Here is a 138,406-nt window from a genome sequence, read left to right on the forward strand (position 1 = left end):
AAGCAATTTGGATGTTTTGTCCCAACTACATTAAGGAAAACGCCTGCGTTGGGCACTATGGTAACAGCTGGATAGCAGTAGGAGGTTATTTAACTTAACAGCAAATACAAGGGTTATAACGGTGCAGTATATTATCCAGCAAGTACATAGCTAGAAAAAAAATAGTGTTAATTTAATCTTATAAAAATGTATTTATTCTTGGTTTTCTAAATAAATAGTACAGATACCAATTAGGAGAATTAGAAATGTACAAAACCAGAAGAAATAAAATGTCCAACAGCTCATTTCCTCTGTATTAATGCACTCCATGGATTCATGTGACAAGGCACAACTTTGTTATGTGCTCTGAGCAGTAAACAACTGAGAGGTTTACTTTTCTTGCTTAGACATTTAAGAATGACTGGAATAAAATGTCCTTTATTACTTGGCTTTTATATCATGTCCATGTAAGAATTAATTGCTCTAAATGCCTGATTATTATTTTTTTAATCAGTCATTGTTTGGCAATTGTTCCTGTTCTTTTTCTGGGGACATTTCCTAATTTGTCACACAGAAGAAAAAGCGTACAAAGAAGGCATGCTTCCACATTTTCCAGATGATTTCCATTTGGTAAACGCTGTTTAGGCAAGTAAGAATCCTAAAGATCTATCTAGTACCAGCTGTTTCTATTCAGCTGGGCAAGTGAAAGAAGAAACATTCTCAGATAGTGATCATCAAACAGATCTTGCAACTTTTGGGATTTTTTTCATAGCTAAACTCAGTTTCACTTCATCATCCTGAGCTATAAAATGTACCAGATTTAATTAAGATCAGTGGATGTGGAGGAACACAGTGTTTGGGAAAAGTTTGCTTCTTTTCAGCTTGCAGAAAGCAGGGTTGTTTCAGTAAGAGTTCTTTGTTGTTTGCCTTTCTTACCCACTTTACAGCACAGGCAAGAGCCAACCATAGATTTAGGTTCCAAACCCTGTTGGCCTGGAAGTCTTCTGGTCGAGGTTTTCTTTGATTGGCATGAACAAGGAAATACAAAAAGACACCCAAACCCCCCTGGTTCAGCAATGGCACTGAACAACAGAGAAATCTACAAATACAGGAAAAAAAGGAAATTGTTTCTTGAATCTCAGACTCACCAAATGGCAAAATGTTAGTGCAGAAGTTACTGCAAGTTAGTGCAAGTCAGTTACTGCTGGGATTCGTCTGAAGGATGGAGATGAGCTGTTCTAAGGGGCTTTGCTTTTGCTGTGCTGGAACCATTGTATGGATGATTCGTGGTTGCCTGGTCTGAAGAATGAAGGCACAATGAAAAACTAATAAATGAATCAAGAAACATTTTGACTTCCAGTCCATACACCTTCCTAGCAAGTGCCGTTATCAAGTTCAATTATTGGAATCTCAAGGTAATTGTATGTAAAGTGTGAAAATATGGAAAAAACTAGGAATTTTGTATATTTTGACTGGCAATGCAATTTAGAGTCTTGCAGCATTACCTGAGTCCACTAATGCGGAAAGGCAGAATACAACTGGAAAAGCAAGTATTCCTGAACTCACAGCTCATCACTCACTTGTTTGTCTGACAGCTGGATGTTCTTCAGGATGGGCCTCTATCATTACACCTCTTGAATTGCGTGCATCCCACAGGAAATGGTATTTGACTTACTGCACTCTGCTGACAAAATCCCTTTGCTAACTTCAGTCTGCTAGCCTGCAGTCATGCACACGAAGGGCCCGGTGTGGCAGCTCCACAGCAGTGTCTGTTCAGCAGCAAGAGATCCAGGCAGCCCATGCTGGTGTCCAAGAAGCTCTGCAGCGTGTGCTTCCAGTTTGTGCTCCTGCCCTTCTCCTCTGGGATGTGTCCAGAGAAGCTCCAGATGACTGGAGTGTCTGCGGAGGGTTGGCTGGGTGCTGGTGGTGCAGGAAGCGTAGGGAGCCAAAGTTTGCAAACAACAGTCACCGCTTATCAGTGGGTGGGCAGTGGCTGCCACTTGCCAGAGCTGAACCACGCGGCTGTTATTGAAGTTTGCAGGCACTTATCCCATGGCGTATGTGAGGAAAACAGTTTGAACACCATAGGTACCTTGTGCTGTTTTATTGTGAGAGGTAAGGGTATTAGTGCCTTGAGAGAATATGAAGGTTTGAAGGTAAAAACTAAATTTGATAAGTCAAACTCTTATCAACATGGTCCACACCCTCATTTGGGTTGCTTACCCCAGATACCAGGTATGTTAAAATGGAAGTGTGTCTGTGGCTAATGATAATCATGTAAGAGAAAACCTGAACCCCCACCTAAACTTGAGGTTTGCAGACTGTTAGAAGTCAAAGAAGCTATTTCTGAAACATTCAGTCCTGATTCCTTATTCTTGATCCCAACCTGGAAGCAGCCTGGTGGCACTTTGTGTGTTGTTCTCTCTTCTCCTGCTGCTTCTTCTTCTGGTACTTTGATTCTGAGCTAGCCCAAAGTCGGAATATACTTGATTAAACACACCCGCCTTTGATATGTGAAGAATATATTTTTATATCTTCATTTAAGCAGCAATATAAAGCATTTAAGAACTACAGAAATGTTTGCCCAGCTAAGCTTCAGATGGTCATCTTGAGTTTCCCCCACATAATAATTCCGAGACATCATCGATGGGATGTGGGAAAAATGAATGACCAAAGTGATCAGATAAAAGGGACGTGTTTGTTAATCATAGCATCCCTCTTCACCCCTCTCTGCCTCTTTTCTCCCATCAGGATAACATGTGGAAGCATGCAGGGAACAGGCAAGTGTTGCCTTGAACTTGGCATTTTTCTACTTATTATGTCACTGACTTATAATATAAAGCACCTGTGTGCCGCCACTAATACTCCAGCACAAAGGAATATGAATAGAAAACCATGTATGTGGCCATATGCCACATGCTTGCTAAGTCCAAAGTTCCACATCTAGACAATTATTTATTTCATTAATCAGTTCAAACAGAGCAAAAATAAATCACTAGCTGCATGTTTACCATTTTCATCTTCATCTGGCATTTATCTCTGCTCACCTGCTCAGTGAATTGTGAAAGAAAGTAAATGCTCTGTGTTTGTCCCTGATTTGACACCACATGCAAGTGAACTTAGAAGTAGTTTCAGCCAGCAGTATACCCAGACATCAAAAGAAGACTGTTTATTTACATGCTTAAATATTAACTTTTTCACAGGGCATATTTTCTCGGGTTCAGTGCTTCCACCATTATTTGATGCTTTTAATTTTAATGAGAAGGTATTTTATTGCATTGTCTGATCAGCAATAGATTTGGGAGTTATAGGAAAATCTGTCCTGCCTAAGATTTCATTGCTGAAATTAAAAAGGCTCATCATGTTTTTTCAACTTTTCCTATTTCTATACTATGATGATACCTCTAATTATCTCTAACTTCCCTTTGGACTTTTCCACTACCTTCACTAAAATGTAATGAGAATGATGTTTATCACATGCTTGCAATGAAAGGAAATGAAGAATGTGCCGTAATAGTAAGTGCTGTGGATAAGGGGAGTAGGTGTCGTACTCTTTTGGGAGAGAGAATCAGATTTGATTTTCTGTGGACCAGCAAACAAATGCAAGGCTTTTCTATTCCCATCAAATAACTGCATCTCTTCTTCCAATGATAGCAAGAACATTGGATGTAATTCAATGGAAAAACACAGCTTTCAGACGTCTGTTACTTATCAGTTACTCGATTTTCTATTGTCATATTTATGAGATAATGTTCCTAGTTAAGGCACTGTTTTGTCATTTTTCTGCATTTGATTTTCCTTCTCTGCTGCACCTCTGAAATTCCAGCTGTGGATTGAATAGCTTCTTTAACTCCGTTCATTGACCTGATAGTAATGGACCCATTAATGAGTCAATGAGATTAGTAGGAAATAAGAAATTACATTTATTTCTTAGGGAATATATCAACAAACACAATTTCCCTTCTGAACCTCTGTGACTCATGACCCATTATTGACTAAACAGTTTGTGTCAAAGAACTGTTTGCTCAGTCCAGTTTATATTTCTCTGACTCAAACAGCTTGGAACTGGTTGAAATTTTTAACATGGCTGTCTATAAGAAGTTTCAAAGAGATTATACTTTTGCTATGATCTGATTTTTCAGTTTTATATGATTTGTTATATTTTTTAATCATAGACTCATAGAATAATTCAAGTTGGAAAGCATCTCAGGAGGCAATCTAATCCAACCCCCTGCCATGAGGTCAGATCAAGTCTCCTGGGTCTTTATTCAATCTGGCCATGAAGCCCTCCAGGGATGGGGACTGCTTGACTGTTCTCATGGTTGAAAAGCTTTTTGCTTATACCCACTCTGAACCTCTTGTTTCCATTTATGCACCTTGTCCCTTGCCCTTCCATCACACACCACTGTGAAGAGCATGCCTCTATCTTCTTGGTAGCCCCCTTAAAAGTACAGGAAGGTTGCTGTTAGGTCCCCCAAAGTCATATCTTCTCCAGGCTGAACCAGTCCTCCCTCTTCCCTTGGCCACCCTTAACCATCCTGGTGGTCCAAGGGTGCTGACCTCACCCCAGGTGATCAGGGTTGTTCTTGTACTGAGGTTCCTAAAACTGGGTGCAGTATTCTACAAGTGGTTTAATGAGTGCTGAGTGAAGGGTAATGAGTCCCCTCAATCCACAGGTCCTGTGCTCCTGTTCATGCTGCCCACCATGCTACTGGTCACCGTTCTGCCAGGGCACACGGCTGGTTCATGCCTACCAACATCCCAGGTCCTCTTCTGCAGAGCTTCTCACAGGCAGAGGGTCCCCAGCAGTTATCATTGCAGGAGGTTATTCCTTGCCAGATGCGGGAATTTGCATTTGTCCTTGTTGAATTTCATGAAGTTTTCTATAATTTAATTAAAATTTTCCACATTAATGCAAAATATGTATTTAAAGATTTGGAACAGTAATTTAAAAAGAAATTTTTGTTTAATCGTCATGGAAATTTTAGTAGAAGTTGCATTAAACTAATCTTGAAAATGTTACCAACTCCTTCCCCAGAAGGATGTTAAAAGATCATCTCTGCATGAAACAATTTGAAGCATGTGGAAATTGTCCAATTTGAAAATTGTCCAAGCTACGGAAAAAAAAAAAAAAAGACAACCCCCAAAAAACGCCAAAGCAGAAGGATACTGAAATCTCTTTCACTTAGCAGAAGATCCCCCCAAATCCACCTATGGGATTTCCCTTAGTCAGACATAGGCGGTGGTTGGAAGCTCCCCTTTACGCCCCCTAGTACTGCCCCTTTGTTAAGCAAATGTGCATTTTCAGATGAGCTGCAGCCAAAACCACCATTCCCAGACACTTCAGATTCATGAGTTGACTCGTGTTTACTTTTTTAAAATGACATTTTAATGAAAAGTAGCAGTTTCAATCAACCCTATGTAATAATATATACAGTAAGTTACTACCCAGAGTAGAAGAAACAAATACAATTCCAGCGTGCAGTACTGGGCTTGGGAGAGCAGTGTGTAAACTATCGTCGTGTATGCTAAGTAGCACCTACTTTTCAAGCTCACTGGCTTGTTTTTTTACTTATTCATAGCACAAATTACATGAGCTGAGAAATTATAATATGGTCCATCATGCAGGAACAGCACTACAGAAACCATGATGTGCACATGCATATGTACACTTCTACACAGCAAGATGATTTTCCATATCCATTGATTATAATTTAATGAAGCATATAAATCAGATTGAGAGAGGCATTTCTTTATCTCACCAAAGGTTCTTTTCATCTCTGTAAAATTTCAGTTCTTTTTATTTTCTTCAGTTTATCTGAGAATAAAATAGAAGACAAAGATACTCAAAGTATGGAATTGCTCTGTGGTCAGTTAATGTCCATAAAGTAGTGGCTACAAGTCCTTCCACAAAAAAGCTGACAAGAAGGCTCAGTGAAGCTACATCTACATGAAGTCAATAAATTTAATTTTTTGTTTGTTTTAATACAGAATACTCAACAAATTTTAGAAATAATTTTGTTCATTCCATTTCAAATGGAAGAGGGAATACAGCATATATGAACATTTGTCTACATCCAGTTTGTCTTGACAAAGATATTGCTTGAAATTTTCTTCAAAGTTTAATGGCTCTCTGTAGCTCAAATACCACCATTGTACAATGCAGTGTACAATGCAACCTATCTGCAATCAAAAGTACTTTGACGTAATATAATTAGTTTTAATAATGTTGGGTCATCAAAGATATGGTTTCGGCTTTACAGTACAACTGTACTCTTTGGCTTACAGTTCCACTGAGTGATTCAGAACTCTATTCAAACTGAACTTTAAGTTGGTTAAACCCAACAGAAAACAAAGAACTAGCTTGCTTAAAAAATAGACGTTTTCTGAGCATTACTGTCCTTATTGCTGATGTTTTTCTTTTCTGTTATGTTTTCTTCTACTTCTCTAGGTATTGGTACTAGAGCTTTTTGGGTTTGTATTACCAAAGTTTTCGATTTAGACATCAAACCCTGTAAGTCGATCACTGTAAAAACACCTTGTGATCTTTAAAAACAATCCATTGCATTTGGAAAAGTATCAAAACATCAACAGAGCAATGGCCTTTGTGAAAATCATTGCTCATGAATGTATTAATAATGCGATATGACAAGGAATGTATTAATAATGCGATATGACATTCATATTCACATTGCAGTGTTAAGGTACAAGCCTCTTACTGTGTCATATTATGCCAAAGATCCTTAAATAAATTATCTTGCTTTGGACTGATGTGAAATGAGTTTAGATTGATGTGATTTTCACTGTTGCAATAGAGCTATTTCTCAGATAGTAAAACATGTACAGTTATCATCTTGGCATTTTAAACAACCAAATTCTGTCTCGCTTGCATGAATATTGCCTGCAATACTCAAGCCTTTTACGTTTGACTTGCATCCTAAGTTATTGTGTATTGTTGTTGACTACTGAATATTCATTATGATTTTTTTCTAATTGACCAAAGGGAGTTTGTTACTATATCATTACTTATAGTAATGGAAGCTACTATAGTTATAATAACTAGAAGTTTTGAATCAAATTGTGGTCTTAGTAGTTGCTGGACAACGTAAAGTGAGAAACAATCCTTATCCCAACGGGCTTTCAGTATGAGTCCTGGAATCTGCAAACATTCTGGCACATTGTATGATTAGACTACTTCCTTCTCCTGAAAATGTCCCAAACTATCTGCCACAAGTCTTCAGAGATGTAAGATTTGGAAAAAGTAAGTTGCTACTGATCATATACACAATGGGAAAACCAACAAAGTTTGAGAACGTTTCTCCAAGTAGCTGACTTTTCTTGAGGCTAGAAGGAAGCTGGTCGCCTACGTGAAGACAAGTATCTCGGATACATTGAAATTTGTTGGATCAATCATGAGGGCACCTGAGTTTCAAAAAGAGAGAAAATGGTTAATGGAATATTTTAACGTTGCACAACAATGATCTTAGTCTTGAAAATGATTAGGTGCTTTTGGTTACAACAACCAAAGAACATGGCCTGAGGTTTCTGCCTGATTTGGCAAATTCTAGTCCAAACACATGAAATTTATAATAGCTAGTGAGAACACAGTTGGAAGGGAAAAAAAAGGGCAGTCCCTGGCAAACTTATTAATATGTAGCACTACCTGCTTTGCTTTAATATCCCTATGATTTATGAGCAAAGATTAAGCCACAGTTATAATACGGCCGGAGCTGTGCAGAGAGGCACTGCCGGTAGGCATCTCACGTCTTCTGTGAGTACTTAGGAGATCAGCGTCTGGTAGATCGCTTCTCAATTCCCCTTATGCAGCCAGTTAAGAGAAGTCTATAAATTTCAGAATAAATAACTGCACTGTCATGCAGTCTTGCAGCCAAGCTGGTTCCTAAGAACCACACCTTATTTAGGTCAGACTTGTGACTTTATTAGTATTGATCTTGTCAGTTGGCTGGTGACAGGGCCCCGCGGGCTGCAGACACACTGGGGAGCTCCCCTCTCCACTGCACTGCCCTGTGTTTAGTAGATTTAAGTCATAAGAAGCCGTAATTGCGGGGACAACAGGTTAGAGCAAGGAGAGCTCGGGGATTAGTGTGCTCCAGACCAGAAACCGCCTGGAGAAGACGGTGTGAGATGAAGGGGGCTGTTGAAGATACTGAGGGAGGATCAGCATCTTCAACACCGGCCCGGGAAGGGCGGCGCTGTGCTGCGGCGGGGTGGGAGCTGAGGCGCTGAGGGGACGGAGAAGGAGAAGGAGCTGAGGCGCTGAGGGGACGGAGAAGGAGAAGGAGCTGAGGCGCTGAGGGGACGGAGAAGGAGCTGAGGCGCGGGGCTGAGGCGGCGGCGGGCACGACCGCTCTGCGCTTCCCGCCGCTGCCACTGCATGGCGCCCTCCGCTGGCGCGCGCCGCCTGCCGCGCCCCCCCCAGCCCGCCAGGGGGCGCTGCTCCCTCCCGTCTCGCCTCCGAGAGGCTGCCGGGAGCCGCCATTTTCTCGCCTTGCTCTGGCGGCGGAGCGGTCCCCGCAGGTAGTGCCGGCAAGGAGAAGGACGTGGTGCGGTAAGTTGTCATGCGGCCGCGGCCGCGGCCATCGGTACCCCGGTGCAGAGGGCGGGACGCGCTCCCTGACTGCCTGCTTTGGTGGCTCTCGCTGCCCCGGGCAGCTCGGCGAGGCTCCCCGCGCCGGGCAGGGGGCTCGGTATCTCCGCGCTACCCGGGGCCCTTCCGCCCCTCAGGCAGTCGGTGCCGGGGCTGGCGGGGACGCCGCTGTCCCGGCCTCTCCCGAGGGCCGACGGCGGTGGGGGTGGCGTTGCCATGGGAACGGGGAGCGCCCCCTTGGCCGTGAGCTGCCCCGGTGCGGCCGGGCCGGGCCCGCCCCCCGGGTCAGCCGGAGCCCCGTCCCGGAGCCGCAGCCCCTCGGGGCGGGTGAGCCATCCCTGCCGGCTTGAAGGTCCGCAAGAGACTTTCCTTGAATAGAAAGTTTCAGGTTGTGTTCTCTTTACGGCAGTAAAAGAAGCATTTGCTATGCTAATGCGCAGTTTTGTGGTCATCTTGGGTTCTTTTTGACATACTTGAATATTGTCTTGTCCCCCCTTGCCCACTCTTCCTTTTATCTTGGTTTGTTTGTTTTTTTTTTTAGTAGAGTTATCACTTTATAGAATGCCCTTTCTGCTGCTTCTTAATAAAAATGCAGTTTTCTTCAGGTTTTCTACGGTAAGAATTCGGTAGTTATTAAGAATTCTGCAGGAAGTTTACTCGAATCATATTTTTTTCAGCTGTAATTCAAACTTCAAGCAGTTCTCTTTTGCACAATGTTATGTATGTATGCTGATACATTTCTCTTTAACAATTAGTGTATTTCTGTTTCTATACTAGGGTCTCTCTGATGCTCCTGTCTTCCTGATAGAAGCCCTATAAATGGGTATAATAACTATTTTTAGTCTTGGTAATTTCTGTCCCTTTTAATTGTTTATTAATTTGCATCTGCTAAAAAAGTATAAATTTGATCTTGAAACTATTTTTGCAGAACTGCTTTAATTATCCCTTCATTGCTACAATCTTACATTGCAATTTATAGCTAAGTGGGAAGATTTTGTTTCTTAAATGAACAATTAGAAACTATGAGATCTTCCATCTTTGGAAGGAAAAGCAACCAACTTGGGGAAAAATATCTTTTTGTCAAATACTTTTTTTTAATCTAATACCTTAACAAAGAGCAGTAGGATATACATTAACTTAATTTATGCTGTGTTTATCATGAAATAAGTCACCATGTAACAGAGAAGACAACAGTGAAATATCCTAAGAAAGCAAGTTTTCATGTGATGGATTTGTTGATTAAGCTTTTATTTGGATATTTTTCATTTTCATAAGTGCTTAATTTTGCTATCTACTTGACTGCTTTGCAGTTTTCCTTGAGGCCCTTTAAAGTACACCCAACTGCTTCTTTCTGTAGAAAGCTACACCTATAGCATTGGCCAAGAAGGGCAAAGGAACGAGTTAATGATTGTGCCGTAACTCCTCTGACCTCGCCCTTTGTAACCAGCAGCAAAAGTGAAAGAATTCTGATGAGGGTTGTTGATTGGTTGTGGGGCTTTTTTGACTACTCCCACTGATAGGAATCAGATTTGCATGTGTTATCACAGCAGTAAGCAAATGTGTGTTCATATCTTGGTTTTTGAAGTATAAAGATGGACTTCATTTCAGGCCTCAGTGTACCTTGATATTGCTTCTGAGTCTGTTGGTATCCTGCCAGGGTGGGTGAGACAGCTGCAGGGAGCTGAAGAGTTTCAGAAAATGCAATTTTTAATCAGATGCAGAATTTCCTAGGACAGAGAAGGCTGGATCATTGGATCTTATTCCATCTACTGTTACAGTCTTTCTCCTTTTTGCTGCCCTCTAGCTTTTAATTCCAGGGCTTTGTTTTGCCCTCTTTGGATCTTCAGGAGTCTCAGCAATGTTATGTCCCTTTCTAGTTTCAGTAGAACGTCTGAATTTAAGACTTTCCCCAATCTCAGACGCTTTCAACTTTAGAATATATTTTATTTGGATTTGTTGGCCAAAGGATAGAATTTTAATTAATTTATTTTTTTAATCATAGTTTTTGGAGTTGTGCCTTTGTAAACTGTGCTGAAGGTTATGTGAAAAGGAATTTTTTTAACCTTTGTTTTTTCTACCAACAGGAATGTAAACATTGGAATTTGTTCTAAAGATTGGTGGAAAATAGAGATGAAACCAGTATCTGCTTTGATTAATCTATTACTAAACTTGATCTGGTTGAATACTAATTTCTTAAGGAAAAACTATTGTAAGTACCCTGCATTTTTTTTTTCAGGAGTTATCAGCATACAGTCTTTTGCTGCTTTTCATTTTTCATAGCATGTGGTCTGTCTTGTGGAGTTGTAATCCAAAATATTCTGAGCACGTTGTTCAGGCTATATACAGGCTCCAGAAATAGCAAGATTTTTGAACAGGAAAAGGTGAAGGTTGAAAATATATTAAGACTGAAGAAGGCATGCCGCAAAACTTAAATTGGATTGTTCTTCAGGACCTGCAATGCTAGAATACAAGTTGGTGATAATTCATAATAGCTCTAACTATGCCACAGAATATTTGCTCTTGCCTTTTCTATCCTTGATTAGTTATCAAGCTGACACCATAAGTAAGACTTTTAGCCTCCTATATGGTGCTGTACTTTTCAGTGGGTGAGGAAGGGACAGAAATTCATTTCATGAGAGGAGATTCTACACATCTAATTTTGGGAGCATTTCCTTTTTTAGAAATGGAAGTGGTAATACTGCAAGTGTGTAACTGAAAATTGTTACAGGAGAACCTGTGTGCCTTCTGTGTTAATTTTGGACTTGATGTCTATCCAAAATCATCTTTACTAGAGAGCAGGTTCTATTTTAAACCTTGCTTATTAGGATCCTGTTGAAGTTGAGGAGCCAGCCACTGTGAACAATGTAATTCCTGTCACATAAAACATAAAATGAACCTGTACATACTTTGCAATTCATTGTCCTTCCCCTTCTACGTTTCAGTAAGTAGAAAGGCAATTAAGTAGAAAGGCAAGCAGAGTGTTCTCAACAGGTGCAACTTTCATATTTCACTTTTGGTATCATACTATAATTAGAACTAATCTCCACGTCATTACAATTTCCTGACAAACGTAAAACTAAAATATAGAGGATAATTCAAGAGAGATTTCCAAGTTTACAAGATGAGTTGTGTGTTTATATATATAACAGTAAAAATATATATACAAATTCACCTCGTTCTTTAATGGCAAAACATTCATGCTAGTGATACCAGAAAGTATCACTGGTATCAGACTTCTGCATCACGCTGCAGTTAAATGAATGTGAATAATGTACTCAGTGGCACTGGTGTGGTCAGGAGTATTAGCTGGGCAAAGTGAACATCCTTACCAGTGGGCAAGGCAGGAGGAGATGGGCTCTTTCTACTTGTCTGGTTTTACAATTTCTTTCTTTGGAAACCAGAAGATTCAGCGGTTTTGCTGTAGCATCAGTTGTGTTGCTGTAGCTAAAGTCTTCTATCGTTATGTCTCCTTGATGAAAGATACCCTCTTTTTCCATCTTCTTCCTCAACTGTAAGCTTGAACAATTTGTAAAAGGATATAGCACTAAAAGCTGGAGTACAGCTGACACTCAGGAAAGGAGATGCATCCCAGGATGCTGCGAGTTTTGCAGCATTTTTTCCTACTGCCTATTCTACTTAATATACCCCCATCGAGTGGATATTTTTTTGTTTTTTTAACCAAAAGCACAGTAACTCAACTTTTAGGGTTTACATTTCTATAGTGATATACTTTATAATTTCAGATTTAAACTTTCTTTTTTTTTTTTTTTAAATTTATTTAGCTCATCAACTTCATAGTTGACAAAAGTAGCTTGTCATTTCTACTTTTAGGAGGGTAGGAACTACATGGCTTGCATAGCCCCCAAAATGTATTGGTAGGCTTTCATGGATGGAAGTATGCTTCAAATTGTATTAAAAATAACTTCCAAGATGTTTTCTATTAGAGGGAAAAGTGCTGGATGCTGTCATCTGTAGGCAATTAATTTCAGTGGCAGCAGCTGTCAGAACTAAACCTTTGCTTTAGATAGGTGTTCCTGTGTCCAAATTAAAAATGGCAACATCTCTTTCACACTTTGCTCTTTACTAAACACTTAGCAATGTGTGGTAGAGCTAAAATGGCTTTCTCCAGACCTTTAGTCCTTCCTCTTCCTTGGTCATTTTGGATAACACTTATTTATACATTCATTAATGGCTGTATAAGATTATGTCTTATGTTTGACTTTTGCTCTGTAGGAGACTACAGCATACCAGCTTTTTCTATAGCAGCTGGTACTTGCTCTTTCCTTCTCATAAATACAGCTAAATTTCTTCTGAAGACATTTATCTTGCAAGTTCACAAAAACAATTTTATTTTTTTTCTCTGCCTTTGGCAGATGCAAATTTGTCCTACTCCTACCTATTGAGAGCACTGCCATGAATCCATTCTTGCTCTCTTCCGTACCCATATGACTTCATGAAGAAAAATACAATAGGAAAATCATTCTCAGAATGTTATGTTTCTATTGGCCTCTTTATTTCTGAGATGGAGAAAGTGTAAAAGTCTTTGTGACTGGAGTCAAGAATTAGGAGGATCTAACAGCCTACTGTAACCTTGAGCAGCTGACTTCCTATGATGATAAACCCTGATGGGAAGCTAAGTAGGACCTGTTTGAAAAACAGACAGATGAAGCTGAGCTGAAGGATTTATGTAAGCTTTGGCACTAAATCAAAAGGCATTGTGTAGATACATACTCTCTTTAAAAATAAAGAAATATCTTTAAGGAGAATTTTTTTTTTAAATGGCTATTGATACTTAGATATGTGTGCTAAAATTTGTAAACGCTGTTTAAATAAATCCTATGCTTCTTGTGGTTTTAATCTTTATAAGTATGCTTTCAGTTAGCAGCATGCACCTTCCTTGATCTAATTGCAGCTGAGCAGGCACAAAGTGAAATTCAGTGAAGTGACATATGCATAATCTGTGTGTCAGCTGGTACAGTATGTTCTGTTTGATATTGGTGCACTACTCTCACATTTCAAAATTCAGTCAACAATATACACTAACATTGCTCTCATAGTCAGCATGTCAAGCAATAGAAGCTCCATGTTTATGTACCCTTTGGTCAGGAACATGAAGCTGTGCAAGAAGGTTTCTGACTTGGAGGTTAATGCCATGCCTGTCGTGGAAGAATTAAAAATAACTCCTTAGAATGCCAATCTGTTTTAGGATTAAGGATGGAAATAATCATGTCTAATAAAATATACTTGAAAGAAAAAAGCAGGTTCTGTACTTTCCCTTTGAAGTGTTTCAGCTCTAGGTAGTGCAATGATGATATATTTCTGCATAAAATCATATCTTTTAATATTTTTAAACCCGAATTGAACATGTTTGGCTTGCAAAACTACAGTGTACACTTTTGCATTTTGAATAAGTTAACATTTTTGCTATGAATTTTTGTCTTTATTTTTTTCTTCTGAAACGTAATCAATAGACTATATATATCGGTAATTTAGCTTGAAAGTGGGAGGTGTCTTGTGACAAATACTTTCAGATATTTAAAAGCAGGATTAATCTTGCCTCAGCTTCTAGAAGTCTTTCAGGCTAAAATAGGCTTTGTTTCCTTACTGTGTATATAAGAAGATATTTAACGCTTCAATAATAGTTTAAAAATCTCATGAGTTTTATAAGTGAAGATGCACTTTAACATTTCTGGACCTTTTACTTTTAATTGATTAATTAAATCTATGCAGGAAGGCTTAATTAACTTCTATATGCATAAAGTATACTCTCTGAACTCGGGTTTGCTGCTGGTATGTATTGTAAACACATTGTGTACATGTCTTAGTTGGCTGCTTTTTATGAATTGATGTTTCTTAGCCATAAATCATTCAAAAATTTACCTTCAGTATTTTTCTTTTGCGGTTAGTGTTTGAGTGCTGTTATGGTGCAGGATATAGTTCTAAGTCGTTACTCCAGTTAGTTGGAGTAGGGCAACTGTTAAAATACCTGTGTAGAAATACCATTCGTAAGCTAGTTTTAATTTTACAGTTTGAACAGTTGCTTTTAACAGTTGTTTGAAATAGAAATAATTGAACTTGATGTTGCATTTAAAGTAGTACTAATGTATTTAAAGCAGTACTCACACAGGCAAAGAGTTTGCCTCAATGCTTAATGAATATGTTAATGTCTTTTTCTTATAGATAAAATCATACTGAAATGTAAACCAACTATGTTTAGAGGGGCTGTCGTAAGGAAAGGGCTTCATAACGTGGATGGCGTGTTGTTAAAGCTAGCAGATAGCTGCAAGGGGTTTGTCCTGCTTCTGTCCTTGCAGTATTTAGACATGGTTTTGAGAGACTTCTAGAATGACAGTTGAATCTTTCTGCTCCAAAAGATGAAGATTAAATAAAGCAGTTGATATCATTTGAAACAGTTACTTCATATTAAAGAATTGGTCTGTGGTGATTGGACCTTCTGTCAGTACTTCTCTCTTTTTGTATTTGCTTTTAATGCTGGTTTGACTGTGAGGATTGAGGTAGATTGCTTACCTCCAGAGAATACAAATGTGGCAGATACTTTGATTATCACCATGTTGAGGGCATAATTATTTTTTTTTTTTATTCACTGTGTTAACAGAAGGAGTATTGAAATACTCATAGCACTGTAGAAAAAACTGTTTGAAAGAATAAAGCCGCTAATCTCAATGTTCTGAGTGATGAATGCATTATGTATAGGTTTTTCTAGCTTTATCCTAGCACTTATTTCCAATTATATTTTCCCTCAATTGTTAGAACTTCCAGTACAGTACATAGAGATTTATTTTTTTTTTCTGCTTCAGATACCACTGTTATATTAGGCTGAAAGGCACTATTCTGTGATTTCCATTGCAGTTGAGGCTGGTAGAGATGCTGAATTTTATGTTGTTCTGTTAGTTTATTTTTGCCTAGCATTCACAGTTAATTAAAAGTAGTCAATAAAACTGAAAAAGAACATCTCTGTTAATTGAATATCATCTTCATCCTTATTTCTGATATTTTAGTTTAGTCTTTGATCTTCTTCCTTCCCTGTTTGTGTCTTTGCTCAAGTGTTTCCTTCTCAGTTCCTTAGTGTCATTAAAACACACACACACATCTTTCCAGGAAACACCAAGAGTAAATGGAGTAAAACTAGTACAAACTGGTTTAAGTAATAGTTTAAAACTCATGCTGTTACTCCAGTTAGGAAAGTCTGTCATCTATGAGATGCACCACCTACATGATATTTTGAGTTCTGCAGCCTGTATTTTTAAAGGTGAGAAGTTATTTTGGGAGGAGAAAATGCACAATTAAACATTATATGTTTATAGACACTAAAAATGAAGCCTGTTTCAAAAGAAGTGGGGTCTTTGGAATGAACTTATCTAAAAAGTAGATGTTTACCAATTGCATTAAATAAAAATTTTTCAGAACCTACAGCTTATTTACTAAAAAAAAGTCATGAGTTTTCTTAAATTCTCTGATATTGTAGGAGGAGAGCTTTAGTAAAAGGGTCCAGAAAAGTACTGTAAGACCCCAGCTTGCTCATGTAGCTTAAGTATGATTTGAAGATCATCCCTTTCAGAGGGCACTGGAGAGTCTGGGCCTTACTTAAGATACAATATTCATTCAGATTGGTTTGGTAAAAATTTCTTCTTTAGCTTATGAAAAATAATTACTTAGTGTAAGCAGTGCATTCATGTTATAATGAAGTTTTTAATATATATATGCATCTGGTATATATTAATCTATGTTTAATTCTCTATGCATATGATACAGCAGTATCAGATTTCTTTTTAGGATGAGTTCTGATAATGGAGCAGTTAAGTGGTGCTTAAAAGACAGCATGCAGGTAGTTTATGAGAAGTGGGGACATAATTAATTCTGTCTCTTAATGGTTTAACTTCATATATCCTTGTCATCATTGTAGTAAATTCTTGAGATCTGTTAGGCTTAAACGTTGGTCTGTCTTTACCCCTGACTTCATTAAGGACAGGGAGGGCAAATTACAGAGAATGGCCAAGTAGATCATCTCTCATTTGCTGCAGTTATTTTGTGTGCAACAGATCAAAAGGGGATGTAGAAGCTCTATTCTGATTTTAAAGTAAATATAAAATAATTTTTAAAATGTAAAATTTTCCATAGGATGAATTGTTTTTTCACTGTTTCTGAACTCATTTCTGTATAAGTAAAATAGAAATGAAGGTATACTGCTATTCATACATTGAAAGTGTATGCATTTGTTTTGTTTTTTCAACAGACATTTTGAAAAGGAGTCTCTGAAGGATGTGTGGAAGTCTTTGTTTGCTTTCTTGTAGAAAGTCTTTTAGGCATGCAGATAAGAAAATTAGTATGCAGCTAACAGTATTTGAGTAACACAAATTATTTTATGAATGCAGTGTTGTAGTAATGATGATAGATCCATAAGCTCACTTGAGATCTTTCCAGAAACAGTCCTAGAGGGTTTTAGATAAGATTTTAAATAAGATTTTAAAAGGAAATAAATGTGAACTTTCAAACTTTTGTTATAAAAATTGATTGTTTTTAATATATATATGTATATTAAAAAATAAATGTGTTGTGACAGCTTTCATATTACTACACTGATTCTATAGATACTACTACAGGATTCATATTACTATTACTGATTTTTTTTTTTTTTGACCTTCAAAGTCAAAACAAGCATATAGGTCAGCTTTGTAGGTCAGTCCATGCAATTTATTCAGAAGTTATTTTTGAAAAGCTATTTTTAAAAACCATAGTATAATTTCTAATGTCATTACATTAGTCACGAACTGACTTGGAGAAAGAATTAAAGCTGGTGCTCAGAAGTAGTCTTGTGTCCATGATTACATGAAGCAAGCATGCTGGGTCTCTAATGTCATGTTTTCTCAACCTGCTTATAGGTTAATTATCTTTGTCATCTTGGCAAAGGGTGCAGCAATCCTGCAATGCGTAGTCATTTTAATTTTTCCCCCCCTCTTCTGAACTTTAGAAAAGGTTTTGTCCTTCCTGTAGAAGCTAAATCTGGTATTATATAAGTAATTATTATACCTGTAACATCTACATTGACCTCACAGAAAATATAATCAATATTAATGCAGATGTTGAGGAAGTTACATTTTTGTTTGGCCTACCTTATAAACTTGAGAACTGGAAATTGATACATTTCAGGATCCATGTAGAAAATGGGGGACGACATTTGTTCAAATAAATACATATTCTATTCTTCCTTATATGCATTTATTTTTGCTAATTGCTGAATTATTATTGCTTTGTTCTAAGAAGTCCATTTGGGCAGTCTCATTATTTACCACTTAATAAAGGAGAAGTTTGAGATGTGTATCAGCAGTAACCTGTGTTTTGCCCAAGGCTTTCTATGTCAATAATATCACTGCGCTTGTGAGGATGATAGATAAATTTTTACTGTTCTCTGACTTCATCCATTTTGGGATGAAGGTGATGACTGTGCCAGTTTGTGGCTCTTGCACAGGAGCTACAGGAACCAAGTTGCTTGCTTTCATCCTCGTGAAACGGGCTTGTCTGAGTGCTCTTGGCAGCCTTCTGGCGCAGAAGGGTGCGGGGCAGGACTAGCAGTTGGTACCCACCCTGGGGAAGTGTAGGCAGGAATAGGAATGTGGGACAGGTGGTAAGGAGAATGACATTCCTGAAGGGAGGAAAAGGTGAGGTGATGGCAGAGGCACAGAAACTTTTGACAGTGTAGGCAGGGCATGGGAAAGTGGAAGCAGTGTGCAGGACATGAACGCTGGTGCTGGGTAGTCTGAAACACTGATCTTAGAAGAAGAGCACAGCATTTTGGTAAAATGCCCCAGTGAAACATCTGATAGTTCATTTCATGAGATATTTGGCTAAAAGGAAAACTGAGATGTATGTCTTTTACAATATAACGCAAGTCCAAAGGCTTTTTTTCTTTTTGATGATGGTTTTACCAGTTGTTGCCCATCTGTAATGGGTGTGGTGGTCGTGGCCTTAGTACAGGAAAAAATGAAGATAGTTGTGTTTCAGAATTGGGCTGTAAAATCTTGCAATTGTGGTCTGGTTTAGATCAGCATTTTAAAGTCTATAACTTTGTATTTTGGGTTTGGAAGCCTTTTGGCAGGGTTTTGCCCAGAGCTTTTGTTAAATATTTTGTTGATTTCATTCTTCCAATGCTTGTTAAGAAGTAGAGCATGCTTTTAAAGTTCTAAGTATATAAACCTGTGTTTTCCAGGTAAATTTTTATTTGCCTATAAAACTTCATGATCTTCCTGCCTTTCTTTATGGCTTTTTTTATTTTGTTTTGGTTTTAATGTTTTGGTGTTTGCCTCTGCGTGGCAGAGGAAGCAGGCAAGGGTGAGATGGGAGGGAAGAGAAAGAGGCATTATTTCAGTACATAAAGGATAGCCAGTTTAATTTAGCCATTTTCCAGACTTGCATATGGGTATAATCTGTTCTTCTCTCTATGAAATTAAACCATTTATTCTTTGTTTAGGAAATCTGAAGGGAGACCCCTACTTATGAAGAGATGACGTGTAATGGCCCAGATAACTTGGAAGCTTGTGCCACTCCAGACACTGACCATGACCAGGAATGGGCACAGGAACACTACCGATTAGGAACTTTTGTTGGATTTCCACTTGACTGTCCAGTTTCAGCATCAGCACTAGCCCGAGCTGGCTTTGTTTATACTGGAGAAAGTGACAAAGTGAAGTGCTTCAGTTGCCATATAACTATTGAAGGATGGGCACCTGGGGATTCTGCAGTTAAGAGACACAAAAACCTTTCCCCAAATTGCAAATTTATTACTGAATCTACTTTTCTGGAAAATAACAAACATCCTCTCACCCAGAACTACCAGCATAGAACTGAAAATGGTTCCAGCAATTCAGCCCTCCCGTGTGCTCTGGACGACCCATCTGATCTGGAGGCAGATTATCTTTTGAGAACTAGGCAGGTTGTGGATATGTCAGATAATTTGTATCCTAAAAACCCTGCTATGTGCAGTGAAGAGACAAGATTAAAGTCTTTTCACAACTGGCCCCTCAATGGCCAGTTGACACCAAAGGAATTAGCTAATGCTGGATTCTATTATACAGGTGTTGGTGATCAAGTGGCATGTTTTTGTTGTGGTGGAAAATTGAAACAGTGGGAACCCAGTGACAGAGCTTGGTCAGAACACAAGAGGCATTTTCCCAAATGCTTTTTTGTCCTGGGCCGGGATGTTGGAAATGTTCCAAGTGAATCTGTTCCTACTGAGCTTGGGAGAAGTGGTCTGAAAGATGCACAGCATCCAAGGAATCCATCTATGGCAGAATATGGAAGACGTTTACAAACATTTTTAACTTGGATATATCCTGTTGACAAGGAGCAGCTTGCTGAAGCTGGGTTCTATAGCATAGGTAAGCCAGACCTTAAAATAGCTAATATCTTTTACAAAGAAATTTTATATAAGTGTCTTGTTACAAGAAAATAAGCATTGTTTTTATTCTAATATGGAATGTTTCGCCAGAATTTCTTAAGTCTGTAAACTACTTTTCATAGTTCTTGTGTAAAATTATATACATTATATCAAGTATTTTTAATAGCAAAGTATAAACTTGGTCATAAATTCATATTTAGCAGTAAAACATTAAAGTGTGTTTTCTTTGCCTGCTAAAACCCTCATATTACATCTTTCACAATGACAATTATTGAAGTTAATATGTTTTGAAAAATGAAGTGCTGCCCTCCAGATATCTAGCTTAGGTGTAAGGAGTGGGCTTGTGGCCCATTCGGAAGCCTGTGAACAAGACAATCCAGGTTGTGTACCATTTTATTTAGTTAACACATGTTATCATAGCATTTGGACAACCGAAACTAGCAAATACTGGTACTACCTAATGTAAAAGCTTTATGAAGACAATGGCTCCAGTGGAAGAGCTTTTACTCATAGCCATGTAATATTTGACTTGGATAAGACTCCCAATGTCTTTGTGCGCTGGTTTCCCAATTAGATTGAATTGCACAGTGCTGTTAAAGCTCTTTGAAATCTTCACTGAGAGATGCTGTACACAAAGTGTTGCTATTATTAGGTCACAAAGAAAAGGGGATTATCTGGGATAATTTCTTGCTCTCATCTTAATTGGTTTCTCTCTTAGTAGCTCTCAGAAGAACTTTTAAATCTGATTCCACTTGTTTTACTTGTGGCTTTGATATATTCTTGTATGAGTGTTATATGGGCAATATTTGTACCCAGTAGAACTGTTTTTATTGATTTCTTCTTGGATTCCTAAAAGTACCCAGCTTCTCACAGCCAAGTGAGATCTGTATTGTGGAGCTGCACTAAACAGGTACCAGTTTATCAGTCCCAATGGCTGTTCAAGTGACTTCTGTGAATACTCTGTTTCCTGTGGCCTGAGAATGATTTCGCTCTGTAGGAAAAATCTATCCGTACCTCCTCTCACTTCAGTAAACACAGTATCTAACTAGTTTCTGGCGCACTCTTTGATTAAAGTAGGCATAGTGCTAAGACAGACAGAGAGAATGTAATTTCTCCTAACATCGTCTCAGCCGGTTATGCTACTGCTGTATGGAGCCCATGAATCTTAATGGTGAAATGGTGGACTGAAGAGGCATGTAAACATCCTTAATTCTTTGTGATAGACTGCTTCATGGCTTGTTTACCAGTGGCTTGAGCTATTTGATAATAGATTATTTTTAGCTTTCACTTTTTATCTGTATAATTACTTGTTACAATAAAATTCAGGAATGTTTCATGTGACTTATTTTTTAAGCTCAAGTCTCTCATAAACATTTGTTTCAAATCATATGTATTATGTCCTCCTTGAAAATGGAGTTCTTTTTAGTTACAATTTCTAATCAATAAAATAAATATTTTTTCTTAATAATGTAACATTTTAGTTGAAAACTTACTATTATGCCTACTAGAAGTATGTGAGTTTCTTGTCATGTGTTTCCTCAGATAATGGTGATCATGTTGTGTGTTTCCACTGTGGTGGAGGATTGCAAGAATGGCAGGAAAATGAAGACCCATGGGATCAACATGCCAAATGGTTTCCTGGGTAAGTATTTTTTTACTGGTTTCTTGTTGGATGCCTGATTCTTATTTACAGTTTATTATCTTTTAATGACAGAGCATACTAATAAAAGTTTCAGAAGGTTGGCTATGGTTTAACATTGTTTAGATCAGTGAACAGAATTTATTTTTTAGGTGCCCTCCTCCACTTCCTCCTCCTTCATTTTTGTCGTGTAGGCACCAAAGGAATATCAGTTGTCTTCCAGGGTTTCTTTTTCAATAATTAGAAAAGATTTTAAGTAATTTTTTGCATGGGGTCCTTATTTTTTTTTTCATCTGTAGTCCTGCTATTATGATCATCGACATATGCTTTAATGTTATATTGGAGGTCTCAAAAGAGGACATGAACCTAATGTCATCTTTGAGAGGTAGGAGGGAGTTCTCTAAAATGGGTGGGAAAGAGAATTAAATCTCAAGAGGTCGAGGGCACAACCAACTCATTAGAGGTGATCAGTCTGAGAGGTTGTCCTGAAATTGTACCTTCTGAATAACTTTAAGTCAGTGTTGTTTGTATGTCAGCTTGTTTGTAGGAATTATTAAAGGGAAGTGAGGATTTCTGTGTCTGGATTTAACTGATGTCTCTGCTAGCAGAATTGTGAAGCTCTGTGAATACCTATCGTGATTTTTTTCCCCCTCATTATCCAAGTGCTACATTCCTAATGTTACTTTAATAGCTTCATATATGCCAAAGTTTGTAACTTATGTCAGGATACAAAATGACAAAACTTCTGTCATGGTGCAAACAAACCTGAAGAAGTCTGTAGTGCTATTGAATTCAAAACATACTTCTGCATAATTTTAAAGGATTGAGGATTCCAGACCCAGAAGTAGTTTTTAGAAAGATTGCTAATTTTGTCTAAAAATCTGTCTTGAGGAAAGGAGGAATAGTATATGACTCATTGTTTCTTACAGGTGGATAAAAGTTGTCCAAGTACAAAGACTTAGTTACTTGTGTAACATTGATAAAAATCAATGTCTTTTATGCGTAAACTGCTAAATTTGTCTTCTGTGGTGAAAGGCTCTCTGGAAGTTGGAAGTATTTATGCATTAGCTGATCCTTTTTTTCAGTCGTGTTACAGGCAGCTTTTAATTATTAGCTGCTTCCACTTGAAAGAGATGCCATTCCACGTCTTTGGCTTGGTGCAGTGAATGGTTTAAGATGCATTGTCTTGCTACATTTCACTCCTCCTTACCTGGGTTTGGTTTTAGGTTGCTTAAGTTCTGTCAGATTTGATTACTTCCTCTCATATTATTAACTCTCATATATGGGGTTTTTGTTTGCACATCAGCTTCAGTGGCAGTGTATCAGTCTCACAGTGTGCTCTCTATGGCCATGAACAGGACACCATGAAGGTGAAGTAACTGCTGAAGCTAGAGAACTGTTGTCGAGGAGTTACAGCATTCCCTAAATCTTCTGGTAGGGAAGAGCTCTGCCCAGTGGCTAGGACTGGTTGGAAAGCAGGGAAAGAAAGCACGTAAGGCACCTGTCTGACCAGTGACTGCTTTTCTTGGATTGCAAAACACTAAAAGAACCAACATTTTAACATCATGTTTGTTTTTCATGGGAGTCTTTATTTTTATAAACCTGTGGCATCAGATATCATGGCCGACAACTGTTTAGCTTTGTAGTTTTCGAAAAATGTGAAAAAGTTAAGTACTGCTGAAGTGATTAAGATATTTTTAGAAATGTTTAAATGAAGTTACTGATGTTTACTAAACATTTAGAGATTTCAAAAGCAAGCATTCTGTATGATGTAAGAAATGTATCAAAACTTTCCAAAGTTATGTAGTCAATTTTTGTTTGCTGCTTATGCAGTTTTGTTATAACTAAATATTCTCATTTATAGGTGCAGATTTGTGAGAAAGGAAAAGGGGATAGAATTCATAAATAACGTTCACTTAAGAGATGGATGTAGGGATTCAACAGTAAGTGCCTTGCTTATTAATCACATATCATTTTATTAAAATAGAAAACAACCGTAACACAATTTTCATATGAAGTTACTCTTCTAATTATCTCCATATCATTTAGTTCTCCTGCTGCTTCTTTCATTGGCAGAAAATGAAAGACATGGAACTATATTTTGGTTTGGTTATTCAGGGTTCATAGATCTCACAGTTCTCCTTAGTTGGGTTATGGATCACAGGTAGGGTACCTTGTATATGTTGGATATTTGGCACTGAACAAGTGCTATTGTTTTCTTACAGCCTGGGAACGTAAGGTTTACAATGAATAATTTCCTTGTTCCTTTTTCTTTTCTTGTTGGTAGAGCATTGTTAAACTTATAAATCTTATTATAAATATTATTTTAGAATTCCTGAATAGGCTAAGAATTGTGTACATGTGATTATAGCAAAGATGGGTTTAAATGAAAAATTAAAACAATATGAAAGACAAAACAAAACACTGATCCCTTTGTAGCTGTTCAGAGCAAATTTAATAGTTTTAGTTAATAAAATAACTGAGATCAAATAGCTATTTTCTGCCTTGTAACTGCATACATTTCTTTCTACCTTCTCCAGAATTGTAATTTTGTCTTTTTATATTTCACTTTTAGACAGAAGCTGCTGAAGGGACAATACTTCCTAAAGGTATCTGTTCAGAAAAAAAACCCCAAACCAAACAACCCCTCTCTGTTTTGCAATATCCATATTTATATGTATAGTAAAGAAAATAGTTAATTTTAAAAATAACCCTATTACATTTTTCAATAAAGTAGGACAGGCAAATTGTTGGATGATACTTTTCATTGCTTCTAAAGAACTGCAGAATGAATGTTATTTCTCTTAGGGGAAATCTCAGCATGGTTGGATAAATATTGTAAAGTAAAGATTGTAAACCATGAAAGAAGTAAGTATAGGATGCAGTCTTTCTTTTTATAGCTAGTAAGTATGCATCAAGTATTGAATTAGGAGTGCTGTGGGATGGATGTTAAAGAATACTGAAATGAAACAATCATTGTTGCTTTTCATGAGGCAGGAAGAGTTGGTCTGTTAAATGGCAAGGGCTAGGAAGCTGAGAAAGCTTATATAGCTTATGTGTTCCAGTATTACACATTCCTGCAATGTTTTTCACAAATAGCAAGCACTAAAAAGACAGGGCAGTTAAAGGGGTAGTAGGAAGACAGTCAAGCAGCTTCCTCACAGGGAGCGATAGCTGTGGCTGATAAGAATGGTTACAAAGAACCTATTTCACAAATCTCTCACACACTGCTTGTTTCTGAGAGTGGAAATTACATTTTAAGAAGCTGAAGTTACAATTTAAGAAGCTGAAGTAGTTGATTAGAATGGCAAATCTAGGAGGATTTGTTTATTATAAATAGATGAAGGGAGACTGGGAAAGCTAGGATGGAAGAATTCTCAAATCTGCAGTTTTGGGTGTTTTGATAATGCAGCTTTTTACAACTAGCAAAATTCTCAAATTGGAAATACAGTTCCTTTGGCTAGATATTTGAAACAGTGTCTTAGAGTACTATAGTGAATACTGTCCAATAATCGGATTCATCCTTGTTAAATTGTCATTTGTTGTTTTGTTTTTTAATTTCTTGTTTTAGATGATCTCTTACAGAATCCTTTGGTACAAAGTGCCATAGACATGGGTTTCAGTTTGTCTGAGATTAGGAACACCATGGAAAAGAGATTGCAGATGTCTGGAGAAAGTCACACATCTGTTGAGGATCTGGTAGCAGACTTAAGTGCTCAGAAAGAAAATACAAGGGAAGAAGAACCAAATGAAATCCCAGTTGAGCAAGATGAGCTAATTCAATTACGAAACCTCTGTGTGTATTTTCATATCAGCTCTTTAGTCTGTGAAATATATCTTATTGTTGTCTGTTTATTCTACCCTCTGATCCAAGTCTTAATATACAAGTTACAGTATTGTAACTTCAAATTCATTACAGTATTGTAACTTCAAATTCATTACAGTATTGTAACTTCAAATTCATTACAGTATTGTAACTTCAAATTCATTACAGTATTGTAACTTCAAATTCAAGAGATTGAGTTTTGGACATTAAAAAAAAAAGCTGAACAAGGGTTTTAAAATATTTGAGTGTAGCAATCTTTCTGAATATCATCTATAACATAAGTAGTATTAATACCTCAAAAGTGTATAATATTGAAATAATAGTCTAGCATGCTTCTGGGAAAGGTTATACATGCTAACTAAAAAGCCAAAATTGTGACAAGGACATCTAAAAATAAAAGCAAGAACTATAGATGGGGGGCCTCTTGCCCAATAAGAAAAAGTGTACTTCTAGATGATGTTTCTTTTCAATTATTTGTGTTCCAGCAACACTGGGACGTGCCAGTTACGCTCAGAAAGCCATTGTGATACACTCTGCAAATAGGCCATACCTAAGATTTCTAACTCGGGAGTCTTGTAGTTACAAAGAAGCGTATGGGTGAATTCATAGAGAGGGAAAAGACCATCTGGTTAGCTCCATAGGCAGAGATCTTACCAGCCCACTCTTTTAATAAGATTTTTAATGGATGTTATGAGGGAAAAAAGAATTTGCAATGAAGATGGACGTTATTTTTGTGGTTGGCTGTGCAGAGCTTTCCCCGAGTGCTAGGGGACGGCTTTTGAAGTGTACATTTTCAAATGAGGCATACTGGAATGATAAAGAGCTCGTGTACAATGCAAAAATGGTTCTTTCTGTATTACAAATTTTTAAGCTTTTGAAGTATGGGCATTTTAAAAACAGGGGCAGGGAAGGAAATCACATCCTCATTCTTTTAATTGGGGAAACTCTTTTAGTAGAGAAAAAAAAAAAAAAGTCCAAATTACTTAACCAGTATCAATGAGCCTTTCTTTCACCTTCTGTACAAGTTTTGGGAAAGTTGCCTGTAAAAAGAATAGGTCCTAACTGAAATACGTATACCCTAAATTCTATAGATATTTCAAGGTCTTGCAAATACAGATAGCTGAATTCTCTGCTTGCATTGGCCTGGGAGATGTAATGACATGAGGAGAGAGAGGTGGGCAGGAAGAAAGGGTTCCATGCTGCAGCTTGGTTTCCATCTCTTTTAATTTTTTTTTTTTCCTTTTAAAGGTGTGACCTTTAAATCATACGAAGAAAACCTTGTCCTTGTGTGTAAAGAAAAAACAAAAAGATTAATTCAGTGGTACTAAGTATTGACTTCTTTTTATGTGTTTATTTTCCTTAGATCTCAGTACTGAAGAGAAGTTGAGACGCTTGCAGGAAGAAAAACTCTGTAAAATCTGTATGGCTAAAGACATATCAGTCGTCCTCATTCCCTGTGGTCACCTCGTTGCCTGTAAGGGATGTGCTGAAGCACTTCATGAATGCCCTCTGTGTCGTACAAATATTATGAAAAGACAGGAAATTTTCATGTATTAGTGAAATACACAGCACTGTAAATGCAAACATTCCCTATTTTATGGCTTTAAATACATGTAATGTAATGCAAAAAATGCAGTTAATTCCGACATGTAATCATATGGCGGTATTTAGATTTTTCTGCCGTCAAACTCTACATACATTTTAACATCTTAAGAATTTTTTTCCTGAAGTGAATTTTTCATATGTAAAAACCAATACGGAAAGGCAAATATATATATTCTGTAACTGCAATTCACAGACCTGAGTTGGGAAAGCCCAAATAATGCAAAGCTTTATTTATAGATCATTCCTTTGCTTCACTTTGGTAGGACTCTTTATGACTGAAGTTTATGCAAATACAGTTGTATAAAGAGTCTGGCCCAATATAAAATTTGCAAATAAGTGAACTAAAAAAAATTATTGTATACATGTATAGTATATCTGAGATTTTAGCTTCTCAAAAATGTTATGTAAGATTGAAAATATTACCTTATTTCTGTAATTTTGGTTGTGACACAATTCAGAGAATACATGTAAACCTGCTGCTGACATATTTCACCTTATGTTTGCTACTGCTGTTTCGTAAGTTTGTCTGTTTTGATATATAATTCCTGTCTCCCCATTTATTTTTTTTCTGGTTTAGTTGTATAAATTGACTTCGGTAAACTGGTTTTAGCCATCCATTTTTCACAAAAATACCTCTGTATATAAAATATACATTAATTTCATTCCTTAAAAGAGAACTTAGCAGAAATGAAGGAGACTTTAAATACCTTATCCTCTTCATAAAAGGAGCCACCTCATTTTAAAATTGCCCCCCCTATGCAAAAAGGTTTTCATTGTTTGATTTTTTTTTCGGTGGTTTTTTTTTTTTTCAACATTTAGCATTATCCTTACTCATTTATCTGCTAATACTTTGTAGTGCTTCTGTCTGTTCCTGTTTTTTCATAAGAGACAATTAAACTATCTCCTTGAAAATGTTTTTTTTTTTTTTTTTTAATTCACCAGTAATGTTAGAAATCTTTCACTTTTCTTCTTGTCAGTTTGCAGCATTTAAATTAAAAAGTTAATATCTCTTCTAGTGAGAGTCACCTTAAAATTCATAATCTATTTCTTACTGGATTGATCCTTAATTTTCCAATCATAATGTTCATATTGTAGCATTGCATTTAAGTACAGCTGGTTTATGATCACTCTACTGAATTATGTGACTTCCTTATTTTGTGGAGCTGCTAATGTTCTGTGTATATATTTTTGTCTTTCGGTCCTACACACTAATAGATTTAGAATGTACAGAATATAGTTTTTCACACGATAAAAGTTTTAAATCCAATACACAGACATTTAATGTATACTTTTTCTATTTTTATAACTATGTGCTGTGATTATACACTGGTGTAATGTTATGAGTATTTAAAGTAAAGTGCAACCTGGTTGCTCCTTGATCAGCACATTTGATTCGCACATGCAAAAAAAAAAAAAAAAATCATAACAGAAGGTTGCTTTCTGTTGGTTTTTTGTTTTGTGACTCAACTGTTATTAATTTGACCTGAATGTTATTAAGGATAACAAATATATTTCATTGGAGAGGAAATAAAATCTACTGTTTGTATAAATTAACGTTTGTTAATTATAAAATTAAAATGTTACTTTTGCTAATTTTTGTCATAAATTTGATCATTTGATTTGGTTCTTAGGAATATGTGATGACTAGAAATTCATAAAGAATTTAGCACAGAAATGTTTTATTTTGCCTTTTTTGCTTTTGTGAAGAGTTTAGCGTTTCAGATAACTCATCCATATGGGGATTTTTCAGGACAGATACGGACAGGCAATTCTGACAGGCTTCTCTCTAGCTCCTGTTTTCACTTATGGGGAGGGTTTTCTGTACTCTTCAAGGGAAATCCAAGGAGGGCGTTTGCCTATGAGCCAGTATTTCTTGCCTGAAATAGCTCGTTTAGTTAACGTGTTCTGCTGACTTGCTCCAGCAGATGGTTTGTTACCTAACCCTCACCTAGAGAGACTCTGGATGTGCTGGATCCAAGGTACAGGCTGCAGAACTCGCCACCCACCTTGACAAATCCTTCTCTGGGAAAGAGATTGACCAAATTTTACTTGAACTGGTACAAAACTAAATCCTAGCAAGGAGATGATTTCGGATGTAAGCGTAGTATGTAAACTAGGTCACAGAGAAACTGAACTTCTGAACTGAAATGGAAAGTAAACACATAGCCCAATTGTCCAAATAATATGCAAGCAAATAGCATAAATGCTTCATGTTAAAGCTTATTAACTTTTAAAAGGTATACTGTATACCTTATTGTAACATTTTAGTAAACATTATAAAAGCTATAGCTAGAATGGCAATTCAAATTTTAATCACTTAGGAACATTAAAGGGTTAAAAGCCTGTTAGCGCGATGACAAAACTGCTCTGTAGGTTTAGGTTTTTTAAAAAACTATAATCAGAGTTCTATTCAGACTAAATGTGAAAAAATAATTAGCATAGTCATCAAATTTTGACAGCTTGAATTAGGAATGTGTTTCGTCAAATTACTTTGATTTTCAGTATCTTAAAGAAACAGAGAAGTTCCGTGGACACAGATACTGGGCTGTTTAAAGAGATAGAAAAGAAGGATGCAAATAAATGGAGTAGAAGTGCAGGTGCTTTGAAGGGGAGAGTAGTTGCAGGACAGAGATGCCTTGGGAGTTGATTTTTATGCAAGTTACCTGGAATGAAGAGCTATGGAATATATTCAAGTATCATTATTCAGTAACTTTCTTCAGTAGATTCTGTGTAAAATCTTTTTTACTTCCATTTTACTTGCAACGGCAGGGCTGTTGGCTGCTCTAGATAAGTGGGAGATCTGCAAGGGTTTTTAATAACGTGTTCCGGAACTGGTTTGCATGGCTAATATAGGAACAGAAGGCTAAAGGAAGAAAAAACCATAAATTCCTATTTTTTTTTGTTATGCATTTAGCTTTTCCTTACTGCCTCAAAACATAATACTGACTTACTCTACTTGCTGCAGCTTGTATCTCTACTGATATTTGGCTATCTGTACTTTTTAAAATTTTTTGGGGGCTTGACAGAAAGCTCATAGCACAATAAAAATATTTTCCATTATTATACTTTGGTTTTTTTTTAAATTAGAGTATTTAAAGATTTCTATTAATACTGCCTGGTTAGTTTTGACTGCAATGCTCCAGTGTTTATTTTTATTAGCTGTTTGTGCAACCTGAAGCTACAGGACAAATAGTTTGTCAAAGTTTTCAAAGCATTTTTGTTAACCTAACACAGGGGAGTTTAAAGTTAGCTTTTCTGTTTGTTTTTATTGAAATGAACAAAAACTTCAACACAATGGGTTGTTAGAATTGAATTATAACTGGGTGGGAGGGTAGTGCAGACACCTGATTACCGTGTTCACGCGAAACAAGCTGGAGTGCTGCGTGCCCGGATTCAGCGTTACCGGGGCGGTGGCGTTTGCTGCCACAGTATTTAGGAAGTGCTCAGAGTCTGTTGTGCCCGGCGAGGCGAGCAGGTTCTAGCGTATGATGTGTGAGGCCTGTCCGACGGGAAGGTTGGCTCTGTGCAGGGTGTAGGAGGAGTTTGAGATTTTTCTGGCTCTTGCAGTGTTTTTCCACAGCGGTAAGTATGCGAACAGTGAGTTGTTAACGCCGTGTTCTTTACCCTCCGCTTTGTGCACGATGGACTTGTATCAGCAAGAAGGCTGGATGCCAAAGCATGGGCTAGAGAAGCATTTCCACTGCTGGCCCAGGGGCTTTTCATCCCTGTCTTCTGCAGAAGGGCTGGACTGGCAGCAGCTCCTCAACCTGCTTTGTGAACGGTGATGGTTGTCTTCTCCTTATAGTCAAATGACGAGCCAGTCTAGTGAGATCACCTTCATTCCTCATGGAACTGGAGTGTGAGTGAATACTCTCCCTCTTAACTATTTTTTTTTTTTTGGTGTGTTTTACATGCATAAGTTTTACTGAGCAGATTGGAAATTTGATCAAGAAAATCTTTCCTCCCCCATGACCCTGCCATGGCTTCACACTGATCCAGGCTGTTGAAAGTATCTTGCAACCTTTGTGAATGCCACTGTGTCACATTGCTTCAAGAGATGGACTGATGCAGATGTACAGCAATTAGTGGGCCATAACTATAATGAGGCTTTCTGTGAGGAGGCAAATGACCTGTGATAATAAAGAACCTTTGCTGAAATTCAGATTTTATCTTTTATTTTTTTTTCTTAAGCAGGAATTCCTATTAAGCAGTTCTGACATCAACATTACAGTAAAACTGTAGGCATCAATTCAGGGAATACGGCTTATCAAAAGAACTTGCTTTTTCCTTGGACAGGAAAGAAGACGGTATATATTCAGTTACAAATGGCTTGGATAAACAAAACCCCAAGGAAAATGGGGGGGGAAGAATGTATTAATTATATTGTGAGTATGTAATATTTCAAGGTGGGTGAAAACTACTTGGTTGTCTTTGGATAATTATTAATTTAAAGATTTATAGCCTGGACAGCTATTGATGATGGCTGAGAGAAAATGCTTGGTAAGTTAGAATTGCTGGAAATATATTGGAGAGATACTTGCATTAGGGTTTTGCTCTTAGATTGAAAAATGGTGTTTACTATCAAAAAAATGAAAAACGCTTTTGCGGAGTCCCACTGTGAAAACATCTGGGAGAATCATTACAATAATTGCTGAAAAGCCAATTTTAGTAGAAATGCATATGGTCACCTGCAAATTTGGGAGAATGAATTAATCTAACTTCCAGAAATTACCAAGACAGCATTTAAATTTATTTTTGTTATGTCTTTTTGATCTTAGGAAGCTAGATCTTGCTGTAAAACTCTTGACACAATTTCTCTTACGTTACTTAGTTTTGCACTGTATGATGAGAGTCATTGCTTAAGCCAAATAGTTAATCTTCTAAATACAAGCTTTTCAAAAGTGGGTTCCAGCTACAGTAGTCTCTTAACTCTTGCATAACAGAGAGGCTTCTGAGCCCAGGATTGACTTTACCTCCCTTTCCTGCGTTAACCAACCCATGTGATGTTACCGGTGTCAGTACGGGAGCTCTGCTGGGAGGGTGCAAGCCACCAGAAAAATCAATGTTGCTTCAAATGTGTCTTTTGGTGTTTTGCAAAATAGAATGTACCAAAAATTACACTCATTTGACTCCTATTTCTGCATCACAATTTAGCCCTTTTTTAACTTTGTTAGAAGTTGCTTTGTAAATGCTTAATTGGCCATTGCAGGTTTGTGTAAGGAAGATCCATATTCCAGGTTGGAATCTTCACCTCTGCTGGGCTCCCAGCTGAAATCAGCAGTACGGAGAATGGAGGTCAGGGACGCCCCAGGGGAGCGGGGCTGGGAATCTCTGTCCTTGGCGCTTATGGTGAGTGTCCCAGGAGTGCCCTTTGCCATGGAGGGGAATCACTTTGGTCACAGCTGCTGGCGCTGAGGCTTTGCCGGACTTCTACAATCGTGCTGAAGGAAGTTACAGTCTAAAAGAAGTATTTTTATCTTAACGGTTTTGAACATCTGTGCAAGCCACCAAGATGTCATAAACTGTTGTACTCCATGCTACTTGTTATGTGTTGTGCCACTTCGAAAAAATCTAAATCACAGCTAATGACAAGATCACACTTCGCTTTGCTTCCACCTCCCACTCTGTCAGTCAAGGCAGCAAGAACGGCCTTGAGCCCGACTGGAAGGAGAGGGGACTTCGGAGCAGCACTGTCTGAAAGAACCCTTGAAGTTAGTTAATGATGAAATCTAAACCAAAGGAAACCATATTAGGGATATATGTAGGATCTTGGGAATGTGGTGGGTCAGCCCTAGAAAACCATGCAAGCTTATTATCTGAAACAGTCAACCTGTTCCTTGACCTTATGTCGTGTAACAACCTCCCATTGCAGACACTCCCACTTGAACCCTCGAAGTTCTAGCCTCGGTAGTTTGTGGGGAAAAGACCAAGATAAGCCAATCCACTGGTGTCATCCAAACCTGGTGTTTGCCTGCAACTACAGAAGAGATGGAGGATTGATGGAGGATTTTCTTCAAAGCTTAAACACAAATGTATTTGACTTTATAATTGCTTTGCTCTACCATCTTGGGCAGAAGTTGAGCTGAATGACGAAGTTTCTGGCCCAGTTCCACCCTAACCACAAGCCTCCTTCCTCCCCTTTTCAGGCAGCCCCCTGGCTCCGTGTGAGAGTCTGCAGGGCACTGGAGGCCCTAGGAAATTCCACCAGCTGAGAACTGCTTTATGTTCCTACCGGGTGAGTTGCACATCATGGAGTTTCCCTGTTTTTCAGCTGTTGCTTAGCTAAACCTGCTTCCCCTGCTTAGTGCTCGTCGCTGCTGTTTGGGCCGCTTGATCTTATTTCAGTTCTTGTCTGCTTCTCACCCCAGCCCTTTTTCTGTCGTACAGTCTGTTGTTCCCTGCCTTTGGCCGTGCCCCTCCGCTTATCCAGCTTACCCAATTTGAAACATGTTTCTCTGGTTCCTGTGCTTCTCCCACAGACTTTGTCACTGATGCTGTCACGCTGCCATGGTGCCTGACTCACAAAATGGTGCTTGATTCCTGATCCCTCTGCCTGGACTTAGCTACAGACACAAGTGTGTCTCGGTCGCGTGTCCCAAAACCTCCCTACATCTGGAAAGTAGAGCAGATCATGTCCCGCATCCAAGAGAGGTGGCCTGAATGGCACCATTTACTCTTTTCCTGTACATAAGTTGAAGTGATGCCTCAAGTGAAAGCGACTCCTCTTGAGTGAAACGAGCAGAAAGGTTATTTCATTATTTCCTACCAATAACTAGTGTGGCCTTTATAGGGTTTGCTAATGAAAACTTTAAAACATGGCTAAAGGATTTTCACCTCAAAGAAGGAGACATAGCAAGAGCACCCCACCTCAAACAGGGGAATGAGTGCGGGGCTTCGGGTAACAAGTGGCACAAATGACTGAGTAAAGCTGCTGATAATGCAATTAGCAGGAAGGCATTTGCGACTTCCTGGGGTTCTATTCGTTTCTAGAGCAGATAATGAAGGGGAGTTAAAACTTCCTTCCTTTTTAGTGCCACGGGACAAACTGTGCTTCTGTGCTCCTCTACAGCTCTCGGGGCACGGCAGGCAGAAACTTACTGAATCAAAGAAAACTGAGATTTGAGTTAGGTGTTCTGGGAGGACCGGGCGAGAAACAGGGGCGTACGAGGGAGACTTATGCAAATCACAAAAGGAAGAAATTATTCACAGGAAAGGCCTAAGGAGCTACTGATGTGCAATATCTCTCCTGCAAATTATGGGAAAGTAACCCATTTTTTGGTCTTTATTTTTGTTTCTTATGTAATAGCTCATCTCCAAAAAGATTTAGAGCAGATTTCCCTAGAGTGACTAAGCCAGTTTTAAAAATCTGGGAAGCAAAATCTGATTGGGAAAACTGCTTTTCCCCTCTGTACCAAACTAAACAGATAAAAATATGACTGTGGCTTATTTAATATGGGCCATCAAGGTTACCACCTCACCGTGGAATGAATCCAGCATAGAAATTCTGGTTTGTTTTCTAATTTTTGTAAGCAAGTCCTTTAAAAAAAAAAATAAAAGGAATGGTAAAGGATTGTAGCTATTTTTTTTTTTAATAGAAAAGAGGAAATGGAATTGCAGAGGGGGTTCCTATTCCGCTGCCCTCATAGAAAAGGAAGCAGCATGAGCATGAATCTCCTGCCTGGAAGAATGAATCAGCCATCTGGCAGCTTGAGTTTATTCTGATCTTCTCTAGCGGTGAACCTTTGGCCATTAGTTCAGACATGGAATTGGTACCTACCCTGTGCTTGCTCAGTTTCTTAACTGGGTGACTGATCAAGGGCTCTCTTTGGACCAAGCATAGTAAAAGTCCCTGTTGCAAAGTCTTTGTTAAATCATCTCTGAATTGGGCTCAATATCAGAAATGGTGGACTTTGAAGCTCTTAAAAGTGTAGCTGTTATGAGAAAGGTGACATAGACCTGTAGAATACTTCCTCCTACAGTTTCCCTCAGAACTTCTTTTCTATTAGATTCAAATCCATTCTAGAAAAGTCAGAATTTAAAATATATCTATTTTTTTTCTTTTACATTTTTTCATTGTATTGGAAAGGACGCCAGAGTGCTAAAACTATACAGAAACTTTAGGATGTTCTTTTATTTCTTCACAAAGTCTGAACAGATGGTAGAATCCCCATCTGGAATTGTTAGCTTACAAAAAGTGGTGTGCTAGCAGAGGAACTGCTTTTCACCTCGCCTTCCCTCTTGTACCAACTGGGAGGCTCAGTCCCAGAAGCATGGAAAACGCAGAAGTTAGGCTCTTCGGAGAGCCAGTTTTGTCTCCCATAAAGACAAAAAATACAACGGTTAAGAAACTTGTTCCACTTTTCTGCCCCCTCTATTCCTATCCCCCATTTGAGAGATTGTTGTGTTTGCTCCTTAGCTGGGCACTATATAAACTGGTTTATGGCAGTTATTTGCATGATGTGAGTGTGGTGCTGTGTTAGGGATCCTCCCAGGGCACAGCTGGCTTAAGAAACTCCCATCTTCTGGCCACTGGAGCAGAGCAGAGATATTCCCAGCCTCTGTAGGAGTGCATCGCACCTTCAGTTGTGCTGACTGAATCGCTTATGTAGTTGTTCTCTGAATAGCGTCCGAGAAATGATCTGGTTTGGGGAAAAAAAGAAATGAAACCAGTCCCTTAGAAAACAAATGTCCCTCCCCCCTTCTCTGATGAGGCAACAGTTTTGCTTCGGCAGCGGCCAGGCAAACAGCTGAATGAACAACTGGCGGAGAGGAAATGAACCGGAGAGTGCAAAATCCTCTTAGGTGGGCTTTGAGACCAACGGTTCCTAAAGTGCTGCTGCACCTGGACTCTGGTCTCCAGAGTGTGTCCATGTTTTGTTGTCACAAGTTTAAAAAAGCAAACCCTGTCATGTGAGTCAGGACACCCCAAAGTGCTGTGAATCTGGGCTTCCAAGGTCTGAGTCAGCTTTAGAAACGGGCTGAACGCTCTGCCATGGTATTGTCAGCACTTGCACACTCATTCCTTCAAAAACACACCCTAAAAATGATGTCACGTTTTCTTCTGTTAAACGCATTTACCTAAAACATCTCAGCTCTGAGCCCAAGTGTGAACTACAGTGTTTTGGGAATAGACCAAATATCTGACGCACACGCTAATATGTGGATTTTATGCACAGCTGACTCTGAAGCCGCTTCGGTGTTGTGCTTCTGCCAGCTCTCTCAGAGGACTGCTATAATATTGCAAAGTTCTGGATTTGAGTTGTAATATGAGTAGCCCTATTGTATCTCAAGCAAAGGATACATTACTGGAATTCCGTGCGCAGGCAAAATGTTAGTTTTGGAAGTGTGTAGTTTATTTTCATGGAAAAGTTGTCTATCTGGCAGCTGTCAGAAGTTGACTTTGTAAGGGGAAGGCACAAATGGATCCAGCTCCTTTCCATCTATTTCTGTGTGTAATTTAACCATATAGACCATGAGTAAGTTTAAAACTTACTTGAGGTTTGGTGTGTTGGGGTTTTTGTTTTGTTTTGTTTTTTAACAGGTTATCTTTTATTCATGATTCTTCTACAATTTCCAGACAGACATTAACAGATTCACATTAAAGATCAGCATCTGTACCTGTAACTGAAACCTGGAATGTAGTTTTATGACTAGGCATTCAGGATACTACTTTAAAGTATTCCCTAAAAAGGAATCTTCTTGTAATTTTCTTATTTTTTCCCTAACTGTGACAGGAGGTGAGAAAACATTCTGAAGGTGAATTCAAGCTATAGAATATAATTTATTTTTCTAGGTCTGCCTCATGTACAACTGACAGATTATATCTGGAATTGCTAGGTGACATCAACTCATATTACACCGGTTTTTATTTTAAACATTCCTTATCTGATCACAGTTTCCATTATAAGTGTCATTTGCTCTGCGATGCCTCATCCTAGTTTTGAAAAGACTGGAATTGATGGATACTCTTCTCTGAAGTGTCCTGTCTTTGTTAAGCAGAGTATCTCAGCTTAGTGCCTGCTTAGTTATGCTAACCTTCTCCACAAAATTACAAGTAGATAAACACAAGAGGATGATTAAACTAATTACCAGGACAAAACTATTCTTGTGCTGACTGATCTAACTATAAGCTTACGTGCAACTATTCAGCATGAGTAATATGCTTAGCGTTACACAATACATAGAAAAAATGTAGAAGAACTACTGAATTGTGCGTTTAGAAAAATAAGCATCACAAATTTTCTATCATCTGGTTAAGTGTTCTATACTGCTTATATGTGATCGTTTCAGTTCATATGAATCCTCATGCAGGGAGAAAAAAGGAATCGCACTCAGAGCCAAGGAGCAAATGCCAATTTCAACTGGGAACGCACTTAGCGATGGGCAGAAAACGTTTCAGAAGAATGCTCCTAACCACAAGAAATACCACCAGTGCCAGCAAACATTGTGTTTGTATCGCCACGCAAGCTTGCAGTTCTCCAGATAAGGCACCCTGCACCCATGCAGGCAGCTGTAAATTTATCTTCAAAACCATAGCCTCCCTTGCACACAACTTTGCTTCCTGAACGCAAATTGAATGAAGGCAGGGCAGATCAGCTGTGGCCGGCTTCGAAAAGGCTGCGGGGGCCTGGCGCTGGCGGGGACGCTGGGCGGGGAGCCCCATGGCTCGCCTCGCCGGCCTCCTCGCTGTGAGCACCGGTTAGCCAGGAGCAACTGCAAGCGGCTAATGGGTTCTTTCTAGACAGACTGAACTTTGCCTCCGCTGAACAATTATTTTCTAATCACTTCTGCGTGGCAAGGGGAAGGGACACCAGGCCCCGCGCCCCTGCGAGGCCGGGCGCGTCCCCCGGGCCCCCCTCAGGCCGCGGCGGGGCCGTACCCAAGCTCGCTCTCTCCTTTTTAGGCCGTCCCTCTCGCTTCGGTTACCCGATCCTGCTCCGAGAATGAAGCCAGCAGCTGGGCCTCCTCCACCGGCCGCGCACGGAGGGGGCCGGCCCCGCACCGCACCGCCCGGCCCGGCCCCACTCCCCCTCAGGCGCTCCCGCGGCCCCCCGCCCGCCCGTGGAGGGGGGGGAAGAGGGCAGTGAGCGCATGCGCCGCACCTTGTTTACCCGTCTCGGCGCGGCCCTGCCGCGGGCGGCCGGCAGGTGTCGCCCCACGCCCAGGAGAGCCAGGCGGGCCCGCTGGCCGCCAGGTGGCGCCTGCGCCCTCCATTCGCTCGCCAGCCACCGAGCAGCGAACACCCCAAACAATCCCCAGCGCCGCCGCCAAATTAAATAACCTGCCCGCGCCCCGCGTCCTCCCCGAACCCCCCCACCCCTCCGCCGACAAGTCGCCGGGCCAGGCCGGGCCGTGCGCGCAACCGGCAGCCGGGCCGGGGATATAGGAGCGGACCTGGGAGCCTGGGCCTCCTCGCTGCCTACGCCGACACTGGGCAAGGTAAGTTAGAAAATGGCGGCGAAGCTTCTGGAAGTTTGGAGGGGGGACTCGGGATCGCGGTGCGTGGCTGCGGAGAGAGGCCGGGACGGGGCCCGCGGTCCCCGGGCCTGCGAGGACGGCGCGGGGCGCTGGGCCGGCTGGCCACAGGGACTCCGCGCAGCCAAGATGGAGGACGGCGGGGCCGAGCCGCGAAAACACTCCAGCCCCCCGCTTCCCCACCCCCCCTTCCCAGCGCGCCTCGGCGGGGAGGGGGGAGGCGAGCGGGAGCGCGAGTGAGAGAGCGAGAGGGCGCCGAAAGCGGCCCCCGCTGCCCGCCCGGAGCCCCGTTTCTCCTCCCCAGAGCCGGCCGCGGGCAGGCCGGGCCCAGCGCTCGGCGAGCTAAAATGGAGAACCACCTTCTCCTCCTCCCCCCTTCTCCCGAGCCGAGCAGGGGCTGCTGGCAAGATGGAGGACTCGGGCATTGTGTGTGTGTGTGGGCAAGCCGGGCCGGGCCGCTCGGGGGTGGGGAGGGAGGGAAAGGGGGGTCGGGGCGGCTGCGGACTGAGTGGGCCGCGCTCGGGGGGGGGGGGGGGGGGGGAAGCGCTGGGCCGCGCAGGAGAAAATGGTGGGGCGGCTGGCGGTGCCCCGGGGTGGAGTGTCGGGGGAGGTTGGGGAGAGGGGACTCCCGCCCCAAGTAGCGCTCCCCCTCCTTCCCGCCGCCCAGCAGCCTAGCTCTTCTGCCAGCCCGCTACCGGTGGCTTCCCCGCCGAGGGAAGTGCCGAGGGTCGGGGGATCCTTCTCCGCCGTCTCGCTGCCCCGGCTCGGCCGGGCTGGAGCAACTCCGGCCGTCTCTTCCCGAGCGCCTGGGCCGAAGGGCTGGTGAAAGCAAGTTCCCCCGGCCCAAGTGAGGACGTGGGGACTGACCTGCGCCTTCCCGCCCCCCCCCCCCCCCGTTCGCTGCCTCCTCTGAAGAAGCTGGGGACCCCCCACCAGCTCGGGGAAGGCCTTTGTGGGGCGATTTTTTCCCCTCCGAGTGACTTTGGGCGAGCTCCTCGGCGGCTGCCCGCTAAGAGGAAGAGTTGTGGCAGTTTCCGTTCGGCTTGCTTTATTTTCTTTTTTTTTTTTTTTTTTTTTTTTTTTTTGGTAAAGAAAAGGCTCTTGCCAACTTATGCCGGGGACGCCCGATGCCGGGAGCCGCGTGTTGCAGGAACCCCGCTGGGCTCTCGCCGGCCCTGCCGGGGGAGGGGGGGAGGAGGAGGAAGAAGAACGCTTCTTACTGGGGGGTTTTGGCGCCACTTTTGTTTTAGATAGTTGCTCCTCTGCCCCCTCCTCCTCGGCACGCACTGAACTGAGCTGAACCCTGCCCAGGTAGGAAGGGAGAGCTTTTACTGGTGTTTCTCTGTTTTTCTGGGCACTTAATTTCTCTACACGGATTAAAAAAAAAAGATACAGTTGTAGCCGTGGTGGAGGGACTTGGAGGGACAGGGGAGTGAGGAGTGAGCGGCGGATGGCTGGGCGGCGAGGCCCTGTTTTTCGGGTGTTCCTTCGCCCCTGCCCGGGCTCATCCCCGGTGCCCGGTGTGCTGGCTGTGGGTGCCTGCACCGCTGCCCCCCGCCGTTCGCCCTCCGTGCCCGCCTGTATCGCTGGTAGCGTTGTATAATCTGGCCGTCCCGTGGAAATCCGGGACCGACCGTCCTAATTTTATTTTCCTCCCCCCCCCCCCCCCCCCATTTCTCACCCCCGAGAACGGGGAGCGAAGGCGCTCGGTCCCCTCTTTCGCTGCTTTTTATTTATTTATTGCACTGCCCCGACTCGGCTCTTGCTGTTGTTGTCTTCCCATGGGATGCGGTGTTCGGAGTTAACACAAACTTTCAATAGCCGCAGACTCCCGCGCTGTAGTTACTCTGGGTGGGTTTTTTGTTTGTTTGGTGGTGTTGGATTTTATTTATTTTTTTTTTTAATTACTTTTTGGCCGCCTGGGCAGCACTGCCGCCCCCCCCGCCTCCTCACCCGCCCGCGCTGGGTCAGTGCTCTCTTCCCCTGTGCTCCCCGGAGCCACACCCTGGCGTGTCCGGTCTCGTTAGGCGCCTGATCCGCCGGTGTGACCCCGCGTCTTCCCTCGCCGCCCCCCGGGAGGAGCGTCCGCCCCGTCCGGCCGCAGCGGGAGCGCCCGGAGGTAACCCGGGCCGCGCTGCCGTTTCCCCCGATGGGGCGAGGAGGGCCGGTGCCGGCGCGGCGGACCGCGCCGGGGGCGGGCGGGCGGGTTACCGAACTGCGTCACACGCGGCCCCGCCGGGGCCTGCTCCGCCGCTGCCGCCTGGCTCCGCCCGCCGCCCATTGGCCCGCGCCCGGGCGGGAGGCCGTGGCGGCGGCGGGTTCTTCCTTCCGCGGCCCGGCCGGAGGGTACCGGTTCGGTACCGCCGGAGGCGCGGGGCGGGCGCTGCCCGGGGCGCGTTGGGAGCGCGGCTGTTTCGGAAAGGCGGCGGCGGCGCAGAGGTCACCCCGTGTGCTCCGCGTCTGCTCCGCGCTGGTGGGGTTTGATGGAAGGGAGGAGAGGGAAACGCGCTTTGGATCGCTTCCCTCGACGCCCTTGTACGACCGGTTTTATGCTGTCTGGGAGTTATGTTCAATTTTGGTTTTAGTGACCAGAAACTCAAGTTTCTAGCGTTTCCTACAGTAAGAGGTTCCCCAAGCATAGGTCTCACTGCTAATTCTTGGCAATTCAGTCTCAGTTCGTGACTGACGGTTTTTCTCGTTTATAATGCCTGGCCATTTGAAATAACTTTTCCCCCTTTTCATTTTCTCTCTTCCCTAAAGCCAGTACTTATTCACATACTTACTATTCCTGGAGTGTTCATCTGGTGTTGAACTGTCCAGGACTCACAAAATATCCACGTGCAGGCTGGTTGGTTATGTGCAGGTAAATAAATACCACGAGTGATTGTGCAATTGATAGACATTAATCTCTGTCTTCATGGTATCACTTCCTCATTATCCCCAACTCTTCATTTTGCGGATAAATCTTGGTAGTGATCAGTGGCAGAATCACAGTGCCACAGATCTCGTATGGTGCTCTGTGCTGGGTGAGACTCTTTCTTTTCCCGTATCGCCACGATAACAGTTTCGTTACAAAATGAAACAGGGTGTGAGAAGGCAGCCGCCATGCTGTTAGCATAAACCTTCCTCTTTTTGTGGCTTTCGACACTGGGACTGGATGGGTTGGCATCCCCATACCGTTCTGTTTAATTAAACAGAGACAACAGTAAAGAAGTCTTCAAAGTTATACAAAGGAGAAAAATATGAATTAATTCCTATTTCTAACAGATATTGCTCTGTAACCGATGGGGTTCATGGGGGTCCTTCTTACCTAAACCACTGATGTTTTATGGTGTCATCTACAGGTGGGTTTTATGCAACCTGTGAAAGAAATCCATGAATTTCTCTTGCTTTTTTTTTGTGTTAACTTTGGTAAATGAAACCTTGGATGTTGTATAAGCTTGAATTCAAACGGAAAAAACCAGGCATGAACCTGGGGGATGGGAGAGACTCTTTAATTTTCCTAGTGCTCACCTATCTCCCAAGTTAGGTATTTAGGCCAGAGTTGTGTTTTAGGAGCTTCTTCATTCATTCACAGTTTCAGGAAGATCATACTGAGTAAAGTCAATAGCCGGTGTAAGGATTTGTTAAACTTATCTTTCAGAAGACTGCTTAAAATTTATGTACAGATCTTTTCTTTTGACGTAATGTCTTGATGTCAAACCAAACGCTGAAATTATTGGTTTGACTAAGTTGGTTCAAATTAATGGTGCTGTGATATTTTAATATATTTAAAAAAAAATGGGTTCTGTGAAATTACAAAAAAATAGTAGGCTCAGGGCTTATTAAAATACTTGGTTTAAAAATGCATTGTGCTACTTGAAGGGCATTCCATTTTTAAAATAGGAGTATTGAATTAGCTGGCCATTAATCTAACTCAGATTCCTTAAATGTATCGTATTCCAGCTTTACATGTTAAAAGTCTTTAAAGGCATAAATGTGTGGAATGAAATAATTTCTACTTGGAAGGAGTGTAAATAGAATTGTCAGTTAAATGATCTCTTATGTTTCATTTTGTTTCAGTATAACTTATGAACAGCAACTGAATTATTTTTAAAAAAAAGTAATGTAGACAGCTTCTCTTGAATATTACATGCTACTACAGTCTCCTGTAGAAAATAGCTGCAGGCAACAAACCACTTGAAAGTGTGCATGCTCTTGTTGGTGGGAGCAAGTACATTAGACTTAGTGAAATCATGAAATAATGTTAGCACATCAGAGCATTATGAACTTTTTTTAATTAGATTGCTCTTTGTCACTTATGGTTCAAATTTAGAATGATTTGAGAGTCCTCATTTGTCATTTTCATTTGTGGTGTTCCTGTCTTGGTTGTTTTGCTGCAGGCAAATATTATAGGAGAGATTAGGTTTTCTGGAGCTTGTGTGCCAGCATAAACAGGTTGTATCTTTTACAGAAACCTAAACACTTTGGTTGCTTATTTTCACCAAATGAATCTCTAAAAGTAAGCAAATGTTATGGTGGTTACTTACGCTTCTTGATTGTGTTACTGGAGTGCTATGTTTTGTCAAATGAGATGAGGTTTTGAACTCGGTGTGATCTCTGCCTACAGTGTGACCATTTCTTCTCTGATTAATTTGAAAATTTAGGAGAATATTGTAGGTGTGAATTTCTAAAATTGTAATATTGGGTTTTGGTGGTGGGTTTGGGGTTTTTTTGCTGGTTTTTGTTTTGTGGTGGTTTTTTGTGTGTGTGTGTGAGGAGTTAAGAAAACATACTAGAAGAGAAACGTGTCGTAGATTGTGTGTGTCTCTGTCAGCTAGATGCTGGAATTTCCAAGAGCTTCATCTGCTTCGGTAATTGTCTTGTAATGGAGAGAAGTGATTGATAGCAGCCATCAACATATCAGTTTAATATCCTTAAATAAGCTCTGCTCACTTTCTCAGTATCACTTAAAACATTCACATTTGGAAAACTTCAGCTTCCTTATATGAGGATCATTAACAAAGAAGAGAGAATGAAGTGATAACTTAGTCCTTGGGAAACTGGAGTGAGCAGGGAATTAGGGTTTTAGGTCGGAAAATTGGAAGCAAGAGCTCTTTTCCACATGCATCACAGTAACTTCAATGGTGATGTTTAACCTTATTGCATTGGTTTAGATTAAGCGCCATCCAATGTTTCAGATCACCTCCACTTTTAAAGGGTAAGTAAAAATGGGAATTCTTCGTGGTCCCGTAGCTCTTCTGTCACTGGCCCTGGCAGTCCTGTGGTTTGATCTGCTCTGCTCCTCTCCCTGCCTTCTGACCCTTCTGTCCTGTTGGCTATGGACAGACATGGAACTAAATGGGCCTACAGGCAGATGAAACGTCCTGCTTAAGGTATGAGAGTCCCTCTGCCAGGAAGGAGTTTATAGTGTGCTGAGTTACTAGCTACAGTCTGTTCAGGTTTGGGCTCCTTCTGGAGGAAGATCTGGATCTGCTGATTGGTGGCGGTTCAATATGGCCTGGGGTCGCTCGGTTGCACCGGCCGCCCCTGCACCCCAGAGGGCGCTGGGAGGTGGCGGAGGGTCTTCCTGCGGAAGGCAGGCTTGGAGGTCGGTCAGAGGAGGGACACCTGGAGTTTTGTTTTGGTAAAGGAAATTTGGAAGGGAGAACCTTTGGGTAACCTTTGCAGTATTACATCAGCATAACTGAAGGTCTAGCTTTTGTTTTTTATGAAAGACCGCTTTCTGGAGTAAACCAGTTAAGCTCTTCCACCATTCTGTGAACAGATTTCATGTTTGAAGATTAGTCCAGTGACTTCGGTTGGCTAAAAATATCGGGAAAAAAAATTGCTTTTAAAAAGTTGTGTATCTTTGTAGATCAAGTAAGGGTAAGCCTTGAAATCTGATGTGAATTTTAACTAAGGTCAGTTATTCACTTACGAGTGATACATTGAAAACTTCTGTTGAGAGTTGGAGATTAAAAATGTACTTTTAATCCTATGTTGTTTTAATTAGAATTTAAGTTTTCTCATGTTGCAATTCCTAAGAGTCTGGTAAAGTTGGATTTTTATTTTTTATTTTTTTTAAGAGTAAATACAAAGTAAGGGAAACTTCTGTAGATCACCACATACAAATGTAGGGCTAATGCTGACTTGTTCAAGTTGGGAAGCTTGAGGGGCTATTCTCTGACTGGCTTCTGTCTTGAGGAAGGTGTTTCACAGTTCAGGTATCAACACCAAAACCATGTTCTCTTTTCTTAATCCTCTCAGTTTGATGGCTGGGATCACTAAGACTAGGCCGGAGTCCTAAATTTGATGGGTTATGTCATTGCAGTATTTCACCGTATACGATATCCCTTTTAGAATTTCTGTGTCTCCAAGTGTTGCACTATTAAGAAAATCTCAGAACTGTGAGATCTTGGGTAGAGAAGAAGCAAGAGCGAGACATAATCTTTCATCTCACAAACATTTTCCCTCAACCAGTCAGATCTGAGCAGAGATCTGGCACCCAATTTTTAGAGATAGGGATGTGGGAAAATTTGATCACCCAAGGTACTCCCTTGGCTTTCATGTGACGATTAGCTTTTCTAGCCTTTACTGGCTGCAGAGTTGCATGGAGGAGCACAGGCACAGTCTGTTTCTAAACTTCTTTATCCCAGTTTGAGTCAGAAATGAAGAACGTATAGAACTGCATTTGTATGCAGTTGCCTCTTCTCTTACTGTGACTTCAGAGGGAAATTAAGTTAGCTGTCATGTAACTGCTTTATCCCAAGTACGTGCTTTATATCCAGTTGTGTACTTTATTGTTGTCTATTCTGTACAGTTTTTTTGATTGTGTAACTAACTATAACTTCCCCCTCTGGAGGGCTTATTTTTGTAAAAGAATATAATCAGAAGACTCAGTAGATGTAAGAAGATCGGTATGTTTTGGGAGGATAGATTGTGATCTGTGATTGGTAAGTCAATCACAATACCCACCCAAAACCAAGTATCTAGAGATGAGAGCATGTGTTGGTGGTTGGTTGGTTGAGTTTTGTTGGATTTCCCCCCCTCTTAGGTAGATGAATGTCTTATTTTCTTATGGTTCTGAATCTAATAGCTTGTTAGTCCTGCCCTTACACAGCCTTTTATGCATTTTACTTTTCTATGCTTTTATTTCAGTAAAGGTTAGTCATTGAATTGGAGCAAGGGAATATGTATGGCACTGGAAATCAGTGGAAGAATGTTTGTTTTCTACAGCAATTTTTTTCTTAGAGTATCTGTGTGGCTCTTAGAGAGGAAGGTAGTTTTTCATCTGTTCCCATTGTTCTAGGGTTGATAGGGCAAGCCAATGACTTTTGCCTTTATTTTGAAAAAGGTCTCAAATGGTACATATTGCCATGTAATACATAGGTCTGCAGTGGTCTAGATTGATAAGAAGAATTATAGCTGGAGTCCAAATTTCAGGGTGCTCTATTAGCAAAATAATGAAAAGAAATAAAATATACTGACATTTCAGAAAGCACAAAACGTTTCCGAAACTACTGACCACTTAAAAAAGAAACAACAAACCTTAGGAATGTATGTTTTGTTTAGTTGGGATTGTGTTCCAAAATTGGCTTCGAGTTGGTGCCAAGGTTTGGTGAAATGCTGCTCAGCTTCTGGCCAGTGAATGAGCTGTGGGTGATCTGCAGGACAACTAACCTTACCTGCAGGCTTCCCTCGAGTTTCTCCCTTCCCCAGTCGTACCCCACTCCCACGAGTGACAGGCATCACTTAGTGTATATGCTTGTCAATTTGATGCTTCCTGGGAGGATGTGGTGATGTAATACATGTAGTCACATAGCAAAAAGGACTTAATGCAGTTGTGTTTCTGTTGTTTAATACATGTGATCTGCCTGGAAAGAGATGAATATTTTTGATTTGGAGGTAATGTTGCTGTTCTTGGTTATGGCTGAATTGCATTTTTTTTTTATTTAATGTAGTATTTCAGCCCAAGTTTTGTGAAATAATATCATCCCTGCAGCATCTCATCTGGGGAAAAAAGATTGACTTTTACTTTGTTTGCAAAGAAAAATAAGCTGTTCAAGATAAAGCTTTTCTGTCATTCATGCAATTACCTGTTATTTCTTTAGGTAAAAGTCCTGGTTCATCCCTTAAGAAGGATAAACTGTGGAAATTTGGACCATATCAAGTCTTAATAAGCGGTCAATATGCAAGTAATATAACTGGTTGGCTTTATTTGTCAGAGTGTAATCTTCCAGCAGGGAGTGTTCAGTATGAGAAGAGTTTGTGTGGAGTAGGGGTGTGAATAGTAAAGATCTGTATTTTTTTATATGTTACTTATTGTCTTACTATGGGTAAAATAATACATTGAATATATAGATAACTGAAGTTTCTAAAAAAAAATATTTAAGCAGTAAATATTAGGAACACAGTTTTGTAATTAATGTAGCATGCATCTGAAGTATCTAATTTTTAATTTTAATGTGATTTTATATGACATCAGTCCTGGAATAAGATATTTTTTATGGTTAGGGATTTAGTGGGCAACTAATTTAATTTGAGTAACAAGATGGTACATCCTGACCATTGTCATTTCACTTCTGATCATCTTAGAAACAGAGAACTGATTAATTATGATGTTTTTTCCAAGTGAGAAAACAGGGGAAACTTGATAAAGACTTTTTTTTTAAAACGAGGATGACCAGTGGCAGCAGTCTACATATGGCAGTGTTACGCTTGTAGAAGACAAATCGGAAATAGAACTGATACAGACTATTGCATCTTGATTTAGGGTAAAGAGTACAATTTAAATAGAATTGAAAGGGAAAGACTGTGATATTGATAATTTCAGATTAATAACAAGTATTTTTTAAATTTTTGGGGTTTTGTACTATTTTGGGATGGGAACTATATTCTTACAGGAAAGTTCCAGTTTGTGTGCTGCCATATACTGTTTTATTTTTATTGTTGCTCTATGTACCTGTTTGAAAACTATATCCAAAATACTTTCTTTTAACTCCAAATAAAGCTTTGCATTGTGGATGGGCAGATGCTTCCTAGGAGTAATGCTGCAATGAAAAAATTATTTGTGTTCTAGGTCAGAACCGTACAGGAGGGAAAGGCCATCTGAAGGTCTAGTCCAACCTCCTGCTTAAAGCTTGTCCAGTTAGACTAGGTTGCTCAGGAATTTGTCCAGTCAAGTTTTGAATTTTCAGAGGATGGGAGTTTCCACAGTCTCTCTGGAGATTATGCTATTACCTCTTGGACCTATTCTTACTGGAAGATTCATTTTTATTTCAGGTCTTAAAGTCATCTTAAATTCCTATGACAATTCATTGCCCTACCATTGCCTGGTATATGTTTGGAAAGTATTCCTTGATGATAGAGGCTTGGGAAGCTAACAATCTGGTTTAAAGCTGATTGTGGTTTTTATTGGGAATTATTGAAAAAGAGAGAGCGGGGAATAAATGGCTGCAGAATGACTTTTTTTTTTTGGTGCCTACTTTCCCCTTCTTTCTGGTCACATTTACTGTCTTTATTCTTCTCCTGCTGTCCATGCTCAAGCTTCACTGCTGTGTCTATGACAAGGTCTTGCAAATAAAACTTCCTTTCTGAAGCATTTACCTGTTCGTTTTAGTGTCATTCATACACTGATCAAAACAATTCTTCTTGCAGTTTTTGTATTCAAGCGGTGATATCTTTATTCCTTCTCCTAAGTATTATTTCTAGAAATACACAGTTAATTTGAAACTATGGTAACCAGAAAGGAAAGCTGCACAAGTCTCTCTCTTGCATCTGTGGTATAGGTTTATCCTTACTTGCCTAATAAACAACTGGCCAGAAAAAGGTGAAACTGGCTTTTTGCATATTCATTTACCAAATGTAGAAATGGTTTATTAAGTCAAATACTTCCGTGATAATGGAAAAATGTTTGGGGTTTTTTCGGATGTGCTTCTGGATTACATTTTTGTCTTGTTTAACCTGCTCTCGTTTTATTAAGTGGGATTCCATTTGACTTTGTCAAGCTGTATTTTCAAGACTGATGCATTTCTATTGGTATTTTTCTAATTTTTAAAATGTTTATGAATTAAAAAGTGTTGCTGATGTAGCAATGTGTGTATACTATATTGCTACTCTACTGTGAAGCAGAACAGACTTTGTAAACCAGAAGACCTGTGGCTTGACAGTATAAAAATAATCAGAAAAATCAGCCTTTAGGCATTTTATTTCTCTTGCTGCATTTCATTGTCTTTTTGGTTATACTGCTCAATTTCTATTCAGCAATGCAGCGGCTTTATGAAAGTTAATAAAGTTGTGTACTTAGAAGAGAGTGTATTTGTGCCTCAGAGCAGTTGCTGCTGAGCAAAAATTTTTGAAGGTGGCAAGACACAGTTGTATTATTTCAGTATGATAGAAAAATGTTGAAAAATTTTTTAGGAACTTTAAGTTCAATAACACTGGATAGAAGAAAATACAGTAAGTCATCCTCTTCATATACAGGAAATCAGGAATTAAGATTCTTCATATTCACCCTCCAATGCAGTGACAGTCTCAGGAGAACTGAATTCTCAAGTTTTTTTCCTTTTTGTGCCAAGGGGGTATAAACTATGTGAAGCATACCTTGCATTCAAAACTGGTTAGGGAAGTTTTGTTTACAGAGAGGATTTATGCATTCTTGCATAATCCTACAAATGGGCTTAGTCTTCCCCTATCTTCAGTGAAGAGATGCATGGAAAAATTCTAACAGTTCTTTTGGATGCAAGATTGAGTCCACATTCTTGGTAGCTTGGGGATTTAAGAAACTTACTGAAGTTTTTCAGTTCCTTTACAGTAAGGACTATTTGACAGTATATAAGGAATTAAGCATCCTAGAAGATGAAATAGGATTACTAGGATGAGGGGAAGTATACCAAGGAAGGTGGGAAAGATAGGGTAGCGTAAGAATATGTTGATGCTTACTAGAACCATTTCAAAAGTATCTTCTGTGTGGAATATGTTGGCATTGAGTTATTGGCTACGTAAAGTATAAATAACTGCTCTTATGTAAAATCTTCATCTTGGAATACGTTGTCCTGCCAGATGTGGAAGGTGCAAATGTTTGTATAAATGTTTGATAAAGTTAGGAATTGAAAAATTAAAGCCTTTTGTGAGGGGATTTGGAGGAGAGAAACCAAGATGGCAATCCTCTGAAAATGGAATGTTGATTTTTTTATTATGAGGGTAGTTGGTGGAGAGACTAGTTACTTAACTGATGTTAAAGAACCAAATCGGGCAGTTACGTAACTGGAAGTAATTTTTGAACTCCACATAGAATCCTAGAATGGTTTGGGTTGGAAGGGACCTTAAAGATCATTTAGTTCCAGCCCCCCTGCCATGGGTAGAGACACCTTCCACTAGACCAGGTTGCTCAAAGCTCCATCCATCCTGGCCTTGAGCGCTCCAGGGTGGTGCATCTGCAGCCTCTTTGTGCAACCTGTTCCGGTGCCTCGCCACCCGTGCAGTTTCCTCCCTCTTTCATAACTTGTCTTCCTTCCGTACTTGTTCCCTTGGAGCTACTGAAGATGTGCCCTCACTATGTAAGGACGCCAGTTCAGTGGCTAGCTGTCACCAGTAGGGTAGTCCTGTGTCTGTGTCCTCACCACGTCTCTGTTGTTTGCTTTGTGCCTGGTGTTTTCTGCCCATTTGAACACCACAAGTGAACTGGTTTAAGGAGCTAAACTGTGAAGAAGAGTAGTTTTCTGTGGGTTAAATCTCTGTGGAGTCCAATTGGTGCTGCTCCTGCACCTGTCCTGGAAAAAGCTACAGGAGCTTTTGGCCAGTGAGACTATAGAATTGAGGGGAACTGCCCCTTGCAGTAGCTGAAGTGTGATATTGGTTGCCTGGTCAGTAGTGGCAGTGTTTTCTCTAACTGAGGACCAGGAAAATAAAATTTTATTTCTGCTGTTGTCTGCTACTTCTCTACCTGATCTTGTTCTTAAAAACCATTTGGGCCCTATGCCAGCTCCAAAAGTGGTCCTCTAATCTGTGTAGTGATCTCTGTGTTTTTTTTTTTTTTTTTTTTTTTTTAACTTTTCTGAAACGTTACATAGTCTGTCATAGATCAGTTAGAGCTCTGCAAGGAAATTCAGGACTGCTGTTGATTTGCATTAATTTATGCAGACAGGAAGACCATGTACATCTTCCTTTGGTTTCAGTCTGTGTGCTGGTTAGAAGTTGTGCAGGTATTACTTGGAATGAGACAGAAGGGGTAAGAGAAGATTTAGTTAGGAATGGGTATAGAAGAGTTTCCATCCCTGAAGATTTTCTTCCAGCCTTAGCATGGTTAAACAACTGCTGTTGTCAAAACCATGCTAGACCTCCTTCTTCAGTTCTTCAGTTGGATGCTTACCAGCCCATTGTGGTTAGATCTTATTATGAGCCTTTGTACTCTTGAGTTTCCTGTGGGTTATAGAAGAGGCAGTGCCAGTTCTATACGTGAGGTCTGTCTTCGGCCTTTTTACGGCCTGTGGACCATCCTGTGCAATGATCTCAAGTCCCATCTTATCTCCTTCCTAGCTTCTGAGTTTTTTGGGGCATGCTGAGGCTACAGGTCTCATCTCTGAGAGTACCTGATAAATAAACCAGACTTACCCTTTTTTAATCTCATAAAATACTAATTTTTGTCCTTCAGAGCTACTGAGAAAGAGACCAAATAATGCCTGAAGATGTTGCCTGCCTCTCCTCTCTACCTCACTTTAAGCTCAGTTCAGAGCATTTTGTTTTCTTTTGCTCTTGGAAGAAGTGGTTTTTTTACAATGTGGAATCCTCTAAATTCTTTTTTTTTTTTTTTTTTTTTTTTTTAACTAGCTAAGAAGATGCCAGCTTTCTTCTTTAGGTGTTTGGGGAGAGCTTGACTGTTGATTGATCAGAAACTATTGCATAGTGATTAATGGCTTAATTTACCATTTTAGAATTTAGATCTGGGGAAACTGGTCTGCTCTAGGCGGAAGCTATGATTTGTTGAAAATAAGCTTCTATGTGAATAATCAAACTGACAGCTACACTGTAGGCTGTGATTTTTTTTCTTTGTGAAGTTGTAGCTGGGTCAGAAATGCTAGACAATAGGAAAGCTACATGTACAAAATTTTTGGAGTTTTGTAGATTATTTTAGGTTGCACAAAGGATTATAGAGATTGGGGTTGTTCAGTATCCATTGATACCAGCCATGTTGGAACAGGAGTTAATTTTTAGGTGTTGAATTTGTAAAAGGCAGCGAGCGTGCCTAGTGGGCACTGGCTCTCCTCGCTTTCGCAGGTGCTCCTTAGGAAGAGTGTTGTGAATATTGCTGTGATTGCCTGAGCGCTCTCAGTTTCTCCTTACCGCTGTTGAAATGTTTCTGTGGGACTTCCCTGCTTGGAGGCATGCCAAAATGAGTGTGTGGGAAGACTTAATACTTGCTACTTACATAGCATTTTGTATGTTCAAAGTCTTCTGCAAATATTAACTAATCTGTATTTAGCATTTGAGACCAATTTTTGTCAGTATAAATCAGTAACAGCCAGTTATGACCCTTACTTTTTTTGATGTTAGAAGAATGAAATGCTGTAACTAGTGTAGTTAAGAATAATCTTTATCATCTTATTAACATACCATTTTTGTCACTCTACCCTTCTGGCTTAGTGTGGTGTAGAAAAAAGTTATGAATAGAGCATAGTACTACTCTTCAGGAGGTCCGTGCCTTGTAGGATGCTGACTGCTTGAAAGAATGGCATTTCATTTATTTCTTGTGTGATATTTCAAGGTTTTCTGTGCTAGCTTTTGTTTCTGCTTTTTCCAGCCTGGGGAGCCGTAGCGTATTTATAACAAGTAATGCTGTGAGAATAATGTTCATTCTGAGATTGCTTCTTAAGAGCTATCTGCCATTCATCTAAGAACATAATCTTAAGTTAAAAATTATTTTAATTACTTACTGTATACCTGTACTAAAAAGTTACTGAGGTTTTTCCTATCTGTGTTCTGGCATTATAAATGGTAATTTTCAGTTAACTGATATTTATTAAATATAACTGGTATGACAAATTTATTAAGCTGTTAGTGTTTTGGTTACAGTAAGGTTCTCACAACACCAAACCCAAAGTAGCTATGTACGTTTTTACAAGGATCCCATACTCTACTTTGAAAATTACTATTATGTTGGGTTTTGTCTATGCTGTTGATCGACTGTAAATGACTAGTGTGTTGTATGGAAGTGTTTTGCTGCAGCAGTGTCTGAAAAATCAGCATATGGATTTAAAACATTTATAATTCATAAAAATGCCCCTTTTGAGTGGCAGTCTTTACAGAAAGTTATGTAGTTGTACGCTTTAGCTTGCTTTTTTCTACTGCGTGTTTTTCTTTTCAAGAGATTGTAAAATATTCTTTTCTTCAGGTACTTTATAACTCTAATATGCGTGAGTTTATAAATGTGTGTCTTTTGCAAATTGGATTGGATATGTTTTCACGTTAGGGATCCTTTTAAAGAGAGGCTTCAACAGTTCTGACTTCAAGATTTTGTCATTCCAACGTTTCCTAAGGGAATTAAACATGAAAATTTGCAAGAACAAGTCTACATAGTAAATTGCATGCAGGAAACAGTATGGGCTAATAGGAAGAGTGTTGAGATCAGGGCCGTCTTAGTACAGGTGGAAAACTGCTAAAACCAGCTCTCTTGTTTTCTGCACCAGGACTGGCCGGGCTACTTCGTAGCGTTGCGTTGCATCTTGGAGACACTGACAGAACACTAAAGAAAATGAAGTAGTGGATAGGGCATATTTGTCTTAAACTTTTAGCGGGGAGTTGAAAGAGAAATTTCCTTAATTAATGTAAAAAAATCAGTCTGACAATGTGTAGTCTCTAGGAATGTATGGTTTGCAGAATTTTGAGAACAAAATTTTACTAGTCTGTAAGCAAGTTTGAATTGTAACACAGTAAAAGCTGACTGTACATTTCAGGGAGAAAAAGCCTACAGAAGAGGGTCTAAGCTTTTACTTGCTGTTATGTTTTGTCTTTAACCAGTTCACCAATTTTAAATTGGTTGCTATGTATTAATTTGCTGTTGAGTATTAGTTAATGTGGTTTTTTGTTTGTTGTAAAATTCAGTAGCTTTAGAAATGTAATGGCTCTGGGACTTCTAACCTTCACTAAGTGTCTAAAATGGAGCTAGCTTTTTAAGAAAAGTAGTGTTGTCCCGTATGCTTGCCTAGTACTGTCCTAAGAATTCTTCTGATCCTACTTAAAAATGAATAAAACTATTTCTATTTGATTAGCATCTGACAAAACGTTAGTCAAAACAACTTGGGTATGAACACAGCAAAAAAATTCTTTTTGTTTGTTTTCTGGTAATAGCATGATTTTTAGAAGCTACACAGATCAATGAAGAAAATCATTAGAAATAGAACTAGTTTTCATTACATCCTCTTACAGTATTAAACTACTCGGTGGTGAGTGCTGTCTGTGATTGAATAAAGCTAGTCCTGGCTTTCTATAGAGTAATGGCAGATGCTAATCGTGTCTGATATGCTGAAGAATCATTGTAATAGTAATGGATTATAGAACCTAAATGAGACCTCTCTTGGCTGTACTTGGTGAAATGAGCTAGTCGCTCTTTGTTCAGCAGGGATGTAACATTTTTCTATTTTTGTCACATCACTACTGCTTTCATTGCCATTTTATATAGGGTTTAGGCAAAGGTGATCAACTCTTGGCTTGATTCAGACACCACAAAACAGAGTTACGAATTTTTCTTATTATTGGAAAAGCAGCACATTGGGGCCAGGCCTCTGCGTTTCATAGCTGGCTAGATAACACTTGGTACTGGCGTTTGGGTGCTGTATTAAGTATGCATCATAGCGCTATAGGCAGAGCAGATAAGCTAGATTTGGAGCAGTGTATGGCAACTTTTAAAGCAGTAGTAGCCTACCAAAACAGTATGGACATCTCTTTTTTTCCTTTGACATAATTTGTCAGTTGATCAATTCTGCTGTAGTGTCTCACTGATTTTGAAAAGAGCTGTTTTCTTGCACCAGCCACAGGACTCTTTTGTTGAGCCAGCTCAACTTACTAAACTCTTGGTAAGCTAATTCATTCAAAAAGAAATTAATAGACTGTTGCTCAACAAAGGGTCTGACAAGTGCCCTTGACTGTGAGATATGGCCAGAAGTAAATGCAGGGAGAAGGGAGCAGCGGGACTGTTTCTTTCACCAGTAGCAACCCATCTATTTATTTTATTGTATTATCAAACTACTAGGGTTATTGTTTGTAGTTTCATTCATAATTTAGCAAAAAAGAGTATAGATATAGTTAATGCAGTCTGTTCAAATTGGTATAAAATGTGTTTTCAGTTGATAATTGAAAAGAATACTGGAAAAAAATTTGAAATTCCTAGTACTTGGCCACATAGTGGCCATTGAACAGCTTCCTTTCCTAAAGGTGAATGACAAGTTGAGAAGGTATATAAAAGGCAAAAGATTGTGAAATAGGGAGGTAAGTGCAATTACTGGAAGTGCTTAAGTTTTAAAAATGGATTTTATAATGTATGTGTAACATTTTATATTATAAGTATGCAATAATAACAGTGTAAAACCTTTAACTGCTGAAGAGCATGATGGTTTTAAATATATACTGAATTTTTAGCAGTTGGCAGTATCTTCACAAAAGACTTACACCCTTCAACTCCCCATGTCATTGTGTTGCAGGTTGTACATTGGGTCTTGTGTATCACAATATAGTAGAACATAGTCTAGTGTGTTAGAAACCTGGGTTATTTGTGTTCTCAGGCTGCTAAAATTTTACCATATTGTTACTTCTATTTAAGTGGTTCTCCAAAACCACTGATCTGGGAATAGATTATATGCCAGATAAAATGGAGGAAGATTCTGCAGTTTATTCAGGGAACATGCAGATAACGGAATTAAGCAGGTAGACATGTTAAACTGTGTAAGTTGCGTATTTCTGTAACAATACTGCTATTTTGGGCATAATACAAAAGCTTAACTATGGCAGTGGTCACGTTCAGAAGTGATATAGCAAAGCAGAACAATTAATATAGTTTTATGATATGCAGTAAAAATTTATTGCCCTGCAAAAAAAGTTACTTGAGAAAAATAGAATTCATCAGTGTTGTTACTAGATCCTCAAACTTGAGAAAGCAATGCGAAGGGGTGTCTTTGTATGGATGTAAACGGAATGGGATCAAAAGGAGAGGAAAATAAATTGTTTATTGTGAGACAAATATAAACTGTCAAAAAATAGAATTTTCAAAACTGGTAAGAAAATACTTGTTTAGAATATTTTAATGATATAGTATAATGATAAATCAGCATTGAAGGAAATGGACCCCCCCATCCCCCATATTCATTCTTTTAAATAAAGTACTAAATTCAACCTGTGTTTGATAAAGTAAGGGCTTTCATTGTCTCCAGTACTGGTTTTAGTATTGCTTCAGTTAATAAATGTTTTTAGAATTTACAAAACAATCATATTTTGGTGCCCATCCTTTGTGGGAAAGGCCTGGCAGCACTCCGAAGTTGTCAATGAATAAAAAAAATGCCACAGCTGCATGTTAGGAAGGTGCTAACTTACTCTGCCTGTTTGTAAAATCAACCTGTAATTCTCAAACAGCTTTAATTATGAATACCGTATCTTCTGTCCAGGACAGATCTGGCATTATGTGTTAGTGCACAACTATGAGAAATGTAGTTGTGTGCCTCAGTCGAGTGACAGTTTTCGTGACTGGGTGATCTGGTACTACTTTGTCCAAGTACGAACCGTTGTGGTATCGCTGACAGAGGACTCTCGCAGTGTATTTTCTCTCCTAGTGGCACAGAAGGCAGATGTTTATGCAGAAACCTGGAAGATGGTGTGATTTTAAGTATCACGCTGCAGTTCTTGACTGTCCTGTAAATTAGATTTTCCCAGGCTTAGACTCTTCCTCTGGTGACTTAATTTTGGAATAAGACAGTTATTTATTCTGAAAATACCATACAGTTACTTAGACTAGATGGGTTATTCTTTCCCTGAGCATTGATCCTTGTGGACTGTGTATGGCGACAGTATAGGTGAGTATACCTCTTGGTGGGTGTTATCTACCTGTATAGCTTTACAGGGTACAAAATGAAATTCATAATTTATATTATTGTTAATGTTTCTAATAACTGTGAATTATTACTAGAATACCAAACCTCTCTTCATTGAGAGCCTAATTAAAGGCATGAGATACTGCAGAAAAGTCAGTACTACTAATTTTGTGTAGTAAAGACTAAATTATATGATAGGTAAATAATACTGTCCATTTCATAATGGCTGATTATTAATCTTCTTATTCTAATTTGATAGAGTTACTGAAGTAATTCTTTTTCCATGGATTTTCATTTGTTTCCTCCTCCCTCATTCCTGCCCCCACATATTTAGATTTATGAGTAGCATCTGTCTTTTAACGCTGTTAACTCCTCTGTCTTTCGGAATTCTCTGAGAGACATGGTAGTGCTGCCCTATTAATTGCATTTGGAAAAAAAAAAAAAAATCTTGCATTGATGTTTGCGAGCTCTTTTTGTGAGGTAAACGGTCTTCAGCGTAGCAAGGAGGAACAGGGGAGTTGTCAATAAGGGAGATGTAGGCTAATGGCCCGACATTAACAAATAGCACTGACAAGGCATAGGAAACTCCAGCAGGATCTTTAAAAAAAAAAAACCAAAAAAACCCAAACTGCTAAGCTGGAGAAAGCCTAGGGAACACCCTGCTTTTAAGGGACCCATTCATATCTGTGGAAGTAGATTTGATCGCTTAGTACCAGTTATGGCAAAAAGCTGGAAAGAGAGGAACAAAATGTTTTCCCTGTATTTTCTGTCACTCACTCACTATTTGGTTAGATGTGCAGTTTCTTGCTAGATTTGCGTTAGGTGAGCATTGGAGCTCCTGTACTCGGGCAAAGCTAGTGGAGGAATTTTAAAAGAATGTGTGAGTATCAGTGATCTTGCCATTGGGTTTATGTGTGTTTAGTGAGGGAAGCTTAAAAGCGGGATGTGCTATAATGTTTCTGTTGTTTCTTTAGAGTAGCCAAAACCACTTTGGTAGGCTGACTGTAGTGGATGATCATCCAGTTCCTTAAGCTTTGGCCAACCCTGCTTAAATGTTTGCATTATATAACTTGTATCCCTCTAAGAAATCCTCTCAATTTCTTGTCAGTAGCATTTGTCCTGGCATTTCTCTGGAAACTACACTAATGCTTAATCATGCCTGTAAGGGGGAAATAGTATGTATTTGTATTCCTAATGTTTTTTTTCACATGATTAAAGCATGTGACATTCAAGTAGGTAGCCTCTAGAAAAATGCTTCGGATTCCACAGTATTCTTAGCAACTTGGCAGCTTAAATTGTAAAAAAATAATTTCTCTTGTCTTACACCATTGGTTGAGAACATCATGGCTTTTTCAGGGAATAAGACAAAGCTTGCCTTATCTGAAGGGTAACTCTTAGGTGTTTTAAAGGAGTAAGTTGGGTATAGCTAAAAGGCTGTCTTTTTTTTAATAAATAATGGTTACATATTTGCAAATATTTGTGGTGGGCAACATTTGTTAATGCATGTACATTCTGCACATGGATTTCACTGGCTATTATTTTGCTTGTAGCTTTAGAACCATGACAGAGCGCTTCTTACTAACCGTTGCTAAACCAGCTGATGAGTTACTACCTAGATCTGTACTTTGCTCGTGTTCCGTGTGCTTGTAGGATTTTTAGTTCATTAGAAAAGAATTGTGGAAGGCTTCCAGAAGTTCCAAGCAATTGTCACAGGTTAAAGTGAGATTTAAAAAATGCTGTAAAAATGTGTAGCTCATTATTTCCTTCTGATCAGTAAGGGATCATAAAGGATGTAGGGAGCCTCTGCTACAGGAATGGACAGATTGGTTGGTAGAGATTAAGAGTGCTGTCTGCATGGTAAGACTCAAGAAAGTTCTGAGAACTAGATATCATCTGTTACAATGTATTGTTCTTTTTCTTTCTACCCACATAAGAAAGTACAGGCAGCACTAGAGCAGACATAGCAGAAATGGTGTTTGCTGTAAAATGGCTGGGAAGATGAGTACTTTTTATTCCAGCTCTGCGGTTTTCTTTGGGTTGTGGGTGTTCATTATTCTTTCTGGTTTCAAGCTGTTTTATTGGAAAACAGGTAACATGTATCCAGTGTCAAAAGTTTTCTCATGTATAGAAGTTGGTGAAACGTTTGCTTGAAACGACTGGAAATTAATATATTGTAATATTTTCAATCTTTATTAAAATACTGCTCTTCATGGGTGATTTTATGTCTGTATTAAAAATGCTCAAATACCAATATTGCCTGTGAAAGAGGGTAGCTTTGCTAATTGGCTGAACAAATGTTTTTAATAGTAAGTTCTCTTCACTCACGACAAAATGCATGTGCATCCTTCTTTCATGTGATTGAGGGGACTAGAATACTGCAGCATTGCTGGTTTGATTTGTTGGCTTTTAACTGCTAAGGTTAACATGAGTCATACAGTCTTCACTCTTTTTTTTTTTTTTTTTTTCTTCCCCTCTCTCACTAGCAGTGTGGGGTGACACTTACCTGCCTGTGCATAGCTAGATACGTGTTATTGATGCTGCTTTAATCAACCATAAGCAGTTTCTAGAGAACATCTTGAAGACACATTGTTTCCTTGGGGATTTATTGCATTTGCAACATCACACCTCTGCTCCTGCTGCTTACAGAATATGATTATCAGCCATTAGTGCTGAATATTTTACCGTGGTCACTACATAGTGTTTCCCTTCTCATTTATGATTTCTATCCTGCTCATTATTAAGGACCTTTCTTTAGTGTGTTTAGTTTTTGTTGACTTCTTTAATGTGCTGTATGTTTTTTCCTGTATTCATCATTGCAGTATAAGTTCTGTCTAGTTGTTAGCCTTTCTGACAGAAATGTTGGTAGATTTTTACAAAATAAATTTTTCTACAAAATGATTTTTCTTCATTTTCCTAGGGAAGATAAAAGTTCCTTCCTCTTTTTTAGTGGTCAGTCTCTTAAAAAGATATTTAAGATAGGTGCTTTATATTGTTTTTCCCCGCTTTACTCTTGTGTGCTCCGGAAAACTGAGAAGTCACATCCAGAATTTTTGGGTTTTGCCTTCATATTGCCTAGATGAGAACTGTTAACAAAGTAGCATGTCATGTTGCACGTTAGAGGCTGTGTGATATATGAGAAAATTAAATGGTATTTCAACCCCAGTGGTTTAAATCTTTATTTACTTGGTTTTGTTTGTTACTTACAGCATACACCCATGTTGTCTTACTTTGATTACATTCTGCTGCTTTGCTGGAGACAGAGACATTTTAAACCATTGCTGCTTATATAAAATGAGACTGATATATTTATAAATAGTAATAAATAATATTTCTTTAGTCTGTTATTTTAATGTACATTTTGGGAATAGTAAGTATCAAAACTTAGAATTTGTTCTCTTCATTTCAGGATAGGGAATCACAGTCCATGAACCTTGATGTGTTAATTGGTGAGAGATTTGGCTTAAATAGGCAGCCAGGGTACTCCTTTTTTTTCTCTCCCTTGGCAAACACTAACTTCCATTTGAACAAGAATATTATTTTGGTAAAGGGGAACCATTTAAAGGCATCATTTTATGCTAGTGCTTGAGGGTTGTAAATATCGCAATCTAGCAAATACTTGGAGATTTCTTGAGCTGGAAATTGCTGCTTGTGCTGCTCCAAGGAGTCACCTCATATGTAAAATGAATTGCTTGATGGTACTTCACTTTCTTCGGGGTTATTGGAGGAAGTGAAAATATTTTTGTTATCTGCTTCTGGAAATAATGCTGGACAATTTTATTTTTCTCTGCAAAATGATCTTTTCCCTTCTATTTAAAGTTAAGGAAATCGATTCTTGCGGAAGTCAGATGAAGATATGTTGATATCATTAAAATTCTCAATTTATACTGTACAGATTTTTACCTATCAGAGTCAAAAACCCTTTATTTTTCTCCCTAATGTGTTCTTTTAAGGAGTTCGAGGGGGGCTAACTGTGATTTCAGTTCTAAAATGTGTGCACTCTGTTGGGCTGTAACACAGAATTAAGTATAGAAATACTGGAATGTAAAGAATGAGTAAACCTTTGTTGCTGTAGAATGTTACTTGTAGTCTGTAATCATCATGCGGTTAATAACATCATTATTTGGTCTGATAGAGAACGACATACAATTATTTTGCTTGGGAAGAAGAGATTAATATTTGTATATGCTACAGAGAAACCTGACGGCTTTCTGTTAGGCCTAAACTGGTAAGGTGTCCTTTGTGGCTTGGATTTTTTTGTAGTCAGCATAAAATGTCAGAATTATTTCCCTATTTCCTAGGTGTTTTATGCATTTATTTGTGAGAAAGCTGTGTGAACAACAATGTTGATGGAGTACTTTCTATTTCTCTGTCTCACTACTATGAGGGTGAAAAGGCTTCTTTAGAGCTTGTTACTGGTAATACGTGTTTACTCTGTGTAAATTCAGTGCTGAGACTTGATATATAATTTTTAACACTTAATATGTGTTCTTATTTTTATTAATACACATGGAACTTAATTTGAGCTAATTCCCTGGGAGACCTGTGCAGAGTTCTGTAAATTGAGTGGCATCTCTGGTTCTTTCTCAGATGGTGTTTTTATTTTGCTGTTGAAACAGCTGTGACTTTGCCATTCTTGTGCTTTAGTCCTTCAAACGCTCTATCTATGTTCTTAGACCGTCCCTTACCATCCAAGTTAAGTTCACAAGTAGCTAATTACTGCTTGTTCTGTGGTCCATCGTCCGTCTTCTCTGACCTTTTTAAAGGTTCTGTGTTGCTCTCTGGCTCCTTCTATGCTGTTCTTGCCTTTGTTCCTTCCCTGCAGCTGACTTGCAGAGGAGTGGTGGCCTAGTAAGAGTATATGGCTATGATCAGCTCCAAGAAGTCCTTACGTACATTCCTGGATTGTTTTTCTTCTGCCTTGTTTCCTTAGTGGGCTGTGTATTACACCAGATTCTGTGGTTCTAGAGTAGTTTTTATGCTTAGCATATAAAGTCTTAAGTTAATTCACATAGTAATAAAATTTATGTTCTGTAATTAATTTTTTTGGCAGGCATCTGTTTTGCAGTAATGAATTGGTAACAGTTCCGAAAATGTCTGTTGACTGTCTAGAGAATTGCAGGAAAGCTGGCATTTTAAAATGTTTCTCATAACTGAAAGAAGTGGGCAGCTTTATTTAACCCGTCTTTTCTCAGAAAAACTTTCCAAACTTTGAGCTAACCTATATATATATATATTTAAAAAAAGTAACGGTGTAGCTCCAAATTTTAAGGGCAATTACTTCCCCTTAATTCCAGAAATTAAAAATAATATGCTAAGTGTAGAGATAGTAGTTGCATTTCTTAAAAAAACTCCAACCAACCAAACAAAAGCCCAACTTGACATGGTGTTATCTTATTATTGCTATTGTTTCTTCAACTTGTAACAGCAGTTGAAAACCGTGGCTCTGACTGTAGGTTCATTTTAGGTTGCTTGCAAGACTAAATTCATAGCATTTAATGATCTAGGATTTTCGTACCCTAGGGCAAGATTATACTAAGTGGAGGTCAAGCTGAACAACCGCCAGACCTAATTTACACTCAGATAAAAATGTTCTTCTCTCACAATTAGATTGAATGTTATTACCTCTTTCCTTAACTTTTGTTAAAATTTCTTTTATACTGTTTCAAGACCAAGGCAGTCTAATGCCAAGAAAGCATCCTCTGAACGGAATAGTAGTCTCACCTTTCAAGTTTATGAAATGGTGCAGGATCAGTTATACATATTAATGACCCCTAGCATGCTTGTTTTGGAGGAGATAGGAGACTTACTCCAAACAGTATGTTTTCTTTATATATTAACTCTTCTTAATATGAAGCAAACAAGAAATCAGCAGTCAGTGAAGCTGGAACAGGGGAAAGAAACAAATCTTGGAAAGATGTATCCCTTTTAATTATTTACCTTTGAGTCTTCCAAGGTAGATCTTATAAGTGTGTTTCAGTAGGATTATTATAATTACTTCCTCAGATCAACTGATTCATTTATAACGTACGGTTTGCCACCTATGTAATAGATCATGACCAAAATAGTGAGAAGTTTTTCTTATAGGTTGTGAGGAACTAAACCTTACTCTGAAACATTAAAACTGATTACACTTAATTGCATATGGGCAAACTAAAGGAAAGATGGTCATATTTCAGTCAAAGCACTGTGGTTTTGTAACTAAACATTATGTGTAGCTATTTTTTCAGGTGATGTTAACTTCCAGTGTCATGCCTCCATGGGAATTTAATTTAAATTTCAGGAAAATCTTGAGTACAAACCCATTTGAAACAAGTTATTATACTGGTATTATACTGGTTATTATACTGGTAAACAACAGCACGAGAATTATATACTGCTCATTTATTGTACGAGCAATTCTAAACATTAAGTGGCTTTTTGAGTAATCAGAACACAAAGTGGGCAGTTTTAGTAATGTAAAAAGATTAATATAATGTAGCTTATTGCTGATCCAGTGTTCTTATGGAATCAATGGGGACATTAAATCATGGCTTGAAAAAATTTGCTACTTAATTCTTCAGTATATTTATGTATTCTAGGTTATTTTTTGTACAAAGGCATTACAAACCTGCACAAATCCTCATCCAGTTACTTAATTTTTAGTCTTTTTCCGTAATGTATAGTCAGCCCATATTACTATATGTAATTGATTTAAGTGGACCTTGGTTTCAGGAGCTGTGAACTTACTGTAAATAATTTTGCAGAATCTTACCAGGTGAAAAACTTTTTATTGGCAGTTAGATGTTATGTTTTGATGTTAGAATCCTGAGTGGTGATCACAAGCTATTGGTAAAATAATTGATGAGAACAAAATGTGTTAGACACAAGTAAGAGTAGAGTCTTGAGTTCAACAAAGGAGTAATAAATATATAATTGGTGGGTAACTAATTAAGTCAAAGAAACACTGCTCTTGAATAAGGAGCTAGGACAACTGAGTAACTTCATATGGGGAATTCAACTAGATTTAATTTTGTATTTCAGAGATGTAAACTTGTGGTTTAGAGAAAGTATATTCACTTCAGCATTACATCATTGTACAAGTAAAATGGAGTAGAAGGATCAAAGCCATCTGAAAGATGTATTGTCTGTTTTAAATAGTTGGAATTACTATTTACTGAGAAAATTAAAAGAAACTATAGTAGGAGTGAAAAAGCTCTGTACATTTAGCAGTATGTTGTGCTCTCACCTGCTGAGTTGCCCACTTCTGATTTGGGTGCAGGGACAAGGGGGAGATGTATTTGGTACAATGCAGTGGAAGAGAAACCTGTGCTCAGAGTAGGAATGCAGTTAATTATGAAACCACAAAAATTGTTGGGGAAGACATGGTGACAGACCCACCACTTGCAATCTAGCAATTCTTGTTTTAATAATTAGAGGTAACTTCAAACTGGTAAGTCAAATATGATCATGAACTGAAAACCACAAGAAGATGATACGGTTCAGATAGTAGCTTAAAAGCTGAAACTATAGTGGGTGACTGAAGCATTTTTCCATGTGATTGTTGGAAAACTATAGGTTACGGTAGTTGTACTCGGGCGACTTTTGCTGTGGCAGTTGAGTTGTCCATCTCTCTGTTCTCTGTTGGAGGTTACCACTCATGTAAGGAAAGTCAGCAAAATGGGATTTGCCAGCTCGTAAGTCCTCCCTATTTGCATTTCAGAATATTAGCTTTAATTGTTAATGAAGGTGAGCTGTCATTAATAGATCTGACTGTAAACCAGAGCATATGAAATGTGAAAACTTGTTCTCTTTTGTTGGTTTTGGGGTTTTTGGGGAGGGTGGGGTGTTGGGCTTTTTTCTTAATTTTTCTTTTGATCGAATGATAATATTTGATGTAGTTAGGTTCCTCCCGGGTAGCAGCCTATGAAGAGTCCTAGGAAAGAGTTGTTCAGCAGCAAATATATTTGAAGTTGCCACACAAAATCACAAGTATTAAAAGGGTGTATGAATTCAAACATAGCTGCTGTAAATACAGTCAACACTGCAGTGAAATGATATTTCATGTTTTATACGTTCTTACCAACTAACTTTTAGCATGGAAAAATGGTCTTTGGTATGCCTTGTATTAAAGGAGCTAGTAAACTTATGACGACTAAAAGGAGGTTCTTTTTGTGTTTTAAGATAGAGTAAAATCAGTAGCTTGAATTCTTTGCTTATGCTGAAGATTGCATTTTTGACTCAGCTCTAAGGAAGAAAAAAGAAAAAAAACCCAACATTTAGCATGTGAGACTTGTTTCATCTGCTGGATATGAGGGTATTAGTAAGCATCCGGTACCTCGGACTCCTAGAAATCTGCTGAGAGTTTCATGTGATTCTGAGAGTATGGGGCACTTCTCTGAATTCAGCTAACGGATGCTATAGGATACACCGCGGTCCAGAATGCTTTCTTGGAGTGGGGGAAGGGGAAGGAATCATAGCACATGTAGCTTGTTTAAGAGACATCTGGCACTACTGTTTGGGGATTTTTTCTTTCTTTTTTTTTTTTTTTTTTCTTTTAAAAAGAAAATACAGGAAAAAGAGGATGAAAGTAACTACCTTATCTCAACAGCTTCTACTGTGTTGTTGAGCTAATGAGTGTTGTAGTTTTAAAAGGATTTACTTCGTGTTGAACATTGCTCAAGTAAAATATTTATTACAAATTATGATACTTGCATAATGTGACCAGTAAATTTTCAACAAAATAAAAATTCAGCTGTAGGCTGTAACTCCTTTTGAAGGAGGAGGGGAGCTACTAGCTTTGTTTACATGATGAATTTACTCAAGAACAAATATGTAAGGGTATAGCTTTTTGATTTTTTTTTTTTTTTTTTTCTTTTTAGACTACATGACAAAACCTAAGGTTTAATTTTGGTTGATGTAACAAGCTGTACATTTGGTGTTTTTTAGATCTGTGTGGAATGGATGCTCCTGTACCTGTACAGTGCCTAATGCACAGTAATCGAGAGACTTAAAAAGGAATATGATTTCAAAAGGACAAGTCTCACTAACCTTTGCTTCAGAATATTTTATACACATCAAGAGTTTCTCAGTGTTTTTCAGCTTACTTGATAAAATGAGTTTCGTCTCTAAAAAAACTGTTTTGATTTTTTTTTTCTTAATGTTAGCTTTAATAAAACAGGCATAGTATGTTATAGCTCTCCCAGTTGGCCTCATTTGTGACCTGCCACAAGTAAGCAATAACAGAGTTGGAAGAATTTATCTATTTGAATAATGCCAATATTTTTGTTATGTTCTTATGACCTGTACAGGTGGCCATGCTGGTTTGCTGTGGATGGTTAATGACTGGCAATAGTTAGCTCTAGGTCTCCATCCATGAGGCTTCAGCACCAGTCATCCCTCCCACAAAATTCTTTTAAGAGGGCTCTATTTCAGGGTGAATTAAGAAGAAGAGTGTTTTTGAGACTTGGTGATGATAATATGTATTTTTTTCATCTGGTAATTAATTCATTAATAGTTTATTAGCATTCTGCATTGTGGATATGTTCAGTTCTCTAAAGTGTGGGGGAAAGCCATGCACATCACAACTGCTATTTCATATAAAATTAGTATTCAGTGCTGCAAATCTCTGAACAAACCAATTGGGATTTTAGCCCAAATGTTATGAGGGAGAACACGAACAAAATGTTGGGTATTAAAAAAATCTTTAAGTTACCAGTGAGCGTGTATGGAGCACAGATGTTCTGAGGTTGGCAGAAGTGCAGAGATAACTTTCTAATGAAAGATAACAAGGTTTTTATCTTTATTTCTTCTGTTCTAGAGGTAAAGCCAACTTTTGCATACATGAGTAGTTACTTGAATTTTGTTTTGTAAGGATGATTATTTAGATTGGTTGTTGAAAGAGCCATAATCCACTTATGAGAGGCTTAGGTTTTAGCTGTCATACTGCTTGGTTTGGATGTGGCACAATATATATTTCTTTTTTCTTAAATATTCCTTTTCCTTTCTGATGGCATAGTTTTTCATTTGAGCCAGGGAACGATGGGTGGCTGCTCTTGATTGTTTACTCAAACACCAAGGTAATGACATTTTTTGGAGCTTCACTATAAATAGTTTTATCCTGCTGTTGTGAGACAGGTAATGAGAGCAGCCAGCCACTGGCGAGGGTGACAGGAGAGCACCTGGTGTTGGGGTGCAGAGCAGCCACGTTCCTGCAGGTGGCCCATAGGGAACGTGATGCCATTTCTATAGTCCAGGCCTGTTACAAAAAAAAAAAAAAGCTGGTCTGGTGCAGGGGAAGAAAGTACGATGGAATGGGGCATGAAGCGTTCTTACCCACCAACACTCCCTCACCCCCCATTTTTTACGTTAAAGATCAAGTTAAGACTAATGCAGTTTGACTTGTGCTTATATTCTTTTCTGTTTGTTTCTGTGCTGGACTTAGTCTCTTTAGTTACCGTCTGGAAGCAGTTCAACCGTTTTTATGTGGTGTGAAGCTTCAGCTAATAAACTAGTGGATCTCAGCTGACAAAACATAGAACCAAGCTGGTTCTCCTTTCCGTTCTTATCTTAGAAGGCTTGGGATCACAGTGCAGGCAAGTACAGTGGCTCTTCAAAGGACTATCCTGGGTGCACCATGACCTGGGCTGATAGGAGCTGAACCTGGGAGATGTGCTTGAGAGATTTGACTTTGCACTCTTCGGCAATTCTATTTTATGGGGTTTTCCCTTATTTCAGTCACCTAATATTGACCGTATCTTACAGTAGCAGCTGATGCTATCGCAGTATGTGCTGTGTAGTGCCCCCTCCAGAATTTATAATCAAATGCAGTTGTTCTTAGAAATGCCCAAGCAAAGTTTTGGACACAAAGCCCTAGTGACCCAGACTTTTCAAAGGGAAAAATCTATATGGTAGGAGGGGAAGCTGGGGCTCTTATAAAGCGAGGCAACTTGCAGGCTCACGTTGATCAGTGGAAGAACAAAAAATAGAACTTGCCAGATGGGATACCTTGTTGGTTAGAAAACCCTGCCTCTGCCGTGTGTATTGAAGTAATTCATCGCTGGTGGCTGTGCATTTGAACAATACTAATGCTGTTCTAGGCTTTTACTGTGTAGCTGGCTACCTGCTTGCTGTGGGCAGTGTGTGTATACCTTCATCCCTTGCTTTTACAAGAGCCAAAATATGAGGGGATATGCAAAGTTTTGAGAAGTCAGTGTGCAAAGGGGCACATTGATCTATTCTGTACTTTAGTTTAGAAACCTAGGGCATTTAGGAAGCTGGGAGGTGTGCTTTCCTTCTATCAGAAGTGAACTAGTACTCCTCTTTTGGCTTGTTTAAGTACGCATATGTGGCTTTTTTTTTTTTTTTTTTTTTTAAATCTTGGTTGTCATCCGACTTGGCTTTTATTCTTCCTAAGAGCCTCATTTTCCACGCAGTCAGACTGCAACATCTGGAAGCCATCTCTTTCTTGGCAGGGAAAGATGTGACAGACACAATGAGGTGTAACTTCTACTTTTGTTATCTTACCTTTACTTTTTTTTAAACAGACACCTAAAATGAAAGCATTTTAAAGATCTATGGGAATTTAAGGTGTGTTTTAGCAAAGCTCAGGAATACTGTTGGGCAGAATCATTAAAGAGTAATACAGATATTTTTTCTTTAATAAGGGTCATAGTTGCATTTATTGTACAGTTGATTAGTTTTTCAGCATTTTGTAATGTTTATATCAATTGGTTTACACCATTTTACTTACTGGACAGTGTAAGTTACTAAATACCAATATAAAAACCTCATATGATTCAAACCATAACAGTACGTTTGTATTTCAAAATAATATTTAACTTACTGCATTAAAGATATTGATGTTATTAGTGGTACTTTAATGAGTAATCCCGTGACTGTGAAGCACTGTAGCAAGCTCTTATCCTTCCATAATAGCTGTTCTACATATTTATTTTATAAAAACAGCAGAAGTCCAAAAAACACTTTTAATGAGAGGGGGACTTTGGTAGTGAAGTTGCGGTTGGCAGCGTTATTAGGGTGGTACAGAAGTCCTCCAATGTTACTGACTTTTCAAGTCTGTAAACTTGCTGTAAAGTCTAAACTTCATTTTAGGTTTTAGCCTGATTTTTTAAAATCTCCCTCCTCCCCAAATAAAGACCGTTTAAGCTTTTGCTTTCACAGCATTAAACTGTGAAACCAAATTTTGCTTTCTGTTTACTGATGTGTGTGTTACCTCTGGGGACCTATGTTTTTTCCATGTGCTTGGCTGTTTCCTGGCTGTCTCCTTCTTGGGCTCTGGCAGTGACCATCAGCTGTTCACTGGGCTTCTAATCTGAAGGCTGGTACGAAGCAAAAGGTTATATAGATATATGCCCAGTCTGCTTTGTAATGAAAATGTAGGAAATGCATGTGAAAAAGGAGTAAGGAGAATGCTTTGAGAAGATCACAGCTAAGACTGGGCAGGTGCCTGATGAATTTCCAGGTAGAAGATGCTGTCTCCCTTCAAGCTGTGGGTCACAGGTTGGGTGTGTTCCTGCAGGGCTGCCTGTCCCCTCAGCGGGTGGCCGGGTGCAAGAGTTGGGAGCCCGGTGGGAGATCTTGGCCCCACCAGAGCCATAGAACAGCAGGCTGTTGGCCGTGGCCCCTCCCAAGGGAAAGGGAGGAATATTACCAGTCGCTATGTGAGGACTCCAGTATCCAGCCACTTCTGTTGGATATATCTGGTCCTGCTGGTGATGCACTGACGCTGGCAAAGCTTGTGGTTGGCTTTGTTGTAAAGGGGTAGAGTTCAGCTGCCTTGGATACTGTACCTACTGACTTGGGTGTCTGCAGGGGGAGTTGATTCAGTTGACTGATCCGATGGGGAGCTAATCATGGGAGGAGGAAATGGTTTTGTTTTCATATTTGCTTGCTGCTGGTTCGTTTGAGTGCTAGAAGGGAGCAGAAACTTCCCAATGTGTTTGGAGAGTGGGAAGGAAGACTACTTTCAGCAGCAGCCCACAGTGTCAGAAAAGCATGTTCTGAGATGGCTCCCACTTAATCAGCAGACTTGTTGCATGAACTAAAGAGCAAATAATTACGAAAATTGAATAAAGAGCAGGCCAGGGAATAAAAACGGTAGATAGCATAATATTGACAGCCACCGTAACGGTGCTTTTTCTTTTCTGAAAAGATGAATAGAAAGAGAGATGTCTTGACAGAAGTGGTGTGGAGGGGGTGTAAGAACTGGAAGTATAGAAGAAAACAAATTGTGAAGAAAGAGACTGAAAAGATAAGACTGGTATAAATTAGGTCATTTGGGTTATTTGTTCAAGTGTTAACTGTTCAGTGGCTTTAGAACCATGGACTGTTACTGTGTATAGAGACCATGTCTATGTTGGTAAGCATGGAAGAATGTAGATTGAGGTCTAATTCAGGTCTTCTTGTAAAGGAATTACAAGATTCATTTGTTAAGCAAACAGCACAAAAATAACCACACATCTAAAGGTATTAATTGCATTATTGTTCAATTTAGTCTTAATTACGCTATCGTAATGCGATCAGAACTGCTGATACGGTTATAAGGAAATCGTGTTTAAGTACAGTTGTTACAATACAGAAGGCTACTTGAAGTATGTTTTCTGTATTTTACTCAACTTAAAGAACTGCTTTAAAGCTTCTTGGCAGCTGAAATATTAGGTTGTGTAGTATTAGTAGAAATAGCATAGGTAGAAATAACAGGCTCTTTCAGGCCTATATGGAATGTCATGCAGTTGCTCAAAATCTCACTTAAAAATGCATTTACGAAGATAAGTGCAGAAGTAATATGAAGAAGCATACTTATTTGGGGGGAAAAAACCCCCAAACAACCAAAGCTTATTTTATAAAACAAAAAGTTTAGACATATTCTAGTCTCTCAGAAAAGGAGTGAGGGCCATAATATAGTTGATTATAGCTTTCTCTTAAGGGAAAATATTGGGCATATTTCTGATCCTCTATTTAAATTTTATCTGACTAGCATTTTAACTGTTGCTGCTGCATAATTGGTTCTGAAGCATCAGCATCTCTCATTCATGGGTAAATAAATAATTCAGGGATGAACTTTAGCCACACTCTTCAGCATCACAATTTTAGAAGTTCTACTTTTCTGAATTAAGAAAGCGAGGCCCTTGATTTTACAGGTGATTAACTGAACAACAGGGAAAAATCAATACATCTCTGAACACCTGTCCGGCAATTCTAAAATCTTTGTCTTTCCGAATCACGTCCAAAATCTTAAAAACATAACTGTTTTTAAACTTTGCATCTCTGCCTTCTCAGAAAAATGATAACCACTTTACAGATTTGCCTTATAAGACTTTTAGATAATAGATGCCAAGCAACAGCAAATGGCATGTGTGGGGACCCACCCCAATGCAAACCCCACCTACCCGAAACACCTTGCTCTGGGCTTGCTAAGTAATACTCCAATTACTGCATTTATGCAAGTGTATGAAACACAAGCTTCTGGGACAGATCTTGTGATTCTTTGTATTTTCTGTGTGCATATTCTTTTAACAAAGGCTGCTCACTGAATTATATTGTTTGTTTAGCCAATTTTTGTGTGTAATAGAAGTTGTGAGAGGACAGGTAGCACTTAGCAGCTGCCAGTTGTGTATGTGTTATTGTGTGAATTGTGGTGGTGAATTGTCAACTTTTGCCAGTTCTTAGCATTTGGACAGTATACTTGAGTTAATCACAACCATACCTAAATTAATTATTCATGCATTAGGGAAAAATAATGTTTCAAAAATTTCAGTGAAGACACATTTGATTTCTTCATAGTGTTTCATGCTTAACTCTTGCTTTTATCAGTCCAGTTATTTTAAATAAAACTCCTCTTACATTTAGAGTTGGCAACATTATGTATGATTAGCATTCCTGGACCTATTTCTGTTGTTCCAGTGGTGTTTTAGTTCATTAATGTTTTGTTAGCAGAATTTTAAATGGCAAGGTACAATAAAGGGATACGTTATTTCTGCTATTAAAATACCTTTCGAAATTCTTCTGCTTGCTTTTGAAAACAAATGCTGAGACTAGTCATACTACAGCAGCTGCATTTTTGTCTTTGGAAGGTCATTCAATCAAACACATAGGCATTTATTTCAGAAAAGGTGCAGGAATCTTCTGGTGTCTTTATGTAATATAAATCTAAATCTAAAGGAAATGTGCTACAATATTATTGTAGCTTTAGCAATCTATTATAAAGTTTATTGCACAGAAATAACTAGGTCAACCTCTGGATGACCTGTCTTTTGGAGTTTCTTCGGTTAGCTTTAGGCTAGAGCTCCACCTTGTGATCTTTCAGCAGGATACATTTTCTTTTTATTGTTAATAATTTAATTATGATTTCACAAAGTTGAGGGACTCCGGAAAGTTTTCTCAGAGTTGAGAGATTTCAGTATCTGGTTGGGAAAATTAAAGTTGAAATTCTGTGAGCATGCAAAAAAGAAACTGAAGAAGAGCTGCTTTTTATGCTGCTCCTCAGTTTAGATTTAACTTATTAAAATAATCTGCTTATTGGAGCACATTTAATAGATAACATAGACTTTCACTATTTGGGATGGCATGTCAAGATTCTAACTTTCCTCTTTCCAGACTGTGCTGTGATGAACTTGGTATATTTTAAAAGTCGTGATAGGATGCTTATGTGGACTGTTTTCCTTTGCCATTGACTTCCCGAACTGGGTGCTTTGAATGAACCATCAGGTATGTGGGTGAAGAAGATATGGCTGGCAGTAGTTTTGAATTTCCAACATGCTTTTACTGAGATAAAGGGTAATGGGGAATGACCAATGTCATTTTTTTTCCCCCATACCAAAACAAGAGAATATCAAATAAAATTGGAAAGTGATAAATTCAAAGCAAAGGACGTGACTCTTTGTAGTGTGGAGTTCGGCTGTGGGAGTTCTTGTGTGGAATGCCATTGCTGCATCATTGAATATTGAGTTCAAAAAGTAATTGGAAATATTAATGTAAAAAATACTGATGAGGGTTTATAGAATACAGGGAAAGCCTCTCTGGCTGAAAAAACCTCGAGTTATTTCTGGATGCCGAGAAGGTAATCAGGGAAGACATCGCTAATAAGAACAAAGCAGATGTGTTCTTCCTTGGGCAGCTTCTCTTGGCCGCTGCCAGAGTGGGCATGCTGGGCTAGGTTGACCCTGCTGCTTGAGAATCAAAAACCTGTGTCATGTTCTGGATGTGTGTAAACCTGTTAAAAGTATCATTTACTCAGACAAATTCAAGGGTTTTTTTGATCATTGCTGGAATTTGAGCTTGATGCTGGAGATCCCTTGCAGTCTTTCTTCATAGATACTTAGAAGGCGTCGCTACTGTTTTCCGTAATAGCAGTGTATAGTTGCACTCATGAGGGCCAAATTGCTTTTTCATTCAAGATAAACAATTCTTGAAATGTACATCGTAGTAGCTTAATGCTTCAGTATCTAGCAAGAACTTGATATTTCTTTCCCATTTGATGAGGTGATTCTGACCAAACAATGCCGTGCTTTCTTTCGTGTTCTTTTGTTTGTACTAAGAGGAACGGTTCTTACAAGAAGAACAAGTTGGTATAAACTGCAGCCTCTGGCAAGTGATTTATTTGACTTGTTTGATGTAGAGTGTATATACTTTAATCATTAACCCATCATTTTTTATAGTTTTTTTACTTTTTTTCTTCTTTAAAATATTTCTGTGATTTTAAGAAACTTTATGGAAGCTTTTTGCAAAATATGACAGGACAGTAGATTTACTGTTCATAAAGGGAGGAAAAACTTTGTTAATTCTGTGAACAAATGGTTAACTTGCTTTGTTTCTCAGTAAATGGGGAATATTAATGAGCCATAATACAAAATTACCATGTAAGCATCCTCATTGTCACTTCAGTAGATGTGTTGCTTCTCAACATTGAAAAATGTAAACTAGGAAAAGTCAAATAGCGACACGTTGATAGACAGGTTGAACTTGAAACTGAGCAGTGTGTTTTTTGAAGTTTGCATCACTGGGAGTAGATCACAAGCATGCCCCAAAAAGGGTTTGTGTGGCTGGATCTCTTTCTTTTTGTCTTTTTTTTTTTTCTTCTTCTTTCTGTTTCTACACCCCCTTTTTTATTCTGGTGCACCTCTGAGCGGGTGCTAGCCTGATGATCAAGGCACTAAAGTGTGCTGTGGTATTTTTCCAAGTTCAAGTTGCTGACAGGAATCAGAGCAAATCTTTAAAAAAAAAAAAAAAAAAAAATCCAGTCCATAGTGCAGAGCATTTGATACGTCACCAACTAAGCATATAGTTTTACAACCAGCCCGGATGGTATAATAGCCCCTTGCCACCAAATGAGGGAGTTTTACTCTTCCCTCCCTTGCTCGTGGCTACGCAGTCTTGTTTCCTGTGCATTGGCTGCAGATACCTGCTGTTGAACCAGTTTAACTTGATAATCTAGGGATAAAAAATTCTCGAGGTATATGGTGCCCATTTTATTGGGGAATTAAATCAGGTGATACTGAGTGGCAGAGCCTACAAAGAGAAATGGCCGGGGAGGGGGATGTCACCCTTTCTGGGACCAATTGTTTGCTAAAGAGAGTGTGTAAGTGGAGCAGGAGGGGATGAAGCTCAGCGCTAGTGTGCCCGCGTGGTTTTGGAGAAGGGAGGAATGGGGTGACAAAGGTTGCTGCCATTCTGCAGCAGCAATGTTTTTGAAGCCTTTTATCTTCTACTGTGTTCTGGATGGAACATGCTTTAGTAGTTTTAGACTATCTTGAGATTCACCAGCCTATCTCGAACCTCCTGTCATTGTGCCACTATTTCTTTCCACTCTGATTCTCTGCTTTTATGTAACTGTGAAATGTGAAGAAAGAGAACATAATAAGTTCAGAGTTTATGGTTTCTCTCAGTTCTCTAAATTCTGGAAGCTACAGTGGCCCCTAGCATTCAGAATAAGCACTTGCAGGAAAAAAAATGTACAGCCTCTATCTACATGCTCGACCGAAAGGCAGTCTCTGAAGCATAGCTACCAGACATTAAGCAACATGTGCTTAGCATGCCAAAACTAAATCTCTCCCTCAAATACCTAATCACTCCAGCAAGCTGAAGAGTCAGCAGACTTAGACTCTGGAGGTTTTTCTCCTTGCTACTGCATCTTTAAGATACCTGAACATCGTGCTTTCTTAATTTAACTGGGGCAGACAATTGACATAGAAAACTTTAGCCTGCATGGTTAAATCTCACATTTGAAGTATGCAGGTTTCCCCCCCGCTTAAATGTAGGAAAATTAGATAAATAACAACATTTATTAATAGGTGGCAATATTAAGTTGAAAAGCAAGTATTTCACAATCGTACATTTTCTTGATAAAATGCTATGCTGTTTCTGATGTTTTTCTTTATAACGTGGATAGTATTATCTTCCTTGATTTTCTTAGAGTATTGTCAAATGCTTTAAATGTTAAAACTGTTGTAAGCCTGGTTTATCAACTGTGGAAGACAGGGGGTTGTGAAACAGCTGGCTAGGTTATAAGAACTTGTTATAAGAGCTTATCTTTGTGGAAAATATCATGGAATTTTACAAATTGGAGATACAAAGTTGGTATGCATAATGTCCTTAAATGTACACATGCTGTGCTTTTATATTTAATATCAAATCTGGCTTTAGTTTGGTTAACCAGAAATATCCTAGTGTTGGTAACTCTGGGCTCTGCAGTGCATACTGTTACAGTTCAAACTTAAATCTAGTATAGATTTAGAAATAAAAGCTATTATTTGCAAGGTGTTAAAGAAAACCATTTTGGTTTGGTCATCCTATGCAGAAAATGTTTTTTGCCAAATGTTTTTTGTATTATATTTTACTGTGATGCTTTTAAGATTTGTGGGGGTACTTTGTAGTAAGATCATGGGAGGAGTCAAAAATATGAAATCCCTGAACAGGAAAAAGCTTGGTTGGAAACAGAGGGTGGTGTGATCTAAATTTTCTGTGTTTCTGACTTTTTTTACCCATTCAGATGTGGAAAAATTTTCATTGTATTTATATTTATGTATTCTATTATAGAAGTTGTCCACTACAAAGGAAGAAAGAAAAGTAAGCTTGTACTTTGGACTGGTTTTTGGATATCTTTCTAATACAGTGGTGTTCCAGAAGATGATAAAGAAATGATAGCAGCTCCAGAAATACCAACTGATTTTACTCTCCTTCAGTAAGTGTTTTAAGAATTTGTAGTTTCATTTTTAAATGTACTGGCTCTTTTTAGCACTAATACATCTGGTTGGTTTTCTCTTGGAAGGAAGGAAACAAAATGAGGGAATAGGGTTCTAGATTTTTTCCTATTGAGATGTTGTAGCGTTTTCTCAATTCTTTCTTGAGTATTCAGCAGTAATTGAAATAAGTATTTTAAAACTGCTTAATTATTTTAAATCAATTTGAAACTTTGTGAGTAGGAGGCCATGGTAACAGACACTTGTTCATGGTGTACTTCTCGTCTTTTTTTTTCTTTCAAAATGAAATGTTTGATTGAGAAAGTCTTTGACTAGGAGTACAAAAAAAAGTTTCCTTCATTAAAGCCTCTTTATAGAGAGAGAGAGAGGAAGTAGTCGAGGTATTTGCCCTTAATAACTGGGGCAGGTTGCCTAATATTTAAAACACCTAATGATAAATGCTTTGGTTAAAGCCAAAGTCTTAGCTTCCCTCAGACATCAGTTCCTTGATGTTTTTGACATCATTTTATTAGCTTGCTGTTATTCCTACAATTTTTAAGAAACAGACATTTGAATTTTGGGTATAGATCACATGAAATAAAGTGTTGTTTTAAGCAGACCAAAAGAATCCAGTTCCTCACCTTGTAATTGTCAAGAAATTGGCATGAATGCATTTCAACAGTGTGTTGAAATGGATTAAATTGGTATAAAATCTAAAAAGATACAAATACCTGGTTTTGTATCATTGAGGTTGGTTGTGTGGGTTTTTTTCCTTTTAATGAGAAATAAATGTAAATTGGAAGATGATTTAATACGAAATACTATTTTTACAGCTGTCTGTAACTTTTTTTTACTCTGTCAGTACAGTTCATTTAGTGAAATGTTTGGAATTTGTGTTCTGTTCTTTCCTGTGAAAATAAGAACACCTAGGAAGTTACAAAGAACAAATATTTCCTCCTCTCTCCTTTCCTCCTCTCTCCTTTCCTCCTGCAAGGTTGGAGACTTTTCCAGTCCATATCAGAGTTCATAATCAGCAGAAACAGAAAATGCAAAACACACGTTAAAAGGCAGAAAGCTCCTTTCAAACACTTGAAATAGTTAGACACCTTAAGTTTCTGCATTGTTTTAGAGTGTTATAAATAAATACGTAGGAACGGGTCTCCTGTGCCCCCTGCTCATCTTTCTGATTGTGTCGTTAATTGACTCAGGAAGTGTGTATCAGAAGTTTGTGATCGCATGCATGCTGCATGTATGTGTTAAAACAAGATCTAGTAGCATCATTTAAGTTGTATTCTGCAGGACATGTAGCAATAGAGAATAGATAAGTTAAGCATTCTTTATTAATAATTAATGTGATTTCACACACACGCCCCCCACCCCCATCAGTAAGCCTAAACAGAACTACAGGTTATCATTTTGATGGAGAAATCTTACCTAAACTTTTTTTCTATACCTTTCAACGTAAGTACATACCTCTAAACGACTTAGTTTCTAATAGCATGAAGAGATCTGCTGAGACACTTTGGTTCTGAGGAAAGGTGTTGGTTTCTTTTTTTGCTGTTGTGTTTCTTCCCCTCTCTTGTTTTTGTTGAAGCACTTGTGGCAGATATGTATAGTGCTCTTTGCTTTTTGAGATGATGTAATGTTTATCACATGCCAAAAGCAAGGTTCCCAACCTGTTGCTATTTTCGACCCACCTTCACATACTTTCAAACTCACCTTCACATCTTCTAACCTTACTGTATGGCTTTCTTCACAGGTGAATTGTTAGGAGGAGTCAGGGTAGAGTGTGAGGAAGTGCTCTGGTGTGTTCTTCCACAGTAGACTGGAACAGAAGAAAGTGGCAGTTTCACTGTTAGAGTTGAGTTACTGGACTGAGAGCATAGTGTGACTTTATGTAGTATATTCCAGAATGTTTCTGATGAAATGTGTAAATGGTTTGTCTTTTTATCCTTGCAGGGAGTCTGAAACACACTTCTCTTCCGATACAGACTTCGAGGATATTGAAGGAAAAAACCAAAAACAAGGCAAAGGAAAAGTATGTTCGGTTTATAGGGATACTGTTACGAATTGAAGAGTTCAGCATTTGCTTTGAAGCTGAATGAACTAGAAATATTTTCTGAAATGCGAGTATTGTGTGAAGAGAGTTCATGTTTGTATTTGCATTGAAATGCTTCATCTTTCATATTTGCATGGTATTTCCTTAGCGCTACAAAGGCATAAGGGAGGTGGGGGAGAAAAAGATTAGCTTTGATTTGATTGGCCTCTCTGCATGTGTTCCATCCTAGGCTTAAATTTGGTGTTAATACAGTCTCTTTTGGTTGGTGTCATTAATTCTGTCTCTCTCTTAATTTGAAAAGTAAACAGAAACCAATAATTCAATTAAAAGAGCGTTTTTATAGATTGCAGACAAGAGGTTACGCTATCTGAGTGGGGAGGTCTAAACCCAGTTAATAGCCCTTCTGTCCCCTCATCAGACAACTGTCCTTGCCACCCCCTCCCCAGGTGGCTCCTACCCGCTCACTGGCATGGTGCCGTCCACACGCAGCCACAGCTCTGTACCAGTACAGAGTGCCCAGCTAGTAAGAGCTGGTCATAAATAGTTTTATACAACAGTCATTTAATTTGTTTAAATTTTTTTTCTTTCTTCTTTCTGTAAGTCATACATGATTTTGGGAATCAAATACAAAAAGACACCTGTCTGCTCTTCCTCACCCCCACTTTCCAACGTGTGCTCAAATTAAAAAACAAAAGGTTAACGAATTGCAGAGGAGACTTTGTGACGTGTGTGAAAGGAATTGCCATAGCTGTTTTAAATAAAATCTGTATCATCTGTTTTACAGTTTAAATACGAGAAACACCTTTGTGTCATATGCTGTCACTAATCACATTTTTAGTTGCTATAAGATTTTAAATGAGGGAAGGAGGAAATGGACCTGTAGAATTCTTGTTGGTGTTTGCATCAGTTAGGATCAGCTGTTATTGTCAACTTTGGATTTTAAATCTGGTTCCTGAAAACAAAAGGCCTTTTGTTGTCTTGTCATAGTATGAATAATAATTTGGATTTTTTTAATTACTACATAATACCCAGTTAAAAGTGTGTGTGTGTAATTGCAGACCTGTAAAAAAGGAAAAAAAGGACCAGCAGAGAAGGGGAAAAGTGGAAACGGAGGAGGGAAACCTGGTGGTCCAAATCGGATGAATGGACATCACCAACAGAATGGTGTGGAAAACATGATGCTGTTTGAGGTAGTTAAAATGGGCAAGAGTGCTATGCAGGTAAGACTTGGGATATCTCTGTGACTTGGATGAATATACCATTTAAATAGAATGAAATTTTCTTGTATATACATTGTAATAAAATGAAGCCTAAAGTAAAACTTTTTCTTCAATTTGCAGTTATTTTGTAATAATAGTTTGTAGTAAATTGTAGATTAAGGTGGTTTTTTTAAAAAGTGTTTTTGCATTGTTAAGGTTTGAAATTTTAAGAAGCTGATTTTTCATTCCTATATGTTGGGTATAAATAAATCACGTACATAATGAAGAAATTCAAACTATGATTAAAAGTGAATTTTCAGTATCCTGAATGAAGAAAAGTCATGTGATCAAAAATAACCTTTAGGTCCTTTTTGCGTGGCTGTAACTAAATACAACTGCGGTTTATGCCTACACTTGTCATAGAAGTTAACAAGAAATCTGTGGTTTGGAGACGCTCTCAGAGTTTAGATTATCTGAATTTAATTCAGATAAAATCAGTAAAGCATTAGCTTAACTGTGTGAATCTTGCCGTGGTGAGAGGGTTAAAGTGGAAGGCTGTCAGCCATGAAGCCTTCCTGCTGACTCACTCATGTGACTCCTCGGCAGCCTGGAGGAAGGACTATCTTTGGGATTGAAAGTCTAGAGTTTACAGCCTCTGTGATCCACACGCGGGAAGCTGGGTCTGTGTGCAGTCCTCTCAAGGTTTTCAGGCTCCTCCATTAGAGCTGGGAACCTTAAAGCCTGAATTCCTTGGCAGACAAGTAGTTCAGACTTCTAGAGAAGAATAGACTACTTTGATGTATTTGCACAGAGAAATTCTCACGTTTCCGTCGTTTGTTTTGTTCTGTCGTATTTCAAAGCAGGTGGAAAAACATTACTTTTCTAACTATTGCTGTGTGTGCTACATTTTCAAACAGTTATCAGTGGTTGTACCTTCATGACGTTGTAACTATTTAAAAGTTAAAAACTTCTGCTTTCCAAGGGCAAAATGGGCCTTTGCCAGGCCTGATTACTCTGTCAAATTGGGAAATTAATGCCTGGGTAACAGACCGAATCTTCATCAATATTTTTTGTCAAAATTATGAAAAAAATTATCAAAGTATCTCTAAAGTCCACTTCAGCACTGAGTGTAAACAGTTTTCTCTGTGACCCTCAGCACTTGCTTACCTGAAAAGATTATGATAATTTTTATTCTAAATTATATTCTATACATTCTTCTGAGTTTATTGTCTGTTCTCTGGCAAAAAACAGGTGTCTCATCCACTCAGACAAAGCGTTTTGAGAAACTACTGTATTGCTGGAGGTTCTTTAAAATAAATTAATTCTGAAAACAAGGCTGCTTAACTGAAATGCTTGAGCATGATCCTGTTACTGCACACTGGCCTTCTCTATAAGCCTAATTTAAGGTGTTTCCTAGATTTAGTCCCTCCCCGCAGATCAATCAAATCAGTACTAGTTTGTAGGTTTTGCTCCTACTGAGAAGATAGGACAGTTTCACCTTGAGATTTTCATTCTTTGTGTCTTGCTTATGAAAGTTGTGCATCATATTATAAACAATCTAAAATTTAGGGAAGAGGGATTGATATGTATCTCTGTTTGGAAATTTTTCTGCATGACAATATGTTTTATTTGTCCTCCGAGCATTATTGCCAGTGAGAGTAAGCACTGAGAAGAGTACAGACAGGAAGCATCAGAGATGCTGAGTAGTCCAGTTGTCTTCCATAAGTTCCAAACTATTTCATAATCTCTATTTAGAATTACTTTAGATTTTTGGGCAGGGTATCAATATATTAGAAAACTGAAAACTGAGAGCTTGATACTAAAGCAAGTCTCTCTCTTGCCTCTGTTAATAAATTAATTGTATGAAGAATGTTTTTGACTTCTGCAGTAGAAAGTTTGTACTATACACGTGGATGGTTTAAACTCCATTGCATGTAAATTCTGTTTTCTCAAAACCATTATCACAGGTTTCCTATTGATTTACTTCCCTTTAAGGTTTTTTAGTAAAATGGTCTTGTTCCTGTTTCGTTTAGTGAATATAGAGCAATTAATGTCCATGCAGCTTAGGGCAGTGCTGTTCATCCTGTTATGGCTCATGTGCGTGGAGTGCAGTTCATCAAAGTGGCAACATTTTTGAAGAGTATAGTGAGTTTTAGCTGTTGGAACTGAACACTTAAATAGGTATCTTTAGAGAAGTATCACTAGTTCAGGAAACAACAAAAAAAAAAGGTAAAATATAAAAATATATCGATTATAGTAAAATAATAATATATTGTGAAATATATCCATTTTTTGAGGGAGAATGCAAAAATAAAGTTACTGTAGGACTGTATGGTATTCCTGTGCTTTATGTTTAATGTCAGTTCCATACTTGTATATGTTCATAGAATAAAATTATTTCTTTCCTTGAAAAGTGATAATGATGGCAGTGAAGGATCGTTTCAAACATTTTGTTCTGTATTAATCAAAAAAAGCACAGAGTCCAGGTTATTTATGGAAAGAACAAGAATCACTTACTGGAAAGCAGTTAAATAACGTTCTTCAATTTATGAAAACTAAAAAGTGCCTTTGTATTTGTTTCTTTTCAGTCTGTGGTGGATGACTGGATAGAGTCATACAAACATGACAGAGATATAGCACTTCTTGATCTCATTAACTTCTTTATTCAATGTTCAGGCTGCAAAGGTAAGATACTGAATGTTTATTCATCCGTTTAATAATATTATAGTATAATTGCCATTATTTGCTTTTATACTACATATGCTGTAGGACTACTCAATCCCTGCAGTTACATTATTAGGGCTAATATTTCTGAATATTGGGAGCAGGAGGTTTAGAAATACTATATTATATTTTAAAATGTAGATTTAACCTTTTATATTCATACCAGAGAGAATGGAGTACCTGTACTTAACACTTACTAAATCATCCTCAGCTCCTGCTGTTATTTCAGAAAACTGTATCTCTCTTTTAACATTGATAGTTTAGCTTGTTCAGTCTTGGAATTCTAGTTTGGAATTATCTACTTCTTATTGAGTATTTTAAGATCGTTTCATAGCCTTGCAAAGATGCTTGATTTAAAAGATATTATGACAGCTTATGGTAGCCTTTCTACAGTAAGATTGTGTTTCCATATTTTATTTTCTTTATTTTCTGGTTTTCTTTCCTCGTTTCCACATCCTCCATTCTTTCCCCCCTCACCTCCTTTTGAAGAGGAGAAGGTAACTTACCTTACAGTGTCACTGTGCGTGATAGAGTAGGACTGGATGTAATTTGTTCTGCTCAAGCATTTCTCTCTGTCCAGTTAAACTTTTAAAGTGCATAAATCTCCAGAAAGCCAACAGCATTCCTCAGAGGTTATCCATGCTTTCAAGATCAGTGACCTTTTGATTATTGCTACCAGATCAAACTACAGAATCTTTTAATGCTTGCCGAGATGATCCTTGTCATGAATTTTGCAGTATGGTTGCAGTAAACTTTAGGAGATCTATTTGTTTTTATATCACCATTTACACTCAAACAATTTGAGTGTAAGACAAATAAAAATTGTGTGAAATCACTGTTTATTACAGTGCAGAAGATAATAAGTAGCAATAGAACTGCTCAAAATTTTATTATACCGTTTGGAATCTTGAGTCCTGAAAGGTCACTTCAGATTACTTTAGTCTCTTGGCTGATGAAGAGGTCTGGCACAAGTATCTTTGACTTCTGAATACGGATGAATGAGTAAATTTCTAGATGTGTTGTGTACATGCAACCAGGCACATTTTTAAAAAAGAATAATAATAAAAAGCATATATTATACATATAAAAGAAAAAGTATTGGTGCCAAGTGCTTGTTATACATGGATGCTAAAATAAAAACATGTAACTTCTTGAAAAATACATGTATAATCTGTAGGTTAGCTGAAAATTGATAGTTTTTACATTTAGCAGGAGGCATGTCATCTGCCATCTAACTCATATTGAAAGTGCTAATAATCTAATATCTAAATTGTAGGAGTTGTAACAGCAGAGATGTTCCGACATATGCAGAATTCTGAAATAATCCGAAAAATGACTGAAGAATTTGATGAGGTAATTTCATAAAGTGCTGATAATGTATTTAATTTTTTTCCCACCTGTTCTAATCTTACTGGATCATGTTGCTGCAGGATGCAAAAATGACAGGAGTTTTATGAATGAAAAATCTTGAGCTCTATTTTACTGAACCTGTAAGATTAGGAAGTACAGCTGTGCATGTATATAACCTGTTTTATTAATGGTTTAAGAAATCGGTGTCAACTTTCAGTTTTTGAATAGTGGGAACTCCTACTACTGTGGGGCTGTGTGGGATGCCTCCCCGTTCCTGCTGTGTATGTAAGGCCTTTATGTCGACTTCAACTTTTAAAATGGTTGCTAAATTAATAATTAATTTCTGTGCATTCATTAATCTACGAATCATGGGGATTTGAATTTGATTATTCTCCAGTTGAAGACTAATGCTTTGCCTTTCATGGGGTTTATAACCTTTTTCCCTTTAAACTGTCACTTTCTGTTCTACTGAGTGTTGGGGCAAATGAGATGCGTTGGGTTTTTTGGTGCTTGGTTTTGGTTTTTTTGGGGGGTTTATTTTTGAGTGATACTCCTTTTACCCTGTGTTCCAAAGAACATAAAGGTAGTTTTAAAACCTCTTTCCAAAATTGTCTAATTTGGAAATAATTTCCCTGCCTCGCCTCCCCTCTTCTCTCCCAATTAAAATCCAAAAAACATCGGTAACTTTAACAGAGATGAAAATGTAATATGTTTTTGCTTAAGAGGATTTTTAGTTTTCCTTAGAACTATCTCAGTGCATAAATAGATTTGATTACTAAAAGGCAATATTGTATGGAAATTGTAAAGCTTCAGCTGGGACTGTTATGGGTGTTTTTACCACTGTTATACACACTCTTTTTTTGTAACAGAATTCTGATGAGCAACTCAGATTTCTAATCCCTTTTCATGGTTACTTCCTTCATTTTTGGCCGGTAATGTTTAGTCTCTTAAAGAAGCTGTTCACAGAAGCACTGATCCAAATGATTGTCAATTGATTTTTATATTTTTTTTTTCCCCCTGTCATTTTACCATTGATTGTAAAGGTTCTCAGATTAGGAGAGGAACATACATTTGTTATTTTCAAGGTGTTATATATATAGGTCGTTTTATGACTTCAGGAGTTTTCAGTCTGATATTTAAGCATCTCCCTGTAAACTTTATTATGGTCCTGAAGGGAGTGTTCCTAAACATGTCAGCTAACTCTTCTTGTGAAGATTCTCTTGTTCTAGTGTAACCTGAAGGAGATTTGGCAGGGATATGATTTATATTTTATTATTTTATTATTTTATTTCATTTTTTTTTTTTAGGGAGTAGGACAGAAAGAAGAAATTTTGTAGTTATTTTAGTGTATCTGGTTATGTGCAGCTTTTATGGTAGGACTTGTAGAATGTTGTCTCTGCATATATAACAAGCCTGAGTTGCAAAGTAGATGCATATTTGTGGAATCACATTTTCCTGATGTATTCTTTTTATAGCATTGGATATTTTGGCTTAAAGTTGTACCCATCTTTTTTTAACCTTAATTTTATAAAATAACTTTTAAGACATTTGAAAGAGTTTCCTATTTCCCTTTTTATTTCTTAATAGGATAGTGGAGATTATCCACTAACTATGGCTGGTCCCCAGTGGAAGAAGTTCAAATCCAGTTTTTGTGAGTTCATTGGAGTACTCGTCCGGCAATGTCAATATAGCATCATATATGATGAATATATGATGGATACTGTCATTTCACTGCTTACCGGGCTGTCAGACTCACAAGTCAGAGCATTTCGGCACACTAGCACACTGGCAGGTCAGTGAATTATATTTATCTGTGTATTGCTTCCATTTTATGCTTTGTGTTGCACAGGAAAGAATTGTTCTGGTTGAACTTCTTGATATTTGACATTCAATTGTGTTTCATTGTGTGATACGGTTTTTTGTCTAATGTAACTTGTTTTGGTACAGCTTTCTTATCTTGTCATTTCTGTTTTTTCATTACTGAAAACTACACTATTTTAAAGCATTCTTTACTAGCTGTCTGGTACTTAATTTTGGTTAGCTTTAAGTCTAGTGGAAAAAGTAAATAGAAGGAAACTTTTCAGTTGATTCTACAAGTTTGTCCTTGGTCATAATAAGGGTGTAGGTATCTTTTTAACCTCAAATGCAGTTGAACCTGTTTATGCTCTCTAAGTCAAACAGGAGTAGTATTTTAGATTGGATGTAATTTTTACTACAAATTTAAATTGTGCTGGATATTGAGGCCATGGCACAATGTAATTGAAAGAAGCATTTCCATTCTTTGCATTAGAAATAATGTTAAAGAGTGCTTCATCACTGATACAGTTACTAAGTTTCTCTGTGGTTTTAAGTAACTGTCCTTTTTATGGGAGTTTCCCCCCCCCCCCCCCCCCCCCCCCCCTTCTTTGTGAAGAAATCCCTTGTGATTTAAGTATGGAGTGTTTTTAAAAAGTACATCATTATATGGATAAAGGATAAGCTTCTTGGATAAGGAAGTCCTAAACTTGTGTTGATTAATGAAGAAGGGTCTCAGATGGCGTTGTGCAGCAGTCCACTTATGTAAGGCTTATTATTGCAGTTTTGGTTTGAACAAGATGAATTTAGGCTGTATGTGAAACCGAGTTTTTGCCACACTGGAAATAGTTCTTGTTACTCACTGGAATGGCTGATTTTGAGCTAGCTTCAATTCTGACAAGCTGCTCAGTTGTTTGATTTCATTGATCATCTCTCTTGAATATACATAACACGCTGCGCGTTGGGCTGCTGCTGTGGGACTTCTGCAGCATTATTTCAGGAGAATATACTGATTCTACTGTATCATCAAATTGACTGTTGTACCATATGACTAATACAAATTTTAGTTCTTAAAAAACAAGTTTACTTTTTTTTTTTTGAGTTGCACCTGAATAAAAGTTGTAGAAGTTGCCCTGTTGCATGTTAATTTCTGTCACACAAAATAATGTTTGCCAGTAGTCTGTTTGTATTTGCTCATATCAGTAGTAGATTCTGTTGATTTTGTGTAATTACTTGTGCTTTTCATACGAGATTACAGTTTGTATTCTTGAAGATTGTGTTTTATGTGGGATAGAGACAGCCAACAAAAGCGTTGTATCCATATTTACTATTATTTGCAGTAATTTTGACTTCTATGATTAGCTCAGGTTTGTTCTTTTCATTTTGATATCCTTGGAGATCAGTGTGTGACGATATTTCAATTTATCTGCATGTCTTTATGCGTTACTCATCGACTTTATGCTAGTGATACACGCTTAATAATGTTCTGTGTGTGTTCTGCCAATGCAAGCCCTTTTATGCCTTGTTGTTACAAAAGTTCATAAGAAAAGCAAGGATACTATTGACCACCATCTGGTTTCTGGAATAGGCATATTTGTCTGCACCCGTTTTAAAAGCGTTGATTAAGAAATTCAAGCACGCAAAAAATCCCACCCAAGTGCGTGTTATATTTCGGTCAGGTCTCTGGCTTCTACTTGGCTAATGTCCTTTTTCTGCTTCTCAAATAAAGTAACATTTAAAGGAAGCTACCCCTCATTAAAATTAAATTAAGGGGAAAAAGATACGTGATATGGTGTGTCGTTGGTTGTCGAAGACATTTCCTTTTGAAGAAAGAAACTTCTTGTATGTTTGAGGTTGAATTAGTTGGTAATATCAGTCTACTAACTGATTCTAATAATGGAATCTTTTTAATATTTCCTGGACTTCATTTGTAAATCTTAACATTCCACCTTCATTTTTTTGGCGGAAGCATATCCTATATCTCAATTCAACAAGAATGCTTATAGTATTAAAAACTTGACAGAAAGAAAAGAAAAAAATGTCAAGTGTTTTATCTATTGTGTTGATAAGTAATGATGCAGTGCTTAGTTAAAACACTGCTAAAGTTTGAGTATGAAGAAATTTACAGTGAATGTAGTTACCTAAGTACAGAAAGAGTTGACAGACGGAGACGGCAAGATTTTTGTTTATAACTTTCCTTGGATCAGGTAACCTTTTAATTAATCCTTATTCTTTTCTCTTCTTTGTAGCCATGAAGCTGATGACTGCTTTAGTGAATGTGGCATTAAATCTTAGTATTAACATGGACAATACACAACGGCAGTATGAAGCAGAACGAAATAAAATAATTGGGAAACGAGCTAATGATAGGCTGGAACTCTTACTACAGAAAAGAAAGGAGGTTAGTGCAACTGTCTGTAGCTGGTTTGTGTATGATGAGTGTTGATAAATGACAGTTAATCTTGTTCTCTAATTTGTTTTTTTGAAAAGTTTGTTACTCTAGTCCCTCTGTTTCATTCTTTAAATTGGTCATGTTTAATGTTTGAAAACTTAATTACTGGGTTTCTGTAAAAAGAGGTAAATGTAGACTTAAAATTTTCAGATAGTGCCATCTTAGTAAAGTTAGGAACAGAGACTGCAATCAGTAATAGTTAATTATTTGTTGTATTTCTCGACTAGTTTCCTTAGAGCTCAAATATGTAACAAAAATTACCACGCATTGACTGTTTTTTGGCATCTGGAGAAGAACCCCATGATCGTGGGGCAAAATACGGCTTTTATGATGTCAGTACTGATCTCAGCAGAAAGTGTGTTTAACGGATTTAGATAAGGGGTTTTTTTCTTCCACAGAAAACACTTTCAAAGTTGAAAACGCAATCTACTACTCTTTTCTTTCTTTTTGTGTAAAAGGGACTTGCTGATTCATTGCTGACAGTGCTGTTGTATTGAAAGCCCTAGTTCATTCAGGTTTAAGTTTTTATTGGTAGGAGAACTGGTGTTTTGGGTTTTTTTTTGTTTGGTTTAGGCATTAGAAATAACATTCTTACTATCAAAGGAAACATCTCACCTTTGCTCTTCAACTTTTGTGCTTTTACCTCTTAATGTTTCTACTTTCTTGACAATTAAGATAAACTAACAACTTCGTTTTCTGTTCATCTCACAAAGATCTTGTGGTTTGAGACTGACCGCTTAAACAACTGATAAATGTAGTAGTGCTAGGTGCATGTGCAGCACCAGTCCTATTATAGGTAATACACAGATACACAGAAAAGGCAGCGATGTGAGAATCAAGACTTCCCAATCTCAATTGCTCTTATGTATAATTAGCTTTTAGGATTTATTACCAGCTTTTCTAGTTTTGGTTTTGATTTTCTGTTTTTCTTGTACTAAATGAAAGTAAACTTCAAAGTAACATTCAGTTGTTTATTTGATTCCTGGTTTTGTTTCACTTATAATTCAGCCTTATGCAGTACTAAAATTCACTATAATCATAGATTCTTTTTGCTTTTAAGATTTGCTTCTTTTTTTGTTTTAGTTTTTGCTTCTTTTTGTCTTTTGTTTTAATATTTTGTATGTTTGTCTGCCCTCTTCCCACTTCAGAGGCTGCTGTGGGCAAGTGTTAGATTTAGGCCCAGAACACTTTAAGTATTTTACTTTGTTAGTCCTTTTCTCCTGCTGCTTAGTCTTTTTCTTCTTAGGTATTTCCTCAAAGTTCTTTTCTTTCTTCCATAAATTCCTAAATCTTGTGATGTTATGGAAATTGTTCATTCTTGCTGTTTTTCTAAACTTCTCTAGGAGAGGTCCTTTACTTTGTGTATCCATTCCCCTGCGCGCGCACACCCCCATCTGGCTAATACCTGTTGTGGTTTCTTTGTGGGATTTTTTGGGTGGGTTGGGGGGAAATAGTGTGGTCCTTGACTATTCTCATTAACATTGTCTTAATTTGTCGTACCTTTATAGTTCAAACTGCAAAAAGAATATGCTTATCTGCTGACAATATTTAGTTATTTTCAAATCTCTTAACCGAATTTTTCTTGCACTTTCAAAGCAAATTCAATTTTCTGTGTTGTAAAACAATGCATGTACTGTTTTTCAGCTCATTTGCATGTCTTGCTTTTATGTTGTTACTCTGAGACTGGATTGGTCTCCTCCATGATTTTTTCAGCTCCATATTCTTAAATTCATTTTTTCTGCAGTACCTTACTCAGTTTCTGCATGTTTTTCTCATTAAGTAATGGATGAAGAGGAAGGAGGTGTTCAGTACAGAGTATATGCTGCTCATGTGGCCACTTGCAAAGTTCTTCATCTCTATCTTGTTTTTTTAGATTACAAATTCTGTAGTGTACAGAAAAAACTCCTTGTAATGCAGTTCACATGATTTGGGTTTTGCTCCAACAATACTTGTCCATAAAAATAGAGTAAGTGTATTAAAAATTGGGCTGAACATTAGGCTTAAAAGTTATTAGAAAATTAAATCAAGTTTTTTTTATAAATAACCTAAGAAGGAGCTTGCAGAAACCCAAGATGCCTTCCTTACAGTTGAAGAAAAGTTTTCCTGTGGTCAGAATCACTAAAACTTGTATGCAGATACAATTCCTTAAATAATAGCGTATTGTACTGTGAAACAGATTTGTGAATGTTTCAGGAAAGGATTTCATGGCCACACTTGCAAATGTTAACTTAATTTAGTTTGTCTAGCATCAGCGCCATCTGATCTGACTGTAAAAGTGCTGCTCACTGTTGGTGTACTCTGTTCATTCTTTCAGCTTCAGGAAAATCAGGATGAAATAGAAAACATGATGAATGCAATATTTAAAGGTGTTTTTGTGCATAGATACCGGTAAGTTTCTTTTAGTAAGTAATTTGTAGCTTTGTTAATTTATTTTGGAAGCTGGTGACAAGTTACTTCTAATTGTTCTTCTATTTCATCCTGTTTTCCCACTTCTTTCCACAGAGATGCAATTGCTGAAATAAGAGCTATCTGTATTGAAGAGATTGGAATATGGATGAAGATGTACAGTGACGCCTTTCTCAATGACAGCTACTTAAAATATGTAGGGTGGACTATGCATGATAAGGTAAGCTGCATTGAGGAAAAGGAGCATAATCATGAAGCATAACTCCACATTTTCGGTTGTTGATCGTGCCGGACTAGGTTCTGATCTCTTAACGGCTTTAATCAGTCACTGCTTTTCCTATAAGTCAGAAGCACTGGCGTTTCAGCATATACATAAAATAGACTTTAATCTTTGGAGTGGTTTTAGAGAGTATATATAGATTTTTAAGGAACCATTATTTGTAAGGAATTTTTTTTCTATTTATGTATTGTTGATACAGACTTCTGCTTTATAATACTTAACTATTTAAAATTAATGCATTTCACGTGAAATAATCCAGTCGTAGAACCTAACAGTTTCTGTGTTTTGCCAAGTTAAGAAACCTTTTAGCATTCTCAGCTGGCTGTAAAAAGTTTGGGAAGGGTTCCCTTTTGTGCTGATGAGTGCCTCAAGCTGTTACTTAGCAGCTACCAGCTAGAGATTGTTCTCTGCTTGGAGTGGTCAAGAGATTCAGTTTACAAATACTCCTTGATTCATTGTTGAGTCAGCACATCGTCTCAGTTCTGGCATTGGAGACTTCAAGCTATTGAATTTGAAGGGAAACAAATGGATGCTCACTCGTGCTGTATGTACTGTTCATGGATTTGGATAACCTCTGGCAGTGAGGTGATAAGAAACTGTGTGAAGTCAGTTGTCCTAGACTTCTTAGAAGTATTTCTGTATCTATACCTTGAAACATATTCTCTGTTACAGTAGATCTTGTATTTCAGGAGGAATATTTCTGTGTCTACTTGGTGGTTCTGATCTAACAGGAGGTGGTCATTAATGATACAGATGTTGCCAGTTCCTATTTAAGTGAAAGGAAACAAATAGAATTCTACTTAGGAAATATCTTAAGCATTTAGAGTGCATCTTTAAAGAATGAAACAAGTGGTTTTTGACTTACAGAGATACTAACTGCAGTAAGACATTGTGGGGAGGGGTTGTGCTTTGGGGTTTTTTTTCCCCTTTATTGGCTTGTTACAAACAAGGACATACATCATTAACATGATTATTGATACAATATCTTGACAATATTTATTATTTGTCTCTGAGTTAATTCAGACTGCAGAAGAAAATGGTCTTGCATGATTTGAAGATCACATCTGTATCCTATACTTGACTTTTAATCCAATTCTTAATTTTATTTTAGCAAGGGGAAGTAAGACTCAAATGCCTAACTGCTTTGCAAGGGCTTTACTATAATAAAGAGCTTAATTCCAAATTGGAGCTATTCACCAGTCGGTTCAAGGTTAGTGTAACTTCATATTTTAAAGTATGTATTAATTTTTTTACAGTTGCATTAGACTTCTCTCCTCTGACAATACTTTCTTTTGTGTTCTTAGGATAGAATTGTGTCTATGACTCTTGACAAAGAATATGATGTTGCAGTCCAAGCAATAAAATTACTCACTCTTGTTTTACAGTAAGTACATGTATATCTCCTTATCTGACCTAAAACAAATATTAAAACTTGAAAGTATTTCTCATACCTGTGGGTGAGGACAGCAGCTTGACAGAATTTAGATAATCCAAAGTCTAGAGAAATGTCTACGCATCCTACACTCAAATAAAGTGGAATTTCAAAAGTAATTGGCCTAGAACAGTGCATTTATTTACCACAGTTAAGTAAGCGTAAAGGCTAGAAACTTAGAATTCAGCCTCCATAATTTGAACCTATTGTGCAATATTTGAACTGAAGAAATAGAGGATGTACTGAACATTACACAGTAGTTTAACTTTTTGAGCATAACCTTCTACCAAATGTCATACTTCATCAGCAGTTTTTGTTTAGGAAAACTTTGGAACTGAGCTATATTGCTTTGGGTTTTAGAATGATAAATTGAAGCAAAAGGTTTAGAGTCTCCTTCGTTTCCACCTACTTCATTAGAGTTCATACTCTGTTGACTCAGCTTATTTTTTGTTTGGTTGGTTTTTTTTTTTCTTCTTCTTCTCATCCACAACTCTAGGAGTAGTGAAGAAGTTCTGACTGCAGAAGACTGTGAAAATGTCTACCATCTGGTTTATTCAGCTCATCGGCCAGTAGCAGTTGCCGCAGGGGAATTTCTTTATAAAAAGTAAGATAGAGAAATTACATTTAACTTCTTGTTGCTTTAGATTTTAGTGTGTGCATTAATACTAAGCTTCTCCTTAGTTTTAATTAAAAAAAGGAAAAATTGAATAATAAAGTGACCTTAAGAGATAACTTGCAGAAAATGTAGCATTACTGTAGTTTTTGAACTGGTTGTAATTTTTCTGAATGGGAAATAGTAATTTTGAAGGCTGTGTTTTAAAAGCTTATACCTACAGGTAGTATAATAAAAACACTTCTTTGGCTTATCCTTTCCCGTCCCAATGTTATGTGAGACAACTTGAAATGCTCATGTAGCTTAGTATCTGCAACTTGTGCTTGCAGAATAATGAGCGTTTCCCGTTTGTAGTTCTGCCCCCCCCCAGCAAAGTTGGCTCATATGGCCAGTTCATAAAGTATTTTTCTCTTTGGCGGGGGATTGGGGGGGGAAGAGAAGAGAGATTCAACACATATACCAGGCGTGTAGGGAAACAAAGTGGAGTTTCCATCTAATAGTTTCCAGACCTTCTTTCAGTATTTCTTTGCTGCTTTAAAGTCTCATGTGGGGAGGTTCGGGAGGTTCAGAAAATGTATTTTGCTAAAGAGGAGCATGGGACCTCAAGCACCTGCAATTATCATTTATGGTTGTAAAGTACTTTGTTAACATTATACATTCCACTGGAAACAGTCAGTGAAATACCAACTCAGCATATATGAAATTTATCAAATGATATTTGTCCCACATTATTTCCTTTCAAAATAAAATATGGAGCCAAGCAGCAAGGTATTAAGTGTGTGTCTGCAAAAAACAGTATCTTGATGTGAATTGACTGGCAAAGGCAATGAAGAAGAAGCCTGTCCTGAAATAATTTTTCTTTTAGGCTTTTCAGCCGCAGAGATCCTGAAGATGATGGAATACTTAAAAGGAGGGGAAGACAAAGTCCGAATGCTAATCTTGTGAAGACATTAGTGTTTTTCTTTTTGGAAAGTGAAGTAAGTTGAGCTTCATGAATATCCTTGGTTTTGTAGCGTGTGCTTTGTTTTGTTGTTTTTGGGTTTTGTGGGTTTTTTAATTACTATTTTTTAGTTTGTTGTTGTTTTTCTTTTTCCCTGCTCATTGGTTGACAACAATGATTCTGTCCTGTTTTTTCTACTACTTGAACAACTTGGGGGTCAAAAGACTGTTTTGTGTGGTTTTGTTTATTTGAAGGATCTGTCCAGTACAGAGTATCGAGACAGGCTGTGAGCTCTACTCTGACAAATATTCTTCCATCATTCTTCATGCTAATACATAGGTGGACATAAATTGTGATTTGAGAGATTTTTAAGGGGGAAGGGAAAAAAACTCCCAACAACCACCACCCTCAGCCCCCTGTCCCTCAAGTTCTGACAGATCTTGTAGCATACTCTTTGGAGCGGTTGGTCTCAATTAATCTTTTTAAGCTAATTGGGGTAGATAGGCTTCTGTTGAGCTCACAAGATTTTCTCTTGTCCTTTTTTTGCCACAGACAAGACCCAAGAGAGAAAAATACCCTGTATTATAGCAAGTTCGGTAATGAACTTTATTACTGATAAAGAAAAATATTTAATGTGTTCTCATTTTAGTTGCATGAACATGCTGCTTATCTTGTGGACAGCATGTGGGACTGTGCAACAGACCTCTTGAAGGACTGGGAATGTATGAACAGTCTTCTGTTGGAGGAGCCTCTCAATGGAGAAGAACGTAAGAGACTTTTGTAGATCATTCTGTATATTGCTATGTAGTTTCTGTTAGTCTTGATGTATAAGGAAGTAAGATGTTTACATTTATGAGTGCCCATATATTCTCTATTTTTCCATCACTATAATAAATCACTAATACTAAGGATAAATGTGAGGAAGAGCGGAAAGAGATCACTTCAGGTATGGAAGTGAGACACAGAAGAACGATGATGGGAAGAAAAGGGGGAGAAAAGAGCGGGATAAACGTGCAGTGTCCAGTGCCCTGTTGTTCCACAGGTTCAGACTGCACTCCTGACACTAGAGAAACTAAGTTAATTGTGAAACTTGTTCATTTATTGAGTGTTAAAACTACCCTTTGTAAAAGTACTGTCATTTCCTTAATGACAGTAAAACCAAAAAACCCCCTGGCATAATTCTGTAATTCATAGGTCCTATTAAATCGACCTCTGAAAAATGAAAAGGAACTAACATGATTATGAAACTTGGTATTTGTTTTATCCTATCTTGTGACTCATCCAGTGATATTCCCTAAATTTTAAATATTTTCTTGTGTTGTTTTGCAAGGTGCTTATCTTTTCTATTCCCTGTGCCACCCCCACCCCTGCCTAGGTGCCTTTCTTTTTTTCTTTCAGCAGATAAACACATTTTGATCCTTAGATAGTAATACTTGTGAAAAATGAAAAATCAAGCCGTGTATTAACATCTGTTTCTTAAATTTCAGCTTTAACGGATAGACAGGAAAGCGCACTGATTGAAATAATGCTTTGTACAATTCGGCAAGCAGCTGAATGTCATCCTCCTGTGGGAAGAGGAACAGGGAAAAGGGTAAGAAGCAAAAAGCTACTCGTTTAGACGTGGGAATGGATTTGTGGGGATAGTGTGGGAAGAAAGAAAAGGTTCTAGGCTGTTGCTGGGACTGAATTCAGAATTTCAGCTCTGGTCTCCACAGCCTACCCTGGCTATTTCACTTTTTCTGGACTTAATGAAACCTTGCACCAGAACTTTTAGTTGTAAAATCTTCACAATATTGATATTTTAGGTGCTGACAGCAAAGGAGAAGAAAACACAGTTGGATGACAGGACAAAAATTACTGAACTATTTGCAGTGGCACTTCCTCAGTTGCTAGCAAAGGTAGGTTTAATTCCAATTCATGCTGATGGACTGTTGTTGAAACGTTAACAAGTATAGTTTCTTGTGATAATCTGAATAGCTTGCACAAGTCTTCATTTTTTCTTATTAGTCTTTACTGATGTTTGATTGTTCTGTAACGAATTGTGTTGTTGTCCAAGACTTCTTCATGTAAACTTTTTTCCTTGTCAATTTTACAGTATTCGGTAGATGCAGAAAAAGTCACCAACTTACTGCAGTTGCCACAGTACTTTGATTTGGAAATTTATACAACAGGGCGATTAGAAAAGGTAAGGTAACATTCAGTAACACTTAACACAAAAGGAGAAAAACCAGAATTTAGACTTAGTCACTGGAATTTCAGTCACTGCTGTAGGTCTGGTTTTTTGTGTGAGACTTTATTGTAACATTTATTGAGAATTAAACTTCAGAGCTCTGACTGGCTGCTGGTTTTAGAGATACAGAAAGTTAGAGTTTTCTAAGGCCTGTCTGGTGAGTTTTAACAGAAAATCTTGCCAGTTAGATTAACTTTATGCGAGAGCATTTATTGTTGGGTTATGGTCACTTTTGAGGTATGCAGCCTAGCAGATTATAAAAAGCTTGTAGAAACAGCATGGTAAGTTTTCTTTTTCTGAGCACTGAAACTAATAAACTGCCATCTTCATTGCATGAAAAGAAGAAAACTTACCAGATCACAAATTGTGTAGTTAATGCTCTCATTTTATCTGCTATGGTGATGAAGTTGGTGTAAGCTGTTCTCATCTGTTTTCTCCTTCTCAGATGCACTGTTTTGCTGTATTGTCAAGCAAGTAGCTGAATATCATTAGGGTCAAAAAAGTAATAAAATGTTTAGTTGACAGCATAGCGTAGCAGCATAGCGTAGAACAGCAGTGAGCAGCTCAGGTTGAGGGGAGGCATGTAAGAACAACTGAACTTGGTTTCCGTGCTGACACTTAAGTATTATGAAACTGAATCTTCAATTATACAGCTTTTAAGACCATGTGTAAATGTTTGTGTGAGATAAATGCTTCTGTGTTGTTCAGTTGACATTGCAAATTCAAGTGTTGGATAAAACCATACAGACAATTGCAAATTTTTAATGACTTTTTAAAATGCATTGAATCTCTAGCCTTTGTCAAGGTCCTACTGAATTTTTGCTAAATAGGCTTTTAATTTACTCAGAAGCTTCACTGGCTTTATAGAAGTGTTGTGTTACGTGTTTTGTATCGTAGTTACAAAAGTAATAAATATAATTTATCTTTTAAAATTCCTTAAGGCTTATTAAAAGTGTGTACGCACACGCGTGTGTGTGTGTATATATGAATACATATTTTTTCTACACCTCATCTTTCTTCTAGCATTTGGATGCCTTACTGCGACAAATCCGGGATATTGTTGAGAAGCACACAGACATAGATGTGTTGGAAGCCTGCTCAAAAACATACCACGCGCTCTGTAATGAAGAATTCACAATCTTTAACAGGGTTGACATTGCAAGAAGTCAGTTAATAGATGAATTGGCAGATAAGTTTAATCGACTTCTTGAAGACTTCTTGCAAGAGGTAATTTAATGTGCAAGATCAACTTTTTCTGCCCCTGTAAATATTTCCAGTATGTTTTTCTGCCTTCCTATGCAAGTCAGTAAGTCAGAGATGGGAACTTCCCTCTGACTTTCGAAACTGTTAAGCGCAATAGTACACCAGTATTATTGTTGTGATTATGTGAATTCAGACTGTTCTTCTGTATTAGGACAGTGAGTCTTTAATTTTAATCTCCTCTTAACAAGTGTCTTTTGGGAGTTTGAGGTAAGTTTCAGATAAACTATGAAATCCTGTAAACTTTTCACCTTTAGGTTTTGAATCTCATGTTTTTGAGAGATGTGGTGGTGCAATTCCACTAGGAGTCTCCTCAGATGTACCAGTGTTGCTAGTCATGCCTGCGATTGCATATTGCTGCTGTTAAGTCTCTAAGAAATCACTTCCCCTCCCTTCCTTGACTGCAAACAGATGCAGTTAATCACTTAAAAATCACTTTGTTCCCACACTGTGCTAATCTGAAGAGTGAGAATTTTCTGATACAGTATTTAACTTTGTTTTGTGGGGTCTCTGACATTCAGACAAAACTTGTTTCTCCTCATCTGTGATAAGGAGCTTGGGAGGTGTCTTTTTGACAACTTTATTCTTCACACTTCTCAGATACAGACTTTCTTTATCAAGCTTGGCTCCTGTTCTTCTGGCTTTTTGGCCTGAACTAGGATTCCACTCTAGAAACCACAGACATAGCGGATTATGTAAGAAATGTGCCCAGTAATCCATTTATTTCCTGCCTTGTGAGAAAAAGAAAGAATGAGAAGTAAAGCAAGGAAATGAAATGTCAGATAGATGGCTTGAAGGAAAATGGCAAATACTCTGGTAGAAGTGTTGAAATCCTCAGTGCCTTGATAAGGTTGTGCAACTACACAACAGTAAAACTCATTGGAGTTGCGGCATCTCTGAGACACTGAGGAGAAGTTTCTGTGACCTTCAGTAGTTTTTCCTATGTACCTAAATAAGTGCGTTTTGGACCCTTTTCTTTTTACTCCTTTTATTGCTCCAAATGAAAGTTTGTCAGAACTTGTAGGAAAATTAGAACAAACACTTCACTCAAAGATGTTTTTCTGTGATTAAGAATGAGGTACTGACCTGTGGCCCATCTAGTCCCATATCTATTGTCTGACAGTGGCCTCTGCTGGATTCTTCAGAGAAAATTGAAGCACCTACATAATACAATGTATTATGCTATCCTAGACATTTATCTCCCCCTCCCCCCCCCCCCCCCGCTCTCCTCCCCTGTTTCTCCTTGTGCTGTTGACTATTTCTAAACATGAACTACTACATTCTTCCAAACTCTTTAACTCTTCTAAAAAGAAACGTGTTACTGATAAATAATTAAGATGCAGTTGTGATTTTTTTTTTTTTAATTTGGTTGTTGTGGATTGGGTTGGGGGTTTTTTTGTTTGTTTTCTTTAAAAATCGTCCTAAGTTCCCTAGTTTGCTTGGCATATATTACTTGGGATATCTTACTATATGATTATTAAATAGGGGGAGGAACCTGATGAAGATGATGCATATCAAGTCTTGTCAACACTGAAGAGAATCACTGCTTTTCACAAGTAAGTAGGCTTCTGCAAACATCTGTCAGGGTTTCTGGTGTCAGTGGAGGTTGTTTTTGTTTGTTTTTAATTTGATACTTTTTAACTTTTTAATGGAATTTGGAGGTTTTTAGTGTTCAGTGTGAATGATTTATGAGTTGTGCAGAATAGGAGGCGTTTTGAATATATGAAGAAAAAATATACAAAACTGCAATCTTCTGGGGATTTTTGCTGTGGTGTGTCTTTTTTTGTTTGTTTAAGTTTGGGGGGGGTACTTTTGGGAACTTTTTTGTTTTTTAGACTACTTAAGCTTTTATTAGTTGTTAACATCAGATTGCAGAAATGGCTTTAGTTAAATTACATCTTTGCTTCATTTCTAATGCTTCCAGTGCTCATGACCTATCAAGATGGGACTTGTTTGGCTGCAACTACAAGTTATTGAAAACTGGCATTGAAAATGGAGACATGCCAGAACAGGTCTGTAATTTAAATATGTTTTTTAGGTACAACAATAAATAGCTTCTCTTGCTGTCTTCTTTTGGCCTTTGTCATCTAATGCGTTTTTTCCTTTTAATTTCAGATTGTTATTCATGCACTGCAGTGTACTCATTATGTAATCCTTTGGCAGCTAGCAAAAATTACTGAAAGCAGTTCCACAAAGGTATGCCTTGTTTCACTTGTATTAGTAAATAAACATTTGTACATACCTGCAGTGTCGTCAAGTGGGAACTGTCATGGAATTAATTTAGACTAAGAGTTTTTTGGTGGATTGTTGTTTTGTTTTGTTTTTTTTTTTTTAAAATACCGATGCCTGCTTAAATCTACACTTCTTATAATTTCTTCAGAATTTATCATTTTAGTAATGGAATACTTGACTTTTAAACCTAGTATTTCTCTAAAATTGTTACATTTTTATTATTTAAATGTCAATGTTAATGTTTAATTTGACAGAATTTTAAAGCATTCGTAGTAAACAAATGCAATGTCTATTAGTCTGGCACAGCAGCAATGCTAAGAAGGGGTAAAATACCAATTACAAAACACAGTGTAGTCAGTCTTAATACTCAAGTAGTGGGTTTGAATTTGTTGGCGAACCGTGAAGTGTCAGTGATATGCGAGATATAAGAACTTGCACATTGTTGCAGTGTTCTTATTGCTTGTTGAATGTTGCAATCATACTTTGATCTTCATCAGTCTTTTAAATGTGTTGTTAAATAAAGACATGAAAAGGTAAAGTTAAATTTTAAACTTTCTTGGAATAAGAGGGCCTGTTCGGTTCTATGTATAGTAACCGTGAAGGGCAAAGCTCTGGCAAATGTCATCTTTCTAATTTCACTTCTTGAAAAATCTTGGAGGGAAGGATTAAGGTTTCTTGTATCCACTGGACGGCATTGCTTACTCCAGTGACGAAGAGGGTGATTAGTGGCTTGCTCTGTCTAACGAAAGATGGTTTTTGAAAGGTTAGACAGTTTAGTATGGAGTTCGTAAGTGCTGAAACATTTTGATTTCATTAACTTAAAAAAAAAAGTTGTTATCAAACATACCTTTTCTGGAAGCCTTCTACAGTCCTGTAAGAAGGGTACATCTTGTGCTCTTTCACTGGAAATTTTTGCTGCGCTTTTTTATTGCAGTTGCTGGTAGCACATCCTTTATTTATGGCAGAGATGAAATAAGTAAATTCTTCAGGTTTTTTAAACATTTTTATTGCCATATTTATAATTAATTTAAGAAAAAGAAGTTGTAGGCGTCTCATAATTACTAGGGAGAAAACGAAGTTCACATTAATAATTTGTAATCAATAAATTGTAATTTGTAATTAATAATCATTATTCCAATAAACTTATTTTATTGGTGAGGATGTATAAGTTTTTTATTTTTTCCTCTATTTTTGGCTGTGATAGTATGAGTTTGTGGTAGATACAGGAGTGGGGAAACATGTAACTTGTACTATCGTTTTTTATAACAGAACATGTTTGTGAGATCATGGTGGGTTTGTTTTTTTTTTTTCCCCTATAATGTTAAGACTTCATTGGTCAAATGAATAACTGCAGCCTTACTGATGCAGTAATCACAGTCTGAAGGTACACTGGCTGGCTAGCTATTTTACCATGTGGGTCTTAATGGTTTTTAACATTTCCGAACCCAAAAATATCAGGTACGAAGTGGATGCATCGCTTGTTGAGAACCATTTATGCCAGTGAAGGATTTGGAGGCTTGTTAGCTTATTCTTTAAAGGGTAAATGGCATTTTAAATTTTTTTGTAATAGTGATTAAAGCTTTATCACAAGCCTGGTGGCAGAAGCTGAGCTAAATACTGAAAAGTTAGGTCAGAAATGAAGATTAATTTAGCTATTTTGCAGTAAAAAGTAATTTGTAATACTTTCAGCAGGAATGAAAGGAACTTATTTGAAAAGTGGTACTTTATTGAGACTATTTCTGCTCCTGTATAATAAAGTTTGGTAAATGAAAGCTTTCATAGGTTTAACTTCTCAACCACAACTCTTTTATTATATTTAACTGCTTGACTGCTGCCAAATATACCAGGTGCATACAGAAGTTCCATTGGTTTCTGTTCAATGCCAATGGAACATAACAGCAAAGAAGTTGAAGCACAGAACCAGCAGTGTCAGAAGTGTACAGTGCCTAAAGATCAATTTTGGGGCTTTTTGTTTGGTTTTGGGTTTTTTTGTTGTTAGGTTTGGTTTGGTTTTTGTTCTGTGACAAAATTAACTGCTATCTGCATGCTGTTTTTGAACAGGTTGACCAAGTATGTGAGTTAGCTTCATAATATAGGTCGCTAAAATAAAAGACTATATAAATAGTTCAAGTTTTATTAAAATTTAAACAAATAATTATCTGTAAAGGAAAGAAAATCCTATGGGTATTTCTCTTAATGTTAGAATAGTAATCTAAAAGGTAAATGTTGAGAGAAAAGAATTTATGTAGTGAAGGTTTTCTAAAATCATATTAAAATTATAGTCAGAAGCAGCTGTTGCTTTTATAATTCTGGTTGAGATTAAATGGCATGTTGCACCAGTGTGTTACCTGCTTTCTTGAAGGGGAGAGACTTGTTTTGGTTTAGATTATATGGATAGATTTTAAACTTATCTCAAGGATATTTCTTCTTTGTCTGGACTGATACTGGTTATACAGATGGCCTTTTTTAATAAGACTTTCCCAGTTCTATGGCTAAAATTTTCACATCATTGAGTAACACCAACTATACTGCACACGTGGATGGTATTTCTACCAATCGGATACTTTATTTGCTCAATAATCTACTTTTCTGGAAGTTACTGCAACACTTATGAAGCTACATTTTTTAATTTTTTTTTTTTTCAATGAAAGAGAGGAACAAAACCCCAGCTCTCATCTGACATTTTACTTAATCCCCAAGCAGTGAGTTAAAAAAATAAAATAATAACACGTAGCCTGTCTTGGTTATAAACAGCTACCTAAAATCTATCATCTAGGTTGAAAATGCAGATACTTTGAGGAGAAAATGATTTATGCTCTGGGTTGGGTTTTATGGGGGAGTGGTAGTGTTGGTGGGGGTTTTCTAGGTTTGTTTTCTGTTTTTTAATTGCTATTCTTTTAATAGGTAACTTCACTATTTTAATCCCAACTTGTGGTACACAGGATGACAACATTGAGGAAATTACTACTTGATATTTTTATTTGTAATAGTGATTTTTAAATAAGGCTGTGGACTTGAATGTTACGACTACGTACGAGGTCTGTCCTGGGTAGCTCTGTGAAAATGCATACTTTAAAAGTGACTAGGAAATTGAAAAAGCAAAACTTAAGTGAAATCCTTCTCTTTAAAGGAGGATCTTCTACGCCTAAAGAAGCAGATGAGAGTGTTCTGTCAAATCTGTCAACACTACCTGACCAATGTAAACACTGCTGTCAAGGAACAGGTTAGTGACTGTTGTTCATATTTGTAGTCTTCTAATATTATACTTTTAAAGCAGATGAAAAGTTTGTCTTGCTAATATTTTTAGCACTTATATGGGAATGTGGTGTGTCTTGGATGTTCAGGCTGAAGCCCTTTGAGTGTGAGTACGTACTGTACTTGTGTACTTGCCCTCCCTTAGGTAATTTAGGTAGGATTTCAGAATCAATTTGAACTCGATTCTTTCTAGTAATTTTAGGCAGCATAAACTTTTATTCAAAGGGATTTTTTTTGTTTGTTTCTTTAAACAATGATTGGGCGGGTGCACTGTACAAACCAGAAGGTTTATAATTTAGGTGGGAGAGTTCCATCGCAAAGCTCTTGCTTACCATGTGGTCATGGCACACACCTCCGGTGGAGCTGATAGTGCATTCACAGACTTGGAGCTGGAAGCGCTAGGGACAGCTATTTAAAAGAAAGCAGCTATTTTTTGAGTTCTGTCTTTGGATGCTTTTACGTTCCCAGATTTGTACTATTATATGTATCTGTCATCCACTCAAGAATCGTGAAAGCAACTTTCCTCCTCTTGCTGTAAACCTGTACGTACAGAGGCAACTTCTCTGTCTGTTCCCCTTCACCATGATGCTGCATACAGAGTATATTCCTCAATTCTTCAGAGTCCCAGGATTTTGGGGATCTCCGAAACAGGAGAAAAAGAATTGGTACTTAACGTGAGTGGGTGTGTTTACACATGCACGCATATGCATTGTAACCTAGGGGATTTTGTCGTTGGGAAGCGGTATTTCTTTTTTGTGGTCACCCTTTGGTACACTCACACACTGGTCAATTGTTAACAGTGTTGTGTAGAGATATTTGAAGACCATTCTAGCAAACATTTGGAAGCCTCAACAGCGATGTACTGCTTGGAAAAGATGGGAGCAGTTTTCATTTTATCAGTTCTATAGTTTGTCCCTCACAGAGTTGTCCTTTGTGCAGGAGAGCTTTAGCTGGAACTAAATTCTTGGATATTTCAGACATAAAATAAATAGGTATTTGGTCCATGCAAGTAGGGCCTGGTGTTTCAGGCAGGAGACAGAAGTCCTTGCATTCTTGAAGAAAAATGCAGGCATGAAGGTTTTGAGGCCTGTTTTTTATTTTTCTTCTGTTTAAAAAAAGAATTGAGACATCATCTTGGGAAATACTTGACTTGAATTCTGAGGGTAACAGGGTCAAAGGAAAAGATTAAATTGTAGGGACTGAGTCTCTTCCTGTCTGTGGTCAAATAGTTTTCTAGCCAGGACACTCAGAGGAGTTTCAGGTTCCAGTGAAGAGCAGAATTACTGATAGCAGGATTAATTCTAAGTAAATGCCTTTAACAATCTTTAGAATGTTAAAATGAAAAAAACGCCCATAAAGTACCTCTCTATGGGGGAAGGACCAAACTATCTTCTGGGTATATTTTCTAATTAAACAAATAGAAAGCCAGGAGCCTTTATGCTGCTAAAGGTAATAATAATCTGGTAACAATAACTTGGAAGGTTTTCCAAGTGGACCTTGGAAAATCTGGTCCACTGAGTCGCACAACTGCAGCTTTTGAAATTCTTACAAGAAAGTTCCTGAAACTGAATAAGCACATTCGATGTCAGAGAGCTATCTACTGTCAAAATCACAAGGTGTAGGGTGTGAAAGTGTGAGTAACTAAAATTATTCCAGCTCTGACTAGGTCTCTTTAAAGGACTGTGTAACTCAGGTGAATGCTCTAGAAACTAGAACTGTCTCAAGTCACATAGGGTACAATAGACACGGTTCTGTTTTCCTTCTCTAATCTCATGAAAGGGCACAAGGGACATCAGAGGAGCATATGTATTTTTGTGGCCAGGAAATTCTTAATATTTGCTTTGAGGAGTTAGAGAACAGATCTGTTTGTTAAAATGGCAATATTTAAGAGAGTAGAATCAAAGAGATGAGTTGCAGCACTAAGAGTGTGTTGCCTTGGTCTCTTAGTTTGAAGAACGTCGATCTGGGTACTGATATGTCTGAACTTTCCAGGGAGGGGGAGTAAAACAGACATCTAAATCTGATGCCAGACGCACAAGTTAGCCAGCAAAATGAAGAGGTGGTTGCTTTTTTGGAAGCAACGCGTGCTTTAACACTTAAAGGGGTTGAATGACTTTAGCTGTAAGATGTTTTACAAATGTGATTGAAACAATTTGAAAAAAAAAAAAAAAGAGACTACAGTATGGTTGGTGTCCACTAAGTTCTCTAGTGACCTAATATATTATCTGTCAGGCAGAATTTAGTAGTTTCAGTCTCCTCATGTTGTAATCTAACAATGTTTTGATGTTTAGTTGGCTTCATCTGTGCAATATTTTTATTTGGAGACCCCAGTCTTCATACAGCAACCTCCTGTAAGAAACTATGCACATTTTCACTTCCAGTTGGCCTGTGTAATTGTTTAGGACTTAAACGGCCTATGTACACCATTGGGCTTCAAGTACATTGTTCTAAAGAAAATCCAGTTTCCAAGCAAGTATTTACTAAAGTTTCTTTTTAATAGGCTTTTACAATTCTGTGCGATGTGTTGATGATCTTCAGTCATCAGATTATGACAGGAGGACGTGACATGTTGGAGCCACTTGTTTACACTCCTGATTCTTCACTGCAATCTGAATTACTCAGTTTTATTTTAGATCATGTCTTCATTGATCAGGATGATGATAATAATAGTGCAGGTTTGTACAAAACTTATGTTTTCCTTTACATTATTTGCCCTTCTTATTAATAAATTTGTTTGCTTATGCTTTTTTGTGGTTTTTATTCTTTTTTCTTTTTTTCTGACATTGAGAGGTGTACGTGGGCACAGAGGTCTGTTTGTCTTTTAAAAGTCAGCAGTCGATGAAAGCATTTTATGTTTTGGGGACACATAGGAAAACTGTGGTAAAGGTTTGGTTTAATCAGCACAAATATGTATGTCTCTGTACCAGGAAAAAAGACTTGTGGGCAATGAAGTGCACTGCTGTCAGAATTGAGATTTGATTTTCTGAATCCTGACCATTAGCCTACATGACTGATACGCACTGATTAAATATGAAGTATTTAAATGCGATGGTTTTAATGTTCTGAACTCTTTCTAGATGGACAGCAGGATGATGAAGCTAGCAAAATTGAAGCATTGCACAAAAGAAGAAATCTACTTGCAGCTTTCTGTAAACTCATTGTATATACTGTGGTGGAAATGAATACAGCTGCAGACATTTTCAAGCAATACATGAAGGTAAATCTGAAGCCTAGTGTAATGATACTTCATAATACAGTAGTTGTGGATTTTGTAATTATAATTTATTTTTTACCTTACAAGGTAACTGATTCAAAATGTGGAGAATTCAAAACTCTGTAGTTGGTACTTTGTAGGCCCTTAAAAGTTCTCTTCCACAACAAGGGAAAAAATGTCTGAGATCATTTTCACAGTTCCAGTGTGTGGGTAACGGGGAGGGAGGAAAGAAACCTGATAATGATTTTTACATTGTTTTTAAAAGATTTATTTTCTTAGTCTGATGGTATATTTTTAATATGGTGATTAGTTTAGTAGGCTTCTTGAGAATCTTTCCACAAAGATCAACTCAATGATATCTAGCCTCATCAAATAATTTCAACTTGTTTTTTTTCCTCTTTACAAAATTTAAGTTTTGTGAGTTCCACCCACTGCCTGCACACGTGTGTTTGTCATTGTGTGTCGCCCCCGCCATGGGTCTTTATATGAGTTCACATTTTGTGAACATGATAAAGCTTTGCTCCTTGGTGGTTACCTTAAAATTTTAAATTTGGGCAGCCTGCTTTTGTCTGAGTGCTGTACATGTATTTTGAATCTCTAAATAACTAGTTGGGTCTTTATTGTACCTGAAATAGCTGCCCCTTCAGTTCTTTAACTATCTTCACTGGAAAAATTATGGCTACAATGCTATCCATAAGTGCTTCCTTTCAGCAGAGAAAATAGAAAGCTTCCCCACCAGAGTTACAGGAGTTACTAAAAAGATTAGATTCTAATCTTCTACCCTGAAGGGGGAAACACGTGTTACTAACAAATGTGTCGTGGCCTTGAAGATAAATAGGTCATTCTGCCTCTAAAGTAATACTAACGACAAGAATGAGAAGTGCATATACTCTTTCTGATTGGAGGGTTTTTTATGATCTTGGAGGGGTTTTAGGGAATCATTTTGATGATGTAATCATGAACATGTTAGGTTTTTCCTTTTGAAACTGTTTTTTAAAATAGCAAATCCTAGGTGATGTTTTCGGAAGAATCCAGTAGTTGTAAAAATTGAAAGTTAACCTGTTTTTTTTATTTCCCCTAGTATTACAATGACTATGGTGATATTATTAAAGAAACGATGAGTAAAACAAGACAGATAGACAAAATCCAGTGTGCTAAAACGCTTATTCTTAGCTTGCAGCAGGTAAGAATGAGTTACAATATTTTTATGCATGAAATTCCATCTGTACATCATGTCCTGTTGTTTAATAGCTAGTGTGAGGTATTAATGAAGAAGTTCTTATGGAAGGTAGAGAGAAATAGGTCTAAATTGAAGCTTATTTTCTGCAACTATTTGAAAAAGTGCCAGAAGTCTTCCAACGCTTACACTTTTCGTAGCACAGTATTTGGTATGTGAGAGGTCGATCAGTATGAAATAAGAAGGTATCAGTTAGTTACATTTAACTCTAAACTAATAATCTGAGGCAAGTATTCAGAAACATGTTGTGAAACTGCTAGTTCACTTACTCACGAGCAAATAAACTAGGGAAAGCACTTCCTGCCTGTGCGGTGGGGTTTTTTGTTATTGTTTGTGGGGTTTTTTTGTTTGTTTTGCTTTAGGTTTTGTTGGTGGTTTTTTGAGTTTGTTTTTCTAACTATTCTGAGAAGTAATGGGAAGTTTTAGTAATTCAGTATTTTTTAATGTTTGGTAGGGGCTTCACCCATCTTTGAAATTAAAACATGATTTAATGCTCTCTTCAGTAAATGAAAGTAAATTGTTTGTGTGGAGACCCGATGAATTCAGTTGAGCTCAGAGTCGGATTCATCTGCTCACATGAACCATCTGCATGAATCTTATTTACAGGATCAGAACAATAAAGCCATATTTCTGCAAATCACTGTAATCCAACTTAGATCTCTGCTATTGTTGAAAGGAAAAATGTACCCCAATTTGTCCTCTCTCTCCCCACACCTCTGGGTGGTTTTTCTTTTTTTTGAGTAGAGATCATAGAGCCACATAGTAGATACAGATCTAGATAATGATCCCGGTTGAGAACTAACCAGAAAAAGTCCTTAATGAAGCCATTAAGCTGGGTTATCTGTATGGATATTGCCAGTACAAAGGAGGATGAAGCCCTTCTTTCAGATAGCACCGTGAAGTAGTGGTGGAACTGCAACATAAAATATGCAACTAAATACTCCTACAGTTTTTGCTGACTTACAACCAGAGTTCACAATTTTTTGTGACATTGGGTTAATGCTATCCTTATTAGTCTTTTCTGTCTTGTGAATAACCAGCCCCTTATATTTTAAAGGGCAGACAGAGGAAGTGAATGTAGTGAGTACAATTATGCGTGTAACGGGGAGGCAGTTACACAATCCTAATACGGCAGTAAGAAAAGTAACATGGAAAACACACACCCCCCACCCCCCCCCCGCCATGTAAAGTTAAACATGCAACTAGCATATTTTTCTAGGAAAACTTCTTCAAAAAGAAACTAACCAGAGAAGAAATACTAGAAGTGATAGTGGATAAAGGGAATAACTAAGTTGCAGTGAGCTACACCGACATTAAAGAAAAGTGTGCAACTATGTGCCAAAACGTTTCTGTAAATGAAAAGTTAATGTTCGTAGCTCTAATAAGTCTGGTTTCAGTTTATTCTTTGTTACATGAAAGTGAAGGGTGTGTTACACAAAATTAGAAAATAATAGAATAATTGACTGTTGAAGATAATTCAGTCCAATTCAGTAGGATGAGAAAGGGATTCATCAAAATAAAAAAAGGACTGTAAAGTTGAGTGTTCAGCTTTGCCAACTATTGATGAATAGTTAAAAGCGTGATCCTCAGTGGCGAAGTTTCTCGTGTCTTCGGCAACTTCCCTGAAGACGTTTCCAAAAAGAATTAGAAAGTAGTAGTTTGACAAGCTGTGATAGTAAAAACCAGGTGAGAATTTACCCCATTTATTTCTTCTTGGCTAGTGTACATATCAGGGAATCCTAATTTTTAGCATTTTCACCTCTATAACACCTCATTTAAGGAGTGCCGAAACCTGTCATCCAACATACTTAAAGTTTGATGCATGCTTTGGACAGTGTGCATTTCAAGGATTAACTCTGAAGTGCAGACTTTTCAAGAGTAGCTTTGGCTTGGCTTTCCTAAACCTCCATGTTTGTCTTTTGGGGTTCTCGGATTAAGAAAAAAAAGCTGTAAAACACTTACTGAAACTTACCTGTGTGTCAGCTGGTCTCAAGGTTGGCATAATCTCTTAATAAATGAAAACCTCCCTTTTATTTTCCTACAGCTTTTCAATGAAATGATTCAAGAAAATGGTTATAATTTCGACAGATCGTCACCGACATTCAGTGGTATAAAGGAACTTGCTCGACGTTTTGCTTTAACGTTTGGACTGGATCAGTTGAAAACAAGAGAAGCTATTGCTATGTTACACAAGTAATTGTGTGCTTTGTATTACTTCCCTTTTTGTAAATGCTTCTTGACTAACATCAAAATATCTTTTCAGTCTTTCAAAATCAGTTTGTTAATACAAAACGCATCAGCACTAGAGACAGTATAGCCCGTTTGTAAATTCGGAGATAACTGCATTTTATCCCTGAATTAAATACAAATGTTAAATAATGTTGATGTTCTTCAACATCATTGTATAAGTTTGTAAATGACAGCAGTGTTGATGCTATCTATCATGGAGAAGCATTTTTAATCTCTTACCTGTAACAGTAAGAACTGATCCACTTCATTGTCATGTTGTGGTCATGTTGGCCTCATGCTGAAAACTTGACATGTAAGGTAGAAACATCATGATAGAAAGAGTACATCTAGAATCAAGTTATGAGTAGTGCTCACTTTTTTCCCCACAAAATATGCAAACATCAAATTATTGCTTTCTTGACATAGAGGAAAGGTGTTCAGTTTGATAGCTCCCAGTGCTTAGAACTTTTTCTTTAGGTTGTGCTTTATGTGACTTAATTTTTAACTTTTTCTTAGGGATGGCATAGAATTTGCTTTTAAGGAGCCTAATCCGCAAGGTGAGAGTCACCCACCGTTAAATTTGGCATTTCTTGATATTCTGAGTGAGTTCTCCTCCAAACTTCTCAGACAAGACAAAAGAACAGTGTAAGTATTTTCTTAATATTCTTAATATTTGTAATGGTAACCATAAAAGACATGCATCTGTGTAAATATTACTCGTGTGTACTGCATTCACCTAAAGTGGAATCTTCAGCACATCAAGATAATTTTACAGTAATGCAGTCAAGGATAATCACAGGGTAAATTGTATTTATCCTTGTTATTCTCATTTTATGGTGGACGAACATAAAACATATTCTGGATTTGGTGTTGCCAGGCCTTTTTGTTAACTAGATGAGCAACATAGCGTGTTAATTTCAGTAGCTACTTATCTTGACATGTTAACATCTTGTTACAGATATTTTGCATCTTTGTAATTATTTTTTCCATTTAAAGGTATGTTTACTTGGAGAAGTTTATGACCTTTCAGATGTCTTTACGAAGAGAAGATGTGTGGCTTCCTCTCATGTCCTACAGAAACTCTTTATTAGCTGGTGGGGATGATGATACTATGTCAGTGATTAGTGGAATTAGTAGTCGAGGATCTACAGTAAGAAATAAGAAGACGAAGCCAGCGACAGGAAAACGGAAAGTACCTGAAGGTATAACTGTTCTCATCTTAAAATTTGCCAGAGTAGATTGGTGTCTGCTATGCACACTACGTGTGTCGATCTCTATTTGTTAACCGGAGTGAATTCTTATGCTTTAATGTGTTTTTTTAAAACAGGATAACTTCTGTGCATGTATATGTTTTTAGTGGGAAAACTATTCATTTGAAGAACCAGAAAACTGTAACACTGACTGACAGAAGAAAATAAAAACACTACACTGTGTTAAGTCACAGAATATAAAAGTATTTTAAATACTCTAGGCAGTGGTTATGAATCCAGGCCTTTTGGCCTAAGACTTTGTGGCAAAACATAAAGAAACTGATTCTCCATAGGCAGAAAGTGCATGCATTTAAGTTGTGTTTAAACATTGAGTTTTAGACCAGTTTGAAAAACTTTACTGATGTCCTGTGTTTCCTGCCAGCTGAAGAAAGCAGCAGTAGTGACAGTATGTGGCTGAACAGGGAGCAGACAATGCACACACCAGTCATGATGCAGACACCTCAGCTTACTTCCACAATAATGAGGGAGCCCAAGAGATTGCGACCTGAAGAAAATTATATGGGTGTCTATCCTATGCAGCCTGAACACCACCAAGCTCCACTTGATTACAAGTACGTAGATGAGTAGGTCTGCTTTGTGTTAGTGTTCATACACAAAACCAGTTCATGTTTAAAATAGAATAATGGTCTTTTTAAGCACGCAAGTAACGTGGATGTTGGCTCAAAGGCAACAGGAAGAAGCCGCGCGACAACAACAGGAGAGGGCAGCGATGAACTACGTGAAGCTGAGAACCAACTTGCAACACGCCATGTGAGTGAGAGTGAAATGCTCCTTCAGTGGTTTGGGGAGGGGAGGGTTTATTAAATATAGTGTTACTCATGTATCTTTTAAGAGGGATACATGTTCTAGTTCTTGAGTAGTGTTTTAATGTGGCTTAAAATTTTAAGTTACTGTAGAAAAACAGTGGTAAAAGTGCATGGTGATGCATTTAGCAGAATAGATTTGTTTAATTTCTTCCTTATTTTTGAATTGTATAATGGTTTGGGTTGGAAAAGACCTTAAAGATAGTCTAGTTCCAACCCCCCTGCCATGGGCAGGGACACCTTCCACTAGACCAGGTTGTTCAAAGCTCCATCCTGCCTGGTCTTGAACACTTCCAGGGATGGGGCATCCACAGTTTCCCTGGGCAACCTGTGCCAGTGTCTAACCATCCTCATAGTAAAGAATTTCTTCCTAATGTCTAATCTAAATCTACCCTCTTTCAGTCTAAAACCATTACCCCTTGTCCTACTGCTACACTGCCTTATAAAGAGTCCCACCCCATCTTTCCTCTAGGCCCTTTTTAGGTACTGGAAGGGGCTCTAAGGTCTCCCCGAGCCTTCTCCAGGCACCTCCTTCATAGGAGAGGTGCTTCAGCCTTCTCACCGTCTCTGCAGACTTGCTCCAACAGGTCCGTGTCCTTCTTATGTTGCGGGCAACATAAATACTGCTGGATGCTGTACCCCAGGTGGGGTTTTGCCAGAGTGGAGTGGAGGGACAGAATCACCTCCCTCAACCTGCTGGCCATGCTTCTTTTGATGCAGCCCAGGATGTGGTTGGCTTTCTGGGCTACAAGCACACATTGCTGCCTTGTGTTGAGCTTCTCATCAACCAACACTCCCAAGTCCTTCTTAGGGCTACTCTCAATCCGTTCTCTGCTCAGTCTGTGTTTGTGCTTGGAATTGTCCTGACCCACATGCAGGACCTTGCACTTGGCCTTGTTGAACTTCATGAGGTTTGCATGGGCCCACCTCTCAGGCCTGTCTGGGTCCCTCTGGATGGCATCCCTTCCCTCCAGTGTGTTGACCACACCACACAGCTTGGTGTCATTGGCAAACTGGCTGAGGGTGCACTCAGTCTCACTGTCCATGTCGCAAACAAAGATCTTAAACAGCACTGGTCCCAGTGCCAGCTCCTGAGGAATGCCACTTGTCACTGGTCTCCACTTGGACATCAAGCCGTTGACCGCAACTTGTGAATGCGACCATCCAGCCAATTTCTTATCCACCAAGTGGTCCATCTGTCAAATCCATGTCTCTCCAGTTTAGAGACAAGAATGTCATGCGAGACAGTGTCATGGCATTGACAGTGTCAAATGCTTTGCACAAGTCCAGGTAGATGACATCAGTTGCTCTTCTGTTATCCACCAACACCATTATAGAAGGCCCCCAAATTTGTCAGGCATGATTTGCGCTTAGTGAAGCCATGTTGGCTGTCACCGATCACCTCCTTACTTTCCATGTGCCTTTAGCAGAGTTTCCAGGAGGATCTGCTCCATGGTCTGTATTCCTCCCAGGCTACCTGTTCTTGCTTCCACCCTCTGTAGGCTTCCTTTTTCTGTTTGAGTGTGTCCAGGAGTTCCTTGTTCATCTATACAGGCCTCCTGGCATTTTTGTCTTATTTCCTCTTTGTTGGGATGCATCACTGCTCAGCTTGGAGGAGTTAATCCTTGAATATTAACCAGTCTTCCTGGGCCCCTCTTCTCTCCAGGGCTTTATCCCACAGTACTCTGCCAAGCAGATCCCTGAAGAGACCAAAGTCTGCTCTCCTGAAGTCCAGGGTAGTGAGCTTGCTGTGTCCCCTCCTCGCTGCCCTAAGGATCTTGAACTCCACCGTTTCGTGGTCATTGCAGCCAAGGTTACCCTTGAGCTTCAATTGAACTAGAATGCTAGAAAAATTCAATAGTAGTGAGCTCTGTAATAAAGGGAACTGGTTGTTGAACTGAACGCTGTGGCAGATACATAGAATCAATGGAACATGTGAAACATCATCTTTATGTATTCCTAACTGTAGAATTATTTTTAGAGGTGAACGTTAAAAAAGTTGTTCAATGTGTGAAGCAGAAAGTTTCTGCTCAGTTTAACTCCGCTGTTGCTTTCTGCTTTGACTTCAGAGTTGTAAGTTTAGAGTTCAGCTGTTTTGTTGGTTTTTTTTTTTTTTTTAATTATTATTTAAAAAAGAGTATTCCTTTTAGGAGAAATTCCAGTCTTTCAGCATTTCTGCAATCGGTACAGATTTTGTCTGACCTAAACTGACACCAAAGTTGAGAGGAATCTTGTGGTACCAGTTTTTGTAGAACTTCCCAACCCAAACACAGAAGACTTGTGAAGTCTTCCATCTTGTGAACAAAGATGAAGACAGTCTAATGTTTCTTAAATGAATGTTGTCCTTCAGAGGTCATACATTCTTACTGTAGTGTCACTTACTTCACGGTGGTTCTTCACAGGTGCATTTTGACAGGCTAATGAAATTATGTTCCAGAGCTTTTTTAGCTGAAGAGGGGAAAACTAGTTTTAGAACTTCTCTGCTTTAATGAAGACTGTGTGGTTCTACAGAAGAAAAGTACAAGTTGTTAATTAAAACCAGTGAATGTACATATTGAGGAGCTTTACATCCTTCCCCTACATGTTTTTAATTCTTTAATAACAGTACTTCATGGAACATAGTTTCAGTGTTCATGGTTGGTTTTTTTTAACATAGTGACACCAATTAGTATAATTAGAATGACTCCTAACTCTTCTCATAAGGTCTGATGTTGCATGTAGAAGTTGCAAGGAAAGAGGATGAAGGACTGTGTGGAAGTGTCTGAAAATGGATTCATGCATCCGCTTTATCGCAAAGACATTCTTCCTTGCCTTGACGTAAGGCAGGAACAGTTTTTCTTTAAGTGGCAAAAGTTCTTTCTCACTTGAGAATAAATACCTGCATGGAAATCTTTGAATTTGGTGTGGATTTAATCTGCTTATCAATTCCTGCAGCCTCTCAGAATAGCCATTTAGAGATGTACCACAAAGTTTCTAAGCTGATCTTTGTTAGTCATTCTCCCTCACTCTCTTAATATCTTCTAGCTAGTTAAATACCAGCTTTTTTGAATAGTAGTTACGCATTCAGTTAATTTCTGTCTAATGGAATTATTATTTGTTGGCAGTTCCTTACCGAACATTAGCTTTTTAAATATTTGCATAGAACTTAACTTGATTTAGTGCTAAACAATACATTTTTTTCTTTCCAGTCGACGTGGCACAAGTCTAATGGAAGATGATGAAGAGCCAATTGTTGAAGATGTGATGATGTCATCAGAAGGTCGGATTGAAGATCTCAATGAAGGCATGGATTTTGACACCATGGACATAGACCTAGTAAGAAATTTACTTGTCTTTTTAGTGGACTTTGGATTTGTATTTCCGCTTTTAAAGTAGGATATTTGAATCAAGTTTTCCTTTTGCTGAAACAGAAAAATGATTCTTGTTGATCTCTGTGTTCTTAACCGGCTGCGCCATGGTCTCTGTACAAGTGCCACCTGCTCAAGCTGCCATACAAAAAGCAAGAGCACTTCCTGTATTAATAATGTGAGAGAGTTTATCCTCTGTAAATTCTTACCCTTTGGGAGTTCAGCTTCATTTATTACAGTTTAAAAACTCTATTTTTTTCTGAAATTACAGTTAACATGTTTATTTTCTTGCTTTCTAAAGCCACCATCAAAGAACAGGAGAGAAAGAACGGAACTAAAACCAGATTTCTTTGACCCCGCTTCAATCATGGATGAATCGGTAGGTTAACTTACTTAAGAGGAAAATAATGTAAAATCAGTCTTAAGGTTACAATACTCTCTTACTACGAATTTTAAGTGAAAGGAACGCAATCTTTAGGTTGTCTTCATTAGCTTAGTTTGGCAGACTGGTACAGTCAGTGAAATATTTTATGCTGTAATTCAGCTTCATAAATTCTGAGGTAGTCAATGTTCTTCGCAAGTTTACAGGTTTTTTGTTCTTAATACTTTATATGTAGCTATGTAAGAATCAAAAGCCTTTGATTCTGAGCAGAAAGCACATCTGGTATGGAAAAGACCCTTGCAGAGGCTAGGTAGCAAAGAGCTTTAAAAAAAAAATATATATAATTTGTGCATACACACTATTAAAGGCAAGTTTCCTGTTGTGATGAGCTTAGTTGAGTGACTCTAATGTCATTACCAATTGTCATCATTGGATGGTTTGCTTTTTTTTTTTAATTGGCATATTTAGTTTTGTGCATAAGTAAGATAATGGAGAAAAAAGAGATAATACAGCTATCTGTTTATAGAGATGAGAGGTATTTTTTCTTTCCATGTAAAGTTTTAGGTCCAAAACATCCGAAGTCTGTAGTTTCTGCTTGCAGTTGCCCTTTTTTCCGACTTGATAAATCTGCAGTCTCTATTCTCTTTTAAAAATCTGCATGAGGGATTCCTTCTGTCTTGAACCACTTGTAATGTATGCAGCCAGTTTTGACCTTGTGTAGCTGGTACAAAATTACACTGGAAATAACAAGCTGCAGCAAGCCAGCAGAGGACAGTACAACAAGGCTTCCTGGGAATCTTGGACAGCTTGGTGGAATTTGGAAGACGGTTATGTATTTTTTTTTTAACAGTATTGTTGCAGCGTAAACCTGTTCTTGTTATGGGAGAAAGAAGTCTTAAATACTGTTTTAAATGCAAATACATATATTTTGTGCCAGTAGGCCTTTGCTTTAGTATTAATGAATCAGATTAGGCTGTGCATCTAGCTGTTGTGTGTTCTGTTCTTGAAGTAACACTGAGAAAGTACATCACCTGTTTTCTGATGTTCTAAAACAGTTCTTCCCCTCCCCTTCTTGATTTTTAATTGATTGATCTGTGAAGTACCAGTCTTTTTTTTTTTTTATTATTATTCTGACAATGCTGAAAATTTGGCCTTCTATAGATGCGTTTCATTGATTTCAGCAACCTTTCAGCTTTTCAGTTTCTGAACTAATTAGTTTTAATAGCTTTACTGTTAGCTAGGTTTCTTTCCTCTGCCTTTATTTCTCACTCATCATCCCCCATGAGCCCAGGATTTGCTAGGCCATCCTTAGCTGCAGTGTGGGAGTGACACCACATGATGGCAGCCGGTTACAGTGACATTGCTCGGGGAGCTTTTGGAGCCAGCCTTGCCTCTGTGCCAGCAGGACAGGCTGTATTGGGTCCCTCTGCAAGGAGGGAGCGGTGCTGCCCTGCAAGGGGACGCCATCTAGCAAACCTTCCTGCCAGGCAGGACACACACAGCAGGGGTGCTGAGCCTGGGAGCAGGACTGTGGAAAACAGCTGGATCACAGAACACAGCTGCTCTTTAGCATAAACCCCACCTAAATGAATTTAACTGCCTACACGAGGAAAGCTCTGCTAATAGTTTAGGAGGCAGCATGAATCCATATTAAATCAGAGCTGAATTTATCAGTCAGTATTTTAAATGTTAAAAACCCAATTTCATAAATGCAAAAAACCTTCTCTGAATAAAGTTAATTTGCTTTATTCATGTAATTTATTTCAGAGGTCCATTATTCTTGGAGTTGTTGCACTTGTTTTTAATAGACCGAGACATAATAAAGCTGTTTAATTTATTCAGATGCACATGGTTTATGATCAAAACTTTAGACTGTATTCTCGTATTTTGATGTGTCCAGTTATTCCTGGCACCAGAGGCAGTTGTGTCTTAGTGTGCTCCACTGTATGATGCATCTAAAGTGAACTTAATACCAAGAAGAGTAAAAATTGGTTTGTAAACGGATAAATGTGAACAGCAGTTTTAAGGTTCAGGAAAATTAAGTCTCTCACGGCTCTTTCTGATTTTTATTAAGTTCTATAAAAGCTAGGACAGTCACAAGAACTGGATCTTCTGGGTTTTTTTGGTTTTTTTTGGCACACCAGTGGTGAAACCTACTTCCATTGGCATAGAAAGCTATACGGATTGCTCCCACGTGGGAAGTGGAAACTGATGCTTCGTTTCAGGAAAGCTTTTTCTTCGCTTTATCACACAGTTTTCTGAAGGACCTGATTATTGTTTGATTTTTCACTGTCTTCCTGGCAAAGTTGATACATTTAATAGAAAATATTAGTTTGTGTTCTGGCTGGCTGCTGTGAGATGACATGTTGTTTTTATGAGCACAAACACAGCAGCAGCCAACGGATACAGTCTTTTGTCCCAGGCTTAGTTGCTGGAAACTACACACTTGATTTCACGTTAAGGCCTGTAGAATGGCATTTGTCAAAGAAGTCGAAGTTAGGCAACTAACTAAAATTATTTTGCAATTATTACCTAAATTAATTAAAGCACAGTCTTTATAACATTCCTCCTGGATCTAGTTAATTTCAAGTGTGGGAAAAATACTTTCTAATGAATGAGCTGCCCTTTTCATATTATTACAGAAATCAGAGGTGTGGTGAATCTGGTTTGGAAGAAAAATAAACTTATAATGCCTTAACATATCTTGAAGTGTCTTAAATCATATAGTAATTGCTTTGTTTCTGTTAAATGTGTAGTAGACTACAAATTGACACCATTTCTAACTTTTTTTTTAGGTTCTTGGGGTGTCAATGTTTTAATACCAGAGCAGCAAATAAATCAGTGGTGAAGTCATTTTCTAAGTGGAAGAGGAAGTTTTTCAATACAAAATTGTGGTAGATACAGTGAAATTCTGAACAGATTTTTCTCTAAGGAGAATGACATGCTTTCAAGATCAAGTGCATTGAAGGGGCAGTTTTGTTTGCCTGAAAAAAAGGAAATGTAAAGGACAAGTAAACAATTTGAGGATAAGCTACACTTTTTGTTGGGAAAAAATAATCAATATTTTATTTATGTGCTATCAGTTTATTTCCGGATCATAAGAAGTATTCCCTCTGAGTTTTAATCTAACAGTCTGAGAGGTGTTTGGTACAGATTTGAGCCCCTCTCTATACATTTGCTGGCTATACTAAATAATCACGAGCTCTGCTGTTTACATACATGAACTGAAATAATAGATGGATTGGTTTTCTTACAGTTATAGAACCAGAAGAGTGTCAGTATTTTAAATAAAATGCAAACTTCAGCAGCAGAAGGTTTGTATTAATTAATTATGGAAAAAAATACATAAAGCAGAATTTTAACAGCTTTTTAATCTAAAACACACTTTTATTCCAAAAGCTTCATGCTAGCCTTCTCGGAAAGGTCCATAAACTATGAACTACCAGAAAGTAACAATCTCAATCGTGCTTGCCCATTACCAACCCTGAAAGTTTGCTTGTCCTTTAAGAAAAATGTAATGTTGTGAAATTCCTTCCAGTAGTGCCACTGTATTTTGTCTCCAAATAAAAGAAGCTTATTGTAGTATGTTTGCAGAAAAATTCTAAACAAAAATTATACAGCTTATTAGAGTGTGGGAATAGGGATCTAAATTTTAAATAAAATTATATATATATATAAATTGGTGCTGATTTTATAATTGCGCAGTTTGTTTAGTTTTTTCTTACTTTTAAATTCCAACTTAAAATTATGAGGTTTCAGAAATATATTGAAAGTTTAACAATGTTTAAAAATAGAAGAGCATGAGAATTCATGCTTTAAAAATGATTTTTAAATTTGTATTTTATATTGTTTTATCTATCTGTCTTTGCAAGCAGTCTTCAGGTTAAAGATACTTCTAACAGGTTACAGTACATTTCCTCTGTATGTAAATTAGATTGGATAATAGAAATTCATAAACAACCCATAATATTCTTTGAAAGCTAAGCTTTAAACTTCATTTTGTGTCCATTCACAAATAAATTAAATTTGGTCTAAAACAGAAAGTGGATCTATGCCATTTTGACATCGACTCATTTTGCAAGGCTTAGGCAGCTAGACATCATTTTAAAGGAAATATTAACTTATATTACATGTGTATATTTTTTGTCACTTGTCTCTCAGTTCTTGAGGTATATTATTTTAATCATTCCATGCCTTAATATGCTTGCAATACAAGGATCTCCCCAAATGGGTGAATACAAAAAAGGCTTCCTGTTTTTAGACTCAGAAATTAAACATTCGGCTGTGGTAGCCAAAAACCATAGATTATCTAAAGCATCATGATAAAATATAATTATTTTACTAAGTCATGGGATAACAACAAACTCAAAACTAGATCTGCCTAACTCATTTTACATAAATAAATACTCTCATGTCTAAAAGTACTGCCTATATTGTTTTTCACACCACTGCATTTAATAGAACTGCTGAGAGGACTGTATATATGATTTTAAACTTAAGTTGATTTTTCTTACTCTTGAAGGAGTGTTTCTTTGTGAAAGCAGTTCTTACAGCTTTGTTTTCAACCAGCTAAAAATGTTTTATATATTTACCTTAACCTGTTGTCCTCCACATTCTATTGTCCTAATTGTACTGTTTTCTGATTTGTATTTATGTCTTGAGACAGTAACTTTTTGAATAAAAATAAACCTACAGTATGTTGTATGTTTGATCTTTTTAAATCGGGGCTAGGGGAGGACAGTGAAGAAAGGGGTATGAGTAATGCAAATGTTATGTTTATAGAAATCAAAATCTTTTTCCATGTCTTTTAAGTGTTTGTCTCAGAGTTGGGATAATGTATGAAAAACTGCACTGTTTTATATTTGTAATAAATTGTACAAGTTTTTAAAATGTGAATAAAGCACTAATTGGGTAATAATTTAAAGTAGAAAAGTTAATGCAATCATGATTGTTTAAATATGCTTTAATTTGAGATAAACTTGTTAAAAGAATTAGTGTAAATACAGAGTGAGTTTTTCAAGAGGTTAGTACCTGCAAATAAAATTTTTAAAATTTGTATAGAACTTTTACATGCCAAGAAATCAATCGTTAATTATTTTTGTGTTATGTTTTTTAAAGGTGTATCAATAGCCTTTCTGTTGGTTTCTTTTTTCCTATTAACTTTTATCTGAGATTACTTAAAATGCTTTTGATTCAGTCATTGGTGATATTGTATATAGTCCAATTGCAATGCCACTGTAAGTATGCTACTGTCCGTTTCTTACATTTATCATAAACCTGATAAAACGTTTAAAGCTCAATTGGCGAGATGGCAAGGAAATGAGGGGGAAAACACTAAACATCTCTTCCCCTCCCACTCCCCTCTCCTCAGCTACTGAGCAGCTGTGGCGAAAACTCTTCTCTGTTACAAGGCGTTTTAAAGGGAGTGATTTTAAAGTCTTAGAGGTAATACTTCTAATCTTTGCTAATGTAACTTAGGATTTTATTTTTATTATTATTACAAATGTTCATTCCTGTCTCTAAATCCTGCTGTAAGTTCAATAGTATCTTGTGGAAAATGGTTTTAGTAGGTTCTAAGTTTAACACAAGAAAAATACCTTCACTATACAATGTAAAGTCTGTTCTAGTTAAACCATTTTGGTACAAAAACCTGTAAATGAAAGAAATTTGAGTTTTGAAGAGATATGTGATAAAAATGTAGAAAACAACAAACAATTTGGAGAAAGTAAAGCCTGTCCTCTAGTTTACCAGAGGCCACAGAGAAGGTATTGACACAGAGTGAAATTCAAGGGAATAGTCTTCACGTATTCTGTAAAAAGTATTTCTGCTATTAAACAACCAAAGACAATATGTAAGAAGTTAGTGATTGTTTGTTTGTGTGTTTGTTTGTTTTTCCTTTGGATGATGTGGAGCTGATTCCTGTAGCTTGTTAGAGCCAGTAAATCCCCCTCTTCTCTGATCTTAGTATAACTAAGTAATTGCCTCTTTGAAATTTACACCTCTTTGTTTTCCTAATAGTTTACACATACACTTACCCTAGCATGGGATTTCAGGATACCAGTGCTATGAGTTTTAACTTCCTACCCGTAAAAAGTCTACTGAATATTTTGATTCACAGTAGTGTTTTGCTACTTTTTCAACCTATAGTTACCTTTTGTTTTTTTAACAGCCTGGTGAGTATCATGGGCTTGTTCATTCTTTAAAGCATTTGTCAAAATTGTCGATTTCTGCTTCAGAATTCTTCTGATAAAAACACAATTTGGTTCTTGAAAAATATACCCATTCCAACTTAACTGCTTTAATTGATTTTTTTTTTAAACCAATTTATGATACTTGATTGCAGCTTATGCCATTTCCTCATTTTTCGTAATCCTAAGAATCTCTGGTACTGAGATTGTATGCCAATGAATATCAGAAATTAAGCAAAAGGGATCACATCTTTGATGGAGGTGGGTGATGACACATTCATGGAAAACAAGGTAATCTGGGACAATATTCTATAATAATTCTATTTAAAAGTAACAATTCGGTGTCAATTCTGCCTGTCATTTTCCTCAGCTGTCTTTCTCTCCTGTATCCCTTCTTCATGTTGCTGAGCTTTCGTGAATGTATTCCTTTGATTAAATCTTGAATTTTGTATTTTTTAAAAAGTCTTTAACAGTTAGACTTTGAATAATTACTCATTTTGTAAATAAGTGCCTTCCAACTAGAGATTCAGTTGCTTTTTTTTCTGCGTTTTTTGTAGCTACTGCCTGATTTTGTTAGGTGTACATCGTAGTGGCATTACGGTGGTAAGAAGCTATAACCCAGAAAAATGATCTGAAGCCTTTTAAAGCAATTGGGTGGCTGTGACAGAACCCCGCGGGAAAACTTCCCTCTTCTTCTAGAGTATGTGTGTGGTTCTTTGCAGTGTAGCCATGCGTCCCCAAATGGATTGTGTAATTTCTGTGAAGCTTGTCCGAGCATTTTTGGTTGGATATGAAGAAAGGCCATCGTATTTCCTCTATATTAACTATTTTTGTCAAAGAAAAAGCTTGAATTCTGCACTTCTAGAAATGCTATTAAAAAAAATTCATGTAGTAAACTGTAAACCAGAATAATAAGACCTCTAGGGGTCATGGAACATCTCAAATTAAGAAGGGGATGTGAAATTGGTAGTTGCTTCATGAACACATTCAAGTAACAACAAGGTTTTGGAGAAGTGGATTAATTAGTTTGACGAAGGCAGTTTCTTTTGTTGAGGTGGGTAGTGACAGGTCAGATCAATGTGAACGGCAGCAGTTTGTTTCAAATGTGGTAGGGTGTGGACATACTTAGAATGCTCTCTTGAATAGGGGACCAATGACCAATATCCTATTTATTGCCACTCTTTGAGTGGCTTTGAGAGCTGCTCCTCCCCCCAATACTAATACTGTTATGATTTATTTGTCAGAATTTTAGCAGGCATGATGTCCTTGTGCTTATTCTAGACTGCTCATTCAATTTCTTTGACCTTAACTTCACCTTTTTTCCGTGTACCTTTCTCTTAAAATTGCCTGTAACGTGTCAGCCGGCACTGTGAGACAGCAGTTCCTTGGGAATCGATGCGAACGCTGTGCCGTGGTTAGTGCAGTTAATGGTTGGGTTGGCTCGGCTCAGAGCTATAGTGCCTGTGATGGGGCTTCATCCCAACCTTCTGATCTTGTGCTTCTCTGCCCGAGTATTTATCTGACAGTGCGTCAGCCTTTGAGTACTGTGTTGGCAGCTCCACGTGAAACCTCTTCTTTACCACACCATATGGCCATTCCAGGAAGCCATGCAATTGCTGTTGCTTTTTAAATAGCAGTTAAACCACAGTTCTTGAGTGATGTACGTGCAGATCTCTTTATTATTTTAACACACTCTTTTCACAGGTTTATATTCTGTTTTCTTCTTTTTAGACTCCTGCAAAAGCAAAAAAGCAAACCACATCCACTTGTTTTTCGTATCATGCACAAAAGCACTTAAAGATGGGGCATGTCTTAGATTCAGCCCGCCCTTTGTATTTTTCATCTTAAAATACTGAGCTGTCTTTTACACAACTGTTTTTACGTATCAACTGACAAAACCTGTCTTTTCATTATTTCTGTTGCTGGCTTATAATCTTTCAAATCTTGAAAAGCAGATTTTTCTGGGGCGGATTTTTAACTGAAGTCTTCCATTACAGCCAGGAATTGAAGTGCTCTATGAAACCGAGCGTGGATTAGGGAAGCGGCTTTGTCAGTGAAAACGCTATCTTGTCATTTCCATCCTGTTTGAGGTACCGATGGTGTCATGGTTTAAGGGCGTATTGTGTAAATGCTTGTAACCGGAGAGGCCTACAGATTGGGACTATCAGTAGGTTTCTTTGTTTAGGAACTTTTTTCTTTTCCTTGCCTGTATCAGTAGCTTGTACTTGGTGAAAGCAGCTTGTTTGAAGCGCCGTGAAGCTAAAAGGAACAGATGTTCTATTTAAAGTTGCTTTCATTACAAATTTTTTTTTTTTTAAAAAAACACAACACAACCTTGCAACACTTCTGCTTCAGAACGACTTCTAACTTGCATAATTCTTTAGCTCACCTGGGTGGGATTTGTAAATCTGACAGAAAGAAGCAGCGCCCCGTAGAACCGAGGCTGCCAAGGACGTGATTTCAGCTCTTTGCATGACCTTCCTTTTCCGGGGATTTGTGTTGAGTTAACCAAAGAGAATGAATTGTGTATGTTTGTTGTGGCACGCTACTGATCTGTCACCGATTGTGACAGATCCACAGATTTTGTGGATTTAGGCAGTTTAGAGGCATTGTGTCTTCACACGCTGTTTCTCTAGTTAGCAGTGTTGGATTTAGGTCTCTTGATCTATTATTAAAGTTCAAAAGACGTGTCTTTTAGTCTTTTCTTATATCCCTACCCACAAGGAAAGTCAGATTTCTTTTTTTTTTTTTTTTTTTTTTAAATTGATTTGCTGTTCATCTCTTACTCATTTACCAGAAGTGAGTGATGTGTGGAGTGGTCAATAGAACCAAGCCACACCACTCTGAGGTATAATCAAAACTGGGGTAACATGGCAGGATGGGTCTTGCGGGTGGGTAATGACTCCTGTTCTACAAAACACGAACACACGGACTCACTAATCACAGCACCAGACCCAGCTTACACCAGCATCACATGGAACAAGAAACTGGGGCCAGTCAACACGCTGGCCCCTGGCTGACAGCTCAGCCACAATGGGGTTGCTCCTCGGGCTCCCCCTTCTGCATGGTGTCAGGTGGGGGAGATCCCCTCTCTGAAAGGATAATTAATGATTATTCCTGTGTTGGCTTGTCGCCAAGCTGCCAGTGGCCTTGCCAGTCCTGTAACCCTGCGTCTGACTCCGCCAGAAAGAATACAAAAAAGTTCCCTTTGCTGTCCTGTTCATTTTAACTGGATGGCTGGGGTCAGCGTGGGTGAGGCAAGTGCAGTCGGGTCTCACCTGCCCAGGGAGCGAGAGAAAGCCTTTGTTACCAGAAAAATGTTAAAAGAAATAAACCAACTTGGTTTTGGACCAGGGCTTTCGGACCATTGTATTCTAGGAATAAAAAGATTTGATGCATCAGCATAAAGTGCACCTCTGTGGGACTGGCTGGGGGAGAGGAATAGGGATGTTTATGTTGCTAGTGTTTTACCCAAGACACCTTTCTCAAAAACCTCAGAAGTAGTCCTAACGCAGTCCTACTTACTTCTGAAGATGTCTTCCTGAAGTGAGGACTGAAAATGTCACTGCATTTATTCTCCACTCAGCCTGAATTTAGAAGGTCCCTCTTGCTGCACTTCCTCTGTGGCTGATCAGGAGAGCAGTGCAAGTCCATGACCAGCTCCATCCTCAGGCGCTGCTGTAGGCCATGGAAAATGGGCAGAAGTGTTTGTGCGGGGTATTGAAATGGCAGGCAGGTACCGAGATCCCCTCTTTTTAGAACAGTGATTCTTGTAATGATAGACTTTTTCCGTATGATTTTAAGGTGGAAGAGTGTGTGTTACAGGAGTTTGGACTGAATGATTTGGGAACTGAGCCTGGTCTTTGAAGGCAGCTGCGTATCATTAACTAAAGTGATGTTCATGATACAGCTGATTACAAAGAATTCTGCTTTCAAAGGATGATGCTAGCAATTATGCAAAGTTCAAATCAATATGATATTTTCGAAGTGATGCCTTGTAGCTTTTGCAAAAGTCAAAGTATTCTGTTTTCATTCTAGTACTGTAGCATTTAGGGGTGAAATTTCTCTGACTTTATATGAGAATCAGATCTGGATAGATAATTTGTGGAAACTTATTCATTGAATTTGGCCGCTTTGCTTTGTTCAAACATTGCGTGTTTTTTCAGTTACTTCTATTTCTGGTGCCACTATCCCTGGCTGAGATTCAGGTATGTTTTTTCTGCTGCCTTTCTGAAATTCAAGGAGCTTTTCTAGTTATCTTTGGTCCCTATTGTCTTTTTTTTTTTTTTTTTAAATATTTTGTTTGGAGAACCAAGGCTTTTTAATGCCGTTTCAGTATAGCTCTTGACACCTAACACATTCCTGAGTGAACATAACCTTCATATCAGCAGACAACTTAAGACTTTAAGACAGCTCCTTCTCCAAAAAGATTGAGGAGAAGTTGCAAGTATTTGTTTATGACATCCAAAACGTTGTTAAAGCAACAAAAAGCTTGTTACATCATCCAACCTGATTATAATTTTTAATAGATTGTAGAGTCATAGAAATAGCGATTGGGAAGGATCTGTAGAGATCATCTGGTCCAGCATCCTTCTGAAAGCTGAAGTTGACCAGCTTAAGTCAGCCTGAACGTCAGCTGAGCCTTAAGCCCCGTGCAGGATGGTAGGAACCTGCTGCACTACCCTCCTGCTGGAGAAGCTGAGTGTCTGTCCCAGCTGAGCACCCTAAACTGCAGCTCTTTCCCCCTCTGCCCCAGCTGGAAGGAGCTAGACCCAGTGCTGGTAGCCCTCTTTGCCAGCCCACACAGTCTGGCCCTTTCCCCTCCCTGAGGAGGTGCTGGTGTGACCCTTGCTGTGACCCTCTCGTAGCCTCCCCTGGTCTTCCCCAGTTCCTCACACTCCTTGAACTGTGGGCCCAGCAGTGGATGTGGTACTCCGGGTATGGCCTCGGCAGAGCAGAGGACCGTAACATCCTGATCTGCCAGCCGGGCAGGATGCTGTGAAGAAATGGAAGATCATCTTTAATCTACTTAGGCCAGGATGAAGCAATTTTTACGTTCAACTGACTCTCAGCATTTCCAGAATTATGAGGCAAATATATTCTACTGTACATTGTATTAATATATCAGTGCTTGAGGGAGTGTTTAATATTCCATGGATGCCTGTTCAGTCGCTCGACCTGCATGAGCAGAGATGTTCTCCACCGGAATGGTCTGGAGAAGTGCGGAGCCCCTGCTCCGGGCAGGCAGCCTGCTTTCCATCAGGCTAACAAGTATGGGGAAGACTTCGATGTATCAAAACGATTTTGCTTCTTTCAGATATTTCCAGTGAACTCTGATAGTTGTGTGTAAACTCCTAGTACAGCCCCTTACAACGGCAGAGTGTAAAAGGTGTGGTGTGGTCCGACCTCCTGCACAGACCCAGCCTGATGCTTCTTTGGGCTGGAACTGATCCGATCCCCTGACGCGAATGTCGCTGCCATGCCTGGTTCACAGCTGTCTGTAGCCTGGGATAAAGTCTGTGGTTTGGAGGGTTTTTTTCTCCCCCCATCACTTTGTACCTGCAGATCTTCACAAACTGTAGATCTCTAAGAGAACATACGAATAAGCAGAGCTCTTCTTGTTGCTTTACAGTAACAAAAAGAATAATCCTTTTTTCAGAGGAAAGGTCATGATAAGCCACTTCAGGGTGAAGATAAAATTGGTTAAGAAGACTCTTCATCGAGAAGAATAATAGCAACGAAGAAAATAACCTTCTTAAAGGATACTTCAGGGTTTGTATTGTGAGAGCAGGGCTGAGGCTTATCCACAGTGTTTAACACTGTGTGTGTGGACTTCATCTTTCTCCCGTGGCACTTGAGCCCCGGGAGCTGTGGGAGGGCACGGTGGAGGGTGCGTGTGTCGGTGCCTGACCCATCTCGGGAGCCCTGTTTTCGGTACTTAGTGCTTAATGCTCTTCTCCCGCAAACAGCTCTGCAGTGAGCTCCGGCAGCCTTCGCCTCTGCAGAGGCTTTCACCTTTCAGCGGATGGAGGATTACCTCTGTGTTAATGAACAAGATGGCGAGTGCTTTCGGAGCTGAAAGGAATTAATTGCCAGATTAAAATGGGCTGAGTTCTCTGTCTTAGGAAAATATTAATATGTTAAAATACTAAATTGCAGGAGCCTCTAATAGAAATAAAGGAGCCTGCAGTGTAGGAAGGTAAAACAGAAGATGTTTACATGGTTCTAGTGTGTGAGAAGTTTGAGAACAGATTGTACTTGTCAATACTGTCAGGATGCGATTTACAGATATTCTGGTTTAGATGTGTAATGGAAAGTATGTTTTAAGTGCTGGAGCATCACTGTGGTAATCCACAGTGATGAGACACTTTTCTCCAGTGTACTTCCCACTAGAGAAAAGGTCAGGTAAGTGATGTTGGGCTCCTGTGGAGAGGACTTCATTGTTCTTTTGTTTGGCCAGAAATTTGGGGAAGAGAATATTTTCTGTTCAGGCTTAAGTGCAACATAAATGTAGCTAAATTTATTCTAGGACCCAAAATATCCCAGAAGTGTTAAATGCTGGTGCATTATGCTGTGCAGATACTTCTTCCCTTATAGATCCCCCAGCAGCCTGATAGACACCTGTGTTTCCACCACGTAACGTGATCCGCTCCAATAGCATGGTCATCTTGCTGGTTTTCAAGAGACACACGGCCACCAGAAGGGCTCCCTTAGGAGACTCAAACCACAGTACAAATTTCACGCTCTCACCTTGCCTTCCATGGAAGTATTTGGGCTTCTTTCAGGTCCTTATGACACATGTTATTATGGATCAGCAGGGTTTGAATGCTGTCGAAGCTGGTTATTCCATTTCCATCACAGGGACCACTCTCTCTTCCCCGTTTCTCCTGTAAGGACCTTCTCAAGATAATACCCAGTTAAAGCAGGAGGTCCTCGCCATAGTGAAACATCTCTAGTTGGGGCTTTGGGAAGTGATTCTTTCCAAATCATCAGGAAAAAAGAATGATGTGCATTAACCTCTCTTGGACTGTGTTTTCTCTACTAGCATGTCTTGCTGTGCCCTCTTAGTGCCCCTCCAGCTAGAGAGAAAAATAAATTCAAAGTTCTGAGTGTGTTCAGCAGGAATTTGGGATGGAAGTTCCACAGAAGCCAGTCATGCAGCTACCCATACTTTCCCCAAATTTCCTTTTTTTTTAAGGCTCTTGTCATGGCTGCTAAGTTTTTAAGCCTGGTAAATACTGATTTATTTTATTCCTCCGTCCCCCCACCTTTTGTGGTTGCCTGGCTTAGCAGTAGGGTAGATGCCTGGCAGTGTGGGGTTGTGGGGGAGCACCCACTCAGGCCACCAGCACCCGTTGCCCTGACCCCAACAGTGGCATCTCAAGGCAGCAGACACTGAAGTGGGTACCAGTAAAGCATAAAAGCAGTAACATGAGGAACTGCACGGCTCCTGCCATATATTAGATGATGACATGATACACAGGTATATTGTTTCATTAATAACAGTTAACTTAATCTGTTCTTTTCAGCCTTGGCTATGAAATTGGCAGCCTATCCGAAGTGCTGTCCTCAACTCTCTTACTGCCTTACTTCAACTTTTCTTTTAAAATTGTTTCTTAACTCATAAGACATTTGCACAATTAGTGGTCAAACACGTTCTTGGCATAGTGAGAGACAAAAGCAACCACCACAATTTTTATTTAAATTTTGAATAGTTTTAAATTGGAATTTATTTGCCTGCGTTCAGCTCCGAAGTCGGTGTCAGGACCTAGATAATGCCGACTCCTGCACCAGTTAGGACTAATCGGTGTCATTTAAAAAGGAATTTAGGATCTATCAAATTTGATATGCTTTCGACTAAATAATGAATGCTTCTGTCTCCACCCTCTCTCAGTGGTTGTTAAATCTCCTTGGTACTGTAGATGGATTTGTTTTAAGCCAGGCTAAAACTCGGCAGGCTCATCTTCAATCAGCGGGGCATCGTTACAGCGATAACAAGAAATGGCAGAGGAAGTGGGAGCAAAACCCTCTTCTTTCTCGAGGAATGATCATAAAACCTGGGATGACTCGGTTTTCTTTGCCTCTATTTTACACTTCACGTAACTGGCTCCATAAGCCTGATTTATGTTTTAGAGCATCTCTTCAGTGCCGCCGTGTGTGGCTGTGGGAGCATCCCTGTGCTCCCCTGGGCCAGCGCTGAGGAAGGGGGGTCTGGGCTGGGGAGCCAGAGAGGAGAGAGCAGGTTAGTGGAGATGGACCAGGAGTGGCTGGTGATCCTGGCAGCATGGGAATGGGTGTCCTTTCCATCAGTGGGGGAAACTGGGGCCCAGGAGAGCCTCTGCTGTGACTGAGAAGGGAAGGCTCTGCTGGTGGGTCCTCACTCCAGGGGTGGTTGGAGGGTTTTCAGACTGTTCCTTATTGCCCTCCTTGGCAGGATGCATGAGACAGTGGTAGTGCTCTAGGAAGGATTTGTGTTGGAAGCTTTCTGTATAGATGAATTCTCACCAGCCCGTTACATCAAATTCAGGGATGGAGAGATGCTTCTGCACATCTTGTTTTAAGAGATGCCATGTGTTAAGCAGGGTGGTTTCTCACAGGAGGACATTAAAGGTTCTGCAGTGCTCTGGGTGCAGCAGAGTTGGACGTGCTGGAAGGAGGGATAGGGGTTCCTGAGAGGGGAACGTCTCCTGAGAATGGTTTCATGGGCTGTCTTCTGTGACCATGTGCCTGGTGCTGCCTCCTCTTATACCAGGCAGAGCGTTTCTGCGTTGGAACTGTGGATGTGAACGTCTGAAGACTCACGCGGGGAAAGGGTCGGGTACTTGCTCAGCAGGTGATGTCGGCTGTTCCATACACTCCACAGTGGAATTTTAGCAAAAAAGGGATCCTCTGTCATGGCAACTGCTCGACAGAAGGCAGAGCTGCGGGGACCGCCGAGCAGGTGTCTGACTTACAGACATCTTCTCCGGTGCCAGAATGGTGTCTAAGCCATTGGACAAATTGCTGGAATCAATATAGTATCTTGCAGTATTGGTGAAGTCTGTGATTCTCTGCAAAGCTGATGGAAGCCACATGGAGCCTCTCACCTAAGTTGTCATTTCCTAATCATCTCTTTCAGTGTATCGCAAAAGACCACCTTCCACAACTCTTACGTGCAAATTAAAATCACCCTTCCTGTTGAACAACTGCTGCATACATACATCGGAATAACGCAGCATCTCACAGCTGAGCAGAACACAGACATTCTAAATTTGGGGTTTATTTCACAACACCTGGGCACATCTGCACAAAGGCAGCGTCATGCAGTGTCACCGGGTGCCCTCCATGGACAGGGGAAGATGCTACAGCCCCCTGCCTAGTGGCTTCCCAACTCCTGGGCACCCACCTAGCCTGGAGGCAGGGATGTGCCAGAGCTGCATGACCTCAGGAGAGATGGACAAGAAACGGGGTGAGAGGAGGAGGACAGTAGCAGATTCACCTACCAGTTGGTTCATTAAGGAGCCTTTGGACTCCTTTTTGCTGTGTTTCTGCAGCATGGTGGAGCTCTTGGTTTGTCTTACAACTGTAAATGAAGGTGGGGAGTGCTACAGGTTATACAGGCCATCCTTCTAGAAACCAAATGTGGTATGAAACTTGAGATGGTGGGGCGAGCTGTGGGCTGGGCTGTGCAGTTGCAGTGACCTGGAGTGTCTTGTACTTCTGTTTGGGGGGACAGGCTTTGAACTGGAGAAGAGGAGGGATGGGGGGAACCAAATGAGATAGGAAAAGATAGGAAAAAAAACCCCCAAATGTATAAGGGTGGAAAACAAGGGAAGTTTGTTAATACCAGTCAAGCTGGTTATCTAGCAACTAGGCGGGCTGTGCATGTCCCAGAAAAAGAAGCCATTAAGGAAAATGGACCCGCCAGCAGGTAGAGAGAGATGTGATTGAGGCAGAAGCTGCTGGTGCTGCTCTATATGGTCTGGGCTTTGAAGGAAACTTTAGTGTTGGGTGGAAAATCTGAAGTCACTAAAAAGGAAAGGAAGAGGAAGTTGCAGAGCTACGCAGAAGGCATAAAGCTCTTCAGAAACCTGATCATTGATGCTGAGCCAGCAGGAGCCCTGCTCAGGTAGGTGAAGGCAGGAGAGGCAACTCCTGCATGTACGAGAACAGGCCTCTCTGCCTGAGAAAGCTTCCTCTGGCAGTGGGGCTGTAATGCTCATCAGGGTTGGTCTCCTGCAGCTTTTTGAAGCTCTCCCATCACAAAATCCCACATGTACCAGATGAATGAGAGGTGCCCTATCTTGCTGGCTGTAGGTCTTAGTCCTAACCCAAATGGGCAAGAGAAAAGCTTGTCTGATGAATGCGCCCTTGGTTGTCTCTTGGCTCCTGCTCCTTCTCTTTGCTTTTCCACGCAGACACAGGTGGCCTCCCCCTCTGCAAAACCCTGAAGCCTGGAACAAGCTGTGTGAACTGCCAAGAGCTGAGGAGACCGTATCATTGTGGGATTGGCAGGATTTATTGATCTGCTTAAAATGCAAGCGCATATGGGAATATAGGAACCCCGGGAGGGCGATGATAGGAGCTGCAATGTTTTCTCCAAGCAGCACAAACCATAGATTAGCAGAGATCAAATGTTAGATTTTGGCTGTCTGGCTTCATGACATCAGATAAGGAATCCATCTTGTATCTAAATGAATGGTTTTATCCTTCTGGATTAAGTATAACACGGCACATAATGTAGTACCTGCTGTTTCACAGTGAGGTTAATCAGACCTTTCCTTGGTGCCACAGGGCACCGAGCAGGAGCTCAGAGGCTTGATCTGCAGGATACGGGTGCCTCAACCCCCTCCTCATCCCTCTGCTGGGAGTGGGGAAAGGATGTCCCTGTGCGAAGGGGGTTGCTGCTTCCTCCAGGTGCAAAAGAAAAGAAACCCCTTATAAAATAAGCAGCCTATTTTTTTTAATTTTTTTTTTTTTTTTTTAAGAAAGTGAGGTGATTTAAAAATTGACTTGGTGAAACACCTCCAGCCCAGCAGTTAGATCTCTCTTTGTTGGGAAGAAGCATAGTGTTTTCTCGCTGTGCCACGAGGGCCCATCGATGCTTTTGTAGCTGACCCAGGGCTGTGTGCCCGGGGAACGTGGGGAACACCACCACACCGCCCAGTCAGCTACTCTTCAGTTCCAGCCCACCCCATGGGAGGCAGAATAAAGCATTTAAGTCTGTCCTGAGAAGTGGGCTGCAGGTTGGTGGAAGAAAGGCATCAAGTGGGGAAAGCTGGAGGGTGCCATCCCCAGGGCCTCATGGCAGGCAGATCAGTCCCACCATGTATCTCCTGACACTCTGCTGGACTGAACCCTGTACTACAGGTGTCTGTCTGTCCATCCCACGTGGACCACTGCACATATCTGTCCTGCTTTTTGTATCCTGGAGCCTGGATGTGAATATGCCCACCACCTCAGTCCGGGGCACTGCTGGCCGGCTGGGAGACCCCCCAGCCCTCTGGGTTTGTGAGAAAAGTCTATGGAAAGGTTTCATGGCCTTTTCTGACAGTTCTGGGAGAGGGAGGAAAAAACAGTCTCAATTTTTTGGGGAAAAAAGTTTCCTCCTTGCTATGTGATTCTGCAGCCTTTGAGGCACTTGAGTAAATGTTTATTCTGGTGAACTGCTCAGGCTGCATCTCTGCGATGAAACTGAAGTGGTTTGAGCTGGGTCACTAATAAAAAATAGATATTTGCATTTCTGTTTCAAACTGTGTTCAAAGCACAAGGCGGAGAGATGGCACTTGGTGAGCGATTACTGCATTTCATCGCTTGGCACGTGGCTCACGTCTGTCTGGTGCTTTTATGCCAGATCTCCAAAAAGACCCACAACCCGCCTGGGGATGGGTTTTGAAAGTGCATCATCTAATTCAAGTACAAAGCAGATGAACAGTCTTATAATGTGATCAGTCATTCGTGTGCTTAAGTCAAAGCATTATCTCTTTGAAAATCCAAATACCTGTTCATCTTCGATCAGAGCTGCTAGCTCCTGTTTTTTTCCCCAGTTTATTTATTTTTAATATCTAGCTGCTAGTATGGCTGCACTCCACCCTTAAATGCCAGGGGAGAAAACATGTGCAGCCTTGCTGGTGAGAATGTCTTGATTTGTGTTTGTGTGTGAGCAGTGACAAAATTGAAGTGTAAATAAGGGCTCAGGCTGTATAAATCTGACACTGCAATAGGTGCTGCTTGGTGGTAAATCCGTGTGTCCCAGAGGGAGGAGGCGGCGGCAGGAGGCTGTCTGAGCGACAGCTTCTCTTCGCAATTTGGTGTCTGTGCTGCACCAAGGTGGAGCCCGTGGTGAGCCCACTGAGCTGCCATTAATTAGTTGATTACGATGGGGTCCCCTCACCTTAGAAAATACACTTAAACCTCATTTCAGCTCATGGTGTGTGACTGTTGAAGGCCAGATGCTGGGGAAATGGACTCACTGGGTGGAAGGAAGGGCTCCTGCCCCGGCTGCCCCCAGCTTCCCCAACAGCTGTATTTGGGGAGATCCAGCTCTTAATCCAGGAGGGGATTTTCCAGGGAAGCAGAGGGGCCGGCTCCAAAAAGGAGCCAGAAAGGTCAAGTGCTGGAAAGAGGTCTGACCTCAGTGCTGCTGAGGGCTGTTTCCAGAGAAAAAGCATATTTATAGAATGGCCCAGAAATAGCGGTGTGATATGTCTGCAGTGCTGCAAGCCTCCTGTTCCCTGCCAAGCCATTTGGGGTGGCTGGGTCATTTAAAATATTTTAGGCATGGTGAAATATCAGCTGCCATCAAAGCTTGCACGGAGAAGCAAGAAGTGTCTGGGCACAGCAGCAGCAACCCCGAGCCCTCTGCCCAGACCAGCCCATCAGCTGTGCCATCCTTCCCCCCGGCTGTTTGCTTCTGGAAGGTGTTTGCCAGTGCTGAAGTCTATTATTAGCTCCTTTAACTTTGTTTGGAGTGCGAGTATGATGGAGATAGAGCCTGGAAACCATGCTTGGGGCTTTAAAATGTTCAGCAATTTATTTAGTTTGTATTTTTTTTTTTTAGATTTTCATCCTGTTAAGAACTTAGTGGGATTCCTGCTCCGCAGCCCATTGCTGGTGGTGCTGTGATGTGGCTGTGATGCTTGGCAGCACCTCTGCCCACCTCCCGTCTCCCAATGGTGGAAACATCCCTGCTCTGCTCCCTGGGGAGCCAGACCTGCTTCAGCTGGACTCCAGAACGGGCAAAACCCACTTTTTTCCCTGTCTCATGAAATGGTTCTTACTCTGATGGAGGATGCAGGCAGGGACGTGGCCCTCACGCTTTCCAGGGAAGTCCCACACGCGTTTGGGCTGGCTGTGAGCTTTTGGGAAGGTCTGGTTTGCCCACGCTCTGCATCAGGGCTTGAAGATTTTGGCCCTGTTGAGAAATTAAAGGTGACAAAAGGAGCCTCCTTTTGGGGGGAATGTTTAGGTTTTTATTAATTAAATAAAACTAATGAAGTAATGTGCAGTAATGCAGTACAGTTCAACTTAGCTTATAGTACAGAGAAAAAGTTGTAAAATCTACAATCTTGCATTTTCCTTGAGCTAAAAGCCTGCACCCCAGATCCCCCAGGCTCCTCCTCATCCCAGCACCCTTCCAGGCACCCATAGCCACATATAGGAACATATGGGGCTGTTTCCTGTGTGCTTTGGGTCACTAGTGGGCACATACGGGTGCTGGAGGGGAAAAGGGAGTGCTGCATCTGCTTTCCCCGTAGATAAAGTCATGGTTTGACAGAACCACAGGAGACTCTGCAGTGTTTATATAAATAAATGGAAAAGGTGGAAGAAAGGAGCTGGACAAGAAAATAGCTCTGCTGCTGCCCCTGGAGGCAATACCCAGGTGGGACCTTTTGGACCCTGCCACGTGCTGTGAAATATGAGGGGAGTTCGTGCAGCCTGAAGGGGAGGACCCTGCAGCGCTGCCCCATAAGTCATGGGATCAGCGTGGTGCGGGCACATGTGGCAAAGGAAATATTTCCATTGATTTCAAGAGGCTGAATCTAGGCTAAAAAACCGTGTGTGTTAAGATGAGTTTTGTTCGCCGCAGCCTTGCATTGATTTGTCCTGTACCAGCACCGTGCTGCACAGGAGCAGGACGCGTCCCCACGGGGCCATTTGTGAGATCAGATCTATACTGCGCGCAGTCGGGGAGTAACTTATCTGTGAAATCGGCTGCCTAAAGGACAGCTGGCTTCACCACTACATTTTTTGGCTGTATGTTCTTTCCTGATAAAAGAAGGAGAAAAAAAAAAAGGCACTTCATCCATCCTTCCCAGCAGTGGCTAGTGCAAATTTAATTTGATGTATGTAATTTGAGAACTGGGGGGCAGCAGTAAGATCGGAGCTTAGGAGCTTTTGGAAGCTGATAAATAGCTGTGCTTACCAATGATTAAAAAATAACTCCACTTCCTTCCTGCAGGTGAGGGTCGGACCTTTCCCTCCCCCTGGACACTGCTGGGGCTTGCAGGCAGGGGCAGGAGGGTGCCAATCCCTGCGGCTGCAAAGAGCTGATGAAATGAAATGGAAACTGGGGTTTCCTCAATAACAGCGGGGGGCTCAGCTTCACCTTCCCGAGGGAAAGGGGTGTTTGGGCTGAAGCAGGGCAAAGGCCACTGAATCACCGCTGTAGGATCCAGGTGGAAACAAGCCGTGTTGTTTTCCCACGAGACAGGTGAGCGTGACCAAGGGCCAGCCGTTGCCTGTGGTTGACCACGCTTAGCTCACCCCATGTAAACCCCCAGGGACTAGCTCCCGTGAGCTTGGGTTTCATAGGCAGATACCAACATAAGCTGTTAGCATGAAGCAGCAGCCAGAGGCACAGCTCATCTTAAGATAGGTTGTTTCCACTGCTTAAACCAGACAACTAAACCACAGCAAAGGTAAAACTCTCTAGTTGGGGGTTTGTATGAGAAAGTGGGATGCTCATGTGCTTTTTATGGTCTGTTTTGTTTATTTGTTGATGGTTCCTGTATGAAATGGGAATCCTTACGTCATGCATGCTCCCCTCTCTGGTTTAACGAGCTCTTCGTCACAGGAATGCTTACCGCCACCGCTCTGGAAGGAGCAGAGATGTTCTTCCCTGCGTTAACGTGATAAACGTGACCATCTTTCAGTGGTTTGGTGTTACAGGGGCTGGAGGTTTTGCCCCATTGCATTCGTTGTGGTGTTTCTTTTTCTCATGCTCTTAGGAGAGACAAAGGCTAGAAGTCAAAACCAAACTCTACAGCTTACTTTTAAAAACAATGTGAAGAAGAAATAATCCTGACCCGAAAATGAGCCGCATGATGTCTTGCCCTGGGCACATCCCTCTTGGTTTTGAGGCAGACAAACCCAGACTTTACTGGACTGCATCCCAGGGTGGAGGCCAACCTGCACTCTTCGTGTCTAACTGAGCCCTGGATCACCCTCAGCACTCACAGGGATGTTCAAGCCAGGCAAGTGACTGGGGAGAAGACCGAGGCAGCGGCCACGTGAGCAGGTAGAGCATCCGTCTACCATTGCAGTGAGGGCAGGAAATGGCAGGGGTGAGATATGTGATAATACAGCAGGGTGGTATTTCAGACAGCAACCTCACTGTGTTTCCACCTCCCTGTGCCCCACGTCGCTGGGAGCTGCCGGCGTCCCGGGCTGTGCGTGGCCCTGCTCTGCCTGTGCTGGAGGAGCAACACAGTGAGGGGCAGTGGCAATGAGGAGGGCGGGTCCATGAGGAATCCATGGATAAAACCATAGATGAAATAGCTGATGGTGGAAAAACTCCTGGTGTAAGGGGTGAGGAGGAGCCCAGCTCGTGAGATGTGCTGCTCTGCACTGTCCCTGGGGCTGCACATCATGCTTTGGCCTGGGGCTGTGCTCAGAGCTGGTCCCTGGCTCCGCCGACATCCCAAGCTGGCCCATCGTGCCTTCTCTCCGCTACCCTGTCTGTGATTGTCCCTCCCTTGAAATCTCCATCCATCTTCAACAAATTAACCCAGTGCAGCCACAACCAGCATCCCTGGTTGGCAGCTGAGCAGGCACTGGGCTGTCCCGGAGCAGACCTGTGCTTGCTTCTGATGCTTCAAAAGCCGCCAGGCTCTTCTCCACACCTCCTATAGGACTTGGTTTTCTGGTACACAGGCGATGTCCCAGGCAGGGGTGCGTGGTGCCTGTGCTGGCTCCTTGCTGCCTTCCCTCCTCCTCCTCCTGCACGCAGGTGTAAGTGGGCAGCAGATGGGCAAGGGAGCCTGGGCATGGTGTGTCAGCCGCAGGGCCAGTGCCACGTGCCACAGCAACTCCCCCTGGCCTGGCCTTTCCAGCAGCAAGCGGGTCAGGTTTGTTGGTTGGTTTTTTTTTTTCTATCTATGGCTTCACACTGCCACTGGGTGGGCACCCCAGTCACAGCGGTGGTGGCCATGAATCCCCTTCTCCCTCAAGCATCAAGGGTTAGTCATGGCCGAGGCTTTATTTTAGCCAGTTTGAACTGGGCTGCTGCCTCTGCCTGGAAGCTAAGAATATGGACGTGGTGTTAGTGTGTCACGGCTCCTTTCTCCCACTTTTTGGCCTGGGTCAATCAAGGCCACTGGAGCAGGGCTGGGTTCCAGCCAGAATGAAGCCTGAGCCAGGGCTCCATTGTAAAGCCTGTGTGCCCTCATCTCCTCTTTAATATTTATGTCCAGACTGCAGAGGTTGGAAATACTTCCAATCGATAAAATAGTTCAACAAATCCAATCAATAAAACATTATAAAAAGTGGTGAAAGATGGAGGAGAGATCCATTGGCTGTAAAGCACCACTGCTGTGTGCAGCCTCTCCAGACAAGGAGCATGAATTGATGGTGCTTTCCAAAATCCGCCTGTTTCCATGGGGTGAGGAGTAGGAGCGTTGAACGTCTCCAGCTGGTGGGATGGGTTGTGTAGGGCTGTAATGGCATCAGTGGGGCATCCAGGCTTTCCTCTAAGAGAAAAACCATTGGCAGAACCTCTTGGTTGTGAACCCAGAACGATGGCACAGCCTGTGCAGAGGCTGACAGTCTCTCTCTCAGCACCCTCCTGCCTGCGTGGGCTGGAGTGGGGAGGGCAGTGTAGGGCTTCAGGGGGTGGGCTGAGGGTCAGTGCTGCTGTGAGAGGAGGGAGAGGTCCCGAGGGGTGGGTGGGTGGGTGAATGTGCCCCTGGTGCAGTTGTGTTACTGTGCTTGGAGATGGGCAGCAAAGCCAGCCTGATGCTGTATCAAGCGCTGAGAGCTGCAGATGCTGATGGCTCATGGCAAAAGCACAAAGCTATTTCTCAAGGTCTGGCTAACCTTTCTGTCCATTTAATCCAGAGAAAGTGGCAAATGAAAACTTGAAGCCCCAAAGAGCTTTCAGAGCACTCTGCAGAGCCCGTGTTATCGCTGCAGCCACCCACATTATTTTTCCTTTGTTTAATTAAAGCCTAGAAAACGTAAACTGTGACGGTTCTGCAAAGAGGAAGTGATACCACAGATCACTTCCTCGGCAAAGGCAACTATTACATGCTTGTGTTTTTTGTTTTACTCTGCAGCCGTAGGTGCGTAACCGACTGGCACCGGCTGCCCCCACACCCTGCTGGGCTCCTGGCCTCAGGGCAAAGGCACCTTGTGCTTAGGAATAGGTGACCTGCTCTCACCCAAAGTTTAAACCTCATGATGCTGTCTGCTCTTGGAGGATGGAGAGGATTTAATTCAGCAGCTCAAAGCCTGGGGCTGTGCAAGCCAGGTCGG

At 39.1% G+C, this 138,406-nt stretch overlaps 2 protein-coding genes across 3 annotated transcripts; both read left to right on the forward strand.

Moving 5' to 3' along the window:
* Positions 1-19,073: 19,073 nt before the first annotated feature.
* Positions 19,074-28,740, forward strand: XIAP (X-linked inhibitor of apoptosis). 2 transcript variants are annotated; one of them, XM_074147712.1, is made up of 6 exons: positions 19,080-19,980; positions 21,543-21,642; positions 23,504-23,582; positions 24,215-24,248; positions 25,211-25,435; positions 26,829-28,661. In XM_074147712.1, exons 1-6 carry the CDS (start codon positions 19,107-19,109, stop codon positions 27,020-27,022), a joined length of 1,506 nt encoding a protein of 501 aa, XP_074003813.1. In that variant the 5' UTR covers positions 19,080-19,106; the 3' UTR covers positions 27,023-28,661. The 2 variants fall into 2 exon arrangements, with proteins under 2 accessions (XP_074003814.1, XP_074003813.1); XM_074147713.1 differs by lacking the exon at positions 25,211-25,435 and having other exon boundaries at positions 19,074-19,980; positions 26,829-28,740.
* A 9,560-nt stretch (positions 28,741-38,300) lies between these two features.
* STAG2 (STAG2 cohesin complex component) lies at positions 38,301-119,181 on the forward strand. Its single transcript, XM_074147626.1, has 34 exons — positions 38,301-38,509; positions 75,634-75,778; positions 77,736-77,814; positions 78,894-79,055; positions 81,623-81,719; positions 83,035-83,111; positions 84,696-84,900; positions 87,152-87,303; positions 89,669-89,742; positions 89,857-89,980; positions 91,152-91,250; positions 91,345-91,424; positions 91,969-92,076; positions 92,951-93,062; positions 93,675-93,792; positions 94,513-94,616; positions 94,831-94,923; positions 95,121-95,210; positions 96,279-96,482; positions 98,001-98,071; positions 98,440-98,527; positions 98,631-98,711; positions 101,878-101,970; positions 104,503-104,677; positions 105,080-105,219; positions 106,298-106,399; positions 108,498-108,646; positions 109,199-109,327; positions 109,679-109,884; positions 110,315-110,504; positions 110,590-110,703; positions 113,945-114,071; positions 114,405-114,482; positions 117,281-119,181. The coding sequence occupies exons 2-34, from the start codon at positions 75,735-75,737 to the stop codon at positions 117,302-117,304; spliced, it is 3,789 nt and encodes a 1,262-aa protein (XP_074003727.1). The 5' UTR covers positions 38,301-38,509; positions 75,634-75,734; the 3' UTR covers positions 117,305-119,181.
* Positions 119,182-138,406: the final 19,225 nt, after the last annotated feature.

Source organism: Numenius arquata, chromosome 5, assembly GCF_964106895.1.
Source record: "Numenius arquata chromosome 5, bNumArq3.hap1.1, whole genome shotgun sequence".
NCBI lineage: Eukaryota > Metazoa > Chordata > Aves > Charadriiformes > Scolopacidae > Numenius > Numenius arquata.

Bases quoted from the DNA above. Each gene is read 5' to 3' on its own strand.
- XIAP (XM_074147712.1), top strand. From the start codon at position 19,107: ATGACGTGTAATGGCCCAGATAACTTGGAAGCTTGTGCCACTCCAGAC. The intron at 19,981-21,542 runs GTAAGCCAGACC...GTGTTTCCTCAG, and splicing joins AGCTGGGTTCTATAGCATAG to ATAATGGTGATCATGTTGTG. The intron at 23,583-24,214 runs GTAAGTGCCTTG...TTTCACTTTTAG, and splicing joins ATGGATGTAGGGATTCAACA to ACAGAAGCTGCTGAAGGGAC.
- STAG2 (XM_074147626.1), top strand. From the start codon at position 75,735: ATGATAGCAGCTCCAGAAATACCAACTGATTTTACTCTCCTTCA. The intron at 84,901-87,151 runs GTCAGTGAATTA...TCTTCTTTGTAG, and splicing joins GCACACTAGCACACTGGCAG to CCATGAAGCTGATGACTGCT. The intron at 93,063-93,674 runs GTAAGTTGAGCT...TTCTCATTTTAG, and splicing joins TTTTCTTTTTGGAAAGTGAA to TTGCATGAACATGCTGCTTA.